Source organism: Nerophis ophidion, unplaced genomic scaffold (genome assembly GCF_033978795.1).
Source record: "Nerophis ophidion isolate RoL-2023_Sa unplaced genomic scaffold, RoL_Noph_v1.0 HiC_scaffold_132, whole genome shotgun sequence".
NCBI classification, from domain to species: domain Eukaryota; kingdom Metazoa; phylum Chordata; class Actinopteri; order Syngnathiformes; family Syngnathidae; genus Nerophis; species Nerophis ophidion.
In genome coordinates this window covers 1-113,417 of record NW_026907054.1, presented here as the reverse complement: position 1 = coordinate 113,417, position 113,417 = coordinate 1, and the positions used below count along the sequence as shown (strand labels likewise).

General features: G+C 40.9%; 5 protein-coding genes across 6 annotated transcripts; 2 read left to right on the top strand and 3 right to left on the bottom strand.

Annotated features, from left to right (window-relative positions):
- Window positions 1-1,177: 1,177 nt before the first annotated feature.
- LOC133547598 (gastrula zinc finger protein XlCGF8.2DB-like) lies at window positions 1,178-3,432 on the bottom strand. Its single transcript, XM_061893210.1, has one exon. It carries the CDS (start codon window positions 3,388-3,390, stop codon window positions 2,245-2,247), a length of 1,146 nt encoding a protein of 381 aa, XP_061749194.1. The 5' UTR covers window positions 3,391-3,432; the 3' UTR covers window positions 1,178-2,244.
- Window positions 3,433-12,513: 9,081 nt separating this feature from the next.
- LOC133547595 (gastrula zinc finger protein XlCGF57.1-like) lies at window positions 12,514-18,618 on the bottom strand. The gene is made up of 2 exons (XM_061893206.1): window positions 18,390-18,618; window positions 12,514-14,151 (listed from the first exon to the last, which is right to left on the bottom strand). The coding sequence occupies exon 2, from the start codon at window positions 14,099-14,101 to the stop codon at window positions 12,731-12,733; it is 1,371 nt and encodes a 456-aa protein (XP_061749190.1). The 5' UTR covers window positions 14,102-14,151; window positions 18,390-18,618; the 3' UTR covers window positions 12,514-12,730.
- A 409-nt stretch (window positions 18,619-19,027) lies between these two features.
- On the top strand, window positions 19,028-62,333 carry LOC133547600 (zinc finger protein 568-like). The gene is made up of 5 exons (XM_061893213.1): window positions 19,028-19,158; window positions 20,718-20,940; window positions 34,575-35,836; window positions 57,963-58,125; window positions 60,798-62,333. The coding sequence occupies exons 2-5, from the start codon at window positions 20,718-20,720 to the stop codon at window positions 61,961-61,963; spliced, it is 2,814 nt and encodes a 937-aa protein (XP_061749197.1). The 5' UTR covers window positions 19,028-19,158; the 3' UTR covers window positions 61,964-62,333.
- A 12,045-nt stretch (window positions 62,334-74,378) lies between these two features.
- LOC133547594 (oocyte zinc finger protein XlCOF6.1-like) lies at window positions 74,379-89,323 on the bottom strand. Of its 2 annotated transcripts, XM_061893203.1 has the most exons (3): window positions 89,192-89,323; window positions 86,281-86,503; window positions 74,379-77,141 (listed from the first exon to the last, which is right to left on the bottom strand). In XM_061893203.1, exons 2-3 carry the CDS (start codon window positions 86,501-86,503, stop codon window positions 75,790-75,792), a joined length of 1,575 nt encoding a protein of 524 aa, XP_061749187.1. In that variant the 5' UTR covers window positions 89,192-89,323; the 3' UTR covers window positions 74,379-75,789. The 2 variants fall into 2 exon arrangements, with proteins under 2 accessions (XP_061749187.1, XP_061749189.1); XM_061893205.1 differs by lacking the exons at window positions 86,281-86,503; window positions 89,192-89,323 and adding an exon at window positions 82,036-82,107.
- Window positions 89,324-103,775: 14,452 nt separating this feature from the next.
- Window positions 103,776-106,096, top strand: LOC133547596 (oocyte zinc finger protein XlCOF8.4-like). Its single transcript, XM_061893207.1, has 2 exons — window positions 103,776-105,230; window positions 105,307-106,096. The coding sequence occupies exons 1-2, from the start codon at window positions 104,171-104,173 to the stop codon at window positions 105,555-105,557; spliced, it is 1,311 nt and encodes a 436-aa protein (XP_061749191.1). The 5' UTR covers window positions 103,776-104,170; the 3' UTR covers window positions 105,558-106,096.
- The last annotated feature ends 7,321 nt before the right edge of the window (window positions 106,097-113,417 follow it).

Sequence of the window (113,417 nt, the reverse complement as noted above, 5' to 3'; positions counted from 1 at the left end):
TCTTTGGAGGTGGGAGGAGCCTATCCCCAGGTGCATGTCTTTGGAGGTGGGAGGAGCCTATCCCCAGGTGCATGTCTTTGGAGGTGGGAGGGGCCTATCCCCAGGTGCATGTCTTTGGAGATGGGAGGAGCCTATCCCCAGGTGCATGTCTTTGGAGGTGGGAGGGGCCTATCCCCAGGTGCATGTCTTTTGAGGTGGGAGGAGCCTATCCCCAGGTGCATGTCTTGGGAAATGTCACGCTTGCCACTGACAGTTTGTGTTTTAGTTTCTCCTCTATGTGTTTAGAATATCCTGTCCTTAGTTCCTGTCAGCACTCTTATTTTGGTCCAGCTTCCTGTTTGTCTCCCTGTGTGCTGTTTTTCCCTCAGCTGCGGCTGATTGGCACCTGGCTACACCTGGCTACAATCAGCCCGCTCCTATTTTACCTGCTTTTTTCCTCCGGTCAGTGCTGGATTATTGTCGTTGCCACATGTCGCACTTGTCTTTGCTACCTGTCGTATCTTGTCTTGTCCATGCAGCGTTGCTGTAAGCTATGTTTGATGGCGGTTTTTAGCTTACTGCCTTTTGTTCCCTGCTTCCAGTTTGTTTTCTAAGTACAAGTACGCCTTTTGTTTTCCATGCTAAATTTCCTTTTTGTTTTCTAGCTCCCATGCTAGCTCTCTTGGGTTGTTATCCTCCCATGTGGGTGCTTTTTGTTTGTACCCTTTGTTTGGTTTTGTTCTAGTATTTTATATTAAAACCATGTTTCCTTATTCAATGCCTGACTCCGTCTCCGCATCATGGGGTTTGTCAACAACAAACTTTGACAGGAAGTGGGAGGAAGCCGGAGTACCCAGAGGGAACCCACGCATTCACGGGGAGGACCTGCAAACTTCACACAGAAAGATCCCGAGCCCGGGATTGAACACAGGACTACTCAGGACCTTCGTATTGTGAGGCAGACGCACTCACCCCTCTGCCACCGTGAAGCCTAGAAGAGAATCTTTCACCACACACGCTGCAACTCAACACTTACTTACCAGTGTGTATTCTCATGAGTCTTTTCAAAAGCAGACTTTGTATAAAACTTTTACAATATATGTATAATGTAGCCTGCATGTTACTTAAGTAAAGCACTGTACAAGTATTAAGTAAACAATGAATTATATAACTGGGCTAGATCCGAAGAAACTCAATTCAGCTCTAGGAATGGAGAGTAATGAAGACTGAACACAGGTTTTATGTTTAAATGGTACCAAATTATATTAAAGAATTATAGGGAAAATAAACAACAACAAAAAGACATGTAAATTGGAATGGCCATTCACATTTTCAACATAAATTACAGAACGTTCAATATTTACAATGTTATACAGTACTTGATTCAGTCCTTGTTTTTACCAAGAATGGTATAGGCGCAACACGACAGTTCATTAAACGACCTCGCAAAGTCCACGTTGTGGTGGCAGTGTCCAGAGGGGTTTTAGTGAAGGTAACGGGGTAAATGTGAAAGTTCAGGGAGGACAGAAATGAACACGTTGCGTTATGGAAAACCAAAGGGAAAAAACAGAGCGGCTGCTGAGGAGCCTCCTAGCCGCCCGGGCTCGGTTGGGTGGATTCAGTTGGGTTGGTTCAGTTCCAGGCATAAAGCTTCAGGCTCTAGCTCGCCATCCAACATGGCCAATTCCGCAGATAAATCCCACTTAAACACTCTCGCACGACGACCCACGGCTTCAGTAGTTGGCTCCTGCAGCAACGTCCCTCTCGCTCTTCCTGGAAGCAGCCCACTACTGGATTTTATGCTTCCCGCAATAGGTCACATGACCGCGTGACGCAATGATGCACGAGGTCATGTGACCGCGTGACGCAATGACGCACGCAAAGACACGAAAATAAATAGGATATTTAAGTAAAATGATATTTAAATAGAAATATATTTAATTAGAAATAATATTCAATGGGGTTTTGAGAGGATATTTAAATACAATTATTTAAATAGGAAGATTTAATTACAAAGAATATTCAATGGGGTTTTAAAAGGATATTTAAATGAGGATATTTAATGGGGTTTTGTCACCCAGGTTACAATAAGGTATGTCTCCAGTGTGTGTTCTCATGGCTACTTTCAATGTGCTTTTTCACACAAACGCTTTAACACATTCTGAGCAGGAAAAAGGTTTTTCTCCAGTGTGTGTTCTCATGTGTACTTTCAAAGTGCTTCATTGTACAAAAGCTTCACCACATTCTTAACAGTGAAAAGGTTTTTTATTCATTGTGTATTCTCACATGTGCTTTGAAATGGTCCCTTCGGGTAAAATCTTTACCGCAGATTGAACATAAAAATGTTTTTTCTCCAGTGTGTATTCTCATGTGTGCTTTGAAATGGTCACTTCGAGTAAAAGCTTTACCACACATTGAACATGAAAAAGGTTTTTCTCCTGTGTGTCTTCTAATGTGTGCTTTGAAAAGGTGCCTTTGAGTAAATCCTTTACCACAGATTGAACATGAAAAAGGTTTTTCTCCAGTGTGTGTTTTTGTGTGGTTTACCAAATGTCCCTTCTGGGAGAATCCTTTGCCACAAACTGAGCATATGAATGGTTTTTCTCCAGTGTGTATTCTCATGTGTCTTTTTAACTCTGCTTTTCGCGCAAATCTTTTACAGCATTCTGAGCAAGTAAAGGGTTTTTCTCCAGTGTGTATTCTCTTGTGTGTGTTCAAATGTTGCCTATGAGTAAAATCGTTACCGCAGATTGAACATGAAAAAGGTTTTTCTCCAGTGTGTGTTCTCATGTGTCTTTTCAAATCGTACCTCTGAGTAAAATCTTTACCGCAGATTGAACATGAAAAAGGTTTTTCTCCAGTGTGTGTTCTCATGTGTCTTTTCAGACGACTTTGGTATTTAAAAGTTTTGTGAGAGTGAGAAGATGTGAAGTGAGTGTTGTCAGTGTGACATGTCTTATCATCTTTAGAGTCTTCATCATCAGTGTCAGGAGAGTGTGACGTTGTGTCCTCACTATCTGATAGTGGAGCTAAGAGCTTGTCTGCTTGTGATCCTCCACAGTGGTCTCCATCAGCTTCTGTTGTCATGTGTTGTGTTGAGCTGCTGCTTGGAGGCTCCCCCCCTCCCCTCTCCTCACTTTCACCTTTCACCTCATCATCTTCACTCTTCACAGGGACACCAGTCACTGGCATCTTGGTGACATCAACCTCCTCCAGTCCTTCAAGATGCTCTCCCTGCTGACTGATGCTGTGTTCTTCCTCTTCCTCTTGAATGTGAGGGGTCAGTGGATCCACCGCTTCCTTTTTAAAATGGGGTGTCTGTGGGTCCTCCTCTTCCTCTTTAAAAATGGGGGTCAGTAGGTATTCCTCTTCCTTCTTAATGTGGAAGGGCTGTGGCTCCTCCGTTCGCATCCTGAAGCTCCATTTCTGTTGCTCAGGGTGAAGATGTTCTTCACAGATGTCTGCAAGACAAACACAGCATCTCTGCTCAGTCACACAATGCATTCAGTACTTTTACATGCACTTAGGAAAAACAAGTTATTGTAAGAACTGTCTTGAAATCTCAGTGACGCACAAACACGCTGCTCTTAACAACATTATTCACAGGAAAAGAAAAACAAACCAGGACAACAGGACTTTTTACTGTGGATAGACGATATGGTTTAAATTAGATTTTGCGATTAAATTATTTCATATAGAATTACTAATAGAACTATCTTAAAACAGGTTACACAGGCTCCTAATTTAGTTGCTGAAATATGCAGTGAAATAATACATAATTTCCAGTATTTTTTTTCCTCGAATAAAGTAACCAGATATGTCTCCCGGCTGGCCTGGGAACGCCTCGGGATCCCCCGGGAAGAGCTAGACGAAGTGGCTGGAGATAGGGAAGTCTGGGCTTCCCTGCTTAGGCTGCTACCCCCGCGACCCGACCTCGGATAAGCGGAAGATGATGGATGGATGGATGGATGGGTTCGATAAAATAATACAATTAGAAATGACACAATATGTTACTGCATATGTCAGCTGCCAAATTAGGAGCATTTTTTAACCCGCTTTGAAATTATTCTATTATCAATCATATAAAAAAATTATATATTGTGACATATATTGTTATTAGGATATAGATTTGAGGTCATATCGCCCATACCAAACATTGTTTCCCCGAGTCATTTTGTTTGGCCCACCAAATATATGTATTTTTATATTCTTCAGATGTGTGTGTATGTTTAAAATGTGGGACTACTGTTCTACATCACGTGGAAGTGTCATGTCATGGGGATGGTGTGCTTTTAACTAAGGGTGTGACGATGAACATGATTCTTACACATGTGTGTACTTCATGTGTATATGAATGTACTTTCCCTTGTGTGCTTAGTTTGACTGTAACTTCATAGTGGATAATATCTATAAACAACCTAACTTGTTTTACATCTTTAATTTGAAGGACTGTTTACTTATCTGACAAACTCAAAGGAAACTGCACTTTTTTAAAATGTCGCCTGTCATTCATAATCCTTATGTGAGACATATTTTTTAAATATTTATGAATTCTAATTAGTAAATAAACATGAGCAAAAATCAGCTAACATTGGAGTCAATGGGAGCTCCTCTATTAGACCCACAAAGTCCTCCAAAAAACATCCAAAAACTGCCAACTATACTCATTTTACATTTTGTGACCTGAATATTAACCAAGTATTAGTGATATTGTTATTATAAGCGCTAACGTTAAAGGCCTACTGAAAGCCACTACTAGCGACCACGCAGTCTGATAGTTTATATATCAATGATGAAATATTAACATTGCAACACATGCCAATACGGCCGCTTTAGTTGACTAAATTACAATTTTAAATTTCCCGCGGAGTTTCTTGTTGAAAACGTCACGGAATGATGACGTGTGCGCGTGACGTCCCGGGTTGGAGGGGACATATTAGCGCAGCACCATTTGCGGGCTGAAAGTCGTCTCTTTTCATCACGCAATTAAACAGTATTCTGGACATCTGTGTTGCTGAATCTTTTGCAATTTGTTCAATTAATAATGGAGAAGTCACAGTAGAAAGATGGAGGTGGGAAGCTTTAGCCTTTAGCCACACAAACACACGGCTTTACTATGGATCAGAACGGTCAAGCGAACATGGTTCCCGACCACTTGTCAACCGGCAGGTTTCGCTGAGAAAATTGTGATAAAAACTCTCCTCTTACTGTAGATCAGCTGAGCTTGCGCCGTCCATGCAGCTGCCGTCAACTTCCCTCAGAGACTGACGTCAAGACACCCGTGGACACACCCCTCCGACTATCAGGTACTATTTAACTCACTAAAACACTAGCAACACAATAGAAAGATAAGGGATTTCCCAGAATTATCCTAGTAAATGTGTCTAAAAACATCTGAATCCATCCCAATGCAATCGCCTTTTATTTTAACTTATTTTTTATTTATTTTTTTCTAGTCCCTCGCTATCAATATCATCATTCACGAATCTTTCATCCTCGCTCAAATTAACGGGGAAATAGTCGTTTTCTCGGTCCGAACTGCTCTTGCTGCTGGAGGCTCCCATTAAAAACAATGTGAGGACGCGAGGAGCCCTCACACTTGTGACATCATCGTCTGCGACTTCCGGTAAAGGCAAGGCTTTTTTGTCAGCACCAAAAGTTGCAAACTTTATCGTCAATGTTCTCTACTAAATCCTTTCAGCAAAAATATGGCAATATCGCGAAATGATCAAGTATGACACATAGAATGGACCTGCTATCCCCATTTAAATAAGAAAATTTCATTTCAGTAGGCCTTTAAGATGTTAAAGGCCTCTATTCTGCTTTGAAAGCAGAATAGAGCGGCTACCAATGACTCAATTGCTCAAGGTTTATTTTCTATTGAGGATGCATTAACCATCGACCTGCTCAGTGGCCTTTTGGTTAGAGAGTCTGCCCTGAGACTGGAAAGTCATGAGTTGAAACCCTGGCCGAGTCATACCAAAGACTATAAAAATGGGACCCATTGCCTCCTTGCTTGGCACTCAGCATCAAGGGTTGGGGGTTAAATCACCAAATGTTTCCTGAGGGCGGCCATCGAGGAGCTTTTAACTACCTCGGCGACCTCGGCCCAAGAAATAGGAGAGCCCACCACAGATTTTCCAGGAACTGCTTCCTCATACGAAGATGTGTTGGTGGGATTGAAGAGGTCTTCGAAGTATTCCCTCCACTGATTAACAACAGCCGCAGTAGAGGTCAGCAGCAAACCATCCTCACCATACAGTGACAGTGTACTGCTTCCCACCCTGAAGCGGCGGATGGTGGACCAGAATTGCTTCGAAGCCGCCCGGAACTCGTTTTCCATGGCTTCCCCAAACTCCTCCCATGTCCGTGTTTTTGCCTCCGCGACCGCTGAAGCCGCACTTCGCTTGGCCAGTCGGTACCTGTCCGCTGCTTCTGGAGTCCCATGAACCAAAAGGACCCGATAGGACTCTTTATTCAGCTTGATGGAATCCCTCACTGCTGGTGTACACCAGCGGGTTCTAGGATTACCGCCACGACAGGAACCAACTACCTTGCGGCCACAGCTCCAATCAGCCGCCTCGACAATAGAGGCACGGAATATGGTCCACTCGGACTCAATATCCACTGCCTCCCTCGTGACATGTTCAAAGTTCTTCCAGAGGTGGGAATTGAAACTCTCTCTGACAGGAAACTCTTCTAGGCGTTCCCAGCAGACCCTCACAATCTCACCACAAGGTGGTGATTGGTAGAAAGCTCTGCCCCTTTCTTCACCAGAGTGTCCAAAACATGAGGCCGCAAATCCGATGACACAACTACAAAGTCAATCATGGAACTGCGGCCGAGGATGTCCTGGTGCCAAGTGCACATATGGACACCCTTATGTTTGAACATGGTGTTTGTCATGGACAATCCGTGACAATCCGATAACAAAGCACCACTTGGGTTCAGATCCGGGCGGCCATTTTTCCCAAGCACGCCTCTCCAGGTTTCACTGTCGTTGCCAACATGAGCGTTGAAGTCCCCCAGCAGAACAAGGGAATCAGCGAGGGAGCACTCTCCAGTATTCCCTCAAGGGAATCCAAAAAGAGTGGGTACTCTGAGCTGCTGTTTGGTGGCTAAGCACAAACAACAGTCAGGACCCGTCCCCCCACCCGAAGCCATGATGTTGTGTGCCAGGCTTCACTAATATAAGAGTAGCTATCAGCTGGCAACAACCCTTGACTAGATAAGGTGAGTGCATTATCATCACAAAACTGTATTAGGTGTCTTGCATTATCAGAGCTGCCATCAGAAATATCAGCATTCCAGTCACCGACCACATAAATACACGTACAGTGATTATCCTGTATAAAAGAATTAATAAAAGCAAGTTTAAACATGGATTCATCCTCATTGTCTTTACATTCATACGGAGTGTACACATTGAGAACAATAAACTCCCTATTGTCGGACTTATACTGAACAGCAATACACTTCGAGCCTAATAACACTAATAACTGCATCGTGCTTTTTGTGCCAGAGCACAGCAACACCTCCCGCTATCCTCCCTCATACAATTCCCATTATTAATATAATTCAACAGCCCCAGGTCTAGTTTTGGGAGGAATGTCTCTTGTAAGCCTAACATGTCAAAGTGGAGCAGCAGGTTGTCAACAACTACACGCCGAGCCCGGTCCCCGGCGCTGGATATTAGATTTTTGTTTTCTCTTTGGCCTCAGTCTGGATCCCCTCTCCAGGGTCCCAGGCTTAGACTGATTTTTTTTTCTCACCTCTCCTCCTTTTTACCAGTTTCTCACCTTTTTTTTAAGGGGCGGCGGAAGTTGGCAGACCTGTTCTGTCTCCCTGTAATGTTTGTCTGCTCTTGAATGGGATTGTGCTGAAAATCTTAAATTCTCCTGTGAGATTATTAAAGTGTTTCTGATTCTGATTGTGTTTTTATCAGCCATCTTCAAACATAATTAACTTTCCGGTACAATTTCTTAAATTTTGATTCGCCGAAAGTTTTATCAGTCACAAATACTGCCTCAGTTTGCAATCGGACAACTTTACCGCGAGGAGGCTATTGGAAGAAAGACTTTAGAAAGACAAGAAAACTTTGCTAATTAGTACAAATAAACTAGATTGATTGAGACATTGCTGGACAGCAGAGAAGTAACTAAATCCAAACAAACGTTGAAATTATTTTTTTAAGATATCTGGCTTGTATTTTAAGTAGGGATATAAATCGTTAGAAATGTATCGATATGATACCCTAATCGATACCAGTATTTGTCGGTACTTTTTTTGGTACTACATGTCATTTGTGGAAATAAAAAAGTGGAAAAAGTCATTTTAAATAGCATTCCTATTAGCACAAGAGGTTGAACACCTCCAACATGATGTTCTGTAACATCTCAGAGCAGGGAAGTCTTTTATCAGCAGCTGTTTATTTGAAGTCTTAAAGAAGTCAACTATGTGTGCAGTGCAAGGTAAAATGCAGTTATGTCATCTTCTTCTCAATAACACACACATCAAACTTTGGTTGCTTCCTTATTTGTCATCATTCAAAGCTGATTGTAATGTGTAGCAGCGGCAGCTGAACTCAATGTGACAACGTGTCATAGTTACGTCAGTCAGCTGGAATTAAAATACAAATAGTTGTGTCTTTAATCCAGAATTTTCACGGTCCTCATGGACGACATAATTAGGAACCAGTATTAATTTAAAAAATGGTACTTTGTGTACATCTCTTATCTTCATCACTAAACCCTTGAAATATGCTGACATATGTGCTGCTAAAGGTAAATAAACAGTAGCCATATTGAATGTTTGCCTTCATTTGACCACGTGAGGTAAGGAGGACGGCCTCTAGGTCACATGGTTACACCCCAGCAATTACACTGTTGATGATTGATGAGCATTCATATTTAAATGGTGGTGTTAAAAAGCAAATATATCTCCATCTTTAGTGATAAATGTGGCCCCCGGATGAACATGTGTCACAAACATTGTATTAGATGATATGTGGATGTTGTGCTTACTTGGACTGTGATGAAGCTGTGAGGACTCAGGTGGTTTGTCTTCATGCTCTTCAGTCTTCACAGAGACAACAGTCAGTGGAAACTTGCTGACATCAGCCTCCTCCTGCCCTACAGGACACTCTCCCCCCTGACTGATCCACTCTCCCCCCTCTTCCTCTTTGAAATGTGAGGGCTGTGGATCCTCCTAGTTCCCTTTAAAATGTGAGGGCTGTGGATACTCTAAAGTGAAACTGTCCCCCTGCAGATGAGGGAGACATTCTTCTTGGTGTCCAATCAGCTGATGGATGTCTACAGGACACAAACAAAACACATTTTAACTCCTACATGCTAAATATTAAATTGTACATGAAATATAGGGCTGTGGCTATTGAAAATTGTATTAATCAAGTGTTCTACTGGAAATGTTTCCGATTAGTTGAGTAACTGAATAAAACAGTGTTGCTTGGTTAAAAACAAATTTAAGCGATTATAAAACATTTCACTTAATAATGAACGGCCAATTGGTTTGAGATGGTATGAGATCAAGATGTCATCTTTAGATCAGGCTTTGTTTTTTTGACAATCACAGACACATTAGAAAGTTAAAGTACCAATGATTGTCACACACACACTAGGTGTGGGGAGATTATTTCCTGCATTTGGCCCATCACCCTTGATCACACCCTGGGAGGTGAGGGGAGCAGTGAGCAGCAGCGGTGGCCATGCCCGGGAATAACTTTTATGGTGATTAAACCCCGATTACAACCCTTGATGCTGAGTGCAAGGCAGAGAAGTAATGGGTCCCATTTTTATAGTCTTTGGTATGACCGGGTTGGGGTTTGAACTCACAACCTACCGATCTCAGGGAGGGTGCACCGACATGAAGGAAATAACAGGTCAGTATGCTTTGACACACATATATAACTTGTCAAACCTGCCAGCTAGCAGGCTAGGTTTACAGCATCAGTAACCATGGTAACTGACTCTGACTTTGTCTTACCTCTCTTATTTTTGGAGGTAAAACTCTCGAGCTTTACATACTCAGGACTTTGCACTTAACCTGCTCTCTGGAATATTCCCCCGGTGACTGTGTGAGTTTTGTGTGAACATGTTGATACACATTGTTACAAACATCAACCTCTCATAAATATTGTGTGTCTGGCAATGTCTCCTTCTTATGAACAATGTAAAACAATTAGTGCATCATCCTCACATGACAATTCATCTTCCTACAGACAATCTATTGAAGAATAGTGTTAATAATGAAATATAAAGTTAGTAAAGATGTGAGAGTAAGAAGTAAACAAACCTGTTCTGTGTAACACAACTTGATGTTTTTCATGTTGTCGCTCCTTCTCCTCTTTTGTTGGACAAAGTTCCTCCTCGTACTCTGCTGTGGTTCTTTGGCACATTTTCACACAATCACAACACTTTACACTCACACTTGATCTCTACTTAGTGATGTGTTTTGATCACTTCCGCCTCTCTTTGTTAGCAGCTAACAAGCTAAGCTAACTAGCAAGCTAAGCTAGCTCGAGAAGCATCAAAGTGCGCTCAGACTAATATAACCGGATGCAAACAGTTATTAACGATGTTTACTCTATTTACTAGAGTGTAATAAAGGACATATATGTGTACATGGAGGCACAGATTAAGAACATTGAACTGTGACGACTGCAATAACGTCTTCACCGTCTGACGCCATCTTGCTTTATCCTCGCCGTGTTTGGTTCGCGCGCAGTGTTGTCAGATCTCGCGAGAGAAACAAGTAACCAGCTCTTTTCCAAATCTCGCGAGAGAAATAAGTACAACCAGTTTCCCACAACGGTAAAACGATTTTATTATATACTATTTACTTATTGTGAAAATAAAAGTAAACCTGTCAATTTCAAAATTTCTAAACAAAGACATACAACTTATTTTTGTAAAAATATTCAAATATTTAACAAAATATATTGGAATTTAATTTTCCTAGTAGACATAACAGTTTGACAGCATTCTCGAATGGAACATTCTGGAGAAACATCCTGGATTTATTTGGATGGAAATGAATTACAAAGGTAAACTTTTGAATGATTTGACTTCATTTGTGATGATTTATCTCTTTTGCTCAGTCCATTTTTTCCCAAATTTAATTTGAGGGAAGTTGTCACCACCTGCTGCCACCTAGTGGTTTGTATTGTCAGTTTTCCTCTTTTAGTGCAGTTGACCTTGTTCTTACATTTCTCCTTCCTCCTAAAGTCCCTGTGTTGCCTTTGTGGGCGGAGTTGTGGGACGTGCACAGCTGCCTCCGATTGACCCTGGTGCTACTTAAGCAGCACCTTGACAGCTGGATGGCACTCGGTTAATCCACATCATGCCAGTTGATTCTATGCTTTGAGTATTTTGCTACCTTGGCCATTCCCAGTGCCATCCATCTTGGTGTTGTTTTGTAGTGTGCACGTCTTGTAACTCCAAACCAAGTTTAGTTCATTTTTGTATGTATGTATCTTTTGTTATTTTGTCCACAATACACATTTTGTCTTCTTTCGCACTGTCGCTTTTTGTTTCCTCCTGTTTGGATTGTTTTTGTGAGTAGATTTCCGCAGTAAAAAATGTGTTTTACTCAGCGTCCTGCACATCCTTGGGTTCCTCTTTACTGTGTTGAACAGCACTCTGACAGAAGGAGTTTCTCCAAAACACAACACCCTTTGGCGGACAAGTTTGTGATTAAATGCTATACATAAAAAATGAAAGGGACAAGTGGTAGAAACAATGGATGGATTGACTTTTATTGACTTTTCCCTAACAATCCAAACTTCCCCATGTTTTCTGAAATTGATAATGTTTGAGGGATTATAAAAAAGGGGGAACAAAATCATAAACACCTTTTTAAAAAAAATTGTCATGTGTAGTTTTAAAAAAAAATAAGAAATGTAGATTATTAAAAACAAAACTATCCTTCATAACCTTCCACATATAATGTTGCCATTTTCTCTAATCTACATATTGCATAAAGGGGACATACATATAAAACCATATTCATATTACAAAAGAGAGTAATAAAGATAATTAAAAGAATGGATTATTGAGAGCCAACAAATGATTCATGAAGTCACACATTTTAAAAGTAAATGATCTTGTATAAAAGACAACTGTTTAAATGATGTATAAAGTAAATAATAATATGCTTCCAGAAGTGGTCCAGAAGATGTTTCAAGTGTGAACCACTAAATTTGAATTAAGAGGGATTTATGTGTACTCAAAAGCAAAGGTATGAACACATGTAAAACAAATATGTACATCATTTAAAGGAGTTACTCTACAACATCATTAAAAATCAAACATGATTTCTGAATATCTCTATACACATAAAAAGTATTCGTAACATGTTTTGTCCTGTTTATTCTCACCTTTACAGTCAAAGTGTTGTGTTCATTTTTAAATAAAAGTACACAATGTTGTATATTAAAACATGTACTTGACTGAAAAAAGCATTAATCTGAAATATCTAATCTATAAATGTTAGAATCTATGTGTTGATGTTGTTAGAAAGTCAAAATGAAAGTCTGGACAGTTTATTTCAAATCCTGCAGTTTCATTTGCTGCTGCTGTTCTCACCAGCACACTTGTGTTTCTTACACTGGTACTTAGAAGACAATCTTTCACCACACACACTGCAACTCAACACTTTCTCTCCTGGGTGTGTTCTCATGTGTCTTTTCAAAATACGGACTTTGTATACAACTTTTACAACACACTGAACATGTTTAAGGTTTGTCTGCAGTGTGTCTTGTCATGTGTGCTTTGAAATGGTGCATTTGAGTAAAATCTTTACTGCAGATTGAACATGAAAAAGGTTTTCCTCCAGTGTGTATTCTCATGTGTCTTTTCAAATGCATACTTTGTATAAAACTTCTACAACATACTGAACAAGTATAAGGTTTTTCACCAGTGTGTGTACTCATGTGTATTTTCAAGTAGTTCTTTCGAGCAAAATATTTACCGCAGATTGAACATGAAAAAGGTTGTTCTCCAGTGTGTATTCTCATGTGTTTTTTGAAATGGTCCCTTCGAGTAAAATCTTTACCGCAGATTGAACATGAAAAAGGTTTTTCTCCAGTGTGTGATCTCATGTGTACATTTAAATGTTCATTTCTTACAAAACTTTTACCACATTCTGAGCAGGAAAACGGTTTTTCTCCTGTGTGTGTTCTCATGTGTACTTTTAAACTTTGATTTTTTCCAAAACTTTTACCACATTCTGAGCAGGAAAAAGGTTTTTCTCCAGTATGTATTCTCATGTGTACTTTGAAATTGTACTTTAAAGTAAAACATTTACGACAGATTGAACATGAAAAAGGTTTTCCTCCAGTGTGTGTTCTCATGTGTCTTTTCAGACGACTTTGGTATTTAAAAGTTTTGTGAGAGTGAGAAGATGTGAAGTGAGTGTTGTCAGTGTGACATGTCTTATCATCTTTAGAGTCTTCATCATCAGTGTCAGGAGAGTGTGACGTTGTGTCCTCACTATCTGATAGTGGAGCTAAGAGCTTGTCTGCTTGTGATCCTCCACAGTGGTCTCCATCAGCTTCTGTTGTCATGTGTTGTGTTGAGCTGCTGCTTGGAGGCTCCCCCCCTCCCCTCTCCTCACTTTCACCTTTCACCTCATCACCTTCACTCTTCACAGGGACACCAGTCACTGGCATCTTGGTGACATCAACCTCCTCCAGTCCTTCAAGACACTCTCCCTGCTGACTGATGCTGTGTTCCTCCTCTTCCTCTTTAATGTGAGGGGTCAGTGGGTCCTCCTCTTCCGCCTTAATGTGAGGGCTCAGTGGATCCACCGCTTCCTTTTTAAACTGTGGTGTCAGTGGTTCCTCCATCTCCTCTTTAAAAAAGGGTAGCCATTGGTGTTCCTCTTCATTTTTAAAATGGGGGATCAGTGGGTATTCCTCTTCCGCCTTAATGTGAGGGGTCTGTGGATCCACTGCTTCCTTTTTAAAATGGGGTGTCAGTGGGTCCTCCTCTTCCTCTTTAAAATGGGGGATCAGTGGGTGTTCCTCTTCATTTTTAAAATGGGGGATCAGTGGGTATTCCTTTTCCTTCTTAATGAGGTTGTGCTGTGGCTCCTCCGTCTGCATCCTGAAGCTCCACTTCTGTTGCTCAGGGTGAAGATGTTCTTCACAGACGTCTGCAAGACAAACACAAGTTTGAGAAACATCCATATCTGCTCAGTCACATAATGCATTAAGTACTTTGACATGCACTTAGGAAAAACAAGTTATTGTATGAACTGTCTTGAAATCTCAGTGATGCACAAACACGTTACTCTTTACAACATTTTTCACAGGAAAATAAAAACCAACTAGAACAACAGGACTTTTTACTGTGGATAAACGATTTGGTTTAAAATTGATTTTACGATATATTATTTCATATTGAATTACTAACAGAACCATTTTAAAACAGGCTACACAGGCTCCTAATTTAGTTGTTGAAATATGCAGTAAAATATTACATCATTTCCAGTATTATTTTCTCAAATAAAGTAACCAGATATTAACAGTAAATAAACAAAATAATACAATTATAAATGACACAATATGTTACTGCATATGTCAGCTGCCAAATTAGGAGCTTTTGTAACCCACTTTAAAATTCTTCTAGTATCAATTATACACCAAATTATATATCGTGACATGTATTGTTATTAGGATATAGATTTGAGGTCATATCGCCCATACCAAACATTAGTTCGTCGAATCATTTTGTTTGGCCCACCAAATATATTTAATTTTAATATTCTTCAGATGTGTGTGTATGTCTAAAATGTGGGACTACTGTTCTACATCACGTGGAAGTGTCATGTCATGGGGATGGTGTGCTTTTAACTAAGGGTGTGACGATACGGTCAGCTCACCAAAGGATACTCGATATTGGCTTTAGGAGAACAAGAAAATATTTTGGTGGTTAACATGATTCTTACACGTGTGTGTACTTCATGTGTATATGAATGTACTTTCCCTTGTGTGCTTAGTTTGACTGTAACTTCATAGTGGATAATATCTATAAACAACCTCAATTGTTTTACAACTTTAATTTGAACGACTGTTTACTTATCTGACAAACTCAAAGGAAACTGCACTTTTTTAAAATGTTGCCTATCATTCACAATCCTTATGTAAGACATATGTTTTAAACTTTTATAAATGTAATTATTAAATAAACGTGAGCAAAAATCAGCTAACATTGGAGTCAATGGGAGTTCCTCTATTTGACCCACAAAGTCCTCCAAAAAAATTGCCAACAATACACCATTTACATTTTGTGACCTGAATATTAACCAAGTATTAGTGATATTGTTATTATAAGCGCTAACACTAAGGACCTACTTTTAGCGGCGCATTGATCACAGAAGTAACTAGCTTATGCTGCTATATTGACATACTGAGCTGCTTCCTCACCTCTAAGATGGTGAAAGCTAATTCTAGAATATAAATCATGCTTCTCACTTATGTAGTAGAAGGTTGTGGACATAAACCGAGAACTTGGTCAACACTGACATCCAACTTAGACCTGGAGATGGCTAGAAAGATTAAGTAATATGCTCTTTTGCACCCACCCTTTTTAACCGTTTGCGATGATTAATTCTTCATCTAAACGGGAAGATATGAACATCCCATCAGTCGGCATCCCAGTGAAAGCAGACATTGTATGTGTGGAGAGACACAGCCGACGGGCCGACAATGGGCGGAAAGCAGCAGCGCGGGCCCACCTGGAGGCCAGGAGGCGGGGCATGCGGCGGCGAGGAGAGGCATGACACACGCGAAGCGACACTGCAGCGGCAATCTGAGCCAGGTGCGTATATTACACACCTGCTTACAATCTGTCTATCTGCTGCTAGAGTACAAAAAGGGCGAGGGAGGAACGAGCGGGAGAGCAGCACGGAGGAGGAAACAACGGCCAGCAGACGAAGAGCGCAACGACCCACACCGAGAGAGCGATGACGCACCCCCGCAGTGGACGCAAGCCCCGGACGCTGTTTAATATAGATTAGAATAGGCCGTGCAACTAATCATATGTCCTGAGTTCCAGTTGAAAGTGGGTGCAAGTTCATGCCCACGCACACACACTCTTATCGCCCACATTCTTCACACTGTTTACGTGGCTTCTTGGCCGAGGTCTGAAGGACAACACCAGATATGAAGTCAGAGTCCAGGGAGAAAAAAGCACCGGTGAATGTCGCACAGAAGGAACCTTCCTGGTGTTACCTGACGGCACGACCACTGAGCTGCGACACCACTACAAAGGCTCCTCCGTGCTCGTGCTCGTACCACCTGGCTTGGTAGCCTCGTACCCGCCTACCAAGCCAAAGACTTAGGTCCAATGATGAAATAGGGCGTAACTGCTGCTGATTGGACCGACACGCAAATACCACATTTTCAAAACTCCCCGTTGTCAATTAAAAACATAGTTATGGGCTGCACTTTGGACACACCTGCTGTAGGCTACGAGGAGCGAGCAGCTACACAACAGCTAAGCTAAAACAGCACTTTTAAGCATATCAAGTAATTATAGTTGCTTAATACGTACACAAAGTCTCCAAAACAGAAGTCTGATAGCAAGTATCCAGTAACAAACAAGTCTGCGTTAGCCAACATTCTGCGCCATGAGCTTGACTTCATGAATTATTGTGGCCACCAGGTGTTGTGAAAGATCAAATCGAACTATTGCAAAAGCATCCGTCATAAGGTTAGTGTTTTCTATATATTTGTGTCAATATGTAGAAGCATCCTCAGCCTTCCCGGGAAGGTCTATTCAGGTGTACTGGAGAGGAGTTTACGCCGCATAGTCGAACCTCGAATTCAGGAGGAACAGTGTGGTTTTCATCCTGGTCGTGGAACTGTGGACCAGGTCTATACTCTGGGCAGGGTTGTTGAGGGTGCATGGGAGTTTGCCCAACCAGTCTACATGTGCTTTGTGGACTTGGAGAAGGCATTCAACCGTGTCCCTTGGCAAGTCCTGTGGGGAGTGCTCAGAGAGTATGGGGTATCGGACTGTCTGATTGTGGCGGTCCGCTCCCTGTACGATCAGTGTCAGAACTTGGTCCGCATTGCCGGCAGTAAGTCGGACACTTTTCCAGTGAGGGTTGGACTCCGCCAAAGCGCCGATTCTGTTCATAACTTTTATGGACAGAATTTCTAGGCGCAGTCAAGGCGTTGAGGGGATCCGGTTTGGTGGCTGCACGATGAGGTCTCTTCATCTGGCCAGGAACTTTAGCTCTAACTGGATCGGTTTGCAACAGAGTGTGAAGCGACTGGGATGAGAATCAGCACCTCCAAATCCGAGTTCAAGGTTCTCGTACAGAAAAGGGTGGGGTGTCATCTCCGGGTTGGGGAGGAGACCCTGCCCCAAGTGGAGGAGTTCAAGTACCTCAGAGTCTTGTTCACAAGCGAGGGAAGAGTGGATCGTGAGATCGACAGGCGGATCGGTGCGGCGTCTTCAGTAATGTGGACGCTGTATCGATCCGTTGTGGTGAAGAAGGAGCTGAGCCGGAAGGCAAAGATCTCAATTTACCTGTCGATCTACGTTCCCATTCTCACCTATGGTCATGAGCTTTGGGTCATGACCGAAAGGATAAGATCACTAGTACAAGTGTCCGAAGCGGTCTGTTTATTTCAAGTGTTAGTTTTCCCTTATTAGCTCTTGTGTTATTTATTTGACCCTATATTTGTTCCCACTACCGCACCTTTAGTTGGAGTCTTTGATCTTGTTATACGCAAATATAATGACAATCAAGTCTATTCTATTTTAAATGAGTTTCCTCTGCCGTGTGGCGGGGCTCTCCCTTAGAGATAGGGTGAGAAGCTCTGTCATCTGGGAGGAACTCAAAGTAAAGCCGCTGCTCCTCCACATCGAGAACAGCCAGATAAGGTGGTTCAGGCATCTAGTCAGGATGCCACCCGAACGCCTCCCTAGGGAGGTGTTTAGCGCACGTCCGACCGGTAGGAGGCAACGGGGAAGACCCAGGAAACGTTGAATAGACTATGTCTCCTGGCTGGCCTGGGAACGCCTTGGGATCCCCCGGGAAAAGCTGGATGAAGTGGCTGGGGAGAGGAAAGTCTGGGGTTCCCTGCTTAGGCTGCTGCCCCCGCGACCCGACCTCAGATAAGCAGAAGAAGAGGGATGGAAGGCTGGATGTGTAACACAACTTGATGTTTCTTGAAAACAGCGTCCAGTAGTTGATGTTGTCGCTCCTTCTCCTCTTTTGTTGGACAAAATTCCTCCTTGTCCTCTGCTATCGTTTTTTTGTTTTTTTTCTAACATCACAAACATTTCTTCAATGGCAGCAGTTAGTCGCTGATTCAGCAACACTCACATCATTTGTAATGTAGACATGTTCACACAATAAAAACACTTTACACTTACATTGGATCTCTGCTTTGATGTGTCGATCACTTCCGCCTCTCTTTGTTAGCAGCTAACAAGCTAAGCTAACCAGCAGGCTAGGCTAGCACGTCAAAGTGCACTCAGACTAATGTATCCGCATACAATAACAATTAATAACGACGTTTACTCTGTTAAACGACACACATGTGCACATGTACGTTGTAATTAAGACCTAGAAACCATAATAACCAAAACAACGTAATCTCCGCCAGACGCCATCTTGTTCTGGTCTTCCTCCTGTGTGACGTCATCGAAGTGTTCTCAACCGCGGAACAAATGTTGGCCAAACACGTGTTTTACTGGGACAATAGTGAGTGGTGCACACTTCCTTCAAACACGTGTTTCACTGGGACAATAGTGAGTGGTGCACACTTCCTTCAAACACGTGTTTCACTGGGACAATAGTGAGTGGTGCACACTTCCTTCAAACACGTGTTTCACTGGGACAATAGTGAGTGGTGCACACTTCCTTCAAATACATGTTTCACTGGGACAATAGTGAGTGGTGCACACTTCCTTCAAACACGTGTTTCACTGGGACAATAGTGAGTGGTGCACACTTCCTTCAAACACGTGTTTCACTGGGACAATAGTGAGTGGTGCACACTTCCTTCAAACACGTGTTTCACTGGGACAATAGTGAGTGGTGCACACTTCCTTCGCCCGGCCACAGAAGACAAAAAAGAGTTGCTGGTGTAACAATAGGAAGAATATATTCCACTCCTCTCTTGTACACGCGGCTTATGAGGTAATATACATGATATATTTTCATATTATTTATCTTATTTACCTCATATGTTGTTCGAAGCTAACGTGCTAGCTTTAGCCCGCTAGCAGGCCTTTGTCGCAAATGCGAGCGTTTTTTTTTTGAGGAGTGTATTTTATATGTTCTATGTAAGAATTATATTGACTTATTTAATACTTTTAACAGTATTTTTGTTGTATATTACAGTCACGCTTAACATCATTGAATATTTGTTACTAGAAAGAAACGAACGTCTCGAAATTTAAGTCTGGAATAAGTCACATGGTATAATAATAATACATTTTATTTGGTATAGCGCTTTTCAGTGCACTCAAAGATGCTTTACAGGATGAACAAAAAATATTATTGTTATTGTAATGACAGTGTAATATAATGTATTATTGCAGTGGTCTGCTTTATGTTGGTGTCAACTTTATTAGCAATAAATACAAATGATGTTTGCACGCACTTCTATTACCTTGATAACATCCATCCATCCATTTTTCTACCGCTTGTCCCTATTTGGTGTTGCGGGGGGGTGTTGGAGCCTATCTCAGCTGCATTGGGTGGACATATCATGGAAATTAAATCAACTGATGTTTGTTATTACGAATACACTATTTGCACAATTGTAAGTGATTAATGCTTATTCAGTCGGACTAAAACAAATATTTATTAAATAAATGTTAAATATTAAAAAATAGCTTTAATATACTGCACACAAAATGAATTTGCATCAATATTTTGTTTGTAATCGGAACATGAGGTACCCAAATATTCTAAATATTTGTTTATATTTATAAATGTATATATATATATATATACTCGCTGGCACTTGTTCCACGTGCTTTGCTGCACTTCTGTTTGTTTTCTGTTGGGTTAAAAATGTTGCTTTCGCAGAAGAAAGTTAAAGTAGCAATGATTGTCACACACACACTAGGTGTGGTGAAATGTGTCCTCTGCATTTGACCCATCCCCTTGATCACCCCCCGGGAGGTGAGGGGAGCAGTGAGCAGCAGCAGTGCTGCGCCCGGGAATCATTTATGGTGATTTAACCCCCAATCACAACCCTTGATGCTGAGTGCCAAGCAGGAAGGTAATGGAGAACAAGGAGAGGATATTGCGCATAAAAGTAAAGCCAACCGACCACAGCTCTGTAGTCCTGGTCACCGTTGACGTGAGGTGGGACTATTTTGGAGGTGCACGTCAAGGTTGGCTGGTAGGTTGGTAGTGGGAGGAGCCAGTTGGCGTCACTTGATGCTGCAGCACAATGACACTTTTATACGTGCAGACTGACTTCATGCAGTCATGACGGTATTAAAATCCCAGCAGGAGGTTTTCTTTAAGTTGTTACTTTTTCATCAATAATTAATGTAAATGCAGAAAACAGGATCAATGACACAATTCATAATAATCAATAACTGATGATTATTCCATGTGTAGAAGAACATCACCACAAAGTGGTGTCAGTCCACTTGGAAAATATTATATTTGATAGACTAAAAAATATTTGACACATCTGAGCTGAAGTTTGTTTGTGTTGTCTTGCGGACGTCCAACAGATGAACGCTCGTCAAGAAGAACGTCCCCTTCAGCAGCAGGAGGATCCACAGCCCCCCCACATTAAAGAGGAAGAGGAGGAAGTGTGGATGAGTCAGGAGGGAGAGTGTCCTGTAGGGCAGGAGGAGGCTGATGTCAGCAAGTTTCCACTGACTGTTGTCTCTGTGAAGACTGAAGAGCATGAAGACAAACCACCTGAGTCCTCACAGCTTCATCACAGTCCAAGTAAGCACAACATCCACATATCATCTAATACAATGTTTGTGACACATGTTTATCCGGGGGACACATCACTAAAGATGGAGATATACTGTATTTTCCGCACTATAAGGCGCACCGGATTATAAGGTGCACCTTCAATGATTGGCCTATTTTAAAACTTTGTTCATATATAAAGCACACCGCATTATAAGGTGCATAGAATAGATGCTACAGTAAAGTTAAAGTTAAAGTACCAATGATTGTCACACACACTCTTGGTGTGGTGAAATTATTCTCTGCATTTGACTCATCACCCTTGATCACGCCCTGGGAGGTGAGGGGAGCAGTGGGCAGCAGCGGTGCCGCGCCCGGAAATCATTTTTGGTGATTTAACCCCCAATTCCAACCCTTGATGCTGAGTGCCAAGCAGGGAGGTAATGATTCCCATTTTTATATTCTATAGTATGAGTCAGCCGGGGTTTGAACTCACAACCTATCGATCTCAGGGCGGACACTCTAACCACTAGGCCACTGAGTAGAGGCTGGGGTCACGTTATGCATCCTTTACATCAGGGGTGTCAAACGTAAAGCCCGCGGGCCGGATCAGGTCCTCAAACAGGTTTTATCCGGCCCGCGGGATGAGGTGGCTAAGTATGAAGATGAGCCAAAATGTTTGAATGAAAGAAACTGCTGTTCTAAATGTGTCCACTAGATGTCGCAATAACAATTTTGTGTATTTTTGTAGATGATGCTACATATCTAAAAACACAAAAAGCACACATGATTTTAGTGCACCAGTAGACAAAAATGATCAAAGTACATAAATAGCATCCTGTAATTTGATTTTAATATTTTTTTTTTTATCTTGATGGATGGAACATTAACACCAACGAGTTGATTGATGAACCTTATCACATAATTTAATCAGAAAGTATAGATAACAACAAATAAAGATAGAATACTATCAACAGCAAAATATAAATGTAAAAAAAAAAGAAAAAAATTCAGAATGTGCTTGTTCTATTTTCGAAAAAAAGAAAACAATCCGAAGTTGTCTTTATTTTTAAGTTATTGTGCCGTGATTTTACCAGTCCGGCCCACTTGGGAGTAGATTTCTCTCCATATGGCCCCCCACCTAAAATGTTTGACACCCCTGCTTTGGAGGGAGCTGAGCTAAAGGGAATGTCAACAAAACAGTCAGATAGGTCAGTCAAACTTTATTAATAGATTACAAACCAGCGTTCTGACTGCTCCGTTCACTCCCAAAATGAATAAACAGCTGTTTTATTATTTTCCCCGATTCAATAAACAGGTAAAAAACAGTCTGATACTGTTACGGTAAATCAAAGGTTAGTGCAATCACAATATAGTAACACTGGAAATAGTGCAAAGCAATAATATATCAATAACTCAACGTTGCTCAAACCCTAATGTCACAAAACACAAAATAAACATGTAAAGCTCACTTTATTAAGTTATTCCTCATCCACTAATCCCTCTAATTCTTCTTCCTCAGTGTTCCAATCAAACAGTTGGGCGTATACAACATCCAACATGTCTCGTCAAAGTCGTCATTAAATGAGTCATTGTCGTTGCAGTTAATGTTAAATTCTCTCGCTGCTGCTCTATTCCCGTCTTCTACTGTGTGACTGATCTCCTTGAGTTTAAACTCTGCATGGTAGGAGCCATTTTGGAGTCTTTACACACAGAAACGGCATGCCTCCCGCAGTCATGTATCCCAGCATGCACCGCGCACTTCTTCTTCTATGGGGGAAATTAAGGTTGGCGGCTGTAGAAGAAGAAGCGCACTTCTTCTTCTACGGGGCAAAATAAGGTCGGCGGCTCGAAAAGAAAAAGAAGCGCACTTCTTCTACGGGGGAAAATGAAGTTGGCAGCTGCTTACCGTAGTTGCGAGACCTCCATCTGTCAGGTTCAAACATTGATGACATCTATTAAACAGGACAAAAAGGCAAAGAATCAAACAGAGACAGAATTCAATTTATACTCGGATCCGAGGAGAGGCATGGCCATTGTACTGCCTGTACAAATCCTGCACCATGCTCTGCCCCAAGATCGTTCTCGTGGTTCTTTATTTGATTTTCACCCCCCTCCTTCCCACAGCTGCTTCCTCATGGAAGTGGGTCATGACCAGCATTGCCTTCGGTTCCCGAACAGATCAAAGAAAATCCCATAAAATAGATCACAGAGAGTCTCATAAAATAGATCAAAGAGGGTTCGTAAAAATACTTAAAAGAGTTCCTCTGGAAGTTGGGCAGATTCTGCCATCTGTCCGCCTGGAAGTCCAGCATTCTTCTTGGAAAGCTCCAGCCTTTTTTCTTCTCGTCAGGAACACAATGTAATACAAGGTTTTATTTGATAATTTACACAGAATTTTTCTGACATTCCCCCCTGTTTATCAAATAAATTCCCCATAATCTTCGTATCCCTAATAACTTCTTCTTGCGATTTTCAGTTATTGTTTAACTTCCCTTGAAACAAGCTATGTTTACACTCAGAATTGAACATCAATTTTTCCCTCATAATTATCAATCAATCAATCAATGTTTACTTATATAGCCCTAAATCACTAGTGTCTCAAAGGGCTGCACAAACCACAACACAAACCGCTACGACATTCTCGATCAAGGAAAACTCACACTCAGTGGGACGTCGGTGACAATGATGACTATGAGAACCTTGGAGAGGATGAAAGCAATGGATGTCGAGCGGGTCTAACATGATACTGTGAAAGTTCAATCCATAATGGATCCAACACGGCCGCGAGAGTCCAGTCCAAAGCGGATCCAACACAGCAGCGAGAATCCCGTCCACAGCGGAGCCAGCAGGAAACCATCCCAAGCGGAGGCGGATCAGCAGCGCAGATATGTCCCAAGCCGATACATAGGCAAGCGGTCCATCCTGGGTCCCGACTCTGGACAGCCAGTACGTTCCATGGCCATCGGACCAGACCCCCTCTACAAGGGAAAGTGGGACATAGGAGAAAAAGAAAAGAAACGGCAGATCAACTGGTCTAAAAAGGGAGTCTATTTAAAGGCTAAAGTATACAAATGAGTTTTAAGGTGAGACTTAAATGCTTTTACTGAGGTGGCATCTCCAACTGTTACCGGGAGGGCATTCCAGAGTACTGGAGCCTGAATTGAAAATGCTCTATAGCCCGCAGACTTTTTTGAGGTTTTGGGAATCACTAATAAGCCGGAGTCCTTTGAACGCAGATTTCTTGCCGGGACATATGGTACAATACAATCGGCAAGATAGGCTGGAGCTAAACCGTGTAGTATTTTATACGTAAGTAGTAAAACCTTAAAGTCACATCTTAAGTGCACAGGAAGCCAGTGCAGGTGAGCCAGTATAGGTATATATGTATGTATATATGTTTATAAAGGTATATACGTTGTAGTCGTAATATAATCAAACTTTCTTGTTCTTGTCAAAAGTCTAACAGCCACATTTTGTACCAACTGTAATCTTTTAATGCTAGACATGGGGAGACCCGAAAATAATACGTTACAGTAGTCGAGACGAGACGTAACAAACGCATGGATAATGATCTCAGCGTCTTTAGTGGACAGAATGGAGCGAATTTTAGCGATATTACGGAGATGACAGAAGGCCGTTTTAGTAACGCTTTTAATGTGTGGCTCAAAGGAGAGAGTTGGGTCAAAGATAATACCCAGATTCTTTACCGAGTCGCCATGTTTAATTGTTTGGTTGTCAAATGTTAAAGTTGTATTATTAAATAAAGGTCAGTGTCTAGCAGGACCGATAATCAGCATTTCCGTTTTTTTTGGCGTTGAGTTGCAAAAAGTTAGCGGACATCCATTGTTTAATTTCATTAAGACACGCCTCCAGCTGACTACAATCCGGCGTGTTGGTCAGCTTTAGGGGCATGTAGAGTTGGGTGTCATCAGCATAACAGTGAAAGCTAACACCGTATTTGTATATGATGTCACCTAGCAGCAGCATGTAGATGCTGAAGAGTGCAGGGCCAAGGACCGAACCCTGGGGAACTCCACACGTTACCTTAACGTAGTCCGAGGTCACATTGTTATGGGAGACGCACTGCATCCTATCAGTAAGATAAGAGTTAAACCAAGACAGGGCTAAGTCTGACATACCAATTCGTGTTTTGATATGCTCTAATAAAATATTATGATCGACGGTATGGAAAGCAGCACTAAGATTGAGGAGCAGCAACATAGATGACGCATCAGAATCCATCTTTAGCAATAGATCATTAGTAATTTTTATGAGGGCCGTCTCAGTAGAGGGATTTGCCCTGAAACCGGATTGAAAGATTTCACACAGGTTGCTAGACGCTAAGTTTTCATTTAGCTGCTCTGCAACAATTTTTTCGAGGATTTTTGAAATAAAGGGAAGGTGAGACACCAGTCGGTCGTTTACCATGAGGTCAGTTTCGAGGTTAGGTCTTTTAAGGAGAGGATGAATAACCGCTTTTTTGAATGCTAGGGGAACAGTGCCCGAGGAAAGTGATAAGTTTATAATATTTAGCACTGATGGACCTAATAATACAAAGAGCTCCTTGATAAGTTTCCCAGGAAGTGGGTCAAGTAAACATGTTGTTTGTTTTATTCCATTTACACGTTGTAACAATTCCTCTAATGTTACTTCCTCAAAACGAGAGAAACTATTTTTGGATATTTGCAGTATCCGCTGTATATACAGTCGTATCTGTGTTACTATAACCCCGTTGTAGCTGGGACGCATTGTCTTTAATCTCCTTTCTAATAAGTTAAATTTTCTTATTAAAGAACTTCATAAAGTCATCTGCCGAATGGGTGGAGCTACTGGAAGGAGTCCCTTGTTGGGTTAGCGATGCGGCATGGTGTAGTGGGTAGAGCGGACGTGTCAGAATCCTGAGGATTTCAGGTACGCTTCCCACCTATTACCATCCAAATCGCTGCCGTTGTGTCCTTGGGCAGGACACTTCACCCTTGCCCCCGGTGCAGCTCACACTGGTGAATGAATGATGAATGAATGATTGGTGGTGGTCGGAGGGGCCGTGGGCGCAAACTGGCAGCCACGCTTCCGTCAGTCTACCCCAGGGCAGCTGTGGCTACTGATGTAGCTTACCACCACCATCGTGTGAATGAATGATGGGTTCCCACTTCTCTGTGAGCGCTTTGAGTATCTAACAATAGAAAAGTGCGAAATAAATCTAATCCATTATTATTATTATAACCGTACTAAACAAACATTTAGGATTGTTTTCATTAAGGTGGATGAGATTCAAGTAATATTTAGCTTTAGCTAAGGTAAGCATGCTTTTATAAGTTATTAAACTATCACTCCATGCTTGATGGTGCACCTCAAGTTTAGTCGTGCGCCATTTGCGTTCCAGCTTTCTACATAATAATTTCTGAGCTCTAGTTTCTTCTGTAAACCACGGGGTAGGCTTTTTTGGAGCCTTTTTTAACTTTAGTGGTGCTATACTATCAATGGTTTCACGCAGGGCGTCGTTAAAGTTGTTAGTGAGGTTATCAATAGAGCCCACATACTTTGGGAATGGTGCCATTACCGAGGGCAGTAGGTCAGTAAGAGTTGTCGTTGTGGCCGTATTAATGTTGCGGCTGCTATAGCAGTTATTATTATTATTAGTTTGCCGAACATGCGTCTGAATCTCGAACTTTATAAGGTAATGATCTGACAATAGTTTAGTATACGGGAGTATCGTAACTTTGGAAACGGTGATAACCCTGACAAGCACTAGGTCTATCGTATTACCGTTGCGATGCGTGGGTTTATTTTTTATTTGTGTAAGACCACAGCTATCAATTATAGTCTGGAGCGCTACGCACGGTGGGTCCGATGGGGTATTCATACGGATATTAAAGTCCCCCATTATAGTTATATTATCGGCGTGCGTCACTAGATCAGCAACGAACTCTGAGAATTCATTGATAAAGTCCGAATAGGGCCCTGGGGGGCGGTAGATAACGGCCAGGAATAGAGGCAGCGGTGTGACAAACCTCATAGTAAGCACCTCAAACGATTTATAGTTATTATTTATGTTAGGACTAAGGTTAAAGTTTACGTTGTATATTAGTGCGACCCCCCCACCCCTTTTAAGGGGACGGGCAATATGCGCATATGTATATTTAGGAGGAGATGCCTCATTTAGCGCAAAAAAGTTGACTGGTTTAAGCCAGGTTTCGCTGAGACCGATGACGTTAAGATTGTTGTCTCTGATGACATCATTAACTAACAACGTTTTGGGAGACAATGATTTTATGTCTAAAAAACTTATATTATAGGTAATTGGCTGTTTTAGGGAATTTTTGATCAAATTATCTGTAGTAGTAATATTAATAATGTTGTGTTTATTATGCCCAGTGCACCTAATATAATTACGACCATATCTAGGAATTGATACGACGGGAATTTTCCGATTGTTTGTTTGGTGCTTTGATAAACTGGACGCATCATAGTTTTCCACCTCAGTAGAACGCATGTCTAACTCTGAAACAATCAAAGCAGAAAAAACTTGTTCTAATTTAACTGACTCCTTACCTAGACCAGTCGTCTCGTATCTTCCATTTAAATCCTGCTTCAGGATGGAGGGAAGTGGTGTTCTGTGGGCATTAGCCTTTAGCTTTGTTTTTAGCCCCGCTCGGCATCCGCGTTTCCGATCACACCACTGGCGTCTGTTCCGTTGACGGCCTCCGCTGCTACTATACTCCGCTGCTTCACAGGCCGCTGGATGTAGCCGGTGAAGTATTCCCGTGCTAGCTAGCAGGTCTAGCAAGCACGCGTCTATCAGTCCAAAATGGCCCGATTTATACACATCCAGAAGTGTCTGGCGGTCGTAAGTGATCACGGAGTGACCACGATGTGAGCCAGCCATGAAGTTTGCAGAATTGTCCGGTATTTTTTTATTTATTATGACATTTCTGGAAATAAATCAGGAACACCATCCAGGTAGGTATTCTCGTCGTCAGATTCATCTTCTCTGTCGTCCGCCAGAAAGTGCGTCTGAACAGCTTTATTGTCTGCTGGGCTAATCACTGTGGTAATCAAGACGGTTAAGCAGAGAACACAAGACAGGAAATATAACAACATCCACACAACGTCAGTCTTGTTGAACACGGCCATAGATACTAAATATCAAAGACTTGTATTTGCCAAACACGTCCAACCACCCCTCCCACATAGATGTATCTATGCCAGAGTACTTTTTAATCTTACCGTTAAGGGTGTGCAGGCCTTCCAGTGCTTTGGTCAGGCTACTTTCTGCATCAGTGTAGTTTGGTATGAACGTGCAACACTGTTCACCAAATATTGTGCACACGCCCCCTTTTTCCGCTAACAACATATCTAGCGTTATACGGTTTTGAAAAGCCATAAGGAAGGTGGCGACGAGTTGATCAGCGACGGCTTCAAGTCGGCCTGTGTAATTTTCTAATCCCTCTACGTTCTAGTGGACATAGTTTATTCTGTCAACATTCTTGTTAATCGTACACCACCAGTAGACGGAGGATTCAAATCCAGCTACAACTTAATTTACCAATTTATAGTCGTCAGATACACTTCTTTGGACACCCTTTGGATCGATCAAGTTAGATCTAAAACACTTTGCCAGTTTACATCATGTCTAGTTATTTTCCAATGTCCAGGTATCAAAACTGTTCAGATATGTTAACAATCCTTGTACAAATATTCATACATTTGCTATGTGTAAGCAGTTATCTTATGATAAGTTTCCTAACTGTTGTACGTGTCAATGCAGGTATAATTAGCTTTTTTTTATTTTATTTTATTATTTTACATATTTATCAAATATTAGTTTCTGTTTTGTCTCTTTAGCTACAGGTACATTTTGTTTTGCTCATTACTTCAATCAAACCTTTTTGACTCATCTTGACTAATTGTCTGGGCTTTTACATACAACACAATCAATTTGTGTAGCTTTTCCTACTTGCTCTGCCATAAGGAACAAATTAATTGCCAAAACAGGAACCAATTATTATCAAACTTTGACACAACTGTGACAGTGGAATTTGTAGTGTGCTAGTTAACATGTCCCTTTAATAAGACAAATACAATCCCAAATACTTTTTTTCCCACTACATGACCTTTTTACAATGTGCTAAGTGTAGTCAGCTTGGTCTTTCCACTATCTTTACTGCTGTCTTAGTTGTTTACAACCTCTCTCCCCCCTTGGAGAATGCCAATGTTTCCTTTTCATTGATTTTTCAAAATTTTGGTAGCTGACAAGGTCTTCCAAATATTATTTCAAAGGGTCTTAGTCCTGTTGTACTTGTAAGGTTCATATACTGTACATTTTTACTAACTCTTGCATAATGCTTTTGCTACTGTTAGCACATCTGCTTTTCCTTTAGGAAATATTTCTGCCCACTTTGAAAATGCATCTACTATGACCAGACAATAATGTTTTCCTTCACTCTCATTTAGTTCAATAAAATCCATGCATAGATGTTGTATACATTTTTTTATTTTTTGTATGAATTAAACTATAGGAAGTATGGTACTTCTAGTCATGTCCCTCCTGTTGAGCCATAAGTTCACCTATGGCTCACAACTGCTACCCACTTCTACTGATTGTTTGGTACGATTAGTGTATTGTCTGGACATACATAGATGTATTCTTTGTACAACGTGACTCTTTTTTTTTTTATTCATTTATCTTTTTCTTTTGGAGTACTTTGTTGTTGCATATATTTTAGTATATCATTATTTATGTCACTAATTTGTAATTGTAAATGTGTATTTCTTTTTCCTGTTCCTTGTTTTGCTGCTCTGTCAGCAAACACACCTCCCAGTGACACTGCGTCTGCTCCTTTGGTGTGTGTGCTGCACATTTGCATATTGCTATTTTAGCTGGTAGCTGTACTGCTTTTACTCATTTTTTCCCAATAATTCTCCATGTTTTACAGGTTTTCCTGTTGACGTTCCTATATTCTTCCAGTGTTATGCAAATGTGTGCACTGTTGAAAATGTGTATTGGCTATCTGTGTATATTGTGACCTTTAGATCTTTCATTACTTTACATGCTTCTATTAGTGTTACTAATTCTGCATCTTGCATTGAGTAATTTCAATCAATCAATCAATCAATGTTTACTTATATAGCCCTAAATCACTAGTGTCTCAAAGGGCTGCACAAACCACTACGACATCCTCGGTAGGCCCACATAAGGGCAAGGAAAGGAAAACTCACACCCAGTGGGACATCGGTGACAATAATGACCCAGTGGGACGTCGGTGACAATGATGACTATGAGAACATGATACTGTGAAAGATCAATCCATAATGGATCCAACACAGTCGCGAGAGTCCAGTCCAAAGCGGATCCAACACAGCAGCGAGAGTCCCGTTCACAGCGGAGCCAGCAGGAAACCATCCCAAGCGGAGGCTGATCAGCAGCGCAGAGATGTCCCCAGCCGATACACAGACGAGCAGTACATGGCCACCGGATCGGACCGGACTCCCTCCACAAAGGAGAGTGGGACATAGAAGAAAAAGAAAAGAAACGGCTGATCAACTGGTCTAAAAAGGGAGTCTATTTAAAGGCTAGAGTATACAAATGAGTTTTAAGGTGAGACTTAAATGCTTCTACTGAGGTAGGATCTCGAACTGTTACCGGGAGGGCATTCCAGAGTACTGGAGCCCGAAATGAAAAAGCTCTACAGCCCGCAGACTTTTTTGGGCTTTGGGGATCACTAATAAGCCGGAGTCCTTTGAACGCAGATTTCTTGCCGGGACATATGGTACAATACAATCGGCAAGATAAGATGGAGATAGACCGTGTAGTATTTTATACGTAAGTAGTAAAACCTTAAAGTCACATCTTAAGTGCACAGGAAGCCAGTGCAGGTGAGCCAGTACAGGCGTAATGTGATCAAACTTTCTTGTTCTTGTCAAAAGTCTAGCAGCCGCATTTTGTACCAACTGTAATCTTTTAATGCTAGACATGGGGAGACCCGAAAATAATACGTTACAGTAATCGAGGCGAGACGTAACAAACGCATGGATAATGATCTCAGCGTCTTTAGTGGACAGAATGGAGCGAATTTTAGCGATATTGCGGAGATGAAAGAAGGCCGTTTTAGTAACGCTTTTAATGTGTGCCTCAAAGGAGAGAGTTGGGTCGAAGATAATACCCAGATTCTTTACCGTGTCGCCTTGTTTAATTGTTTGGTTGTCAAATGTTAGAGTTGTATTATTAAATAGAGTTCGGTGTCTAGCAGGACCGATAATCAGCATTTCCGTTTTTTTGGCGTTGAGTTGCAAAAAGTTAGCAGACATCCATTGTTTAATTTCATTAAGACACGCCTCCAGCTGACTACAATCCGGCGTGTTGGTCAGCTTTAGGGGCATGTAGAGTTGGGTGTCATCAGCATAACAGTGAAAGCTAACACCGTATTTGCGTATGATGTCACCTAGCGGCAGCATGTAGATGCTGAAGAGTGCAGGGCCAAGGACCGAACCCTGGGGAACTCCACACGTTACCTTAACGTAGTCCGAGGTCACATTGTTATGGGAGACACACTGCATCCTATCAGTAAGATAAGAGTTAAACCAAGACAGGGCTAAGTCTGACATACCAATTCGTGTTTTGATACGTTTTAATAAAATATTATGATCGACGGTATCGAAAGCAGCGCTAAGATCGAGGAGCAGCAACATAGATGACGCATCAGAATCCATCGTTAGCAATAGATCATTAGTCATTTTTGCGAGGGCTGTGGAGTGATTTGCCCTGAAACCGGATTGAAAGGTTTCACATAGATTGTTAGACACTAAGTGTTCATTTAACTGCTCCGCAACAATTTTTTCGAGGATGTTTGAAATAAAGGGAAGGTGAGACATCGGTCGGTAGTTTACCATGAGGTCAGGATCGAGGTTAGGTCTTTTAAGAAGAGGATGAATAACCGCTTTTTTGAATGCTAGGGGAACAGTGCCCGAGGAAAGTGATAAGTTTATAATATTTAGCACTGATGAACCTAATAATACAAAGAGCTCCTTGATCACTTTCCCAGGAAGTGGAAATGCACCCCCATACCATCACAGATGCTGGCTTTTGAACTTTGCGTCGATAACAGTCTGGATGGTTCACTTCCCCTTTGGTCCGGATGACACAGTGTCAAATATTTCGTAAAACAATTTGAAATGTGGACTCGTCAGACCACAGGACACTTTTCCTATTTGCATCAGTCCATCTTAGATGATCTCGGGCCCAGAGAAGCCGGCGGCGTTTCTGGATGTTGTTGATAAATGGCTTCCGCTTTGCATAGTAGAGCTTTAAGTTGCACTTACAGATGTAGCGACCAACTGTATTTAGTGACAGTGGTTTTCTGAAGTGTTCCTGAGCCCATGTGGTGATTTCATTTAGAGATTCGTGATCGAAAGTCACGGTCATTCAATGTTGGTTTCCGGCCATGCCGCTTACGTGGAGTGATTTATTCAGATTCTCTGAACCTTTTGATGATATTATGGAGCACAGATGTTGAAATCCCTAAATTTCTTGCAATGTCACTTTGAGAAAGGTTGTTCTTAAACTGTTTGACTATTTGCTCACGCAGTTGTGGACAAAGGGGTGTACCTCGCCCCATCCTTTCTTGTGAAAGACTGAGCATTTTTTGGGAAGCTGTTTTTATAGCCAATCATGGCACCCACCTGTTCCCAATTAGCCTGCACACCTGTGGGATGTTCCAAATAAGTGTTTGATGAGCATTCCTCAACTTTATCAGTATTTATTGCCACCTTTCCCAACTTCTTGGTCACATGTTGCTGGCATCAAATTCTAAATTTAATGATTTGCAAAAAAAAATGTTTATGAGTTTGAACATCAAATGTGTTGTCTTTGTAGCATATTCAACTGAATATGGATTGAAAATGATTTGCAAATCATTGTATTCCGTTTATATTTACATCTAACACCATTTCCAATCTCATATGGAAACAGGGTTTGTACAAAACACACACACACACACACACACACACACACACACACACACACACACACACACACACACACATACTGTACATTCTTGTATGTGTGACCTTCTTGAGACCTCTGAAAAATGCCGACCTATTTAGGTTTACCCTTTTTAGATATATCAAGATTTATATTTACAACATTATTAATATATACATAATATTCCAATATAAAAAAATAAGCTTTTTGTAAATTTCTTTTGGATTCTGTTTTTTAACTGGTTTTTATTCTACATTATGTGGGCTCTACCGAGGATGTCGTTGTGGTTTGTGTTGTGGTTTGTGCAGCCCTTTGAGACACTAGTGTTTTAGGGCTATATAAATAATCATTGATTGATACATTATTTACTTGATGTTATTACGATCTCTCTCTCTCTTTCTCTCTGTGTGTGTAAACATATTTTTTTTAATAATTTTGGCCAAAAGGGGCCCATTTCAATGTCTTACATACACTTGTTATTTCATACGTTGCTCAGAAGGGGAACACATTCAAAAGTGACACACAGTCAATTTGAAAAATTCCTCCTTTTTGGGACCACCCTCATTTTGATAGATTTCACCACCAGGGGTGCAAATGAGACATTCTCTATTAGATGCAATGGTTTTCCGTATAGGGACCATGATGTATGTCCTAACTTGTTCACACCTGCTCATACGGAAGCTACTTTTCCTTGATGGATTCTCAAGAATGGTAGAAATAAAATAAATGAATAAATACATACAGTGGATTGCGGAGACCCCTTGAGGTAGTTGTAAGGTGTCCCCAGCTGAATGACAGATAGTTAACAGCAATGGAACCTCACTGGGTCCATTTGTACACTCTCAGTTACATTCAATCAATCAATCAATGTTTATTTATATAGCCCCAAATCACAAATGTCTCAAAGGACTGTACAAATCATTACGACTACAACATCCTCGGAAGAACCCACAAAAGGGCAAGGAAAACTCACACCCAGTGGGCAGGGAGAATTCACATTCAGTGGGACGCCAGCGACAATGCTGACTATGAGAAACCTTGGAGAGGACCTCAGATGTGGGCAACCCCCCCCCTCTAGGGGACCGAAAGCAATGGATGTCGAGCGGGTCTAACATGATACTGTGAAAGTTCAATCCATAGTGGCTCCAAGACAGCAGTGAGAGTCCCGTCCACAGGAAACCATCTCAAGCGGATCAGCAGCGTAGAGATGTCCCCAACCGATACAGGCGAGCGGTCCATCCTGGGTCCCGACGAGCGGTCCATCCTGGGTCTCGACTCTGGACAGTCAGTACTTCATCCATGGTCATCGGACCGGACCCCCTCCACAAGGGAGGGGGGGACATAGGAGAAAGAAAAGAAGCGGCAGATCAACTGGTCTAAAAAGGAGGTCTATTTAAACATTTAACATTGATATTATACATGTGGGCCAATAGATAGAAATGCTGTTGAATGTAGCTTTGATGTGGCAAGCTACTTTTGCAGTGTAGCGTGTAGTGTAGCTTGCTACAATTCTCTGAGGATAGTTTAGCTACATTTAATGGAGAGTAACTTGTAGCTTAGCTTACTACATTTTCCAGGTCGCTTGCCCATCACTGTCTATTTGGCCTAGCTCACATCTGAATAGTTTGAATACTGCAAACTTCAATAGAGTAACACCTCATTTGTGTTTTATGTTCTGCAGACGTCCAGCAGGTGTCAGCAGAGAGTCATGAAGAGATTCCCTCCAAGCAGCAGGAGTGGAGCTCCAGTGTGGGACAGAAGGAGCTACAGGCCCCCTCCCACATTAAAGAGGAAGAGGAGGAACTGTGGAAGCAGCTTCAAAGGTTGGTGGAGGATAATGATGAAGATGAAGCTCAGTCCTTACAGCTTCATCACAGTCAAAGTGAGGAGAACAGAGGGGCGGAGCTTGTAAGTCAACACATCACAGAAGGTGATGGAGAGCATTGTGAAGATATAAAGTCGGAACCAGACAGCATCTTTGCTCCACTGTCAGACATGGACCACATGATGTCACACTCTTCTGATCACAGTGACCACATTCAAGAACCTTTGGAGAGTAAAAATGACTCTAAAGGTGATACGAGACATCACACTAACAACAAAGACTCTGACTGCTCTGAATGTGGGAAATCATTTAGACTGAAGAGTGATTTTACAAGACACATGAGAATACATACTGGAGAGAAACCTTTTACTTGCTCTGTTTGTAAGAAAAGTTTCTCCACAAAGCAACACATGACCACACACATGAGAACACACACCGGAGAGAAACCTTTTACTTGCTCTGTTTGTAAGAAGAGTTTCTCCGTTAAGCCTGCCATGACCAGACACATGAGAACACACACTGGAGAGAAACTTTTTACTTGCTCTCTTTGTAAGAAGAATTTCTCCAGAAAGTCTAACATGACCGAACACATGAGAACACATACTGGAGAGAAACCTTTTACTTGCTCTGTTTGTAAGAAGCGTTTCTCCACAAAGCAGCATATGATCACACACATGCAAACACATACTGGAGAGAAACCTTTTACTTGCTCTGTTTGTAATAAGTGTTTTTCCAGAAACCCTGACATCTCCATACACATGAGAACACACACTGGAGAGAAACCTTTTACTTGCTCTGTTTGTCAGAAGAGTTTCTCCACAAAGTCTAACATGACCTCACACATGAGAACACATACTGGAGAGAAACCTTTTACTTGCTCTGTTTGTAAGAAGACTTTCTCCACAAAGCCTAAGATGTCCGCACACATGAGAACACATACTGGCGAGAAACCTTTTACTTGCCCTGTTTGTAAGAAGCATTTCTCCACAAAGCTTGTCATGACCAGACACATGAGAACACACACTGGAGAGAAACCATTTAGTTGCAATGTGTGTGATAAGATGTTCCGGCATAAGTGTCAGGACAGTAAACACAAGTGTGTAACAGTCATGGAAGCTGCAGGGATTTAAAAACACTTAGTGATTGTGCTAAATGTACTTTAAAAACACAGCATGTTTAATATGAATGTATATTTGATGTTGTATGTAGTGCCTCTCATCTTCTACTGTTAAATTTAAAGGTCTACTGAAAGCCACTACTAGCGACCACGCAGTCTGATAGTTTACATATCAATGATGAAATATTAACATTGCAACACATGCCAATACGGCCTTTTTAGTTTACTAAATTGCAATTTTAAAGGGGAACATTATCACCAGACCTATGTAAGCATCAATATATATCTTGATGATGCAGAAAAAAAGACCATATGTTTTTTTAACCCATTTCGGAACTCTAAAAGGGTGAATTTGGCGATTTAAACGCCTTTCAATTGTTCGCTGTCGGAGCAATGACCTTTCACCCGTGACGTTACAACGGGAAGCAATCCGCCATTTTCTCCACCACATTACACACACAAGTCAAATCAGCTCTGTTATTTTCCGTTTTTTCTACTGTTTTCCGTGCCTTGGAGACATCATGCCTCGTCGGTGTGTTGTTGGAGGGTGTAACAACACTAACAGGGACGGATTCAAGTTGACTTACGTGGAGTGTGCATCGATTAGCATGGCGTGCTAATCGATGTTAACATGCTATTTAGGCTAGCTGTATGTACATATTGCATCGTTATGCCTCATTTGTAACTATATTTGCATCCAGCCTTTCCCTCCACCCACATTTAATGCCAAACAAACACATACCAATTGACGGATTCAAGTACACCAGTGGTCAAAAGATGCGAAAGTCCTTTGTTTGTTCTGCACATTTTACCGACGACAGCTATGCTACGACAGATGGCACAGAGATGTGTGGATATCCTGCGACACTCAAAGTAGATGCATTTCCAACGATAAAGACAACGAAATCACAAAGGTGAGTTTTGTTGATGTTATTGACTTATGTGCTAATCAGACATATTTGGTCACGGCATGACTGGTAGCTAATCGATGTTAACATGCTATTTAGGCTAGCTGTATGTACATTTGTAGCTATATTTGCCTCCAGCCTTTCCCTCCACCCACATGTTATGCCAAACAAACTTTTACCAATCGATGGATTTAAGTTGCTCCAGTGGTCAAAAGATGCAATCGTTGGTTAGAAGGCGATCGCCGAATAGCTTCAAAAGCTATTCGCTCAATAGCTTCAGTTTCTTCTTCAATTTCGCTTTCGCTATCTGCCTCCATACTCCAACCATCCGTTTCAATACATGCGTAATCTGTTAAATCACCTAAATCGCTGAAATCCACGTCTGAATCCGAGCTAATGTTGCTATATCTTGCTGTTCTATCCACCATGTTTGGTTGTATTGGCGTCACCATGTGACGTCACAGGAAAATGGATGGTGGATTTACAGATAGCGAAAATCAGGCTTTTTAAACCCTTTTTTGGGATATTCCATGATTGGTAAAATTTTGAAAAAAACTTCGAAAAATAAAATAAGCCACTGCGAACTGATTTTTATTGGTTTCAACCCTTCTGAAATTGTGATAATGTTACCCTTTAAATTTCCCTTGAGTTTCTTGTTAAAGGGGAACATTATCACTATTTCAAAAGGGGTAAAAACAATAAAAATTAGTTCCCAGTGGCATGTTGTATTTTTTGAAGTTTTTTTCAAAATTTTGCCGGTCTCCGAATATCCCTAAAAAAAGCTTCAAAGTGCTTGATTTTTGCTATTTGCGATGCCACTGTCCATTTCCCTGTGACGTCATACAGTGCTGCCAATATAAACAAACAATGGCGAATAGCACAGCAAGATATAGCGACATTAGCTCGGATTTTGACTCGGATTTCAGCGGCTCAAGCGATTCAACAGATTACGCATGTATTGAAAGGGAGGGTTGGAGTATGAAAGTATTGAAGAAGAAACTGAAGCTATTGAGTGAATAGCTATTGACGCTATTCATAGCCATAGCATGGCCGAATAGCTGCGTCACATTCTGACGTCATCCCCTCCAGAGCGATAAACAGAAAGGCGTTTAATTCGCCAAAATTCACCCATTTAGAGTTCGGAAATCGGTTAAAAAAATATATGGTATTTTTTCTGCACCATCAAGGTATATATTGACGCTTACATAGGTCTGGTGATAATGTTCCCCTTTAAAAACGTTGCGGAATGATGACTCATACGCGTGACATCACCTGTTGGAGGGGACATGTTAGCGTAGCACCAAACACGGCTAAAAGTCGTCTCTTTTCATCGTGCAATTACAAAGTATTTTGGACACCTGTGTTGCTGAATCTTTTGCAATTTGTTCATTTAATAATGGAGATTATAAAGAAGAATGCTGTTGGTGGAAAGCGGTGGATTGCAGCTGTCTTTAGCACCGAGACACAGCCGGTGTTTCTTTGTTTGTTTTTAACACAGAGCGGTCAAGCGAACATGTTTTCTCTACGTCAACCAGCATGTTTTTGGATGGGAAAATTGTGATATATATCTTACCGGAGAAATCATTGGATTATTCGTCGTTCTGCAGCAGCTGTGAGCTTGGCTCCTCGGCTTCTCTCTGAGACACAGTGTGTTCACCGCAGCCATCCGACCTCGAGGTATGCCTTTACAATCTTTAAAACCTCACTAAAACACTATTAAAACAATAAGCAGATAAGGGATTTTCCAGAATTATCCTACTAAATGTGTCTAATTACATCTGAAACGCTCACACTGCCGTCGCCCGGAGCCGTCACATTTTTTTTTTTTTTGCCATTTTTTCTTCTAGTCCTTTACTTTCAATATCCTAATTCACAAATCTTTCATCCTTGCTCAAATTAATGGGGAAATTGTCGCTTTCTCGGTCCAAATTGCTCTTACTGCTGGTGGCTCCCATTAAAAACAATGTGAATATGTGTGGAGTCCTACAACTCGTGACGTCACGCGCACATACTTCCGGTACAGGCAAGGCTTTTTTATTAGCGACCAAAAGTTGTGAACTTTATGGTGGATGTTCTCTACTAAATCCTTTCAGCAAAAATATGGCAAGATCGCGAAATGATGAAGTATGACACATAGAATGGACCTGCTATCCCCGTTTAAATAAGAAAATCTCATTGAAAATCTCTACTGAAATGAGATGTTCTTATTTAAACGGGGATAGCAGGTCCATTCTATGTGTCATACTTCATCATTTAATTTTGCGATATTGCCATATTTTTGCTGAAAGGATTTAGTAGAGAACATCGACGATAAAGTTCGCAACTTTTGGTCGCTAATAGAAAAGCCTTGCCTTTACCGGAAGTATGTGCGCGTGATGTCACGAGTTGCAGGGTTCCACACATATTCACATTGTTTTTAATGGGAGCCACCAGCAGTAAGAGCAATTCGGACCGAGAAAGCGACAATTTCCCCATTAATTTGAGCGGGGATGAAAGATTTGTGAATTAGGATATTGAAAGTGAAGGAATAGAAAGGGGAAAAAAAAAAGCGACAGCTCCGGGCGACGGCAGTGTGAGCGTTTCAGATGCAATTAGACACATTTACTAGGATAATTCTGAAAGATCCCTTATCTGCTTATTGTTTTAATAGTGTTTTAGTGAGGTTTTAAAGATTGTAAAGGCATACCTCGAGTCTAAGAGAGAAGCCGAGGAGCCAAACTCACAGCTGCTGCAGAAGGACAAATAATCCACTGATGTCTTCGGTAAGATATATATCACCATTTTCCCATCCAAAAACTTGCTGGTTGACGTAGAGAAAACATGTTCGCTTGACCGCTCTGCTTTCACAACAAACAAAGAAACACCGGCTGTGTCTCGGTGCTAAAGACAGCTGCAATCCACCGCTTTCCACCAACAGCATTCTTCTTTATAGTCTCCATTATTAATTGAACAAATTGCAAAAGATTCAGCAACACAGATGTCCAAAATTCTCAGTAATTATGCGATTAAAGCAGACAACTTTTAGCTGTGTGTGTGTGCAGCGCTAATATTTCCTGACAGTCCTCAACGTAACGCGTATACGTCATCATTCCGCAACATTTTCAACAAGAAACTCCCGGGAAATGTAAAATTGCAATTTAGTAAACTAAAGTGGCCGTATTGGCATGTGTTGCAATGTTAATATTTCATCATTGATATATAAACTATCAGACTGCGTGGTGGCTAGTAGTGGCTTTCAGTAGGCCTTTAGGTCGGGGTCTGATCATGACTAGTCATAAATATCGACACCAACATCGCCCCCTTGTGGTGGAAAATTATAACAGTCATAACTTCCTTCCACATGCTCCAATCTTCCTGATTTGTTTTATGGTGGGTGAAGATCATTGTCATTCTACATCCTGTGCGCAAATTCAAAATGACATTTTTCATACTCGGCACATTTTCTAACATAATCTTGTTAATATGCTCAATAAGGTTCTATTCAAATGTAATACAAGTAATACGTAAGACTTTATTTGCACACTTAAGGAGATAAGTTTCCAGGTGAAAAAGATGCTACCTCGCTAAAAAGATTAATTGTTAATCAATTTATTTTCCATGAATTAATTTACATCCAGAACACACATTGTTAAACTTCTTATTATATTATAATCATTATTATAATTGAATGTAAGTTTGTGTAAAATATTTTCACACAACAAAGTGTGAATACATGTTATAAAGTGTGGGGTTGAGTTATAATTGATATAATACAATTAGGTATGGCAAATGCATTTTGTTTACTTGCCAACTATTCAAATTATATTTAATATACATATTTATATAATGTCATGTAATATGACTTCAACATTATTTATGTTAATATAAGACTTTATTTGCTAGCCAGTTTTGGTTCTGAGTATTTATTTTATTTTGTTATTGAACAATTAAACACACATAAACAATGTTTAGACACATTAAGGTACTTTCAATACAATATGAGTCAATGCTTTTTCAATATTTTACTCAGCAATATAAAAAAAACATCACATTAAATCCAATCCTCTTACAAACAAAACCCGTTAAAGAAAGTAAAAGTAAATATGAGAGACCATTTGAATAAGATTAAAATAAAATATGTATAAATAAATGATACACTTAAATTATTTCAGTAAATATAATAAGGGCTTTTTCTATTTTGTACAATCTTCCAAGATTAAATTAATAAATTCAAATCATTAACACAATGTTAGAATTTGGATTTCACTTTAAGAAAGACACTTTTGTGTATGAGAGCAAATGTTTCACACTTTTTAAAAATGGATATAAATTCACGACACGATCGATCCACGCATGCGTGAAGAGTACGTCACTTCCTGCATTTACAATTTGTTTTATGTCAGAGTTCATGCCAGAGGTGGGACCAAGTCATTGTTTTGCAAGTCACAAGTAAGTCTCAAGTCTTTGCCCTCAACTCTCGAGTCAAGACAGGCAAGTCCCGAGTCAAGTCCAAAGTCAAGACTGGAAAGTCTCAAGTCAAGTCCCAAGTCCTGCATTTTGAGTTTCGAGTCCTTTCAGGTCATTTTAATCACAGACTAATACATTTACACAGATTATGTATGTTTTTAAAATGCTGTATTTATTTATTAAAACCAAGTGCATTTGAAATTGCAGGAAAAAAAATAGTGCTGACCTTGCAATTCATAATAACACTATTAACCAGTCATTTTAAACATTTAACTCATTGCTTTACAGAATAAACACATTTGGAAAAGCAAGTTGAACTGTACTTATTTGTAAACAAAGTGTTAACATTGTATTTCCATGTCATATTGCATTGTAGCTAGTTAGTTCCACAGCAGTTTCTATCCTGTTCTTACCTTATGTCATTGATCTCATCTCATTCTGTTTGTGTGTTTATGTCTGCGTACACATGAAAAACATAACAAATACATGAAAATAACAATGAACAATGTACTGTTTAGATTTCAGGGCCCTATGCAAAAGCAATCTGTACATATATTCTTAATCTAGGGTACATTTTAACTGACCTTTATTTGACTATGTTTGTCTTTTTGTAGGTGGCTAAAATATGCGGTGCTGCTGACCACCGTATAACCTTACGTTACAGTTTGTGATACACTGACTAACGTAACACTATGTGTAGGTACCTCATGCAACCCTGCTTGAAAAAAATCACTTTACAAAAAGTATGAATATGGTAGCAAACTGCAGTGGATGCAACAGATTGTCGTGTTTGCAATGACGTTATAACCAGAGACATCTTATAAGTAGACGCCGCATTGGCTGCTGTGACGCGAGCAATTTGGCCGCCATCTTGAAGTGGTGATGAGGAGCTGGCGAGCAGCTTAAACTGACAGTTGACAGGTAGAAAACAAAGATGCCGGGCGGTGTTCAGCGTTTTCCTGTTAATATTAGCGGACTGTTGAAAATAGGAATTGGGGGATTACTTTTCACAAGTAAGATTTAACATTAACGTACTATTGCCTTCTGCCTGATTGTAGCTGAGATAGGCACCAGTGCCCCCCGCAACCCAAAGGGAATAAGGAGTAGAAAATGGATGGATGGTTGTATTTTGTGAAAAGAATATTACAACAGAGTTGTGAAGGAGCAAAGATCTTCAATATTTGTATGGAAAAATCACAAAGAAATCTTCTGGGGGAGGATGACGCCCCTACAGGTATTTGCTTTACAAACTTTCAGCCCCACCTAAAACAAAATTCACCAGTTGCCAATGATTATGATGCATTCTCATTTTAGGCAAAATATAAGACAATACTTTCTTAACAGTATGTATGTAACCAGGAATAAGTTTTCAAGTAACAATATTCAAATACTAACATTGTTGGGTACAACAGAATTTAGTTTTATTCTGAATCCAGTCAAACAGATTGGTGGTTTTAGCTGATCTAAAAACTTACAGGTTAAAGTTAAAGTAGCAATGATTGTCACACACACACTAGGTATGGTGAAATCTGTCTTCCGCATTTGACCCATCCCCTTGTTCACCCCCTGGGAGGTTAGGGGTGCAGTGGGCGCCCGGGAAACATTTTGGGCGATTTAACCCCCAATTCCAACCCTTGATGCTGAGTGCCAAGCAGGGAGGTAATGAGTCCCATTTTTATAGTCTTTGGTATGACTCGGCGTGTTAATATATGTTTATGTTGAAGTATTTGGCAGACGCATTTATCCAAAGTGACATACATAAAAAATACATATAAAACAATCACTGAAAACATGATCATTTAAGGGAAGAATATAATAGAATATCAATACAAAATGCCAAGACAGAATAAACTCCCTGCTGCTGCAGCAACAGAGATAGTCTATAGGTCCGTAAGATACATACTGTAGATATCTAATGTATTCATACATTTTTTTATGTAGAACATATGCATGTATATACATATATACATGCATATGTTTTTTTCCCCTTCTCTGGGATTATATTCCCAGTATTGATCTTGGACGTCTGGTCACTTATAGCATATACAAATATTCTGTTACTGTTAAGCAAACAATGAATAATAAAACACACCAAAACATGTGTCCTTTTATCATAGTTACACGTATGACGAAAATCAGTGTTTTTTAGTGAGGTAAGATTAATTAAATGCGCCGACTGTTCATTGCTCCTGCCAAATTAATTGCACTGAGTGGAGCGGATCACCACTCCAAGATGGAGGCCGACTGTTCATTGCTCCTGACAAATTAATTGCACTGAGTGAAGCGGATCACCACTCCAAGATGGAGGCCGACTGTTCATTGCTCCTGCCAAATTAATTGCACTGAGTGGAGCGGATCACCACTCCAAGATGGAGGCCGACTGTTCATTGCTCCTGACAAATTAATTGCACTGAGTGGAGCGGATCACCACTCCAAGATGGAGGCCGACTGTTCATTGCTCCTGCCAAATTAATTGCACTGAGTGAAGCGGATCACCACTCCAAGATGGCGGCCGCGCGTCTCGTCTCCTCAGCGCCAGTAGCAGAAGTGCTCTATACCGCGTCTACTTATAAGATGACTATGGTTATAACGTTAGCAGTGAGTTTACAGCCTCACTCATTCAACTACACAGCAAATAAAAGTCACATTACTCAGCCAATAAACTTTAGCTTACAATCAAAACTTACCCTTCTTTGTGCATCTTCAAATGTCGAACGAAATTGGAAGTTGTTGCGTCTACATATTCGAACTGCATGTTTTGCATACGGCAATTCGTTTTTTGTTGACCAAGTCGTAGTTTTTTATACCCGGACGAAACCAACGTTGGCATATTTTTTTTCTCAATGGCGCGTTGTTTAAGAATTATTCTTCCTTGGTTTTCCTGCAATTTGATTGGATGAGTGCTGTGGGAGCAAAACAACAGTACTAATTTGATTGGCTGTTGTACTGAGAGCATACAAGCTGACCTGCAATGTGATTGGCTGTTGTACTGAGAGCATACAAGCTGACCTGCAATGTGATTGGATGAGTGCTGTGGGAGCAAAACAACAGTACTAATGTGATTGGCTGTTGTACTGAGAGCATACAAGCTGACGGGAACAACACGCAGACACACACAAATACTAAATGAAAGATACGGAGCGCTCCTGAATAACTTTTTAATCTTTGGGTTTCGGGGAAAGTAGCAAGTCATGTCAAGTCAAAAGGCTCAAGTCCAAGTCAAGTCACAAGTCATTGATGTTAAAGTCTAAGTCGAATTGCAAGTCTTTTTAAATGTGGTCAAGTCGAGTCTAAAGTCATCAAATTTATGACTCGAGTCCGACTCGAGTCCAATTCATGTGACTCGAGTCCACACCTCTGGTTCGTGTGACATCACGTTCTGTGATATTTGAATGTTTTATCAATGTTTTGTATGAACATAGATTATCTAGGAGTAAAAGGGAACCACAATAAAAATACGTGGAATCAGGCAGTAATATCGCTACAATTTCTAGCACTTTCACTCTTGTCATTGCAATAAATGTCGCACGGGGGCGCCACTGAACCCCAACATTAAAGCTTTGTTTGATACACTTTGAATTTATTTTTGAAAAACAAGACACTCGTTTATATCACATTGTTATTCAAATAAATATTACAGGTTATAAAAGCATGGTAACAGTGACAGCAGGCAATATCTTATATAGAGCTACCTCTTCGTTAACTCGGCTGTGACGTCATTCCCAGCTTCCGGTGTAAACGGAAGGCAGCAGAAGAGAGCAGTACTGCCTTGTAACGTCAAGTGTGCAGCACATGGACGGAGAAAGACAGTCTTATTATTTGTTATCCAGTTTGAAATATTTACGTCGTATAAAATACATCTTTGATTCTTTATGTAAGGATAAAGTGGTCTCGATGCTCTAGAAGCACTGTGCTGCTTCTCGTGCTATCTTTGCTTGTTAGTTAGCTTAGCTCGCTAGTTAGCTTAGCTTGTTAGCTGCTAACAGAAGACACAGAAGTTATCAACACATCGCTAAGTAGAGATCAAGTGTGAGAGTAAAGTGTTGTGATTGTGTGAAAATGTGCGAAAGAACTATAGCAAAGTACGAGGAGGAACTTTGTCTTACAAAAGAGGAGAAGGAGCGACAACATCAACTACTGGACGCTGTTTTCAAGAAACATCAAGTTGTGTTACACAGAACAGGTTTGTTTACTTCTTACTCTCACATCTTTACTAACTTTACATTTCATTATTAACACTTCTTCAGTAGGAAGATGCTTTGTCTTGTGGGGATGATGCAATGCTTTGATTTAGATCAGGGATCTCAAACACGCGGGCCAATTGCGGCCCGCGAGACGTTATTTTGCGGCCCGCACCCGTTCGGGCTCCAGTACTCTGGAATGCCCTCCCGGTAACAGTTCGAGATGCTACCTCAGTAGAAGCATTTAAGTCTCACCTTAAAACTCATCTGTATACTCTAGCCTTTAAATAGACCTCCTTTTTAGACCAGTTGATCTGCCGCTTCTTTTCTTTCTCCTATGTCCCCCCCTCCCTTGTGGAGGGGGTCCGGTCTGATAACCATGGATGAAGTGCTGGCTGTCCAGAGTCGAGACCCAGGATGGACCGCTCGTCGGGACCCAGGATGGACCGCTCGCCTGTATCGGTTGGGGATATCTCTACGCTGCTGATCCGCTTGAGATGGTTTCCTGTGGACGGGACTCTCGCTGCTGTCTTGGATCCGCTTGAACTGAACTCTTGCGGCTGTGTTGGAGCCACTATGGATTGAACTTTCACAGTATCATGTTAGACCCGCTCGACATCCATTGCTTTTGGTCCCCTAGAGAGGGGGGGGGTGCCCACATCTGAGGTCCTCTCCAAGGTTTCTCATAGTCAGCATTGTCACTGGCGTCCCACTGGATGTGAATTCTCCCTGCCCACTGGGTGTGAGTTTTCCTTGCCCTTTTGTGGGTTCTTCCGAGGATGTTGTAGTCGTAATGATTTGTGCAGTCCTTTGAGACATTTGTGATTTGGGGCTATATAAATAAACATTGATTGATTGATCGATTGATTAATATGAAAAATTAATGTTGGTGCGGCCCGCGTGTTTTATATGAACGGCGCCTAACAGCGGTGTACTTGCATACTCTTGATTCTTCCGGGAGACTCCCAATTTTTCAGTGCCCCTCCTGGGGTAATCATTCTCCCGAATTTCATCCAAAATAACAATATTAAGGGGGCACCGTGGAGGAACTGCTTTTAGCATCCTCTACAACCTGTACAAACAGCGTGCCAGCCCAGCCACATGCCGTATTTGGCTTCTGTAGATGCAGTAAACAACTGCAAGACATAGTTGATCAACAGCCATACAGGTCACACTGAGGGTGGCCGTATAAACAACTTTAACACTGTTACTAATGTGCGCCATGGTGGAAAAGCGGACGAGACGGCAGGTTGTAGAGGACGCTAAAGACTGTGACATCGCGACACGCCCTTAAAATTGTTGTCCGGGTTAAAACCGGGAGAATGCTTGCCCCGGGGGATTGTCGGGAGGGGCACTGATATTCGGGTGTTTCCCGGAGAGATCGCCACAGTTGGCAAGTATGTTACGAGGGCGGGAAAGCCATTCAAAGAAGGTGAATTCATTAAAAAGTGCATGTTGGATTTTTTAAGACATATTTTCTTGCAGCCCAGCCTCACCCGGTTTCTGCATCCAGTGGCCCCCAGGTAAATTGAGTTTGAGACCCCTGACTTAGATTCTTCACGAAAAGGGGACAGTTTGAGGTTGATGTTCCTCTCAGTTTGTAACAATGTGTGATTGATTGATTGAAGGAGTTATGAGAAGTTTGCAGAGGAAAGGGTACACTTTCATCACGGTACACATTCACTGCTACAAGAAAGCCTGAGATGCTTTCAGTTGAAATATATATTTGAACTCACATAGTACTATGTAGAAAGTAGCATTTAAAATACAAATATACTGCAAGAAAATACATGCAAATATAATTTCAAGTAGATAAAAGGCTATGTTTATTCCCAGTTACGAGTAGCCGCAAGCAGTAATATGTTTTCTTTTTGATAGGGACTTCCACATGTTGGTGGTATGGCAGGCAAACACATTAGAACATTTTTGGAGTGAGATCTAGGTTGAATGTGATTTGTACAACTACCTTTGGTGTTATAATGGTGAATATATTTTGAAGTATCTAGACAGGTACATGGGTATTTTAGTGGTATGGTGTATCTTGTACATCAGACCAACTGCAAGAAGATGTACTCTGTCGGCCACCAAGAGCCTCCCCATGTTAAGGAAATGGTTGGCTGAAAGGTGAGCCCGAGATGGACGGTTAAGCAGAAGCCCAATCATTTGGTTTTGGGCTGTCTGGAGTTTGTTTTTCAGGGCTTTTAAGGCATCACGGTAACAAACATGAACTCCGTAGTCAAAGTGGGGTTAAAGGCCTACTGAAATTAGATTTTCTTATTCAAACGGGGATAGCAGTTCCATTCTGTGTCATACTTGATCATTTTGCGATATTGACATATTTTTGCTGAAATAATTTAGTAGAGAACATCCACGATAAAGTTCGCAACTTTTGGTGCTGACAAAAAAGCCTTGCCTTTACCGGATGTCGCAGACAATGTCGTCACAAGTGTGGGGGCTCCTCACAACCTCACACTCTTTTTACTGGGAGCCTCCAGCAGCAAGAGCTATTCGGACTGAGAAAATGACAATTTCCCCATTAATATGAGCGAGGATGAAAGATTCGTGTTTGAGGATATTGATAGCGACGGACTAGAAAAAAAAATAAAAAATCAAGTTAAAAAAAAAAGGTTATTGCATTGGGACTGATTCAGATGTTTTTAGACACATTTACTAGGATAATTCTGGGAAATCCCTTATCTTTCTATTGTGTTGCTTGTGTTTTAGTGAGTTGAGTTTGAGTTTATTTGGAACATGCAAGCATACAACATGATACATCACACATACAACATGATACATCACACATACAACATGATACATCACACATACATGTATACAACATGATACATCACACATACAACATGATACATCACACATACAACATGATACATCACACATACAACATGATACATCACACATACAACATGATACATCACACATACAACATGATACATCACACATACAACATGATACATCACACATACAACATGATACATCACACATGCATGTATACAACATGATACATCACACATACAACATGATAAATGATAAATGATAAATGGGTTGTACTTGTATAGCGCTTTTCTACCTTCAAGGTACTCAAAGCGCTTTGACACTACTTCCACATTTACCCATTCACACATACATTCACACACTGATGGAGGGAGCTGCCATGCAAGGCGCCAACCAGAACCCATCAGGAGCAAGGGTGAAGTGTCTTGCTCAGGACACAACGGACGTGACCAAGTTGGTACTAGGTGGGATTTGAACCAGGGACCCTCGGGTTGCGCACGGCCACTCTCCCACTGCGCCACGTCGTCCCTTACATACATCACACATGCATGCATACAACATGATACATCACACATGCATGCATACAACATGATACATCACACATACAACATGATACATCACACATGCATGTATACAACATGATACATCACACATACAACATGATACATCACACATACAACATGATACATCACACATGCATGTATACAACATGATATATCACACATGCAACATGATACATCACACATAAAACATGATACATCACACATACAACATGATACATCACACATGCATGTATACAACATGATACATCACACATGCAACATGATACATCACACATGCATGTATACAACATGATACATCACACATACAACATGATACATCACACATGCATGTATACAACATGATATATCACACATGCAACATGATACATCACACATGCATGTATACAACATGATATATCACACATACAACATGATACATCACACATACAACATGATACATCACACATGCATGTATACAACATGATACATCACACATGCAACATGATACATCACACATACAACATGATACATCACACATACAACATGATACATCACAATTTCCAGTTTCTATTTTCAACATGTTGGAAAAGGAGTAGGAAGAAGCAGAGCTTATTTATTCCTACCCCTTTTCTTTACATAACAGTTGCTAAAACTTTTGTTCACTTCCTGTTCTCAATGTATTCACAATGTATACTCCATAAGTAATAAGTAATCACAATAAAATTAAATAAATAAATAATTGGTGAAGTAAGTTTTATTCCATACGATGAGATAAGTACGATTATTTTGAGAATGAATGGGTGAATAAAATCAGAATGTTTATTATCATGGTTCTTTTTCTTTCTACTTTGTAAACACTTCCAGTTTGAAGAGTTTCTTGAAGTGGATGATATTAGTACATTGTTTGATTGCTTTGCTTAATCCATTCCATCATTTAATTCCACATCCTGATATACTGAAGGTCTTAAGTGTTGTACGTGCATACAAATGTTTGAAATTACATTTTGCTCTAAGATTATATTTCTCTTTTGTTGAGAAGAATCGTTGTATATTCTTGGGAAGCAGGTTATAGTTTGCTTTGTGTATAATTGTTTCTGTTTGCAATTTCACTATGTGGTGGAATTTCAGTATCTTTAATTCAATAAATAAAGGGTTTGTATGTTGTCTATATCCAACATGATGTATTATTCTAACTGATATTTTTTGTAACACTGTTAGTGAATGAAGTGTACTTTTGTAATTATGTCCCCATATTTCTACACAGTAACTCAGATATGGTAACACTAGTGAGCAGTAGAGAATATAAACTGATTTTCGGTCCAGAACATATTTTGGCTTTATACATTATTGACGTATTTCTTGTTACTTTTATGTTGTATATTTTTTACATGAGATATCCAGTTCAATTTATCATCAATCATTATACCTAGAAATTTGGTTTCATTTACTCTTTCAATTTCTGTTCCGTCTATTTGTATTTGTGTTTGACACTTCTTTTCTACTGTTACCAAATGGCATTATTTTAGTTTTACTGAGATTCAATGATAGTCTGTTTTTGTCAAACCATTTTTTTAATTTGTTCATTTCTTCTGTTATTATTTGTATTATCTTCTGTGTGTTCTCTCCTCAACAAAACGCTGTTGTTTCATCCGCAAATAATACTAACTTTAAATCTCTTGTAACTTTACAAACGTCATTTATATAGAGATTGAATAATTTAGGTTCCAGTATTGATCCCTGAGGTACACCACAGGATATATTTAGTGTTGTAGAAGTGTGTTCGCCTAGTTTCACGTATTGTTTCCTGTTCGTTAGATAACTTCTTATCCAATTTAAGACTAACCCTCTGATGCCATATCGTTCCAGTTTTTTGATTAAAATATTGTGATTAATTGTGTCAAATGCTTTAGTTAGATCCATAAACACTGCTGCTGCACATTTTTTACTATCTATTGCATTGGTCATTTCTTTTGTGATTTCAATTAAAGCCTTTGAAGTTGAAACATTAGCTCTGTATCCATATTGGTTCTCTTCGAGTATTCTATTTTTATTTATGAAACTCTCTAATCTTTTATTGAACAGTTTTTCAATGATTTTAGAAATTTGTGGAAGTAAAGAAACAGGTCTATAATTTGTAAATAGATGTTTATCTCCAGTCTTATAAATTGGTGCAACTTTAGCTATTTTCATTTTGTTTGGAGATGTACCTGTTTGAAATGATAGGTTACTAATATACATTAATGGTCCTGAGATCTCATCAATAACCTTTTTTATCGTATCCATATCAATTCCGTTACAATCAGTTGAAGACTTTGATTTACATTTTTTCACGATTTTAACTATTTCCTCCTGTGTCACATTTCTGAGGAACATGGAGTTGGGATTTTGCTCTATGGTATCATTATAGTCCTCAATTGAAACTGGGTCTGGAATCCTTTCTTCCAATTTTGGTCCAATATTTACAAAGTAGTTATTAAAGCTTTCGACTACTTCCTTTATGTTGTCATTATGTTTATTTCCATCTAAGACATGGGTGTTAAACTCTGGCCCGCGGGCCAAACATTGGCCCACCGTTTAATTTCATTTGGCCCTTGAGGTAATATCAAATTAACATTAGAGCTGGCCCGCCGGTAACACCACATTCACCGCTAATACTCATACTTGCCAACCCTCCCGATTTTCCCGGGAGACTCCCGAAGTTTAGTGCCCTTCTCGAAAATCTCTCTGGGCAACCATTTTCCTGATTTGCACCCGGACAACAATATTGGTAGCGTGCTTTAAAGGCGATGCCTTTAGCGTCCTCTACAACATGCCGTCATGTCCTCTTTTCCTCCATATAAACAGCGTGCTGGCCAAGTCACATAATATATGTGGCTTTCACACACACATACTTGGCCAACAGCCATACAGGTCACACTGAGGGTGGCCGTATAAACAACTTTAACACTGTTACAAATATGCGCCACACTGTGAACCCACACCAAACAAGAATGACGAAACATATTTCGGGAGAACATCCGCACCGTAACACAACATAAACACAACAGAACAAATACCAAGAACCCTTTGCAGCACTAACTCTACAATATACCACCAAATCCCCGCCCACCTCATTTTAATTTTATTTTCAAATTTATTAGCCTGTGGAAAAAGTTAATGTTGGTATTTACCTCAGAAGGCTGCAAATAGAAAAGAGGCATTAATTTTTTAAGTTAAATTCTATTTAATATACCACTGAAGTTTTTTCCTTTGTTTTTTAAAAGTTGATTTTGCACTATTACGTTATATAAGCTCTGCCTGTTCCATGGGAGGAAGCCTGAGTACCCGGAGGGAACCCACGCAGTCACAGGGAGAACATGCAAACTCCACACAGAAAGAACCCAGGATTACTCAGGACCTTCGTATTGTGAGGCAGATGCACTAACCCCTGTTCCACCATGCTGCCATATTTAAGCCTTGCTTGTTTAATATTCATTACAAAACTTGTTTGGGTCCCTATTAAAAGGCAATGTGTTCAACCTTGGCCCGCGGATTTGTTCAGTTTTAAATTTTGGCCCACTCTGTATTTGAGTTTGACACTCCTGATCTAAGAAGTATTGGGGGTAATCCCTCTTAGTGCCATTTTTAATAATGCTATTGAGAATGCCCCATGTTGCTCTCATATTATTTTTGTTCCTGTCCAATAATTCACTGTAATATTCTTTTCTACATGATCGTAGTATGTTTGTTATCTTGTTTTTATACTTTTTGTACTTAACTTCTGCCTCTGTAGTTCTTTGTACTATAAATTTTCTATATAGCGTATTCTTCTTCTTACAAGCATTGTTTAATCCTTTTGTCATCCATGGTTGATTATTCTTTCTCTGTTTACTACTGAGTTATCTCCATGGACAATGTTTGTCATAAAGTATTATAAACTTGTTTAAGAAATGTTCGTATGCTTCATCAACCTCTTTTTCATTATACACATTGTCCCAATCCTGCTTTTGTTGCTCCATTTTGAAAGCAATCATCCTCTTCTCTGTGCACAGTCTTTGAAATGTCCTTTTGTCTTCCGTGTTCTTTTTGCAGTTTCCATCATATATTGTAAAAACTGGCAGATGATCCCTAAAGTCGGTTATAAGTAGACCACTTGTGGTGTTATTATCAAAATCATTGGTAAAAATATGATCAATAAGTGTGGCACAGTGTCCTGTGATGCTGCTTGGCTTTGTGATTTTAGGATATAAACTGATGCTGTACATTGTATCAATGAAGTCATCAATAGACCTTTGCTTGTTAGGGTTCAATAAGTCAATGTTAAAGTCACCGCATAAGAAAATTATTTTTTGACCATTGTCCATGTAAGTTGCCTTGATCCATTCTTCAAATGTTTCTATACTTGACTTAGGTGATCTATATATACAACTGATTACTATGTTTTTGCTATTTTCCTGACATATTTCAATGGTTATACATTCTAATATATTATCTATAGCTAATGACATGTTTTTTACCACTTTGAGGTTCGGGTTCTTCATCACATACACAACTACTCCTCCTCCATTTTTGTTGCTTCTGTTGATGTAGTTTAGTTCATATCCTTCCAGATCAAAATCTATTCCTTTTTTTTATCATCAATCCATGTTTCTGTGACGGCGATCACTTTGAAGGGTTTTTTGATGTATTTCAAAAAGTTCTCAATGTTGTTGTAGTTTGCATACAAGCTTCTGCTATTAAAATGAACAATTGACAATTTGTTGTCACTTTTAATGATGCTATTGTATTGCTCATCTTTGTAATAAAAACAATTATTACTAATGTGGGGGAAAAAAATTGTATCTGGATCTATATCGTTTTCCAAATCCTGGTTTTTGTGCTCTTTGTTGCAGAAGTTTTGTAGTTCCATATTTCCTTGCTCAACAATCTTTGATGTCGTTTCAATAATGTCTATAAGTGTATATGGATGCAGTCCTGAATCTAGGTCTTCTTTTTTAGTCGTCCCTTGCAGCGTAGTAGTGTTGATGTTGAATTTAGGTGCTTGTTTTCTGTCAGAGTCCATTATCATCGTTGTTGTGGAAGCTGTGTAAACTTCAAATTTGTCCAGGTCTTTGATGTCATTGACAACAATTACTCTTGCTTCTGGACCTCCATTCAGCTTGATGTAGATTTTACAGTTGGCGCTCCAAGTTCCCTGGATTTTTCCCTGCTTTCTCAAGTTGCGTGCTTTCTTGGCGATTCCAGCATTATGTTTAGTGAGATGCTCATTCATGTACACATTTGTTCCCTTCAGCTTCTTTCCCTGTCTCAGCAATGCCATTTTAGATGTTCTGTTTACGAGTTTCACGAGCACGACTGGAGTGGCGTTGTTGTCTCTTCTGTTCAGTGGGATGCATGTTTCGATGGTAATAATATCGATTTCAATTTCCTTTGATTGCAGAAAGTTGACCACTTGCTGTTCTGCCGAGACAAGGTCCATTTCATCTGGTTCACCTTCATTATTCACAGCCTTCGCATAGGATCTTGGTTTAATTCGGTGCCCTGTCACCATGATATCATTCATTCGTTTATCCTGCTCCATTTCATCTATGATATTCCACAGCATGGAGTTGTCTTCTTGAAGGGTCTTCATTTGTTGGCGCATATCTTCTTGAAAGGTCTTCAATTGTTGGCACATATCAGAGACTTCATTTTTTCTGGTGATGATTTGAGTTTGCAGACTTTTCACATCTTATTTGTGTTCTTCCATTGCTTTTTTCAGATCTTTTTTTATTTCTTTCATTTCTTCTTTAATTTCTTTCCAATCTTCTTTTAATTCATGGAGTATTTTTAGTAGTACTCCTTCTTGATTCCCATCATGTCCTGTTTCCAGTCTCAAATCTTGGTCCCAGTTGTGTCCTGTGTCGGCTGACACGAAGGTTTTGGGTTTCAGTCTTCTCTTTAACTTTTGGCATCGTGGCAGATCGATGACATCAGTGACTCTTGTGTCTTAAACGGCAGTTACTTTAGCAACTTGCAGCACGTTTAACTTGTTTGTTCCAACAATGCGTGCATTGCGTTGTTCACAGATCGATTTCAGGTGTTAGTCTGTCAACTTATAACACTCTGCGACGTTGGAAGCACTTTAAAACAGCTGTAAACTCGCCGTAGCTTTTGGTTGCTAGGCAACCGCTTTGAGCTGCGGTAAGGCGTCGATGACTTGAGGCAAACGGCTCTTCCAACTTGCCTCATTTCAGCGTATCAGTGCCTCACAACTGACCAAAATGAGGTCAAGGATGCCAGGTGACTCTCCTGTGGCTGTGATCGCAAATCAGTTGTCAAAATCTTCAGAATAAATAAAAAGTCCGGTAGCAAAAGCGGAGCCTTTTTCTTTTGTGTCCTTTCTCGTGAACAGGAAGTGACGTATTAGTGAGTTTAATATTACCTGATAGTTGGAGGGGTGTGTCCACGGGTGTCTTGAGGCCAGTCTCTGAGGGAAGTCGACGGCAGCTGTATGGATGGCGCAAGTTCAGCTGATCTCCGGTAAGAGGTGACTTTTTAACCACAATTTTCTCACCGAAACCTGCTGGTTGACATTTGGTCGGGATCCATGTTCGCTTGACCGCTCTGATCCATAGTAAAGTTTCACCTCCAGGAATATTAAACAAGGAATCACCGTGTGTTTGTGTGGCTAAAGGTTAAAGCTTCCCAACTCCATCTTTCTACTTTGACTTCTCCATTATTAATTGAACAAATTGCAAAAGATTCAGCAACACAGATGTCCAAAATACTGTGTAATTATGCCGTTAAAGCAGACGACTTTTAGCTGTGTGTGGTGCACCGCTAATATTTCCTTGACGTTTTCACCAATAAACTCCGCAGGAAATTTAAAATTGCAATTTAGTAAACTAAACCGTCCGTATTGGCATGTGTTGCAATGTTAATATTTCATCATTGATATATAAACTATCAGACTGTGTGGTGGGTAGTAGTGGCTTTCAGTAGGCCTTTAAATGAGTGCTTGTGTCAGAGTCTTAAGTGTATTTCTACCCACCAGCGGGGTGATCCTACTATATAAGAAGTAAGGGTGTACGGTATGCCGGTATTGGTAAAGTACCGTGATACTATCCATCCATCCATTTTCTACTGCTTGTCACGTTTGGGGTCGCGGGGGGTGTTGGACCCCATCTCAACTGCATTAATCATATTCGGTACTAAACCGCCTCTAAAAAGTACTACTTCTATGTTTACATCAAAATGTTTTGCCATCACATCTTCTTTCGTTTTTTTATTTGTAATTATTTATATTATGTTTATAAACTCAGGAAAAATGTCACTGGACCCATGAGGACTTTGAATATGACCAATATATGATCCTGTAACTACTTGGTATCAGATTGATACCCACATTTATGGTATCACCCAAAACTAATGTAAAGTATCCATACAACAGAAAAATAAGTGATTATTACATTTTTTAACAGAAGTGTAGGTTGAACATGTTAAAACTGAAAATAAGCAGATATTTACAGTTAATGAACAAGTAAATTAATAATCCATTTTTTACCACTTGTCCTTAATAATTTTGACCTAATAATAGAATATAAATGACACAATATGTTACTGCATACGTCAACAGACTAAATTAGGAGCTTTTCTTTATATACTTACTACTAAAAGACAAGTTGTCCAGTATGTTCACAAACTTGCAATAGGAAACATGTTTGATGTACCCCCAAAAAAAATGTTATTTTAAAAAAGCCAATAAAGCACTTTTCTGTGATCCCCTTTTTTTAGAAAAGTATCAAAATACATTTTTGTAAAGGTCTCGGTACCAAAATATTGGTATCGGGACAACATTAGTAAGAATATAATTTGTCGGTTGATTCTTTCACTACCTGAGTAGTCATTTTTTCACTGGAGAGATTAGTCTCTACGATGCAGCCAAGAAAGTTAATCTAATTTTTGTTTGTTATAATATTGTCGCCCACTTTGACTGTGAAGTTATTTACTTTTCTGAGGTTAGGAATTGACCCAAAAACCTGTGTACTTGCAAGTACCGAGGCAAGTCTTATTTCGGCAGTTTGTCATTGAAAGCCTTGCTAGTCTAGGTCTTGAGGATTGTAGCTTCTCTTGTTTTGTGGCCGTTAGCCTCGGTTCTGTTCTTCATGGGTACAGAAAATGATGGAATGATCACTTAAGCCTCATACAGTAGTTCCACTTGTGGTGATTTGAGACTGGTCAGAAGTAACAAGGAGGTCTATGAAGGTTTAACAGGACTCACTCACCCTGGTAGTTTGCTAAATGAGCCAAGTGAGACAATGTTGGTGGCACAGTTTAGTGAAGGTTTTAAAAATGGGTGCATCCTTTCAGGACATATCTGTGTTCCAGTCCCCAAGAAGATGTAAACCTGTATCAACATTTTTACACTAAACTCATACACTCACCAAATATATTTTATACTGTAATCAAATCTAATTATTTCACGTCATGTTTCTGACTTACATGCATCAATAAGTGAAAGTAAACATTTATTTTCAATAACCAAAGTAGTCAACACTTGTTTTATTAAAAGCACATAAAGTTGACTGACTTTCCTTCAGCGTGTCGTAGATGGTCTCCAATTCCTAAAGTGGAATTGTTGATGGAGATACTCCATAAAACAGCACATAGTAAAACATGTTTTGGTAAAAGTTCCTTTTGGCCCAGCCAACAAAATGACCTCAAGAAAGTATGTTGCATGATAACAAAAACATACCATGAATGTTTTTTGTTTTTTTTTAGTGATTTTGGAATTATATATTTTTTTATTTCCATGATATTTAAGTTATGGTAATGACAATGTCATTATAATATTATGGTTAAGTTTAGAGATAAAGAGTAGGTTTAACAGACCGTGTACAGAATTAAATATGTACCCACTTTACATCAGTGAAGTTAAGAATGCTTCAATCAATGCTGCCTCACACTTATACAAACTTTTCAAATTGCCCCCCATCAAATTTCCAAGTCTGTTTTTGTACTCACTGTACCACTTTTGAATAATTTTTAGGAAAAAGGTAGGTATTTCCAGTGTTTTTATTGGTTGTTTTGCTACACACTTTTAACACAACACACAAAGGAACACAAATCATGTCATTGTGTTAACAGTGTCAGTTCAAAACTATTTCTATACTCTCTTTATCTTATTTACTTATTTACCCAACAGACGTCCAGCAGCCCCCTCACATTAAAGAGGAAGGGGAGGATCCACAGCCCCCCCCACATTAAAGAGGAAGTAGAGGATCCACAGCCCCCCCCACATTAAAGAGGAAGAGGAGGAAGTGTGGATGAGTCAGGAGGGAGAGTGTCCTGTAGGGCAGGAGGAGGCTGATGTCAGCAAGTTTCCACTGACTGTTGTCTCTGTGAAGACTGAAGAGCATGAAGACAAACCACCTGAGTCCTCACAGCTTCATCACAGTCCAAGTAAGCTCAACATTATACAAGATTATACAAGAATGACAAACACATTTCGGGAGGACATTCTCACAGTAACACAACATAAAACAGAACAGAACAAATACCCTCAATCCCATGCATCTGTGACTATTCGTGGCTACATTATACACCCCGCTAGCACCAAACCCTGCCCCCCCCAACCCCGCCCACCTCAAGCGACACACGGGGGGGCGGTGGGGGGGGGGGAGGTTTGGTGCTAGCGGGGTGTATAATATAGCCAGGAATAGTCACGGATGCCTGGGATTGTGGGTATCTGTTCCGTTCGGTTTATGTTGTGTTACTATCAGGATGTCCTCCCGAAATGTGTTTGTCATTCTTGTTTGGTGTGGGTTCACAGTGTGGCGCATATTAATAAGAGTGTTAAAGTTGTTTATATCACAACCTTCAGTGTAACCTGTGTGGCTGTTGACTATATGCCTTGCAATCTCGTATGTGTGATGACAGAAGCGGCGAAATATATATATATATATATATATATATATATATATATATATATATATATATATATATATATATATATATATATATATATATATATATACACACACACACACACAGGACTGTCTCAGAAAATTATAATATTGTGATAAAGTCCTTTATTTTCTGTAATGAAACTAAAAACATGGAAATGTCAGACATTCTGGATGCATTACACATCAACTGAAATATTGCAAGCCTTTTATTATTTTAATATTGCTGATTATGGCATACAGCTTAAGAAAACTCAAAAATCCTATCTCAAAAAATGTGAACATTTCCTAGGACCAAGTAAAAAAAAAGATTTATAACAGCAAAACAAAATCAAATATTTGAAAATGTCAAATAATGCACTAAGTACTTGGTTGGGAATCCTTTCGCATGGATTACTGCATCAATGCGGCGTGGCATGGAGGCAATCGGCCTGTGGCATTGCTGAGGTGTTATGGATGCACAGGATGCTTCGCTAGTGGCCTTAAACTCATTAGCATTATTGGGTCTGGTGTCTTACAGCTTCTTCTTCATAATACCCCACAAATTCTCTAAGGGGTTCAGGTCAGGGGAGTTGGCAGGCCAATCGCGGACAGTAATGCCATGGTCAGTACACCAGTTACTGCTGGTTCTGGCAGATCATGCTGGAAGATGAAGTCATCATCTCCATAGAGCTTTACAACAGATGGAAGCATGGAGTGCTCTTGGTACACAGCTGCATTGACTCTAGACTTGATTAAACACAGTGGACAAAAACCAGCAGCTGACATGGCTCCCCAAACCATTGCTGACTGTGGGAACACACTGGATTTCAAGCAACTTGGATTTTGCTCCTCTCCAGCTTTCCTCCAGACTATAGCGCCTTGACTTCCAATTGAAATACAAAATTTGCTTTCTTCTGGACTCTGGACCACTCTGCATAACAGTGTGGTACGCCAGCTGCACTGAAGCAGACAAACGGGCGAATTAGAGGGTCATAAAGTTTGCACAAAAAATCATCGGCTGCCCCCTGCCCTCCCTGAAGCATTTACATAACTCCCGTTGCCTCAAGAAAGCAAAAACCATCACCAAAGACAGCACACACCCTGGCTACCACCTGTTCCACCTGCTACCATCAGGCAGGCGCTACAGGTGCATCAGAGCCAGAACAAACAGGCTCAGAGACAGCTTCTTCTCCAGAGCTGTCACCATGTTAAAATCTAACTTATAATAATAATAATAATTCACTCCTGTACAATATCATTCCCTAATACCCTACTGTGCAATACTGATTGTTATTTATTACTTCCGTACTCTTGTCTTGTTCTGTATATTGTACAGTATTTTGTATTTCTACAGTGTGCTGTATATTGTACAGGATTGCTTGTTATTTTTATTGGATAGTAGTCTGTTTATTTCAATTGTTAGTTTTTCCTTTATTACCCCTTGTGTTATTTATTTCACCCCATATTTGTTCCCACAACCGCCACTCAAGTTGGAGTCTTTAATCTCGTTATTTGCAAATATAATGACAATAAAGTCTATTATATTCTATTCTATTCTAATTGGGCTTGAACGCTGTCAATTCAGGATATAGGGGGCGCTAAAGGCAGTGCCTTTATGGCACTCCCTGAATATTGTTGATCTGGTAAAAATTGACAGGGGCTTCGAGAGAATTGGTGCCCTGAAATTCAGGGGTCTCCCGGGAAAATTGGGGACGTGGGCAAGCATGACCTATCAAGCGCCGTTCAGATTAACCCGCGGGCCGCACCAACATAAAATTGTCACATCAAAGCGCGGGCCGCATAATAACGTTTCGCGGATCGCAATTTTGCCCGCGGGCCGCATGTTTGAGACCCCTGCTCTAAACCTAAACCAAAATCATAATGATCAAAGACGTCCAGCACATTAAGGTGAGTTAAAGTTTATGCAAAGTTTTACTGTCAAACTCTTACAAACTGTTCTCAAACACCACACACATCATTGTTTTTGTTTTTCAAGATATAGATGGATGCTGTCTTTTTAATGTAGGTGGAGAAAATGAATAACTTTATAGGGGTGGGCCAAAGAAAAGGTAAACTAAATAAATGCATAACGTGGAGTGCTGTCTATTTGGCCTAACTCACCTGTGAATAGTTTGAATACTGCAAACTTCAATAAGTAACACCTCATTTGTGTTCTATGTTCTGCAGACGTCCAGCAGGTGTCAGCAGAGAGTCATGAAGAGATTCCCTCCAAGCAGCAGGAGTGGAGCTCCAGTGTGGGACAGAAGAAGCTCGAGCCCACTCATATAGAGGAAGAAGAGGAACTGTGGGAGCAGCTTCCAAGGTTGGAGGAGGTTAATGACGAAGATGATATAAAGTCAGAACCAGACAGCATCTTTGCTCCACTGTCAGACATGGACCACATGATGTCAGACTCTTCTGATCACAGTGACCACATCCAAAAACCTTTGAAGAGTAAAAATGACTCTGAAGGTGATACGAGACATCAAAATAACAGCAAACACTTTGACTGCTCTGAATGTGAAAAATCTTTTAGACATAAGAGTAATTTTACAGTACACATGAGAACACATACTGGAGAGAAACCTTATACTTGCCCTGTTTGTAAGAAGAGTTTCTCCAGAAAGCAATACATGACCACACACATGACAATACATACTGGAGAGAAACCTTTTACTTGCTCTGTTTGTAAGAAGAGTTTCCCCAGAAAGAATGACATGACCACACACATGAGAACACATACTGGAGAGAAACCTTTTGCTTGCTCAATTTGTGCTAAAAGATTCAACGCTAAGAGTGTCATGATATTACACATGAAAACACACACAGGTGAGAAACCTTTCACTTGCTCTGTCTGTAAGAAGAGTTTCATCAGTAAGCATCACATGACCACACACATGAGAACACACACTGGAGAGAAACCTTTTACTTGCTCCGTCTGTGAGAAGAGTTTCTCCTCAAAGCCAAACATGACCACACACATGAGAACACACACTGGAGAGAAACCTTTTACTTGCTCTGCTTGTTTGAAGAGTTTCTCCAGAAAGATTGTCATGATCACACACATGAGAACACATACTGGAGAGAAACCTTTTATTTGCTCTGTTTGTAAGAAGAGTTTCTCCAGAAAGCAACACATGACCACACACATGAGGACACACACTGGTGAGAAACCTTTTCCTTGCTCTGTTTGTAAGAAGAGTTTCTCCATGAAGCCTGACATGACCACACACATGAGAATACATACTGGAGAGAAACCTTTTACTTGCCCTGTTTGCAAGAAGAGTTTCTCCAGAAAGCAATACATGACCACACACATGAGAACACACACTGGAGAGAAACCGATTGTGTGATAAAACATTCAGGTTTAAGTATCAGGTCAGTAATTACAAGTGTGTAACAGTCATGGAAGCTGCAGGGATTTAAAAACACTTATAAACAGTGATTGTGCTAAATGTACTTTAAAAACACAGCATGATTAATATGAACGTATATTTTATGTTCAATGTTGTGCTTCTTATCTTCTACTCTTATATGTTGTCCTGGAATGACTTTTTAAGTTGTGTGCATTTATTGAATATTATAAATGTTTCTAAATTTTTATTCTAATTTCCCATTGTTAAAGAGAGGTCATATTTCTTTATTTATTTTTTTCACACATTTGTTCCATTGCATTTTATTGATGTTATTCTCCAATTAAAAGTACGAATTAATAAAATTGTTAACAAAATTTGGACTCTGAGTTTGGACGCAGATTCATCATCATCATCAGAATACTGGACGAAACTTTAACATTAATTTTTTAATATAAGTGTGACCTCAATATTCCTCGATAATAAGACTAAAAATATAGATTTAAGTACCATATTAGAGTGCCTCTTATAGATCTACCTCGCCACATTGTGAGAAGTGGGGGCTAGCAGATGCATGTTGCTATCATGTTTTAGCAGCGAGGAAGACAGCATTTGTCTTTACTTTTTTGTCGGATTAAGGTTTTAATGCTCTGCTGAATAAATTAATCACTATGCCTGCCAATATTAAGGATTATTTATATATATTTAAGAACAAATTCCCTACTTGACAGGTAGCAAAATGACTCCACAAAAAGTGAACTAGTAGCAGGACTCAGTAAATATTTTCTTAATTTTCTAATCAACTATAAAGAGTAACATCCATCCATTTCTACCGCTTATTCCCCCTTTGGTGTTGCGAGGGGCGCTGCTGCCTACCTCAGCTACAATCGGGTGGAAGGTGGCATACACCCTGGACAAGTCGCCGTCTCATCGCAGGGCCAACACAGATAGACAGACAACATTCACAACTAGGGACTATTCAGTGTTGCCAATCAACCTATCCCCAGGTGCATGTCTTTGGAGGTGGGAGGGGCCTATCCCCAGGTGCATGTCTTTGGAGGTGGGAGGGGCCTATCCCCAGGTGCATGTCTTTGGAGGTGGGAGGGGCCTATCCCCAGGTGCATGTCTTTGGAGGTGGGAGGGGCCTATCCCCAGGTGCATGTCTTTGGAGGTGGGAGGAAGCCGGAGTACCCGGAGGGAACCCACGCATTCACGGGGAGAACATGCAAACTCCCCACAGAAAGATCCTGAGCCCGGGATTGAACCCTGACTACTCAGGACCTTCATATTGTGAGGCAGACACACTAACCCCTCTGCCACCGTGAAGCCCTAAAGAGTAACATGACAGTGGAAATTTCACAATAATTCACCAAAAATCGGAAATTGGGAATGATTTCTTAAGATGCAGACGAACCAGGTGGCACCATGCAGTAAAAAAAAGTGATGTTTACTGATAAACGAACAAAAACCGAGAGCAACAGGGAACTGTGAAGACAACAAAACAAACCGCTGAAACCCAGCAAAACACTCACAGGAAATGTGGAGCAGACGGCGTCCACAAAATATGTGCGTACTCGAGCTTGACATCTAAAAGGATAGTCACCCGTGAACAAAGAATAATGTCCGGACAACAAAGGTAGCAAGAGGATCAATTGAAATAGTCTTGATTGCAAACAGAAAAAAGGTGAGGGGAAATGCTCGGGGACAGAAGTGAAGCTGCCACGGGAAAACACCAACAAAACTGGGAGAGCCACCAAAATAAAAGCACAGGACAGGAATTCAAACATTAAACAGCGGAAAACACGAACAAAATTTGCCAGATGTGACAAATGGAGTGTCAGAAATGAGCTGAGCCAAGATTGACAGGCTGGATAATGAGGGAGAAGCAATCTAGTGTCATGTCAGCACACTGGGACTGGAAGGCAGGATTCACACAATCTTCTTCTCACTTCTCTCTCATGTGGAGGCTACAGTCCGCATGACAGAAGTCACTACTACAACTACTCTTATTTCATTTAAATGTATTTTTTACTTACAAATTATTATTATTATTGTTTTTTCATGGACATCCATCATCTGACATTGTTATCCATTACATCATATGTGCATACATCATACATCTATTGTCTGCCTGAAAGATCAAAATATTATTTTTTGTTTATTTCCCAACGATGACACCTGCACCCCTCCCCCACAAAAAAAGAAAGACAGCAAAAAAACGAAAACAAAAAACAAAGTAATAATAATATTAATAACAAATAATATAAACAGATAAAACTATATACATATAGGGAGTAATCTTTTTTTTTTCAAACAGTTTAATCACTAATTAGAAAAAAAAATAGGCTTATGTGGCGTGACATAATCAACCCAGTATTCCCAGTATGAGGTAAATATCTCTAGTTTATAAATAATAAAAGCTGTTATCTCCTGTGTTTTATAAATGTCCATTGTGATTTCCATCCATTTCTTCAAAGTTGGGCTCTCCTGTAATATCCATTTCCTGGTAATGCTCTTTTTACAAACCACTAGTAGGATATTCATGAAGTATTTCTCTTTTTTCAGCCAATCCTGAGGTGCGATGTGTGAAAAACAGAATGTTACTTTCAAGGGGTGATTTGAAAATATCCTGTAGAGCTTGGTGTATCTCTTTCCAATAGTCCTTTATGGCAGAGCAGTCCCAGAAAACATGCTAGTGGTTTGCCTTTAGATTCCCACAATTTGTCCAACAGGCAGGGGAGTTGTTATCATACTGAGACTTCTGAGAAGGTGGAATAAAACTTTCCCAGCCAAACTCTCCACTTGGGTGAGCTGCTACAAGTCCATTGATATCTCCTTTTTATTGTCCATTCTTCCTCAGATATAGTTATCCCTCCTTCCTTCTCCCATTTTGTTTTAACATATGAAGTTAAATATGATTTCTTATACAAGCATGAAACACTTCTATCAATAGTTTCTGAATTGTATGCTTTTGTAAATAGTTCAATGAAACAAATGCTTGTCTTTGTTACATGTTTCACCTTCATATTAACAAAATGCTGCAACTGCAGATATTGATAGAAGTCTTGTTTTTTTTTTAAAATGTGTCCTTTTAAAGGGGAACATTATCACAATTTCAAAAGGGTTAAAACAATAACAATCAGTTCCCAGGGGCTTGTTGTATTTTTTGAAGTTTTACTCAAAATTTTACCGGTCTCGGAATATCCCTAAATAAAGCTTTAAATTGCCTTATTTTCGCTATCTTCGAAACCACTATCCATTTCCCTGTGATGTCATACAGTGCTGCCAATGTAAACAAACAATGGGAATACCACAGCAAGATATAGCGACATTAGCTCGGATTCACACTCGGATTTCAGCGATTTAAGCGATTCAACAGATTACGCATGTATTGAAACAGATGGTTGGAGTATGAAAGTATTGAAGAAGAAACTGAAGCTATTGAGCGAATAGCTATTGACGCTATTCATAGCCATAGCATGGCCGAGTAGCTGCGTTAGCATTGCCGGTAAAATGTGCAGACCAAACGATCAGGACTTTCACATCTTGTGACATTGGAGCAACTTAAATCCGTCGATTGGTAAGTGTTTGTTTCGCATTAAATGTGGGTGGAAGGAAACGTAATATAGTTGCAAATGCATTTGCAGGTTATCCATACATCTCTGTGCCATGTCTGCTTTAGCACCGCCGGTAAATAGCATGTTGGCATCGATTAGCGTAGCATGTTAGCATCGATTAGCTGGCAGTCAACATCAACAAAACTCACCTTTGTGATTTTGTTGACTTTATTGTTGCAAATGCATTTGCAGGTTATCCATACATCTCTGTGCCATGTCTGCTTTAGCACCGCCGGTAAATAGCATGTTAGCATCAATTAGCATAGCATGTTAGCATCGATTAGCTGGCAGTCAACATCAACAAAACTCACCTTTGTGATTTCGTTGACTTTATCGTTGCAAATGCATTTGCAGGTTATCCATACATCTCTGTGCCATGTCTGCTTTAGCACCGCCGGTAAATAGCATGTTAGCATCAATTAGCATAGCATGTTAGCATCGATTAGCTGGCAGTCAACATCAACAAAACTCACCTTTGTGATTTCGTTGACTTTATCGTTGCAAATGCATCTGCAGGTTATCCATACATCTCTGTGCCATGTCTGTCTTAGCACCGCCAGTAAATAGCATGTTAGCGTCGATTAGCGTAGCATGTTAGCATCGATTAGCTGGCAGTCACGCCGCGACCAAATATGTCTGATTAGCACATAAGTCAACAACATCAACAAAACTCACCTTTGTGATTTCGTTGACTATCGTTGCAAATGCATTTGCAGGTTATCCATACATCTCTGTGCCATGTCTGTCTTAGCATCGTCGATAAAATGTGCAGACACTCTGGTACATTCAATGGGGGTCTGGCGGCAGACACTTTGGCATCTTCGGGCCAGTGGTGCAACTTGAATCCCTCCCTGTTAGTGTTGTTACACCTTCCGACAACACACCGACGAGGCATGATGTCTCCAAGGTTCCAAAAAATAGTCGAAAAAACGGAAAATAACAGAGCTGAGACCCGGTGTTTGTAATGTGTTGAAAATGAAAATGGTGGGTGTGTTACCTCGGCGACGTCACATTCTGACGTCATCGCCTCCAGCGCAATAAACAGAAAGGCGTTTAATTCGCCAAAATTTACCCATTTAGAGTTCGGAAATCGGTTAAAAAAATATATGGTCTTTTTTCTGCACCATCAAGGTATATATTGACGCTTACATAGGTCTGCTGATAATGTTCCCCTTTAATAGTTTCAAAACTGAGCATTTTTTAATCTTTCATTACACTACATGAAGGTGAATTATTTTTTGTTGATCTCTATTGGCAGAGTTTGAAATCGGTACAGCAGTCTTGGAAGTGCATTCGTTTTAATACAATCAATTCTACAGCTAAGGCGAAAAAAAGGAATTAAGTTCCATCGTGCTATGTCATCTTTTATTTTCTTATGTATGGGTAGATAATTTTATACTGATAATGTTGTTATATATTTTGATAAAATGAGGCCCAGGTATTTAAAAGACATATCAGGGGGTATAAATATATATATATATATATATATATATATATATATATATATATATATATATATATATAGTCTCCATCCATTTTGGATGGAGACAATAGCTAAGTAAAACTTGAACTATAGAGATTAAAAAAACAATATAAGAAAATATTCCTTTGTGTGTGATTTTTGTACATAATTTCACTGCTTCTGGGTTATAATCATACGAGAGGAGTTGAGTTTTACCGATGTTGATTTTATATCCTGATAATAGACCCTACCGTTCAAATGAGTGCATTCATTTAGGAAGAGAGTATGTTGGGTGCCAGAGGAAGACTAAAATGTCATCCACATCTGGCCAATTTATACTCTCTCCCTTTAATTATGATTCCTTTAGAATTTCTCTAATCTGTTATTAATAGATTCTTCACAGAGAATCTTTGTTTACAAACTGAGCACTTGATTTTCCAGTGTGCATTCTTTTGTTTATCAAGTTTTTCTTAGAGCATCTTTTTTTTTTTTTTTTCACAAACTGAGCACATTAATGGTTTGTCTCCATGTGTGCATAGAATCTTAAAGTCTTCAACACAGAATCTTGTATTACAAACTGAGCTCATTAATGTGTTTTTCTCCTGTGTGAATTTGTTTGTTTATCAAGTTTTGTTTACACAGCATCTTTGTAACAAACTGAGCACATTAATGGTTTTTCTTCAGTGTGCATCATTTTTTCTGTTATCAAGACTTTCTTCACAGATAATATTTGATTACAAACTGAACACATTAATGTTTTTCTCCAGTGTGTATTATTTTGTTTGTTAGCTAAATTTTATTCACAGAGTCTTTTATTACAAACTGAGCACATTAATGGTTTTTCTACTTTGTGTAATTTTTTGTCTGTTATCATACGTTTCTTCACAGATAATATTTTTATTACAAACTAAGCACATTTATGGTTTTACCCAGTGTGTCATTTGTTTTATTTGTTATCAATAGTTTCTTCACAGATAATCCTTTTTTTTACAAACTGAGCACATGAGTGTTTCCCCAGTGTACATTATTTTGCTTGTTATCATGTTTTTTTCCAGAGCATCTTTTATTACAAACCAAGCACTTTAATGGTTTTTCTTTAGTTTGTATTATTTTGTCTGTTATCAAAAGTTTCTTCACGCAGAATCCTTTTTCACAAACTGAGTACATTAATGGTTTTTCCCGAGTGTGCATTCTTTTGTTTGTTAGCACTTTTTTTTACAGAGCATCTTTTATCACAAACTGAGTACATTAATGTTTTTTCTTCAGTGTGCATTATTTTGTTCATCAAGTTTTTTCACAAAGACTATTTTATTACAAACTGAGCACAATAATGTTTTTACTTCTGTGTGTATTTTTTTAATCTGTTATCAATAGATTATTCGCAGAGAATCCTTGTTTACAAACTGAGCTTTTGAATGTTTATTCTCCAATCCGCATACTTTTGTTTATCAAGTTTTTCACAGAAAATATTTTATTACAAACTGAGCACATTAATTGTTTTTCTTCATTGTGCATTATTTTGTTCAAGTTTTTCACAGAACATCTTTAAAGGCCTACTGAAAGCCACTACTACCGACCACACAGTCTGATAGTTTATATATCAATGATGAAATATTAACACTGCAACACATGCCAATACGGCCTTTTTAGTTTACTAAATTGCAATTTTAAATTTCCCTCGGAGTTAAAACATGGCGGAATGATGACGTCTATGATTACGCGTGCGCGTGACGTCACAAATTGTTGGGGACATCTTGGCTCACGTCCACACACGGCTAATAGTCGTCTCTGTTCAACGCGTAATTACAGAGTATTTTGGACATCTGTGTTGCTGAATCTTTTGCAACTTGTTCAATTAATAATGGAGACTACGAAGAAGAAAGCTGTTGGTGGAAAGCAGTGGATTCAAAGATAATAATTAGTATGTGATCCTAGTTCAAATTTAACAGATTATATAAAACAACTTGTGTTTTTTTTTATTGCTAGGACAGCAGGTGACCCCAGAGATCCTCGAGAGGGTTAGAGCTGGGCCAGCCAGGGTTAGTGAAGTCCCATCGTCAAGTGCAGCAGCCCCGAGATGCAGCCCAACATAGCATCTCCAGGTGTGTCTGCAATGCAAGCCAAGCTACGACCACCTCCTGCATTGTTTGATGAAGGACCAGCATCAAGTCCTTCTGATAGTGGTTCTTCCCATGTCAGCTACGTGCCGAGTGGGTCATCGACGTCGGATCCGTGTCAATCTGACGGGCCGCCAGATCCCACACGTACTCCCAAGATGCGGGAAGAGGGCGCCCACAAGGTACCGAAGTACATCATCTTTGAGTCGTGCCTCCAGAGTCTCGTCAAGTGGTGTCACTGTCCAGCCTGTGGCAGCCAGGACATAAGCCCTTCTTGGGATTGGAACGGTACACAGCTGATCATGACCATACAATGTACATCATGTGACCGGAGGAGTAGGTGGAGCAGCCAGCCAAACATGACCATACAATGTACATCATGTGACCGGAGGAGTAGGTGGAGCAGCCAGCCAAACATTGGCCCTTATGCCGCGGGCAACATCCTGCTATCTGCTGGCATTCTCTTGGCTGGCGGATCTTCTGGCAAGGTATTGCAAGTGCTGAACAGCATGGGAGTGCAGCGTCTACACCGCCTGGAGAGGGGGAACTTCTGGTTGCCTAGTGGAAGTCTGTGGAGAGACACATTCAGAACATCCACAAGGACCATGGCCACCTCTTCCCAATTTGTGCTCTTGGACAACTGCACGGTAGAAGTATGCAAAAGAAATGTCTCAAACCAAATAAGTAGGCAAATAAGTTGCCCGAAAGCAGTGAGGGAATAGCAATATTTTACTGCACATCTTTTGAAAGTGCCCTGCGTTGAGGTGGCGACTTGTACAGGCTGTACGCCGCCTTCCGCCCGATTGTAGCTGAGGTAGGCACCAGCTCCCCCCGCAAACCCAAAGGGAATAAGCGGTAGAAAAATGGATGGATGGATCTTTTGAAAGTCAAAAAATTCAGATAAACTTGTGAATAGATAACCAGTTTTCAAGTTGACTGGAACATTTTGTATAAACATTGTTCTATTTTAAATGTATGTTTAGTCTCACGCTCAGCAGTGAAACTGGAGGAGGTTGTCAACAACAAGTCCCTGCTGAAAGATATCGCCATGCCGTCGAGTAAACACCAGACTTCCAAGGTAGAGGCGTTCCATAGCCTTATCATACAGGTAAGAATTAGGCTGATTGCCTGTCGGTGGTTAGCACCTGCCACTAGGACTTTGGGGGCCAGGGAGCAAATTACTACAACAGTGGTTCTCAAACTTTTTTCAGTGATGTACCCCCTGGGAACATTTTTTTTCATCCATCCATCCATTTTCTACCGCTTATTCCCTTTCGGGGTCGCGGGGGGCGCTGGCGCCTATCTCAGCTACAATCGGGCGGAAGGCAGGGTACACCCTGGACAAGTCGCCACCTCATCGCAGGGCCAACACAGATAGACAGACAACATTCACACTCACATTCACACACTAGGGCCAATTTAGTGTTGCCAATCAACCTATCCCCAGGTGCATGTCTATGGAAGTGGGAGGAAGCCGGAGTACCCGGAGAGAACCCACGCATTCACGGGGAGAACATGCAAACTCCACACAGAAAGATCCCGAGCCTGGATTTGAACCCAGGACTGCAGGAACTTCGTATTGTGAGGCAGACGCACTAACCCCTCTGCCACCGTGAAGCCCAACATTTTTTTTTTTTTAATTCAAGTAAATCAGAGCAAAGCATTTTTGGTTGAAAAAAAGATAAAGAAGTAAAATACAGCACTATGTCATCAGTTTCTGATTTATTCAATTGTACAGTATAACATGTACAATAATATGTTTTGGACACTCGGGTGAAGAGAGGGGCGGAGCTTTCTACCGATCACCACCTGGTGGTGAGTTGGCTGCGATGGTGGGGGAGGATGCCGGACAGACCTGGGAGGCCCAAACGCAGTGTGAGGGTCTGCTGGGAACGTCTGGCAGAGTCTCCTGTCAGAGAAAGTTTCAATTCCCACCTCCGGAAGAACTTTGAACATGTCACGAGGGAGGTGCTGGACATTGAGTCCGAGTGGACCATGTTCCGCACCTCAATTGTCGAGGCGGCAGATCAGAGCTGTGGCCGCAAGGTAGTTGGTGCTTGTCGGGGCGGCAATCCTAAAACCCCTTGGTGGACACCAGCGGTGAGGGATGCCGTCAAGCTGAAGAAGGAGTCCTATCGGGTCCTTTTGGCTCATAGGACTCCGGAGGCAGTGGACAAGTACCGACAGGCCAAGCGGTGTGCAGCTTCAGCGGTCGCGGAGGCAAAAACTCGGACATGGGAGGAGTTCGGGGAAGCCATGGAAAACGACTTCCGGACGGCTTCGAAGCGATTCTGGACTCTCATATTTCTGGGGCTGAGGTCCCTGAGGTAGTTAAAAAGCTCCTCGGCGGCAAGGCCCCAGGGGTGGATGAGGTCCGCCCGGAGTTCCTTAAGGCTCTGGATGCTGTGGGGCTGTCTTGGTTGACAAGACTCTGCAGCATCACGTGGACATCGGGGGCGGTACCTCTGGATTGGCAGACCGGGGTGGTGGTTCCTCTCTTTACGAAGGGGGACCGGAGGGTGTGTTCCAACTATCGTGGGATCACACTCCTCAGCGTTCCCGGTAAGGTTTATTCAGGTGTACTGCAGAGGAGGCTACGCCGGATAGTCGAACCTCGGATTCAGGAGGAACAGTGTGGTTTTCGTCCTGGTCGTGGAACTGTGGACCAGCTCTACACTCTCGGCAGGGTTCTTGAGGGTGCATGGGAGTTTGCCCAACCAGTCTACATGTGCTTTGTGGACTTGGAGAAGGCATTCGACCGTGTCCCTCGGGGAGTCCTGTGGGGAGTGCTCAGAGAGTATGGGGTATCGGACTGTGTTATTGTGGCGGTCCGCTCCCTGTACGATCAGTGTCAGAGCTTGGTCCGCATTGCCGGCAGTAAGTCGAACACATTTCCAGTGAGGGTTGGACTCCGCCAAGGCTGTCCTTTGTCACCGATTCTGTTCATTCATAACTTTTATGGACATAATTTCTAGGCACAGTCAAGGCGTTGAGGGGTTCCGGTTTGGTGACCGCAGGATTAGGTCTCTGCTTTTTGCAGATGATGTGGTCCTGATGGCTTCATCTGACCGGGATCTTCAGCTCTCACTGGATCGGTTCGCAGCCGAGTGTGAAGCGACCGGAATGAGAATCAGCACCTCCAAGTCCGAGGCCACGGTTCTCATCCGGAAAAGGGTGGAGTGCCATCTCCGGGTTGGGGAGGAGACCCTGCCCCAAGTGGAGGAGTTCAAGTACCTAGGAGTCTTGTTCACGAGTGGGGGAAGAGTGGATCGTGAGATCGACAGGCGGATCGGTGCGGCGTCTTCAGTAATGCGGACGTTGTACCGATCCGTTGTGGTGAAGAAGGAGCTGAGCCGGAAGGCAAAGCTCTCAATTTACCGGTCGATCTACGTTCCCATCCTCACCTATGGTCATGAGCTTTGGGTCATGACCGAAAGGATAAGATCACGGGTACAAGCGGCCGAAATGAGTTTCCTCCGCCGTGTGGCGGGTCTCTCCCTTAGAGATAGGGTGAGAAGATCTGCCATCTGGGAGGAACTCAAAGTAAAGCCGCTGCTCCTTCACATGGAGAGGAGCCAGATGAGGTGGTTCGGGCATCTGGTCAGGATGCCACCCGAACGCCTCCCTAGGGAGGTGTTTAGGGCACGTCCAACCGGTAGGAGGCCACGGGGAAGACCCAGGACACGTTGGGAAGACTATGTCTCCCGGCTGTCCTGGGAACGCCTCGGGATCCCCCGGGAAGAGCTAGACGAAGTGGCTGGGGAAAGGGAAGTCTGGGCTTCCCTGCTTAGGCTGTTGCCCCCGCGACCCGACCTCGGATAAGCGGAAGAAGATGGATGGATGGATGGATGGTGATGTTTTTTTTCATATTGCTGAGTAAAATATTGAAAAAACATTGACTCATTGTCACACCTATGGATCATGTTTTGTTTTGTCATGTTATGTTTTTGATTTTGGACAATCAGTCACGTTTTGCACTTCCTGGTTTTGTTTGTTTCCATGCCAACCTCATGAGTTTTCACCTGTCACATCCCTGTTCTCAGCCTCACACCTGTTTTCACTAATAGTCACAGCTATTTAAGTCACTCTTTTTCTTGTCTTCGTCCTGGGATCTTCACACTCACACGCACCCTACCCATGCTGTCCAAACCTTTACGCCCTGTCCACAGTTCCATGCCGAGTAAGTTTATATATTTATGCCACAGTGCACTCTTTTGTTTCATGTCTTTAGTCTTGCCATCGTGCTGTTTAAGTTTATAGTTAAATTTTCTTTCATGCCCTTGAGCAGGTGTTTTTGTTTCACGTTTGTACTGTTTAGCCAAGTTTCTTCCTCTTTGTGAGCGCCCTTAGTTTGATTATTTTTGATTAGAGTGTTTAAATAAAAACATGTACCTGAATTCACGCCTGGCTCGTCCTGTAATCCCGCTGCATCGAAGGAGCACACTCAATCCACGTCAAGGCCTGACACTCATATTGTATTGAAAGTACCTTAATGTGTCTAAACATTGTTTATGTGTGTTTAATTGTTCAATAACAAAATAAAATAAATAGAAGTAGAACTGGTTAGCAAATAAACTCTTATTTTAACAAAAATAATGTTGAAGTCATATTACATGACATTATATAAATATGTATATTAAATATAATTTGAATAGTTGGCAAGTAAACAAAATGCATTTGCCATACCTAGTTGTATTATATCAATTATAACTCAACCCCACACTTTATAACATGTATTCACACTTTGTTGTGTGAAAATATTTTAATCAGTGCATACATGTGCACATATATGTCCTTTAATAGAGTAAACATCAAAAATAATTGTATCTGAATGCACTTTGTATTTAACACCACCATTCTTAAATATGTTGTTTGTAAGAATGTGGGTGTTGTTGAGAAGATGATGCAGGTGTTCTGTCCAATTTAGCTTCCTGTAAAAATGTGTTATTTATTCTAGTTTATTTGTAAAAATAAATTGTTTTCCTATATTATAGTCTCCTCACTTTATCCAGACAGTCATTAGGACAAAAGACCCTGCAAGGACTTTGCCCTTTCACAGGGAAACCTATTCACTGTGGCAGGACAGCATCTAGATGAATTGATCACATTTGTATAATCGGCTATGAGGCATTTTATTCTCATTGTACAGCACTTACCTTTGGGCTGATACTGATACTGATACTGTGTTGACCAGTTTGATGATTGAATGTCCAGTACTGTAGAAATGTGTTTGGATATGACAATCCCTTTATTCCAAGCTATCAAAATGAAATGAAAAGTAGGTTCTAGAACATTATGTATGCTGACCTTGAATGGCACATTGTCACAGCAGTGAGACCTGACCACACACCACACCACACGCTCCAAAACTGTTTGTCCTCCATGCAATCACCCCCCAGTGTTCCCAGCTGAACACAATTAAAGGAGGCTACCATGGCAACCGCACCATAGCAACAGTCCCATCCCTGTCAACACTTCCTGGTTCTCAACAGGAAGTGGGCGGAGCAATCTGCAGAAAGGGAAATTCAGCATGAACTGAAGCCAGCAATCAATCAGAGATAACTAAATAAAAACAATATAAGCAAATAAGGAAATTTGGCTCCAACAGTCAGTTTTCGTCTTTTGGTGCAGTTGACCTTGTTCTTACATTTCTCCTTCCTCCTAAAGTCCCTGTGTTGCCCTTGTGGGCGGAGTTGTGGGACGTGCACAGCTGCTTCCAATTGACCCTGGTGCTACTTAAGCAGCACCTTGACAGCTGGATGGCACTCGGCGATTCTACTCCACGCCAGTTGATTCTATGCTTTGAGTATTTTGCTACCTTGGCCATTCCCAGTGCCATCCATCTTGGTGTTGTTTTGTAGTGTGCACGTCTTGTAACTCCAAACCAAGTTGACTTTATTTGTGTATAGAAGTAGCTTTTGTTATTTTTTCCAAAATGCACATTTAGTCTTCTCTTTTTCGCACCATCGTTTTTTGTTACCTACTGTTTGGATTGTTTTTGTGAGTAGATTTCCGCAGTAAAAGAAGTGTGAACAGCACTCTGACAGAAGGAGTTCCTCCAAAACGCAACACCCTTTGGCGGAAAAGTATGTGATTAAATGCTATACATATGAAATGAAAGAGACAAGTGGTAGAACAAATGGATGGATGTACAGTAAAGCTCTGTGGGATGATGTACATAATTAACTTTTCCCAAACATTCCAAACGTTCCCATGTTTTCTGAAATTGATAATGTTTGAGGAATTCTAAAAAAGGGGGATAAATCATGAACAACTTTAAAAAACACTTGTCATGTGTAGTACTTGACTGAAAAAAGGTAATAATCTAAAATATCTCATCTATAAATCTTAGAAACTATGTGCTGATGTTTTTAGAAGGTCAAAGTTAAAGTCTGGACAGTTTATTTCAAATCCTGCAGTTTCATTTGCTGCTGCTGTTCTCACCAGCACACTTGTGTTTCTTACACTGGTACTTAGAAGACAATCTTTCACCACACACACTGCAACTCAACACTTTCTCTCCTGGGTGTCTTCTCATGTGTCTTTTCAAATGCTGACTTTGTAAAAAACTTTTACAACATACTGAACATGTAAAAGGTTTTTCTCCAGTGTGTGTTCTCACGTGTTCTTTCAAATAGTGCCGTTGCGCAAAATATTTACTGCAGATTGAACAGGAAAAGGTTTTTCTCCAGTGTGTATTCTCATGTGCTTTTTGAAATTTTCCCTTCGAGTAAAATCTTTACCGCAGATTGAACATGAAAAAGGTTTTTCTCCAGTGTGTGTTCTCATGTGTACTTTCAAATGTGGCCTCTGAGTAAAATCTTTACCACAGATAGAACATGAAAAAGGTTTTTCTCCAGTGTGTGTTCTCATGTGTACTTTTAAATCTGGCCTCTGAGTAAAATGTTTACCGCAGTTTGAACATGAAAAAGGTTTTTCACCAGTGTGTGTTCTCATGTGTCTTTTCAAATGTTGACTTTCTCTAAAACCTTTACCACAGATTGAACAGGAAAAAGGTTTTTCACTGGTGTGTGTTCTCATGTGTACCTTCAAATTGATACTTTGTGTAAAACCTTTACTACAGAGTGAACAAGAAAAAGGTTTTTCTCTAGTGTGTGTTCTAATATGTATTTTCAAACTCTGATTTTGTGTAAAACCTTTACCACAGGTTGAACAGGAAAAACGTTTTTCACAAGTGTGTGTTCTCATATGTTCTTTCAAATATCGACTTTCTGCAAAACCTTTACTACAGATTGAACATGAAAAAGGTTTTTCTCCAGTGTGTGTTCTCATGTGTCTTTTCAATTTACTAGGATATTTAAAAGTTTTGTGACAGTGAGAAGATGTGAAGTGAGTGTTGTCAGTGTGACATGTCTTATCATCTTTAGAGTCTTCATCATCAGTGTCAGGAGAGTGTGACGTTGTGTCCTCACTATCTGATAGTGGAGCTAAGAGCTTGTCTGCTTGTGATCCTCCACAGTGGTCTCCATCAGCTTCTGTTGTCATGTGTTGTGTTGAGCTGCTGCTTGGAGGCTCCCCCCCTCCCCTCTCCTCACTTTCACCTTTCACCTCATCATCTTCACTCTTCACAGGGACACCAGTCACTGGGAACTCCTCCAACCATTTAGGCTGACTGATGCCCTCTTCCTCCTCTTCCTCTTTAATGTGAGGGATCAGTGGCTCTTCCTCTTTAATGTGAGGGCTCAGTGGATCCACCGCTTCCTTTTTAAAATGGGGTGTCAGTGGGTCCCCCTCTTCCTCTTTAAAATGGGTTATTAGTGGCTTCTCCTCTTCCTTTTTAAAATTGGGGGTCAATGAGTCCTCCTCTTCCTCTTTGATGTGAGTGGTCAGTGGGTCATCCTCTTCCGCTTTAAAATGGGGGATCAGTGGGTGTTTCTTTTCCTTTTTAATGTGGGAGGGCTGTGGCTCCATCCTGAAGCTCCACTTCTGTTGCTCAGGGAGAAGATGTTCTTCACAGACGTCTGCAGGCCACAAGAAGACAAACACGTTTTAGAAACATCCATCTGTGCTCAGTCACACAATGCATTCAGTACTTTTACATGCACTTAGGAAAAACAAGTTATCGTATGAACTGTCTTGAAATCTCAGTGACGCACAAACACGCTGCTCTTTACAACATTATTCACAGGAAGGAAAAACAAACCAGCACAACAGGACTTTCTACAATGGATAGACGGTTGATGGTTTAAAATTGATTCTGTCATATATTATTTCTTATAGAATTATTAATAGAACCGTTTTAAAACAGGCTACACAGGCTCCTAATTTAGTTGATGAAATATGCAGTAAAATATTTCATCATTTCCAGTATTATTTTCTCAAATAAAGCAACCAGATATTAACAGTAAATAAACAAGTACATTAATAATAATTGTTTCGCCAAATTAATACAATTAGAAATGACACAATATGTTACTGCATATGTCAGCTGCCAAATTAGGAGCTTTTGTAACCCATTTTGAAATTCTTTTATTAGCAATCATATACCAAATGATATATCGTAACATATATTGTTATTAAGATATAGATTTTAAGTCATATGGCCCATACCAAACATTGTTTCCCCGAGTCATTTTGTTTGGCCCACCAAATATATTTATTTTTATATTCTTTAGATGTGTGTGTATGTTTAAAATGTGGTACTACTGTTCTACATCACGTGGAAGTGTACATTTAAACCAATGTGGGTGGCACTGGAAGCAGGTGGGTAAAGTGTCTTGCCCAAGGACACAATGGCTCAGATGGCAGAAGCTGGGATTGAACCTGGAACCCTCAAGTTGCTGGCATGGCCGCTCTACCAACCGAGCTATACTGCCAGGCCACCTTAACAACATCAACACATTACCCACCGCCTAAACTAAAGTCTTAAAAAAACCAAAACATTTTTTGTTTTTTTGTCCTGTCCGGCTTCTCAGGCAAATCATATAGTTGATGTAGATGCCCATATCGCATGTTCACATTTACTTTACAAAAGAGAAGTGTAGGATACTTCTCTGGTTGCCTTATTTGTATTTGACTTCATTAGACGTATTGATATTATCATTTTGTGCTAAACTAAAGTCTTAACAAGCTGGTACGCTTCGTACTGCCTCTGTCTCTGTCACTATGTCTCTGCAGCCCCCAGCATTGTCCCACCCACACAACCATCTGATTGGTTACAGGCAAAGCGGTAAGAGCCAATCAGCAGTGCGTATTCAGAGTGCATGGAATCAGGGCTCACGGCAGAGGCAGGCAGAGAGGAGAGACGGTGCATGTTAGCAGAAAGGTGTTCAGCAGGTGAGCATAATGCAGCGGACGATCCCCATATCATAATAAACACCTCCCAGTCAACTACTTGTAACATCACTATGAGCCCGTTGACGATCTGGAGGTATAGGCAGTAGCTCAGCTTGCTCACAGTCCTTGAGGTGAAGGCTGATTAGCTTTTAGCGTAACGTTAGCTCATTTTGCGATGTGTGCGTGCGTGCGTGTGCGTGCGTGTGTGTGTGTTACGGACAGTAAAGCCCCGTCTGTCTGAGAGAAAGACAAGCATTATTGACCGATAGTTAACATCTAAGTTATTTCACTTAACCTTTTTCTGTGTTGACGCAGCAAAAAGTCAGTGAGTCCTACTCTTCCTCTTTATTGTGAGTGGAGCTGTGACTCCTCTTTCTCTGTAAGGTAAGGGAGGGCTGTGATTCATTTGTCTCCTTAATGTGAGAGCTATCTGGCTCCTCCTTCCCTTTAATGTGGGGTTGCTTTGAATCCTCTTCCTCTTTAATCTTGGGGTACTGCAGAACCTCCATTTCCTTTTTAATATAAGGGGTTGTGACTGATTCTGCTCCATCCTTGAGGTCCGCTCTTGCTGCTCAGGGAAATGTTCTTCAATACACAAGTTAGACGAACAAATGCTTAAGAAAAGTCCAGATTTACCCAGTCACATGACACTTTGTCCTGCATATATTCTGATAATGTCTCTGAGGATTTTATCAGTCCCCACGTTGACATTCAAGATGTCAAAACCATACGGTACATCAGGGAAGCAATACAAAAACTCATGAAAAAAATAAACACAGCAGTAAAACACTTACATACAAACAAGACAGCTGCTTGTACACCCGAAAGAGAACAAAGAACAGTGTCTAAGAGGAGCATCAACATTTGCATTTAAACTGTAAAATCCTGTTTATGATTTATTTACTCTACTTATTTAAATATGAACATTTTCCTTTAGGAAACTTTTACGATTTCTGTGTTGTTGTAGCTTGTATGCTGCAATTCCCCCCCCCCCAAGATGGCGACCCTGTAGTGGCTGCTGTTGGCAGGAGCTCTGTGCTCTTGTGTCATCCTTTTGTGTTTCCATCTTCTTTTCATGTGTTTATATACATATGCATATGCATATATATATATATATACATATACATATATATATATATATATATATACATATACATATACATATATATATATATATATACATATACATATACATATATATATATATATACATATATATATATATATATATATATATATATATATATATATATTCATGCCTTTTGGTCCGGACCCTTTGGGACTGTGTGACAAGGGGTGGTACTTTCGTGACTTCTGCGGTGCTTTTTTTGGACTTCTGGATCTGCCTCCCGAGAGCCTTGTGGCCATGGAGACCGGCTGCTGGGTCTCTGCCACACCAGAATCCGTTTGGAGAGACTGGAGGAGATGCAGATGAAGAGACAGGACTGCGGAGCTAGCACTGAGCGCCGGGACGGAAAAGCTTCACAGTGTCTTGGCTGAATGAGCAGGTATCGGACACCTCGGTCTCTTTGGACGTATCCTCACTCATCCATGCGGACTGGACACTGGCCGAGACTTGGTCGGCGGCCGAGGGTGGAGTCGGCTCTCTTGGTTGCTTTGTTGGGTCTGCTCCCGTCTCTGGCCAAGCTCCCTTCACCCCAACAGACAATGGTGTGGAACACCGCAAAAGCCACCACAGTGTATTTGTTTCTTTTACTTTTTATTCATGTATGTATGTAGAAGTGTCTGGTTGCATCAGCTCTGCTCTTTTAATGTCCTTTGTCTTCTTTGATGTTTCCCTCTTACACATGAAAGAGGGATGTATGCTAGGGCTATAAGTTGTTTTTTTCCCTTGGCCTCAGTCTGGACCCCCTCTCCAAGGGCCCAGGCTGAGACCGATTTTAAATTTTTTCTCACATTCCCCCCACTTGTTTACCTGTATGTATCTCACCTTTTTTGCAAGGGGCGCCGCAAGTTGGCAGACCCGTCAGCGATCCTGTTCTGTCTCCCTGGAATGTTTGTCTGACCTTGAATGGGATTGTGCTGAAAATGTTTATTTCCCCTCAGGGATTAATAAAGTATGTCTGATTCTGATGTTTGATATCAACAAAACATAGCTAATTAGTAGAAATGAACTAGATTAAATCATCTCTCAAAGGTGTTGAGACATTGATGGACAGCGGAGAAGTAACTAAATCCAAATAAAAAAATGATTTTATTTTTTATAAGATATTTAGACTTAGACTTCCTTTTTATTGTCATTCAAAGTTGAACTTTACAGTACAAATAAGAACGCAATTTCGTTGCATTATCTCTTGGTAGTGCAGGATAAAAAAAAAACAATAAGGTGCAGATATACAGTTGTGATCCAAATTATTAAACCGCCACACAATTTTGGTGTTTTAGCTAGTTGGACATTTATTCCGTATTTTGTTTATACTCATATCAAATAAAGATGTTTCAAATAGACAAATGCAACTCAAATCGTAACACTGTATTTTACAAAATACCAAAAAAGGACATTTTTCTTAATATCTCATTGACAAAATTATTCAACCTCTTGCAGATCATAACTCTTAAGAACAGAATTTGAATAAGGTCTTTTCAATCAGGTGTTGAACACACCTGTAGATGTGATTAGAACCATAACGAGCAACAATTAAAGTGATTGAAAAAGACTGACGCTCAGCTTCTTGTAGATGGTCAATGGTGTATTTGCAACATGGTGAAGTCCAAGGAGTGGTCAAAGAAGTCAAGAGAGGAGGTAATTTCTCTTCATAAGAAAGGATATGGATATAAGAAAATAGCAAAGACAACACATTCCAAGAGACACAGTTGGGAGCATAATTCGCAAGTTTAAAGCTAAAGGCACAGTGGAAACACTACCTGGGCGTGGTAGAAAGAGGATGCTGTGTGCGTACAGTGGTGAAAACCCCCCGGGTAACAACTGAGGAACTACAACAGGACATTGCAGAGGGGGGAACGCAGGTTTCGTCCCAGACAATAAGGCGCGCACTACGAGATGAAGGCCTCCGTGCCAAAACTCCCAGGCGCACCCCACTTCTGACTACCAGGCACAAGGAAAATAGACTCCAGTATGCCAAAAAATCATCTGGACAAACCCCAAATGTTTTGGGAAACTGTTCTATGGAGTGATGAGACAAAACTGGAACTCTTTGGGCCTATGAATCAACGTTATGTCTGGAGGAGAAAAAAATGAAGCTTACAAAGAGAAGAACACCATCCCTACTGTTAAGCATGGTGGGGGGTCAATCATGCTCTGGGACTGTTGCTCTGCTTCAGGTACCTGATAATCTTTTCCGTCGTCCTCACCACTCTCTGGAGAGACTTCCAGTCTGAGCCATTGCAGGCTCCAGTCCAGACAGAGATGCTGTTGGTCAGCAGGCTCTCTATAGTTCCTCTGTAGAATGTGCTGAGAATGGGGGGAGGGAGCTGTGGTCTTTACATCCGACGCAAAAAGTGCATGCGCTGCTGAGCTCTTTTTACAAGATCTCCGGTGTGTAGGGACAAGGTTATATTGTCAGTAATCTGCACCCCCAGGAACTTGGTGCTGCTTACCATCTCCACCGCTGTGCCGTTGATGAAGAGTGAAGTGTGGCTGGACTGGTGCTTCCTGAAGTCAACGATGACCTCCTTGGTCTTGTCGACGTTCAGGACCAGGTTGTTGGTTCTGCACCAGTCAACCAGATGTTTCACCACCTCCCTGCGAGATGTTGAAGATGTCTGTGAGAACCCCCGCCAACTGGTCTGCACATCCCTGAAGCACCTGGCCCGGAATGTCATCAGGTCCGGGGGTTCACTTTCCTCAGGGTTTTCAGGACATCTGCTGTGTCCAAGTTGAGCGGCTGCTCATCAGAGTGAGGGGTGTTTTTTCTCGCCGGAGTGATGGATGTTCTCGCCGGAGGGGTGTTAAGTGCCTCAAACCTTTCAAAGTAGTTGTTTAGGTCATTTAGGAAGCTGATACTGTTGTCACAGGGACGGGGGGCAGCTTTATAGTCCGTGATGACCTGTATGCCCTGCCACATTTGTCGAGTGTTCGTGGGGTTCTGGAAGAAGTCCTGCACTTTCTGACTGTGAGCACCTTTGCAACCTCAATGGCACGGTTCAGGTTAGCTCTGGCTGTTTTTACTGCTACCATGTCGCTAGACTTAAACGCCTTGTTCCGAGCCTTCAGCATTGCACGCAGTACCTCACTGTTCATCCATCCAGAGTTTCTCTACGGCCCGTGTGGGGATGTTCTTGATAATAATAATAATAATAATAATAATGGATTCGATTGATGTCGCGCTTTTCTATTGTTAGATACTCAAAGCGCTCACAGAGAAGTGGGAAGCCATCATTCATTCACACCTGGTGGTGGTAAGCTACATCTGTAGCTGCCCTGGGGTAGATCAACGGAAGCGTGGCTGCCAATTTGCGCCTACGGCCCCTCCTACCACCACCAATCATTCATTCATCATTCATTCACCAGTGTGAGCGGCACCACGGGCAAGGGTGAAGTGTCCTGCCCAAGGACACAACGGCAGCGATTTGGATGTTAATAGGTGGGAAGCGAACCTGCAACCCCCCGGTTTCTGGCACGGCCGCTCTACCCACTACGCCATGCTGCCCCTAATCTGATCACACTGACATCCTCCATGCACTTCTGAATGTATGCGGACACAGACTTTGCATACTCCTCCACACATGTGTTATGATTATCGGTGACGGCTGCCTTGAACATGTCCCAGTCTGTGGTTCCGAAGCAGTCTTGTAATGCTTCCATTGCTCCCTCTGGCCAGGTCCTCACCTGCTTCACTGTAGCTTGCTTTCTGATCAGCAGGGGCTTGTATGCAGGAATTAGCATCACATATAGATGGTCTGAGGAGCCCAGGTGGGGGCGTGGTGCAGCTTTATACGCCTGTTTAATATTACTATAAACCAAGTCCAGCTTGCTTCCATCCCTGGTTGCAAAATTCACATATTGATGGAAATGAGGGAAAACTGTTTTCATGTAAGCTTGATTAAAATCCCCTGCAACGATGAAAACTTCCTCTGGATGTGTAGTTTGCAGTTCATTGATGGAGCAGCACAAAGCGTTCAAAGCTTCTTTGGTGTGAGCACTGGGGGGAATGTACACTGTTGTGAAGATCATAGCACTGAATTCCCGAGGTAAATAAAATGGCCTGCATTTTATAGTTAATATTTCTACATCGGGAGAGCAGTGACATGAGACGTTCTTCCCGTTGTTGCACCAGTTGTTATTGATGTATATACAAACACCACCGCCTTGGGATTTACCAGTGAGAGTGCTGCTCCTATCCGACCGAAACATAGTTAGCTCCTCGATGCTAACTGCCTCGCCTGGGACGAATGGTTTCAGCCACGTTTCTGTGAGAAATATGGCGCAGCAGTCTCTCATCTAGATAGATAGATAGATAGTACTTTATTGATTCCTTCAGGAGAGTTCCTTCAGGAAAATTACAATTCCAGCAGCAGTGTATTGCATATGAATCCAGCTTCAGGTAGTCCAGTTTGTTCTCCAGTGAGCGGACATTTGAGAGCAGGATGGAAGGAAGCGGCGTTCTGTGAGGATTAGCCTTTAGCTTTGTTGTTAGCCCCGCTCGGCATCTCCGTTTCTGTTTCTGATCCCACCGCTTATGTCTCCTCTGTCTGCGGTCCCCTCTGGTACTAGGCTCCGCTGCCTCACAGGCCGCTGGATGTAGCCGGCGTAGTATTCCCAGGATAGCGAGGAGGTCCAACGTATACGCATCTTTCGGTCTAATACTGCCCGATCCATCCACATCCAAAATTGTCTGGCGGTCGTACGTTACTACGGAGTGTCCACGCTGGAAGCCAGCCATGAAATTCACAGAAATTACTGGTAGATTTGCCAAAATGTTCTATTACTACCAAGAGCCTCTGCAGCCGCAGCCGAGCAGGGCGCCGCCATCTTGAGACCAATATCTGGCTTGTATCTTCAGTAGGGATGTACATTTATAGATTTATGGATATGATACCCTAATCAATATTCCTTATCGATACCAGTATTTATCGGTACTCTTGTCGGTACTACATGTCATTTGTGGAAATAAAAAAGTGGAAAAGAGGCATTTTAAATAGCATTCCTATTTGCAGAAGAGGTTGAAGTCTTAAAGAAGTCAACTATGTGTGCAGTGCAAGGTGAAATGCACTTATGTCATCTTCTTCTCAATAACACACACATCAAACGTTTGCATAATGTTGCTTCCTTATTTGTCATTATTCAAAGCTGATTGTAATGTGTAGCAGCGGCAGCTGAACTCAATGTGACAACGTGTCATAGTTACCTCAGTCAGCTGGAATTAAAAATACAAATAGTTGTGTCGTTAGTCCAGAATCTTCACGGTCTTCATGGACCACATAATTAAAGGCCTACTGAAATGAGATGTTCTTATTTAAACGGGGATAGCAGGTCCATTCTATGTGTCATACTTGATCAGTTCGCGATATTGCCATATTTTTGCTGAAAGGATTTAGTAGAGAACATCCACTATAAAGTTTGCAACTTTCGGTGCTAAGAGAAAAGCCCTGACTCTACCGGAAGTCGCAGACGATGACGTCACAAGTGTGGGGGCTCCTCACATATTCACATTGATTTTAATGGGAGCCTCCAACAAAAAGTGCTATTCGGACAGGAGAAAACGACAATTTCCCCATTAATTTGAGCGAGGATGAAAGATTTGTGGTTGAAGATATTGATAGCGACGGACTAGAAAAAAAAAAAAACGCGATTGCATTGGGACGGATTCTGATGTTTTTAGACACATTTACTAGGATAATTCTGGGAAATCCCTTATCTTTCTATTGTGTTGCTATTGTTTTAGTGAGTTAAATAGTACCTGATAGTCGGAAGTGTGTCTCCACGGGTGTCTTGACGCCAGTGTCTCAGGGGAGTCAACGGCAGCTTTATGGATGGCACAAGCTCAGCTTTTCTCCGGTAAGAAGCGACGTTTTAACCACAATTATCTCACCGAAACCTGCTGGTTGACGTGTGGTCGTGATTCATGTTCTCTTGACCGCGCTCTGATCCATAGGAAAGTTTCACCTCCGGGAATTTTAAACAAGGAATCACCGTGTGTTTGTGTGGATAAAGGGTAAAGCTTCCCAACTCCATCTTTCTACTGTGACTTCTCCAATATTAATTGAACAAATTGCAAAAGATTCAGCAACACAGATCTCCAAAATACTGTGTAATTATGCCGTTAAAGCAGACGACTTTTAGCTGTGTGTGTGTGCAGCGCTCATACTTCCTATAAACCCGTGACGTCTTGCGTAGACGTCATCGTAACACAACGTTTTTAAGACGAAACTCCCGGGAAATTTAAAATTGCAATTTAGTAAACTAAAAAGGCCGTATTGGCATGTGTTGCAATGTTAATATTTCATCATTGATATATAAACTATCAGACTGTGTGGTCGCTAGTAGTGGCTTTCAGTAGGCCTTTAGGAACCAGTACTAAAAAAAAAAAAATGGTACTTGGTATACAGCTCTTATCTTCATCACTAAACCCTTGAAATATGCTGACATATGTGCTGCCAAAGGTAAATAAACAGTAGCCATATTGAATGTTTGCCTTCATTTGACCACGTGAGGTAAGGAGGACGGCCTCTAGGTCACATGGTTACACCCCAGCAATTACACTGTTGATGATTGATGAGCATTCATTTTTAAATGGTGGTGTTAAAAAGCAAGTATATCTCCATCTTTAGTGATAAATGTGTCCCCCGGATGAACATGTGTCACAAACATTGTATTAGATGATATGTGGATGTTGTGCTTACTTGGACTGTGATGAAGCTGTGAGGACTCAGGTGGTTTGTCTTCATGCTCTTCAGTCTTCACAGAGACAACAGTCAGTGGAAACTTGCTGACATCAGCCTCCTCCTGCCCTACAGGACACTCTCCCTCCTGACTGATCCACACTTCCTCCTCTTCCTCTTTAATGTGGGGGGGCTGTGGATCCTCCTGCTGCTGAAGGGGACGTTCTTCTTGACGAGCGTTCATCTGTTGGACGTCCGCAAGACAACACAAACAAACTTCAGCTCAGATGTGTCAAATATGTTTTGTCTATCAAATATAATATTTTCCAAGTGGACTGACACCACTTTGTGGTGATGTTCTTCTACACATGGAATAATCATCAGTTATTGATTATTATGAATTGTGTCATTGATCCTGTTTTCTGCATTTACATTGATTATTGATTAAAAAGTAACAACTTATAGAAAACCTCCTGCTGGGATTTTAATACCGTCATGACTGCATGAAGTCAGTCTGCACGTATAAAAGTGTCATTGTGCTGCAGCATCAAGTGACGCCAACTGGCTCCTCCCACTACCAACCTACCAGCCAACCTTGACGTGCACCTCCAAAATAGTCCCACCTCACGTCAACGGTGACCAGGACTACAGAGCTGTGGTCGGTTGGCTTTACTTTTACGCACAATATCCTCTCCTTGTTTTTCCTTCTGCAAAAGCAACATTTTTAGCCCAACAGACAAGAAACAGAAGTGCAGCGAAGCACGTGTAACAAGTGCCAGCGAGTGTGGCCGTGTGATAGTATGTTGCTTGAACCTCACTCACACCTTAAGAAATGTGCTGGCGTGAGAATATATATATATATATATATATATATATATATATATTAGGGGTGGGCAAATTAATTACGAGTTAATTCATCACTCTATTAACACCGACAATTATTTTATCTCACATTTGCGTATGTTGTTTACATGCTTTTATTTTGTTAACGCCTTTTCGTAACAAGATGGCGTCGCCCGGCGTCAAGGGGCTCTTGGTAAAGATGGAACATTTGGCAAAAATACCGGACAATTCTGCAAATTTCATGGCTGGCTTACAGCGTGGTCACTCGGGGATCACTTACGACCGCCAGACAATTCTGGATGTGGATAGATCGGGCCGTTTTGGACTGAATGAGGCGTGCTTGCTAGACCGGCTAGCTAGCATGGGAATACTTTGCCGGCTACATCCAGCGGCCTGTGAAGTATGAGTATTTGTGTTGTCTGTCTATTTATGAATAATGCAGACGAGGAGTGTTGGCTGAGTTCTTAAGGTTTGCTTTCAGAGCGTGCATATCACAACATACAAGATGCTGTCATGGCGACACACAACCTATACCGGGCTACCGCGCATGCTCGTCACTCCTGTTGCATGCTGGGTAGGGTAGTTCTTTTTTTCCCTGGCTCATAACATCACAATATAGTACCATGTATATGATGCGTTCAGTTTATCAAAGCACCAAGCAAACAATCGGAAAATTCCCATCATATCAATTCCTAGATATGGTCTTAATTATTTTAAGTGCACTACGCAGAATAAACACAACATTATTAATATTGCTACTACGGATAATTTGATCAAAAATTCCCTAAAAGAGCCCACTACCTATAATATAGGTTTTTTAAACATAAGATCCCTGCTAAAAAAAATGTTTCTGCTGTTACCTCAGAAATTGCCTGTTCAGATGTTATGATTGTGGCTCAGAGATTTGTATGTAGATTATATTTATTTTCCATAACAAACAGGATAACTTAAATACCCTGGCAGTGGCAATTAGCTTAAATGTTTGTATTTACATTTTTTGAGTTGATTTTCATAAAATATGCTATTTAACTGCTACTGTTTAACAAGGACTGATTTAAATTGTGTTTGCACAACAAATGTTTTGGCGCTTTTGTTCATGTGAGAGAATATTCCAATAAAGGTGCACTACACACTACTTTTGAATTCATTATTGGGCTTTGTGTATACAATGCAGTTAATCGCGATTACTCGGAGAAATAGTGCGATTAACTTCGATTACAATTTTTAATCGTTACCCAGCCCTAATATATATATATATATATATACATATGTATATATATATATATATATATATATATATATATATTAGAATATTTGGGTACCTCATGATTTGATTACAAACAAAATATTGATGCATATTCAATTTGTGTGCAGTATATTAAAGCCATTTTTCATATTTAACATTTATTTAATTAAATATTTATTTTAGTCTGACTGAATAAGCATTAATCGCTTACAATTGTGCAAATAGTGTTTTCGTAATAACAAACACCAGTTGATTTAATTTCCATGATATGTCCACCCAATGCAGCTGAGATAGGCTCCAACACCCCCTGTCCCCCCTCGCAACCCCAAATAGGGACAAGCGGTAGAAAATGGATGGATGTTATCAAAGGAATAGAAGTGCATGCAAACATAATTTATATTTATTGTTAATAAAGTTGACACCAACACAAAATAGACCACTGCAATAATATTCTACTGTCATTATAATAATAATATTTGTAATTATTTTTTCATCCTGTAAAGCATATTTGAGTACACTGAAAGGCGCTATACCAAGTAAAATGTATTATTATTATTATTATACCATGTGACTTATTCCAGACTTAAATTACGAGACGTTCGTTTCTTTCTAGTAACAAATATTTAATGATGTTAAGCGTGACTGTAATATACAACAAAAAACAGTTAAAGTATTAAATAAGTCAATATAATTCTCATAGAGAACATATAAAATACACTCCTCAAAAAAAAACGCTCGCATTTGCTACAAAGGCCTGCTAGCGGGCTAAAGCTAGCACGTTAGCTTCGAACAACATATGAGGTAAATAAGATAAATAATATGAAAATATATCATGTATATTACCTCATAAGCCGCGTGTACAAGAGAGGAGTGGAATATATTCTTCCTATTGTTACACCAGCAACTCTTTTTTGTCTTCTGTGGCCGGGCGAAGGAAGTGTGCACCACTCACTATTGTCCCAGTGAAACACGTGTTTGAAGGAAGTGTGCGCCACTCACTATTGTCCCAGTGAAACACGTGTTTGAAGGAAGTGTGCACCACTCACTGTTGTCCCAGTGAAACACGTGTTTGAAGGAAGTGTGCACCACTCACTATTGTCCCAGTGAAACACGTGTTTGAAGGAAGTGTGCACCACTCACTGTTGTCCTAGTGAAACACGTGTTTGAAGGAAGTGTGCACCACTCACTGTTGTCCCAGTGAAACACGTGTTTGAAGGAAGTGTGCAACACTCACTATTGTCCCAGTGAAACACGTGTTTGAAGGAAGTGTGCACCACTCACTATTGTCCCAGTGAAACACGTGTTTGAAGGAAGTGTGCACCACTCACTAGTGTCCCAGTGAAACACGTGTTTGAAGGAAGTGTGCACCACTCACTATTGTCCCAGTGAAACACGTGTTTGAAGGAAGTGTGCACCACTCACTATTGTCCCAGTGAAACACGTGTTTGAAGGAAGTGTGCACCACCTACTATTGTCCCAGTGAAACACATGTTTAAAGGAAGTGTGCACCACTCACTATTGTCCCAGTGAAACGCGTGTTTGGCTAACATTTGTTCCGCGGTTGAGAACACCTCGATGACGTCACACAGGAGGAAGCACAAAACAAGATGGCGTCTGGCGGAGAATACGTTGTTTTGGTTATTATGGTTTCTAGGTCTTAATTACAGCGTACATGTGCACATGTGTGTCGTTTAACAGAGTAAACGTCGTTATTAATTGTTTGTATGCGGATACATTAGTCTGAGTGCACTTTGACGTGCTAGCCTAGCCTGCTGGTTAGCTTAGCTTGTTAGCTGCTAACAAAGAGAGGCGGAAGTGATCGACACATCAAAGCAGAGATCCAATGTAAGTGTAAAGTGTTTTTATTGTGTGAACATGTCTACATTACAAATGATGTGAGTGTTGCTGAATCGGCGACTAACTGCTGCTGTTGAAGAAATATTTGTGATGTTAGAAAAAAAAACGATAGCAGAGTACAAGGAGGAACTTTGTTCAACAAAAGAGGAGAAGGAGCGACAACATCAACTACTGGACGCTGTTTTCAGGAAACATCAAGTTGTGTTACACATCCTTCCATCCATCCAACCATCCGTCCATTATCTTCTGCTTATCTGAGGTCGGATTGCGGGGGCAGCAGCCTAAGAAGAGAGGCCCAGCCTTTCTTTTCCCCAGCCGCTTCGTACAGCTCTTCCCGGGGGATCCCAAAGCGTTCCCAGGCCAGCCAGTTTCTAACATAATAGTGAGAGTCCAATCCATAGTGGGGCCAGCCGGAGACCATCCCGAGCAGGGACAGGTCAGCAACGCAGAGATGCCCCCAACCGATGCACAGACGAGCAGACCACCCTGGGTCCCGACTCTAGGCAGATATATATATATATATATACATATATATATATATATATATATATATATATATATATATATATATATATATATATACACACACACAATAAAAACTAAATAAGATAAGGCTCAGAATTGGTTTCTTAACCAAACCTTTTGTTGTGTACCAGAGAAGGGAAGGAGGCAACAACCAGGGCAGGACTGCGGTTTACAAGGTTCATTTAAAACCTTTGATGAATGCGTGGCGTGTGTATGCTACTCAAAGTGAATGAGTACCCACCTGCTCCCAGTTCCACCAACACTGGTTTAACTGTAACTTAAATATTGGGTTTCACTATGTAAAGCGCTTTGAGTCACTAGAGAAAAGCGCTATATAAATATAATTCACTTCACTTCACTATGTGTAATATTAAATATGTAAATGTTACCAAGGGTTGTTGTCTGTAAATGTTGGTTGTATCTTTCGTCGTAATCCAAGAGGGCAAGGCGAAGAGGCAGGTCGTGGACATGCAAGAGGTCATGGGCAAGAGCAGGGCAGCGTGGTCTGGGTCCGAGCAGGGAGGTCGTGGATCGAGGAGAGCAGTCAGGAATCCGGATGCGAGTTGAGTGACAAGGCACAGATAAGGAAGGATAGCGTAGTCACTGAGGAAATACAAAAGGACATGAACCAGGGGAAAACAGAGAGATAGAGCAAAACAAGGGCAAGAAATTCACTGGGAAAACAGGGAATGTCAGACGTGATGCTTACTGGAAGGTTAGCGACGTTCTGGCAAAGGGTCCTCGGGTCTGCTGGTCTTTATGCTGCTCCCTCTCATCAAGTCCAGGTGTGTTGATTATTGATAGCGTGTAGGCTCGTTGCTGCGTGGGCGTGGTGCCCTCAGCACGAGCGAGGGCGCTTCTTGGTGCGCTGTCAGCAGAGGCGCCTCTTGGCTCACTGTCAGCAGAGGCACACGCAGCTCCAGCCGCTGAGGTAACGCGGGTTCGACTCCGCGTCATGACACCTTTCTACATATAAAGTGCAACATTCTCACATATAAAGTGCAACATTAAACTGCTTCAAGTTGTTGCTCAGATTAAATAAAATGACAAAACTTTTCTTCTACATACAAAAAGTGCAGCATTAAACAGTTTCAAGTCAACTCAGCCTCATATTAACTTTTCTTTTTCCCACCCTCCAGCCTTTAACCCTGATGACTTTCAATCAATTTTCATGTTTTCTGCCAGAAAAATCAGTTTATCCACATTGTCTGCAGAAAGAGCAGACCTGCTTGCAGTTACAATGTCCCCAGCTGTGAAAAATACCCTTTCGCTGGGCACGGAGGTAGCAGGTATGGTGAGGTAGTGCCTGGCTAACTTGGCAGTAAGAAGATATGTGGGCTCATTGTTCTTCCACCATAGAAGTGGGTCAAAATCTGCTGCTGTAAAAACACCAACAGCATTTGTTATTGCTTTAGCCCTGCCTGAGTCGCAGAGTAGAAGCTGCTTGAATGCAGTGGGAGCAGTGTTTGTTCGTCTTTCTCTTCGTTGAAGCCATGTTATCCATTGTTGTATCGCACTGCAAAGCCGAAGTGTTCCCAAACGGGAGATCTTAACGAGGCAGGAGGGTCTTCCAGCTCTGGCTTTTACACTTTGTAGTAGCCCGGTCGTTGTTAGCATGCTGTGTGTTGTGCCTCAGTGTGCATTGTTGACACAACGTGTGGTGCGCTACTTAATATGTCCGTGTGGAAACTTGTTCGATACACCTCCGAACCAGAACCCCCGTACCGAAACGGTTCAATACAAATACACGTACCGTTACACCCTTAATACACACCCATCTGAAGATTATAAAAAAAATATATATTTGGTGGGCCAAACAAAATGACTCGGCAAACCAATGTTTGGTATGAGTGCTATGACCTCAAATCTATATCCTAATAACAATATATGTCACGATACATCATTTGGTATATGATTGATGATAGAAAAAATTCAAAGCGGGTTACAAAAGCTCCTAATTTGGCAGTTGACATATGCAGTAACATATTGTGTCTTTTCTAATTGTATTATTTTGTCAAAACGATTATTATTAATGTACTTGTTTATTTACTATTAATATCTGGTTTATTTATTTGACAAAATAATACTGGAAATTATGTAATATTTGACTGCATATTTCAGCAACTAAATTAGGAGCCTGTGTAGTGTCAGAATAATTGTTTGTAAGTTATCACAAAAACTTTGTGTTGCATTGAGTGACTGGTGAGAAGCAAAAGCTGTCTTTGAAACCTACCAAGAGTAAGGCTCGTAAAACTCCACTGTGTTGGGGAAAGTAAGATGATGGTGTTCCTGTTTTCTTTCATGTATTATAATCAAACATAAAGATATTGTCTGACCCAAGTACTACAAAAGCAAAGAGGAAGCAGAACCAGTGTCCCCTCCAGGGGACCTCTTTTTGAACCTCCTTTTTCAACTGTTTTACGAACCTCTTTTTGAACTGTTTTACGAACCTCTTTTTGAACTCATTTACGACCTTTTCTTTTGAACTGTTCCGTAACCAAAGGCAACGCTGTTTATGACACACTTCCCTCTCGAAGTAGCTGTGGTCATGTGGTCGAAGAAAGTAAAATAAAGAAGGGGGAGTACAATCTTTCGGCAGAGCGTGGGTGACACTGTAAAAAGTTAGAGGTCGACACGTTTCTCCTCAATTGAATCCAAATTGAATTATGTCTCTGTTTGATTCTTTGCATCTTGTCTTGTTTAATTGATGTCATCAGTGTTTGAACCTGACATGTAGCCTGTTTTAAAATGGTTTTATTACTAATTCTATATGAAATAATGTATCGCAAAATACATTTTAAACCATATCGTCTATCCATAGTAGAAAGTCCTGTCGTCCTGGTTTGTTTTTCTATTCCTGTAAATAATGTTGTAAAGAGCAGCGTGTTTGTGCGTCACTGAGATTTCAAGACACTTCATACGATAACTTGTTTTTCCTAAGTGCATGTAAAAGTACTGAATGCATTGTGTGACTGAGCAGACATGGTGTGTGTTTGTCTTGCAGACATCTGTGAAGAACATCTTCACCCTGAGCAACAGAAGTGGAGCTTCAGGATGCAGACGGAGGAGCCACAGCCCTCCCACATTAAGAAGGAAGAGGAATACCTACTGATGCCCCATTTTAAAAAGGAAGAGGAGGACCCACTGACACCCCGATTTAAAGAGGAGATGGAGGACCCACTGACCCCTCACATTCAAGAGGAAGAGGAAGAACACAGCATCAGTCAGCAGAGAGAGCATCTTGAAGGACTGGAGGAGGTTGATGTCACCAAGATGCCAGTGACTGGTGTCCCTGTGAAGAGTGAAGATGATGAGGTGAAAGGTGAAAGTGAGGAGAGGGGAGGGGGGGAGCCTCCAAGCAGCAGCTCAACACAACACATGACAACAGAAGCTGATGGAGACCACTGTGGAGGATCACAAGCAGACAAGCTCTTAGCTCCACTATCAGATAGTGAGGACACAACGTCACACTCTCCTGACACTGATGATGAAGACTCTAAAGATGATAAGACATGTCACACTGACAACACTCACTTCACATCTTCTCACTGTCACAAAACTTTTAAATGCCGTCGTAGTCTGAAAAGACACATGAGAACACACACTGGAGAAAAACCTTTTCATGTTTTATCTGTAGGAAAGATTTTACTAAAAGACAAAATTTGAAAAGACACATGAGAACACACACTGGAGAAAAACCTTTTTCATGTTCAATCTGCAGTAAAGATTTTACGCATTGGCACAATTTGAAAACACACATGAGAATACATACTGGTGAAAAACCTTTTTCCTGCTCAGAATGTGGCAAAAGTTTTGTAATAAATCAAACGTTAAAAGTACACATGAGAATACACACTAGAGAAAAAACTTTTTCCTGCTCAGAATGTGGTAAAAGTTTTGTAACAAATCAAACCTTAAAAGCACACATGAGAACACACACTGGTGAAAAACCTTTTCCGGGTTCAATCTGCGGTAAAGATTTTACTCTAAAGACCCTTTTAAAAACACACATGAGAACACACTCTGGTGAAAAACCCTACTCCTGTTCAAGATGCAACAAAAGCTTTCGTCACTGACAATCTTTCACAGTACACATGAGAAGACACCCAGGAGAGAAAGTGTTGAGTTGCAGTGTGTGTGGTGAAAGATTGTCTTCTAAGTACCAGTGTAAGAAACACAAGTGTGCTGGTGAGAACAGCAGCAGCAAATGAAACTGCAGGATTTGAAATAAACTGTCCAGACTTTCATTTTGACTTTCTAACAACATCAGCACATATAACATGTGTGACATTGTTGTTTGTGTACAATAATGTTATTATGAATCTAACATTTATAGATTAGACATTTCAGATTAGTGCTTTTATTTCAGTCAAGTACATGAGTTATTATACACATTTGTGACTTTAAAATGAACAGATTTTTGACTGAAAAGGTGAGAATAAACAGTATATAAAATATGTTAGTTACAGTAAACATTTTAAGTGTAGATATCCATAATTTACTTTTATACTTATTCATAATATTGTTTCATATGTTTTATGTAATAATGAAGAGTTGCATTTTTTTTTTCAAATTGTAGATGATTGCATAGATGAACTCCTTTATATGATGTACATATTTGTTTTACATGTGTTCATACCTTTGCTTTTGAGTACTCATAAATCCCTCTTAGTTCATATTTACTGGTTCACATCTGAAACATCTTCTGGACCACTTCTGGAAGCATATTAATATTTACTTTATACATCATTTGAACAATTGTTTTTATACAAGATCATTTACTTTTAAAATGTGTGACTTTATGAATTATTTGTTGGGTCTCTATAATCCATTTTATTAATTATCTTTTTTACTCTCTTGCGTAATATGATGATTGTTTTGTGATTGTTTTATATGTATGTCCCCAGACTTTTATGCAATGAACAATGTATGCTTCAACTAAAGTTGGGTACAATAATTATAGTTAATATTCATAAGTATTTATTTTATTCTATTTTGTATTGCACTCCATTTTTTTATGTTTTCTTTATATGACTTACATGTAGTGTCCAGCTTACTTCATCATCTATATTAACTCATAAAAATGTGATGACCTTTATTCCTTTAATTTCAATATTATCCATCATTGTTTGTGTTTTACATTTTTACAATCTCCAAATATGATATATTTAGTTTTATTGAAGTTTAGTGACAGTTTATTGACGTGCAGCCATCTATTTTATGGTCAAGTTCTCTCTGGATAAAATAAGACGAGAGTTAAATCAAGCTGTAATGAAGGTGAAGAATGGAAGATTATTATATACATAATTATATATAGTTACACTCAGTAGTGACAATTAAAGACACTTCCATCCTGTTCATTTGAGCAAAAAAAGAGAGTTAAGTGTAATATTGTAAACAGTAGAAGAATATTAATATCAGCAGTCAATATTCCAGCATTGTGAAGCTGACCTATGGTAAAAAATATATTCAGCTTTAAATGCTTTTTGAGAGTGATTTAATTATCAGAATCAGAAATACTTTAATAATCCCTGAGTGGAAATACACATTTTCATTAACATGTGAATATTAAATGTAATAATGTATGATATTAATAAAATAGTAAAATGTTACTTTTGGGGATGTCTAACATCCTGAATGTTTTCATGCTGGAATAGTTTTAATTAGTAGAGAGTGAAACAAATGAGGAAGTAATGATAATGATGGTTTGTTTTTAGTCTGTTTATGAATAATTAAAATAGCAAAATGGAGCTTACATCCTCAGTGAGCTGAACTCCAGCAGTAAAGATGAGAGAAATAATGTGGAAAGGTCAGAAGTCAAAATGTTTCTTCAGGTAATACATGGAGCCTCTGCTGCCAACTATTTAGTAAAAAAAAACTATATATATATATATATATGTATATATATATATATATATATATATATATATATATATATATATATATGTATGTGTATATATATATATATATATATGTATATATATATATATATAGAGAGAGAGAGAGAGAGCGAGAGAGAGAGAGAGAGAGAGGTAGATATATAGATATATAGATTGATGGATATAATATAAATAACGACAAAGGAAATTTTAAAAGAACATGAAAACCTCCCACATTCTAAAATACATTATAAAAACGATTACCATCAAAAACAAAAATAATATCATGAGTGTAATATTAATTTTGTTTCTTGTTTTTCTTTCCTTATGCTACTTTTGTTTCAAAACATTTTTAAATATTTGAATATTTTCACGGAAATAAGTATTATGTGTTTTGTTTTTTGGGGGAAAAATTTGAAATGGACGAGTTTACTTTTATTTTCACAAGAAGTAAATTGTATATAATAAAATAGTTTTACCGGGGGTGGAAAGCTGGTTGTACTTATTCCTCTCGCGAGATTTGGAAAAGAGCTGGTTACTTGTTTCTCTCGCGAGATCTGACAACACTGAGCGCGAACCAAACACGGCGAGGATAAAGCAAGATGGCGTCTGACGGTGAAGACGTTATTGCAGTCGTCACAGTTCAATGTTCTTAATCTGTGCCTCCATGTACACATATATGTCCTTTATTACACTCTAGTAAATAGAGTAAACATCGTTAATAACTGTTTGCATCCGGTTATATTAGTCTGAGCGCACTTTGATGCTTCTCGAGCTAGCTTAGCCTGCTAGTTAGCTTAGCTTGTTAGCTGCTAACAAAGAGAGGCGGAAGTGATCAAAACACATCACTAAGTAGAGATCAAGTGTGAGTGTAAAGTGTTGTGATTGTGTGAAAATGTGCCAAAGAACCACAGCAGAGTACGAGGAGGAACTTAGTCCAACAAAAGAGGAGAAAGAGCGACAACATGAAAAACATCAAGTTGTGTTGCACAGAACAGGTTTGTTTACTTCTTACTCTCACATCTTTACTAACTTTATATTTCATTATTAACACTATTCTTCAATAAGTTGTCTGTAGGAAGATGAATTGTCATGTGAGGATGATGCACTGATTGTTTTACATTGTTCATAAGAAGGAGACATTGTCAGACACACAATATTTATGAGAGGTTGATGTTTGTAACAATGTGTATCAACATGTTTACACAAAACTCACACAGTCACCGGGGGAAAATTCCAGAGAGCAGGTTAAGTGCAAAGTCCTGAGTATGGAAAGCTCGAGAGTTTTACCTCCAAAAATAAGAGAGGTAAGACAAATTCAGAGTCAGTTACCATGGTTACTGATGCTGTAAACCTAGCCTGCTAGCTGGCAGGTTTGACAAGTTATATATGTGTGTCAAAGCTATACTGACCTGCTATTTCCTTCATGTCGGTGTTCGTTGATGCAGCCATTAATGTTGCATTGATTATTGAAAAAACAGCCTGCTCTAAAGATGACATCTTGATCTCATACCATCTCAAACCAATTGACTGTTCATTATTAAGTGAAGTGTCTTATAGTCGCTTAAGTTCGTCTTTTACCAAGCAACACTATGTTTTATCCAGTTACTCAATTAATCGGAAACATTTCCCGTAGAACACTTGATTAATAACATTTTCAATAGCTAGAGCCCATTATTTCATGTACGATTTAATACTTAGCATGTAGGAGCTAAAATGTGTTTTGTTTGTGTCCTGTAGACATCCATCAGCTGATTGGACACCAAGAAGAATGTCTCCCTCATCTGCAGGGGGACAGTTTCACTGTAAAGTATCCACAGCCCTCACATTTCAAAGGGGACAAGGGGGATTCACAGCCCTTTTATTTTAAAGAGGAAGAGGAGGGAGAGTGTCCTGTAGGGCAGGAGGAGGCTGATGTCAGCAAGTTTCCACTGACTGTTGTCTCTGTGAAGACTGAAGAGCATGAAGACAAACCACCTGAGTCCTCACAGCTTCATCACAGTCCAAGTAAGCACAACATCCACATATCATCTAATAAAATGTTTGTGACACATGTTCATCCGGGGGCCACATTTAGGACTAAAGATGGAGATAAATTTGCTTTTTAACACCACCATTTAAAAATGAATGCCCATCAATCATCAACAATGTAATTGCTGGGGTGTAACCATGTGACCTAGAGGCCGTCCTCCTTACCTCACGTGGTCAAATGAAGGCAAACATTCAATATGGCTACTGTTTATTTACCTTAGCAGCACATATGTCAGCATATTTCAAAGGTTTAGTGGTGAAGATTAGGGATGTATTTGTGTATACGTGTATTTGTATTTAACCGTTTCGGTACGGGGGTTTCGGTTTGGTTCGGAGGTGTACCGAATGAGTTTCCACACGAACATATTAACCTAAAGCCTTAACAAGCTGCTCCGCTTCGTTATGCCTGTCCCTGTCAGTACTCTACACAGCACCCAGCATTGTCCCACCCACAAAACCATCTGATTGGTTACAGAAAGAGCGGTAACAGCCAATCAGCAGTTCATATTCAGAGCAGTAACAGCCAATCAGCAGTGTGTATTCAGAGCGCAAGGAGTCAGTGGTCCACCGTCGTCATAAGCAGGTAGGTGTTTAGCTGGTAAGCATCAGGCAGCGGACTCTCCCCAAATTATAATAAACACCTCCCAGTCAACTACAAACCATGTTTCCATATGAGTTGGGAAATCCTGTTAGATGTAAATATAAACAGAATACAATGATTTACAAATCATTTTCAACCCATATTCAGTTGAATATGCTACAAAGACAACATATTTGATGTTCAAACTGATAAACTTTTTTTTCCCGCAAATAATCATTAACTTTAGAATTTAATGCCAGCAACACGTGACAAAGAAGTTGGGAAAGGTGGCAATACCTACTGATAAAGTTGAGGAATGCTCATCAAACACTTATATGGAACATCCCACAGGTGTGCAGGCTAATTGGGAACAGGTGGGTGCCATGATTGGGTATAAAAGCAGATTCCATGAAATGCTAAGTAATTCACAAACAAGGATGAGGGTCACCACTTTGTAAGCAAATTGTCGAACAGTTTTAGAACAACATTTCTCAACAAGCTATTGCAAGTAATTTAGGGATTTTACCATCTACGGTCCGTAAAATCATCAAAAGTTCAGAGAATCTGGAGAAATCACTGCACGTAAGCAATGATATTACGGACCTTTGAGCCCTCAGGCAGTACCGCATCAAAAACCGACATCAGTGTGTAAATGATATCACCACATGGGCTCAGGAACACTTCATAAAACCACTGTCAGTAACTATAGTTGGGCGCTACATGTGTAAGTGCAAGTTAAAACTACTATGCAAAGCCAAACCCATTTATCAACAATATCCTGAAACGCCGCCAGCTTGGCTGGGCCCGAGCTCACCTAAGATGGACTGATGCAAAGTGAAAAGGTGTTCTGTGGTCTGGAAACAGACGACGTGGTGTCCTCCAGAACAAAGAGGAAAAGAACCATCTGGATTGTTACATGAGCAAAGTTCAAAAGGCAGCATCTGTGATGGTATGGGGGTGTATTAGTGCCCAAGGCATGGGTAACTTACACATCTGTGAAGGCACCATTAATGCTGAATGGTCCATACAGGTTTTGGAGCACCATATGTTGCCATCCAAGCAACGTTATCAGGGACGCCCCCTGCTTATTTCAGCAAGACAAGTGTTACAACAGCGTGGCTTCGTTGTAAAAGAGTGCGGGTACTTTCCTGGCCCGCCTGCAGTCCATACCTGTCTCCCATTGAAAATGTGTGACACATTATGAAGCATAAAATACAACAGCGGAGACCCCGGACTGTTGAAGGACTGAAGCTCTACATAAAACAAGAATGGGAAAGAATTCCACTTTCAAAGCTTCAACAATTAGTTTCCTCAGTTCCCAAACGTTTATTGAGTGTTGTTAAAAGAAAAGGTGATGTAACACAGTGGTGAACATGCCCTTTCCCAACTACTTTGGCATGTGTTGCAGCCACGAAATTTTAAGTTAATTATTATTTGCAAAAAAAATAAAGTTTATGAGTTTGAACATCAAATATGTTGTCTTTGTAGTGCATTCAATTGAATATGGGTTGAAAAGGATTTGCAAATCATTTTATTCCGTTTATGTTTACATCTAACACAATTTCCCAACTCATATGGAAACAAGGTTTGTACTAGTAACATCACTATGAGCCCGTTGACGTTCTAGAAACAAACAGCAGCTCAGCTCGCTTGCAGTCCTGGCTTGAGGTGAAGGCTAATTAGCTTTTAACATTAGCGCATTTTGCTGTGTGTGTGTGTGTGTTACAAACAGCAAAGCCCTGTCCGTCTGTTATTTCACTTTTCCTTTTTATGTGTTAATTGAGCTGTTTTGAAGCATCAAACAAGGACATTATGTTAAATGAAGAGTTTCTGTCTCTGATCGCTGATATAATAATGAGTTTTAGGTATTTCAAAGATGGCGCTAGTATGTGCTTTGGCCTGCTGTGTCTCGCTGTCAGCTCTGTTCGTTTTTGTGTTGTTTGCGTCTATTTTCGTCTCTGTCAGCTCACTGCTTGTGTATGACGAAGAAGGCCCAGCAAAGGATGTACTTCCTGCGGCAGCTGAGGTAACTTAAGGTGCCGACCAAGATGCTGGTGCAGTTTTATTCAGCCATCATCGAGTCCATCCTCACCTCCTCCATCACTGTGTGGTTCCCCGGCACCACAGTCCAGGACAAGCATCGACTGTGTAATTGCTGGGGTCCAAGTCAGCTTTTTCACCTGCATGGATTCCTGCCTTCCTTTCCCGCCCCCTGGTTCCTCTCCCCCAGCGGCAGTGTCTCCGGCGCCGTAGTAAACGTGGCGGCCAGCTGGTGAAATTTAGGGCACTCCTGGCCCGGCTTCCCATGGCTTCCCGAAGGAGGAATGGTGCGGTATCCGGTCTCCTCCTGCACCCATGCTCGCTGGATCCCATCAGTTCCTGGCTTGTTCCTATATCGTTGGTTTGGAGGATGAGACTTGCCGCCGTTGCTCCTGCTGTCCCCGCCCCCGGAGGCGCGGGGTGGATTCCCGCCACCTGCGGGCTGTCTGTCGGGCCCCACCTGGAATAGCTGCGGCCTTGGACGTGGTGGCCCCTGCCAGGTTCAGTCTTGTGAACGCAAAATCTTTGACAAACAAAACGATTATCCTGAACTTCCCGCAGACTTGACCAATTCTGTGTGACGGAAACATGGCTGAGAGCCGGTGAGTCCGCCCCTCTTAATGAACTTCTGCTTCCAGAGTGTTCCTACGTTTATTCTCCGCGGTCGTCTGGTCGAAAAGGAGGAGGATTAGCAGTGGTTTTTAAAAATGAATTTAAATGCCGTCTGATACGCCTGCAATCCTCCTTTTCAAGCTTGGAACTGTGCATGTTTGAACTGGGTCTTTCTGATGTCGTCCTGTGTGCCGTCGTCCATCGACCACCCAAGTACCACGAAGACTTTATAACTGACTTTTCTGAAATTTGGGCTGAAATCCTGCCTAAATATAATCTTGTCCTTATTGCTGGTGATTTTAATATTCACACCTAAGCCCAGACGAGTCGCTTTCCAGGAGCTTCCTGACTCATTTAACTTTGTACAGTCTGTGTGTGGTTCCACACATGAACGCAGGCATAAACTCCATTTAGTGCTCTCGTATGGTTTGCGACGCTGTGTTCTCTGATCATATGCCGATCCTGTTTGATATTCCCACTCAGTGTCCGTTACATTGTGCGCTCCGCCTCAACGCTCTCGCATGTTTAATTCTTGGTCTCCTGCTCTGTTTTCTCTTCCATTTTTTAGAATCTTTGTGATGATAATTCTGCAGCCTCTGTGTGTCTGAATACTGAAGAGTTGGTTTCTGGGTTCAACTCTATTTGTTTACAAACACTGGATACTATCCCTCCTTTCAAGTTCCGCCGCGCCAAACCCACACCTGAGCCCTGGTTGAATGACATCACTCGTGCGGCCAGGCGCGAATGTAGGAGAGCAGAGAGAACAATGGAAAAAAGACAGGCTGCATGTGTCTTTTGCCATTTTTAAAGAGAGCATGTTGTCCTCCAGCAAAGATGAATAAATATCTATCTGAGATTATAGCTTCTAACTGTAACAACCCCAGAGTTCTGTTCAAGACCATTAGCATTGTCATTGATGCTCCCAAATCTGTTGGTTTTGATGCTTCTTCAGAATTCTGTGAAAATTCTGTCCACTTTTTCACTGACTAAATTGTGTCACCTAGAGCCAGTTTATCTCAGCTTTCCTAGGACCTTTCTATTCCTCTGCACTTTTCTTCTGTTTTCCATCAGTTTGAGCCGGTGTCCTTTTCCTTTCTAAAGGACACGGTTAGTCATATGAAGCCCTCTGGTTCTCCTGCAGATGCCCTCCCACCTCGCGTGTTTAAGGAGGTACTTGCTACTATTGGATCAAGCGTCCTTAACATTATCAATAGTAGCCTCTCTTCTGGAATAGTACCAGCAGAGTTTACAGGATGGAAGAGGGGTTAGTGCGTCTGCCTCACAATATGAAGGCCCTGAGTAGTCAGGGTTCAATTCCGGGCTCGGGATCTTTCTGTGTGGAGTGTGCATGTCCTCCCCGTGAATGTGTGGGTTCCCTCCGGGTACTCCGGCTTCCTCCTACTTCCAAAGAAATGCACCTGGGGATAGGTTGATTGGCAACACTAAATGGTCCCTAGTGTGTGAATGTGAGTGTGAATGTTGTCTGTTTATCAGTGTTGGCCCTGTGATTTTATGTTGTTTAGTCCAAGTCGCTCTCCCTCCCCTCGGCACTTATAACTACTGTACGTAGGGATTTATCTCGACTCGTCTTGACGACTGCAACGCCCTGTATGTAGGCATTAGCCAGGCCTCCCTCGCCTGCATGCAGCTCGTGCAGAACTCTGCTGCTCGTCTGCTAACACAGACCCACAGGCGTGAGCACATCACCCCCATACTAGCGTCCCTTCACTGGCTCCCTGGGTTCTACCGAATCAATTAGTAGAACTACTATTTGTTTTCAAATGTCTAAACAACATCGCTCCAACATACATCTCCGACCTCCTTCGGCCTTGCTGAACACGCCCCCCACCCCCACCTGATCCCTTAGATAATGGGGGGGGGGGGGGCAGTAACGTCAGCTGCTGTTGACGGTCTCTTACACAAGGCTGAAGCTAAGCGGTGACAGAGCTTTCGCCGCTGCTACTCGCAAGCTCTGGAACAACTTAACTTTGAGTGTTAGACAGGCCTCCTCTCTTCCTGTTTTTAAATCACTCTTAAAAACACACTTTTATTCCATGGCCTTTAACATTCTGTGATCTCCATTTTGCTATGGCAGCCCATTATGCACCTGCTGTGAACCTGTTTCTATGTTTTATTTATTATCTATCGGGCTTTGTTTGTGTTGTGGTGTGTTTGCTAGTTTCCCTTGTGTTATCTTTTAACCTGCCTATTGTACAGCACTTTGTGGTAAATATTAAATGTGCTGTATAAGTAAAGTTGATTTGGTTTGATTTGAGCAAAGCTGGACTTTTCTAAAGAATGTTTGTTTTCTCCTGTCCCGCAGACGTTGAAGAAGAACCTCTACCCCATGAGCAGGAGAAGGAACCACAGTCGCCCAACATACGCGAGAAAAAAGAGGTACCACATTCCCAGCACAGCAAAGAGGGAGGAGAGGAGCCACATCCCCCCCACATTAAAGAGGAAGGCGAGACGCCACAGACCCATAATGTTAAACTGACCCTTCACATTAAAGGGCAAGCGGAGGACCCACTGATCTTACACATCAAAAATGAAGAGGAGGACCCACTGACCCCTCACTTTAAGGAGCAAGAGAACCTGCTGACTCCTCACATTAAAAAGGAAGAGGAGGACCCACTGACACCCTACTTTAAAGAGGAAGAGGAGGACCAAGAGCCGCCGCACATTAAAGAGGAAGAGGAGGAAGAGGGCATCAGTCAGCCTAAATGGTTGGAGGAGTTCCCAGTGACTGGTGTCCCTGTGAAGAGTGAAGATGATGAGGTGAAAGGTGAAAGTGAGGAGAGGGGAGGGGGGGAGCCTCCAAGCAGCAGCTCAACACAACACATGACAACAGAAGCTGATGGAGACCACTGTGGAGGATCACAAGCAGACAAGCTCTTAGCTCCACTATCAGATAGTGAGGACACAACGTCACACTCTCCTGACACTGATGATGAAGACTCTAAAGATGATAAGACATGTCACACTGACAACACTCACTTCACATCTTCTCACTCTCACAAAACCTTTAAATATCCTAGTAAATTGAAAAGACACATGAGAACACACACTGGAGAAAAACCTTTTTCTTGTTCACTCTGCAGTAAAGGTTTTAGACAAAGTATCAATTTGAAAGTACACATGAGAACACACACTGGTGAAAAACCTTTTTCCTGTTCAACCTGTGGTAAACGTTTTCTTGTAAGTCACAATTTGAAAGTACACATTAGAACACACACTGGTGAAAAACCTTTTTCCTGTTCAACCTGTGGTAAAGGTTTTACAGAAAGTCAGAAATTGAAAGTACACATGAGAACACACACTGGTGAAAAACCTTTTTCCTGTTCAACCTGTGGTAAAGGTTTTACAGAAATTGAAAGTACACATGAGAACACACACTGGTGAAAAGCCTTTTTTCTGTTCAACCTGTGGTAAAGGTTTTGCACAAAGTCAGGATGTGAAAAGACACGTGAGAACACACACTGGTGAAAAAGCTTTTTCCTGTTCAATCTGTGGTAAAGGTTTTACAAGAAGTACAGATGTGAAAAGACACATGAGAACACACACTGGGAAAAAAATCGCATTCCTGTTCAATCTGCAACAGAATCTTTTGTCGACAATCAAGCCTTGTAGCACACATGAGAAGACACCCAGGAGAGAAAGTGTTGAGTTGCAGTGTGTGTGGTGAAAGATTGTCTTCTAAGTACCAGTGTAAGAAACACAAGTGTGCTGGTGAGAACAGCAGCAGCAAATGAAACTGCAGGATTTGAAATAAACTGTCCAGACTTTCATTTTGACTTTCTAACAACATCAGCACATATAACATGTGTGACATTGTTGTTTGTCTAACAATCTGTTTAATATGATCTTTACATTTATAGATTACATAGTTTGAAATATAAAATTATTACTTATTTGTACTTCTAATTGTTAATAATCCCATAGATTATCACCTTTATATGATATACATATGTACTGGTTCACATCTGAAACATCTTCTGGACCACTTCAGGAAGCATATTATTATTTACTTTTTACATCATTTAAACAGTTGTCTTTTATACAATTTTAAAATGTGTGATTTTATGAATCATTTGTTGGGAATCTGTAATCCATTTTATTATTATCTTTATTACTCTCTTTTGTATTATGATAATTGTGTTGTGATTATTTTAAATGTATGTCCCCAGACCTCTATGCAATAAAAAGTGAGAGAAAATGTCTGAATTGTTTGTGGAAGGATGGTTTTGTTTTTCAAACATACATTTGTGAATTAAAAACATCCATCCATCCATTTTCTACCACTTTTCCCTTTGGGGTCACGGGGGGCGCTGGTGCCTATCTCAGCTACAATCAGGCGGAAGGCAGTGTACAACCTGGATAAGTCGCCACCTCATCGCAGGGCCAACACAGATAGACAAACAACATTCACACTCACATTCACACATTAGGGACCATTTAGTGTTGCCAATCAACCTATCCCCAGGTGTATGTCTTTGGAGGTGGGAGGGGCCTATCCCCAGGAGCATGTCTTTGGGGGTGGGAGGGGCCTATCCCCAGGTGCATGTCTTTGGGGGTGGGAGGGGCCTATCCCCAGGTGCATGTCTTTGGAGGTGGGAGGAAGCCGGAGTACCCGGAGGGAACCCACGCATTCACGGGGAGAACATGCAAACTCCACACAGAAAGATCCCTTATTGTGTTTTAGACATTTTTTTTTTCTTTTTCAACATCCCCAAAACAATATTAATATCAATCAAAGTTTGGAATGTCAGGGAAAGCCGATATTGTACATTGTCTCACAGGGATTTCATTCATTCATTTCATTCATAAAATATAGTGTTTATTTTGTTTCCCTATCGCAGAACGAACAAGTGTTGTCTTCAATTGCAAAACAACATCTTAAAAATTATTTAAAGTTATCAATCCGGGGCTTTTTTTCTTAAATTAACCCTTTGGCGTTTGGAAGAATGGAAACTTTCAAATTATGGGTATTTTCTATTTTTTTTGTTCCAGAGAAAATACAGTAAAGAAGAAATAGTAAAGAAGTAAAAAAAAAAGATTTACAGGAATCACAATATTTTGAACAAAAGCCTTTATAATTGCTTAAAATATTGTGTTTGTTTGCAGGTCGTACTTAATGAAATCTTCTAATAATAAAATATTTTATCAGTCAATAAGTGCATCAGCGACCAAATGCCTTTTTCAAACCATTGCTGTACAAAGATGGATTTGTTTCTCATTTTAATATAAGAACAATTCCATAGTGGAGTATTGTGTGTGATGAAGTTGTGTTTGTAAATTAGTTTCCAGTACAACAACACTTGCTGGTAGGGATGGGTACTGTTCACTTCTAATTCCATGTTTTATGTGTTATATATGTCAATATATTGTGTGTTTGTATTTTGCCAACATGGTAGAATCACATGATAGGCAGGTTGTATCATGTTTTTCTGTCAGAAGAGCAAGGTTTTGTTTGGACGAGCAATATGTAGCTGTATTGACAAGTATGGCAAGTTCCTGTAAGCGTTGTAAGAAAAGCAAAAGGGTGCATTGCCAAAGGCGTAAAGCACATGGTATTCCCGCTCACTCTCCCATCCAAATACTAACCAGGCCTGACCGGGCTTACATTCTCAGAGCTGACCAGATCCGGCATGCTCAGTGTAGTCTGGCCGTAAACTGAGCAAATAACCTCAACATCAGATTGTTAAATGTGACAAGCTGCTTGACAGGACCTTTCTGCAATGAGCAAGGTGCGTGTGATACAATAATCACTGCTCTTTTTCTCAGCCTCTCCAACTCTTTGGACGTTTACGCCACTGCTAGCACTGAAGTGCCTTGATGGCACGTGGGTCACTGTTGGTGATACTGCAAACCTTGCAATCAATCTCAAAGCCAGTCAAAAGTAAACAAACATGTATGAGTTGAAAGTGAGAGTAGTAAAGCGGGGCTCAGTGTGACGTGAGGGTGCATCCAACACACTTACAGTCCAAAGTAAACAAACATGTATGAGTTGAAAGTGAGAGTAGTAAAGCTGGGCTCAGTGTGACGTGAGGGTGCATCCAACACACTTACAGTCCAAAGTAAACAAACATGTATGAGTTGAAAGTGAGAGTAGTAAAGCGGGGCTCAGTGTGACGTGAGGGTGCATCCAACACACTTACAGTCCAAAGTAAACAAACATGTATGAGTTGAAAGTGAGAGTAGTAAAGCGGGGCTCAGTGTGACGTGAGGGTGCATCCAACACACTTACAGTCCAAAGTAAACAAACATGTATGAGTTGAAAGTGAGAGTAGTAAAGCGGGGCTCAGTGTGACGTGAGGGTGCATCCAACACACTTACAGTCCAAAGTAAACAAACATGTATGAGTTGAAAGTGAGAGTAGTAAAGCTGGGCTCAGTGTGACGTGAGGGTGCATCCAACACACTTACAGTCCAAAGTAAACAAACATGTATGAGTTGAAAGTGAGAGTAGTAAAGCGGGGCTCAGTGTGACGTGAGGGTGCATCCAACACACTTACAGTCCAAAGTAAACAAACATGTATGAGTTGAAAGTGAGAGTAGTAAAGCGGGGCTCAGTGTGACGTGAGGGTGCATCCAACACACTTACAGTCCAAAGTAAACAAACATGTATGAGTTGAAAGTGAGAGTAGTAAAGCTGGGCTCAGTGTGACGTGAGGGTGCATCCAACACACTTACAGTCCAAAGTAAACAAACATGTATGAGTTGAAAGTGAGAGTAGTAAAGCGGGGCTCAGTGTGACGTGAGGGTGCATCCAACACACTTACAGTCCAAAGTAAACAAACATGTATGAGTTGAAAGTGAGAGTAGTAAAGCGGGGCTCAGTGTGACGTGAGGGTGCATCCAACACACTTACAGTCCAAAGTAAACAAACATGTATGAGTTGAAAGTGAGAGTAGTAAAGCTGGGCTCAGTGTGACGTGAGGGTGCATCCAACACACTTACAGTCCAAAGTAAACAAACATGTATGAGTTGAAAGTGAGAGTAGTAAAGCGGGGCTCAGTGTGACGTGAGGGTGCATCCAACACACTTACAGTCCAAAGTAAACAAACATGTATGAGTTGAAAGTGAGAGTAGTAAAGCGGGGCTCAGTGTGACGTGAGGGTGCATCCAACACACTTACAGTCCAAAGTAAACAAACATGTATGAGTTGAAAGTGAGAGTAGTAAAGCGGGGCTCAGTGTGACGTGAGGGTGCATCCAACACACTTACAGTCCAAAGTAAACAAACATGTATGAGTTGAAAGTGAGAGTAGTAAAGCTGGGCTCAGTGTGACGTGAGGGTGCATCCAACACACTTACAGTCCAAAGTAAACAAACATGTATGAGTTGAAAGTGAGAGTAGTAAAGCGGGGCTCAGTGTGACGTGAGGGTGCATCCAACACACTTACAGTCCAAAGTAAACAAACATGTATGAGTTGAAAGTGAGAGTAGTAAAGCTGGGCTCAGTGTGACGTGAGGGTGCATCCAACACACTTACAGTCCAAAGTAAACAAACATGTATGAGTTGAAAGTGAGAGTAGTAAAGCTGGGCTCAGTGTGACGTGAGGGTGCATCCAACACACTTACAGTCCAAAGTAAACAAACATGTATGAGTTGAAAGTGAGAGTAGTAAAGCGGGGGCTCAGTGTGACGTGAGGGTGCATCCAACACACTTACAGTCCAAAGTAAACAAACATGTATGAGTTGAAAGTGAGAGTAGTAAAGCTGGGCTCAGTGTGACGTGAGGGTGCATCCAACACACTTACAGTCCAAAGTAAACAAACATGTATGAGTTGAAAGTGAGAGTAGTAAAGCTGGGCTCAGTGTGACGTGAGGGTGCATCCAACACACTTACAGTCCAAAGTAAACAAACATGTATGAGTTGAAAGTGAGAGTAGTAAAGCTGGGCTCAGTGTGACGTGAGGGTGCATCCAACACACTTACAGTCCAAAGTAAACAAACATGTATGAGTTGAAAGTGAGAGTAGTAAAGCTGGGCTCAGTGTGACGTGAGGGTGCATCCAACACACTTACAGTCCAAAGTAAACAAACATGTATGAGTTGAAAGTGAGAGTAGTAAAGCGGGGCTCAGTGTGACGTGAGGGGTGCATCCAACACACTTACAGTCCAAAGTAAACAAACATGTATGAGTTGAAAGTGAGAGTAGTAAAGCGGGGCTCAGTGTGACGTGAGGGTGCATCCAACACACTTACAGTCCAAAGTAAACAAACATGTATGAGTTGAAAGTGAGAGTAGTAAAGCTGGGCTCAGTGTGACGTGAGGGTGCATCCAACACACTTACAGTCCAAAGTAAACAAACATGTATGAGTTGAAAGTGAGAGTAGTAAAGCTGGCTCAGTGTGACGTGAGGGTGCATCCAACACACTTACAGTCCAAAGTAAACAAACATGTATGAGTTGAAAGTGAGAGTAGTAAAGCTGGGCTCAGTGTGACGTGAGGGTGCATCCAACACACTTACAGTCCAAAGTAAACAAACATGTATGAGTTGAAAGTGAGAGTAGTAAAGCGGGGCTCAGTGTGACGTGAGGGTGCATCCAACACACTTACAGTCCAAAGTAAACAAACATGTATGAGTTGAAAGTGAGAGTAGTAAAGCGGGGCTCAGTGTGACGTGAGGGTGCATCCAACACACTTACAGTCCAAAGTAAACAAACATGTATGAGTTGAAAGTGAGAGTAGTAAAGCGGGGCTCAGTGTGACGTGAGGGTGCATCCAACACACTTACAGTCCAAAGTAAACAAACATGTATGAGTTGAAAGTGAGAGTAGTAAAGCGGGGCTCAGTGTGACGTGAGGGTGCATCCAACACACTTACAGTCCAAAGTAAACAAACATGTATGAGTTGAAAGTGAGAGTAGTAAAGCTGGGCTCAGTGTGACGTGAGGGTGCATCCAACACACTTACAGTCCAAAGTAAACAAACATGTATGAGTTGAAAGTGAGAGTAGTAAAGCTGGGCTCAGTGTGACGTGAGGGTGCATCCAACACACTTACAGTCCAAAGTAAACAAACATGTAAGAGTTGAAAGTGAGAGTAGTAAAGCGGGGCTCAGTGTGACGTGAGGGTGCATCCAACACACTTACAGTCCAAAGTAAACAAACATGTATGAGTTGAAAGTGAGAGTAGTAAAGCTGGGCTCAGTGTGACGTGAGGGTGCATCCAACACACTTACAGTCCAAAGTAAACAAACATGTATGAGTTGAAAGTGTGAGTAGTAAAGCGGGGCTCAGTGTGACGTGAGGGTGCATCCAACACACTTACAGTCCAAAGTAAACAAACATGTATGAGTTGAAAGTGAGAGTAGTAAAGCGGGGCTCAGTGTGACGTGAGGGTGCATCCAACACACTTACAGTCCAAAGTAAACAAACATGTATGAGTTGAAAGTGAGAGTAGTAAAGCTGGGCTCAGTGTGACGTGAGGGTGCATCCAACACACTTACAGTCCAAAGTAAACAAACATGTATGAGTTGAAAGTGAGAGTAGTAAAGCGGGGCTCAGTGTGACGTGAGGGTGCATCCAACACACTTACAGTCCAAAGTAAACAAACATGTATGAGTTGAAAGTGAGAGTAGTAAAGCTGGGCTCAGTGTGACGTGAGGGTGCATCCAACACACTTACAGTCCAAAGTAAACAAACATGTATGAGTTGAAAGTGAGAGTAGTAAAGCGGGGCTCAGTGTGACGTGAGGGTGCATCCAACACACTTACAGTCCAAAGTAAACAAACATGTATGAGTTGAAAGTGAGAGTAGTAAAGCGGGGCTCAGTGTGACGTGAGGGTGCATCCAACACACTTACAGTCCAAAGTAAACAAACATGTATGAGTTGAAAGTGAGAGTAGTAAAGCTGGGCTCAGTGTGTACGTGAGGGTGCATCCAACACACTTACAGTCCAAAGTAAACAAACATGTATGAGTTGAAAGTGAGAGTAGTAAAGCTGGGCTCAGTGTGACGTGAGGGTGCATCCAACACACTTACAGTCCAAAGTAAACAAACATGTATGAGTTGAAAGTGAGAGTAGTAAAGCGGGGCTCAGTGTGACGTGAGGGTGCATCCAACACACTTACAGTCCAAAGTAAACAAACATGTATGAGTTGAAAGTGAGAGTAGTAAAGCTGGGCTCAGTGTGACGTGAGGGTGCATCCAACACACTTACAGTCCAAAGTAAACAAACATGTATGAGTTGAAAGTGAGAGTAGTAAAGCGGGGCTCAGTGTGACGTGAGGGTGCATCCAACACACTTACAGTCCAAAGTAAACAAACATGTATGAGTTGAAAGTGAGAGTAGTAAAGCGGGGCTCAGTGTGACGTGAGGGTGCATCCAACACACTTACAGTCCAAAGTAAACAAACATGTATGAGTTGAAAGTGAGAGTAGTAAAGCTGGGCTCAGTGTGACGTGAGGGTGCATCCAACACACTTACAGTCCAAAGTAAACAAACATGTATGAGTTGAAAGTGAGAGTAGTAAAGCTGGGCTCAGTGTGACGTGAGGGTGCATCCAACACACTTACAGTCCAAAGTAAACAAACATGTATGAGTTGAAAGTGAGAGTAGTAAAGCTGGGCTCAGTGTGACGTGAGGGTGCATCCAACACACTTACAGTCCAAAGTAAACAAACATGTATGAGTTGAAAGTGAGAGTAGTAAAGCGGGGCTCAGTGTGACGTGAGGGTGCATCCAACACACTTACAGTCCAAAGTAAACAAACATGTATGAGTTGAAAGTGAGAGTAGTAAAGCGGGGCTCAGTGTGACGTGAGGGTGCATCCAACACACTTACAGTCCAAAGTAAACAAACATGTATGAGTTGAAAGTGAGAGTAGTAAAGCGGGGCTCAGTGTGACGTGAGGGTGCATCCAACACACTTACAGTCCAAAGTAAACAAACATGTATGAGTTGAAAGTGAGAGTAGTAAAGCGGGGCTCAGTGTGACGTGAGGGTGCATCCAACACACTTACAGTCCAAAGTAAACAAACATGTATGAGTTGAAAGTGAGAGTAGTAAAGCGGGGCTCAGTGTGACGTGAGGGTGCATCCAACACACTTACAGTCCAAAGTAAACAAACATGTATGAGTTGAAAGTGAGAGTAGTAAAGCTGGGCTCAGTGTGTCGTGAGGGTGCATCCAACACACTTACAGTCCAAAGTAAACAAACATGTATGAGTTGAAAGTGAGAGTAGTAAAGCGGGGCTCAGTGTGACGTGAGGGTGCATCCAACACACTTACAGTCCAAAGTAAACAAACATGTATGAGTTGAAAGTGAGAGTAGTAAAGCGGGGCTCAGTGTGACGTGAGGGTGCATCCAACACACTTACAGTCCAAAGTAAACAAACATGTATGAGTTGAAAGTGAGAGTAGTAAAGCGGGGCTCAGTGTGACGTGAGGGTGCATCCAACACACTTACAGTCCAAAGTAAACAAACATGTATGAGTTGAAAGTGAGAGTAGTAAAGCGGGGCTCAGTGTGACGTGAGGTGCATCCAACACACTTACAGTCCAAAGTAAACAAACATGTATGAGTTGAAAGTGAGAGTAGTAA

What these genes read in the sequence shown, in the direction of transcription:
- LOC133547596 (XM_061893207.1), top strand. Translation starts at nt 104,171, where the DNA reads ATGTTTGTTTTCTCCTGTCCCGCAGACGTTGAAGAAGAACCTCTACCC. An exon ending in CTGTTCAACCTGTGGTAAAG is followed by an intron (nt 105,231 to 105,306) that starts GTTTTACAGAAA and finishes CCTGTGGTAAAG; the next exon opens with GTTTTGCACAAAGTCAGGAT.
- LOC133547598 (XM_061893210.1), bottom strand. Translation starts at nt 3,390, where the DNA reads ATGCGAACGGAGGAGCCACAGCCCTTCCACATTAAGAAGGAAGAGGAA.
- LOC133547600 (XM_061893213.1), top strand. Translation starts at nt 20,718, where the DNA reads ATGAACGCTCGTCAAGAAGAACGTCCCCTTCAGCAGCAGGAGGATCCA. An exon ending in ACAGCTTCATCACAGTCCAA is followed by an intron (nt 20,941 to 34,574) that starts GTAAGCACAACA and finishes TATGTTCTGCAG; the next exon opens with ACGTCCAGCAGGTGTCAGCA. An exon ending in GTGTAACAGTCATGGAAGCT is followed by an intron (nt 35,837 to 57,962) that starts GCAGGGATTTAA and finishes AGCCCCCCCCAC; the next exon opens with ATTAAAGAGGAAGAGGAGGA.
- LOC133547594 (XM_061893203.1), bottom strand. Translation starts at nt 86,503, where the DNA reads ATGAACGCTCGTCAAGAAGAACGTCCCCTTCAGCAGCAGGAGGATCCA. An exon ending in ACAGCTTCATCACAGTCCAA is followed by an intron (nt 77,142 to 86,280) that starts GTAAGCACAACA and finishes TGTGGCCTGCAG; the next exon opens with ACGTCTGTGAAGAACATCTT.
- LOC133547595 (XM_061893206.1), bottom strand. Translation starts at nt 14,101, where the DNA reads ATGCAGACGGAGGAGCCACAGCACAACCTCATTAAGAAGGAAAAGGAA.